This window comes from Salmo trutta, chromosome 7, assembly GCF_901001165.1.
Source record: "Salmo trutta chromosome 7, fSalTru1.1, whole genome shotgun sequence".
NCBI lineage: Eukaryota > Metazoa > Chordata > Actinopteri > Salmoniformes > Salmonidae > Salmo > Salmo trutta.
In genome coordinates, this window is record NC_042963.1 from 6,313,187 (window position 1) to 6,457,365 (window position 144,179).

A 144,179-nucleotide genomic window follows, 5' to 3' on the forward strand; every position below is an offset into this window, starting at 1 on the left:
TTCAAATTGCCATCGATAAAATGCAATTGTGTTCATTGTCCGTAGCTTATGCCTGCCCGTACCATAACTCCACTGCCACCATGGGGCACTCTGTTCCCAACGTTGACATCAGCAATGCGGCAATGTGGTGGTTTGCACTTTCAGTTTTGAGTGAATGCTGCCAACTTTCCACGTTTTTTGGTTTGGGTAGCTTTTAATGGTCACAGTGGGAACAACATCCCCTATACACTTCTTTATGAACTCAGTCCCCGTGTCAGTGTATCCCTTATGGAAAGAGATCCTCTCCCTGAGCTTGTCTACTTTATTGTCCAGGGATTGAACATTAACGAGTAATATACTCGGAAGCGGTGGATGGTGTGCACGCCTCCTGAGTCGGACTAGAAGTCCACTCCGAATACCTCTTCTCCGCCTGCGGCATCTTGGAGCAGCCTCTGGGATAAGTTCAATTGCCTTGGGGGGTACGAACAAATGATCCAATTCAGGAAATGTGTATTTCTGGTCAGAATGCTGGTCAGTTACCACCGCTCGGATATCCAAAAGTTATTTTCGGTTGTATGTAATAACGCAAAAAACGTTCTGGGATAATAATATAAGATATAACACAAAAAGAAACAAAATACTGCAAAGTTGCTTTAGAGCTAGTAGCAAAGCTGCCATGTCTATCGGCGCCATCTTGACTAAGAGATTTGTGCCATATTGACTACTGTGTCTTACCAGGTTACAGACAGCCACTATGTTCAATCATGAGATTTGTGTGAATGTACAGCTCAGTCTTACCACTTAATCACACCTCTTCAACAATCTCTGTTCCATCTGTTTTTTGCCTCTACGTACCCTAGTCAGGGAGGCAAACTCGCCACTTTTCGCCAATTTTCTGATGAAAAGTGTGCAGACGCGGTGTATCACCTATTAGGCTATAAAAGAGAGGTGCGAACAGATCACAGTCTTCTCTCTCGAAATAAATCCCTACTCATCCTACAAATATAATATCAAAAATATTGGTATTGTGACAACCCCACTCTGAAAACAGGCACATTTTCATGCAGTTTACACTGATTTTCAAGTGTTTCTGCATAAAAAATATGTTTCACCTTTTTTGGCCCTTACCCGTTTGCATCCCTGCTAGTGTCTGGAGTCAGACTGTTCAATCCAATCTATGTTTTTTATGTTCTGCAGACCAAAGAGAGCATCGACCAGCTGGTCTATCTCAGTCGATCAGACAAGGATGTGAGGGATGTTGACATCACACTCTGAACTTAGTTTGATATTCTATTTGTAGGATGGTAGAGATTCATTTAGAGACACTGGCAAACAAGTTCTGTTGGCTCTTGTTGAGTAGAAGGATAAGAAGTACAAGTTTTATGGGTGACTGAGTGAGATCAAGGGATACAGGGGCATAGAGAGTGGGATTTCTGTGCGAGGGAAAAAGTAAAAGGAGGGAATAATGGGGTAAGATGTGTGAGAGGAAGGAGACACGTGTGTGTGATTGACGTTCTCTGTGTTCCATCCAGATGAGGAGGGGAAGTTAGCCCACAGACCGGTTGAGGAGGGAGCGCCACACCTCTTCTCCCCTGGCAGCATGGCCAGCACGACCTTCTAATGCCACTACAACAGAATACTGAGATTGTCATGCTAATGTCAACACACTGTTACAGAGCCATTAACATCCCACACACACAGACCACAATATACTTGCATTGTACCAACCTGTGTGTAAATAAATAAGAACTACTCATGAAGAACTGTGTATTGTAGGAAAATAAAATAAAACGTGTGCATCGTTTCAGACCAGTACAGGCCGTCGGAGATGCACCAGGAAAACAAAATATAGAGTATTTGACCCACTCACACTCACATTACATATGAGGATTGCATCTGTCCAATACAGCATCCCCATCCTTGCCCCAGCACCAATACACCCAGTCTCCACCAACCAACTAACTCATCCAACCTTTGATTGGCTGACTAAAGTGTCAGTGCTAAGGCAGAAACAAAAACGTGCAGGCCCACAGGACAAGGACTGGGAGACACCGGTCCAGTGCAATAGGCCTACCTGCTATTGAAACCCCTGGACAAGATATTGCCAAGCTCCCCTGGAATGTGGCTTCCACATTTTAATAAAACTATTTTCATTACAGTGTAGGACTGCCAACAGCATCTCCAAGGGGAGAATCCTAAATATTTCTCTGTACCACATTGTTACAGTAGGTGGCGTGTTATCAACCCATTTACAAAGAATACATTTCCTTGCCAACAAAAGCAGCTTTTCTAAAAGTTGTTGTTCGATCATATCCAACCCAGACGGGTCAGGATGTACACTGAACAAAAATATAAATGCAACATTTAAAGTGTTGGTCCCATGTTTCATGAGCTGAAATTTTCCATACGCACAAAAAGCTTACTTATCTAAAATTTTGTGCACAAATTTGTTTACATCCCGGTTATTGAGCATTTCTCCTTTTCCAAGATAATCCATCCACCTGACAGGTGTGGCACATCAAGAATCTGATTAAACAGCATGATCATTACACAGGTGCATCTTGTGCTGGGGACAATAAAAGGCCACTTTAAAATGTGCAGTTTTGTCACACAACACAATGCCACAGATGTCTCAAGTTTTGAGGGAGTGTGCAATTGGCATGCTGATTGCAGGAATGTCCACCAGAGCTGATGCCAGATAATGTAATGTTCATTTCTCTAGCATAAGCCGCCTCCATCGTCATTTTAGAGACCTTGGCAGGAAGTCCAATCGGCCTCACAACCACAGACCACGTGTAACCACGCCAGCCCAGGACCTCCACAACCGGCTTCTTCAACTGTGGGTTGGTCAGAGACGAGCCACCCTGACAGCTGATGAAACTATGGGTTTGCACAACCTAAGAATTTCTGCACAAACTGTCAGAAACTGGGAAGCTCATCTGCCTGCTCATCGTCCTCACCAGTGTCTTGACCTGACTGCAGTTCGGTGTCGTAATAGGCACGACACTGGGCAGGCATAAGCTACGGACAATGAACACATTTGCATTTTATCTATGGCAATTTGAAAGCACAGAGATACCATGATGAGATTCTCAGGCCCATTGTCGTGCCATTCATCCGCCACCATCACCTCATGTTTCAGCATGATTATGCATGACCCCATGTTGTAAATGATAGTGCATGACCCCATGTTGCAAGGATCTATACATAATTCCTGGAAGCTGAAAATGTCCCAGTTTTTCGAAGGCTTGCATACTCACCAGACATGTCACCCATTGTGCCAGTTTGGGGTGCTCTGGATCGACGTGTATGACAGACAGCGTGTTCCAGTTTCCGCCAATATCCAGCAACTTCGCACAGCCATTGGAGTGGGACAACATTCCACAGGCCACAATCAACAGCCTGATCAACTCTATGCAAAGGAGATGTGTAATGCTGCATTTGGCAAATTGTGGTCACACTAGATACTGACAGTTTTTTTTATCCACGCCCTTACCTTTTTTCAAGGTCTCTGTGACCAACAGATGCATATCTCTATTTCCAGTCATGTGAAATCCATAGATTAGGGCCTCATGAATTTATTTCAATTGACTGATTTCCTTATTTGAACTGGAATTTAGTAAAATCTTAGAAATTGTTGTATGCTGCGTTTTATATTTTTGTTCAATGTACATACAAGTAAGACCATCACCTAAGAAATCGGGCCCATAACCATGCTTTCCTGCTTTGCAGCGAGCTGATTACTTCTAAGACCTCCGCCTCAGAGATTGGTTGGCATAGAGATTCTCTATGTTCCTGAGAGAGTGAGGGGAGAGCAATCTTATCAAAGAAAGTTGCCTGGTTTTCTCCCAAGTCTGCACACAGTAGAAGTAGTCAAACCAGGAGAATGATTGAACAGCATTAGAAAAAAATGTCATCAGTTTAGCGGGTTAATCTTGGCAAAACTCATTTAAGAGCCTTGTAAAGCATATATCAAAGGCATGTGTTGTAAATTAATCTTTAGGAATTCTGAACATTATCACAAGGAGAAGTCTGCTTATTCAAGTGAATGATATTCGTAAAGGACAAAGCATTGCTCACTTCAAAAATAAAAAACATATAAGACCTACACACAACATTTAGTGCAAACACAAACCCATAGGCACATGATACTGAAAGAAGTTCAACCAAAAGAGCGCAGTCTATCTCGAGAATGTCAATAAACTCCCCTCCCAAGCTCCCTAACCACATATACACTGAGTGTACACCTGCTCTTTCCATGACATAGACTGACCAGGTGAATCCAGGTGAAAGCTATGATCCCTTATTGATGTCGTGTTCAATCCACTTCAATCAGTGTAGATGAAAGGGAGGAAGCAGGTTAAAGAATGATTTTGAAAGCCTTGAGACAATTGACTCATGGATTGTGTATGCCATTCAGAGGGTGAATGGGCAAGACAAAATATGTACGTGCCTTTGAATGGGGTACGGTAGTAGGTGCCAGGCGCACCGGTTTGAGAGTGTCAAGAACTGCAACTCTGCTGCAACGTTTTTCATTTTCAACAGTTTACTGTATGTATAAAGAATGGTCCACCACCCAAAGGACATCCAGCAAACTTGAAACAACTGTGGGAAGCATTGGAGTCAACATGGAATGCTTTTGACACCTTGTAGAGTCCATGCCCTGACAAATTGAGACTGTTCTGAGGGCAAAAGGGGGTGCAACTCAATATTAGGATGGTGTTCCTAATGTTTTGTACACTCAATGTATACAGTACCAGTCAAACGTTTGGACACACCTACTCATTCAATGGTTTACCTTTATTTTTACTATTTTTTACATTGTAGAATAATACTGAAGACATCAAAACTATGAAATAACATATATGGAGTCATTTAGTAACCAAAAAAGTGTTAAATAAAGATTATTCAAAGTAGCCTTGATAACAGCTTTGCACACTCTTGGCATTCTCTCAACCAGCATCACCTGGAATGCTTTTCCAACAGTCTTGAAGGAGTTCCCACATGTGTGGAGCACTTGTTGGCTGCTTTTCCTTCACTCTGCGATCTATCCCACACCATCTCAATTGGGTTGAGGTTGGGTGATTGTGGAGGCCAGGTCATCTGATGCAGCACTCCATCACTCTCCTTCTTGGTCAAATAGCCCTTACACAGCCTGGAGGTGTGTTGGGTCATTGTCCTGTTGAAAAACAAATGATAGTCCCACTAAGTGCAAACCAGATGGGATGGCATATCGCTGCAGAATGCTGTGGTAGCCATGCTGGTTAAGTGTGCCTTGAATTCTAAATAAATCACTGACAGTGTCACCAGCAAAGCACCCCCACACCAAGACACAGCGGTTGGAACCAAAAATCTCACATTTGAACTCATCAGACCAAAGGCCAGATTTCCACTGGTCTAATGTCCATTGCTCGTGTTTCTTGGCCCAAGCAAGTCTCTTTTTCTTATTGGTGTTTTTTAGTAGTGGTTTCTTTGCAGCAATTCGACCATGAAGGCCTGATTTACGTAGTCTCCCCTGAACAGCTGATGTTGAGATGTGTCTGTTACTTGAACTCTGTGAAGCATTTATTTGGGCTGCAATTTCTGAGGCTGGTAACTCTAATTAAGTTATCCTCTGCAGCAGAGCTAACTCTGGGTCTTCCTTTCCTGGGGCGGTCCTCATGAGAGCCAGTTTCATCATAGCGCTTGGAGGTTTTTGCGACTGTACTTGATGAAACTTTCAAAGTTCTTCAAATGTTCCAGATTGACATGTCTTAAAGTAATAACGGACTGTCATTTCTCTTTGCTTGTTTGAGCTGTTCTTGCCATAATGTGGACTTGGTATTTTACCAAGGCTATCGTCTGTATACCACCCCTACCTTGTCACAACACAACTGATTGTCTCAAATGCATTAAGGAAAGAAATTCCACAAATTACCTTTAACAAGGAACACCTGTTAATTGAAATACATTCCAAGTGACTACCTCATGAAGCTGGTTGAGAGAATGCCAAGCGCGTGTAAAGCTGTCATCAAGATAAAGGATGGTTACTTTGAAGAAGAATATAAAATATATTTTGATTTGTTTAACACTTTTTTTGGTTACTACATGGTTCAATATGGGTTATTTCATAGTTTTAATGTCTTCACTATTATTCTACAATGCAGAAAATAGTGAAATAAAGAAAAACCCTTGAATGAGTAGGTGTGTCCAAACTTTTGACTGGTATTGTATATACTTGATTATTTTCATGCAATAATTTCCCCAGAGGTGGTGAAGGGGGCCATCCTCCTGCGGGAGCCCCCTCACTTAAATGCACTTCTGATCTGCTGTATTTGTAATGAAGCTGGTTTTCTGATGGTCTGTGCGGAGAATGGCAGTGTGTGGAGAATGTCCGTGTGTGGAAGGAGTAATGAAGTAAGTCATGGGGATTGAAGGGATTTGGTTGTTCCTCAGGAGATGATGGTGGTGCAGTTCCACACTCTAGGACCACAGTCTGATGAGGAGCTTGTAGCCGGCCAGGAAGAAGTCGTCTGGAAAAACATTTATTATAGTGCCATCATTCCATACTATCATGAAATGTTTCATGGGAATATATATTCCACTGGAAGTGTACACATTATGTAGTTGAATTGTAATTCTGTTGGCATTGTTGAAACAATCTTAAGTAAATTAATATTTGGTTTGAGTGCTGATACCTCAATAAGTCACCATTCACTTCCTGAGACTTGCCACTAGGTGATATAACTGAAGGTTATTTCAGCTGTATGGGTGGTGGTGTTCTTTTTTATTATCATTATTATTGAAAACTTAAAACTGTGATGGACTTGCCTTTTTGGAGCAGAAAACTTCTCAATGAAACAGACAACCAAACTGCTTGTACTGGCCACCTGCTGGCTATATAGAGTGAAATCAGGGTGTGATGAGAACCGGCATTCACTGTACATTATTACGTTTGCAGATTGATCAGTTTTATTATATAGCACTTCAAAATAACAATGGACTTCAGTGGCTTCTTCAGTGTATAAGTGGCTCAAGTTACAGTGGAGCGAGGTTTAATTAGACTTGAGATGAAATACTTTATGAATGAATAGATACAGTGCTAATAGAAACAAATTATATGTATTTACCTTATGACTGCAGCTTTAAATATATATATGTTATATTGTCTAGCAAATATCATGCCTGGCATCAAATGTGATATGAACTATATATTGTGGCCTTGGTGTTTGGCACGGGTATACATACTTAAATGATTGTTCAAACTGATAGAAAAATCTGGAAATTATTAATTACAAAATGTAATGGCTCAATGAAATGTATAGGTTTTTAATAATTTTGGTACAACTACACATTTGGAGTGTTTATTATAGGCCTGTTGAATAAATATAGAATACAGCCAGTGACAACCGCTTTTAACTGCCTGTGAAGATCATAAAACAGACATTGACATTCGTATGAAGTTAGAAATTCAATCAGATTTATGACAAATAACCTCATAAATGATATATTCATGACGGTATACTGTATTTCAAAAGTAGCGCCCCACATGGCCAATCCCCATAATTCAATGTTTAGAACGGTTTACACCCACCCTCTCGCCACCGCCCCCCTTCAATGCACAGGCGCACTAACTTTCACAAGGCCGCCATTTTGTGCGGAGCCCACTCTGCAAAAGGGGAGAGGATTAAAACCGCAGGAGAAGAAGGGCGCAATTCTCAGCCATCTCTGTCTTATTGAAGAACATACTCTGGGCTTTCTGTCGAATTCAGCGAGGAATTAAACGACGAAGAGCAGGTAAAGTAACAGTACTTTCCAGAAAAGGGGGCAGTTTTGCAGGAGCTTTAATCGGCCTCTAGGTGTCACGATGGTCCTCCCGGTCCAGGCGGTAGACGGGGGGTGTTTGTCTCCCTCTATCGTTATCGAACATTCAGCAAAAAAAAAACATTATAACCCAGAAGTTCAACGAAATGTCTCATTAACGAGTATTTTTAGAGCTATATTAGTTTACACATTGGCATGGATCGATCATTAAATACTTCAACGTGTTGGTTTAGTGTTTAGGCCAGGCGTCCATTTTATTTTTCTTCTTTGTGTCGTCTTTTTAACCCTGTGTCGAGATAGAAACTCGCGGCTGCGTATGAAGTCAGCGCGCGCCAGATTGTAACTCGGTACACGGGATTTACTAAATCTCACAAGCATAATCTAACTAGTTAGACCCCTATCTACATAACGTTGGTTTCCACGCCACTAGCTAACGTTAGTTTTGTTAGCTAGTAAAGCCATCAATCGAAATTAGCTATAATTTACAAGAACGGTTTACTGTCAATATTGCCCCACCTTGATAACGGCCTTCGCAAAAGCTAACGTTAGTAACCCCTTACATTGATCAAACTAACGTTAAATAACTAGCTAATTAGAAAGTTATTTAACGTTAACTGTTTTAATATGACCACAACTAACTGCTAGCGTTAGCTAACGTATTTTAAAACGGTAAGGTCCTAGATGCAAAGACTTCACAATTTAGCAGACGCTATTTATCTAGCAATATAAAAGTTAGCTGGCTTGGCTTGTTGCGCAGACCGAATTCAAACAAGGGAGATGCATAACATAAATGTCTCCGGTAGTCATTTTCACGAGCGTTTCCACTAGTACGACGTCTCCCTCCGGCCTCAAATTAATGCGACTTATCTAAAAAATAAATAATAATAATCTAAATGCCTCTGCTGCCAGCCCACTGCAGTACGTCTTCCATCCAGTGTCCGCAGTCTGATTCAAAGCCTACATTGAGCTACAACGGCACTAACGTAAGCGAGCTAGAATGGATAAAAACAGGGTAGAGCTCCCTCTACAACCCGGCTGGTAGCGGTACAAAAACATGATTACCTATATGACTTCATGTCCACTATCAAAACGCTGTCCATGTTCACTGTGAATGAATGTCACATCATACTTGTAGATTGTTTTTGATAATACCAGGTCAGCCACATTTGCTAGACTGGTTTAACTAGCTACGAATGTGTCTGTGCATTCAATACATGCAGTAGGTTTATGTAGATGTTCAACTTGTTTGTCTTCCCCACAGGTTGAGTGTCAGGTAACAGTCAGGAGAGTTGAGTCAGAAATTGAGCAAGCCAAGCAGATCTAGAAAGATGAAGTATTCCTTTCTAGTGCAGGTAACAATTTAGAAGGCTAAGGAAGTTGCATCATGTTTGAGATCTTGCCTGAACTGAACACAGTATGCCATTTTCAGTCAGTTAGGCCTTGCTAGGTTGATCATATGTCCTGGTACACTTTCAACATTTATTAATAAATGGTTATGCTTTAAGATGACATTTTTAGATTGTGTGCTGATTGGTTTTGGGGTGATTCTCTCAGGTGTTACCGATGGACGGAGGACCAACAGATGTTGTGGTTGAGGCCAAGGACTTCATCACCTATGAGGGGGAGGAGACGGTGGCAGACCTGCTCCAGCAAGCAGCAGAGGGGGTGATGATCCAACAGCCAGAGGGAGTTGCTGGTCTGGATACCCAGCAGCTGGTGGAGGGAGTCAATGTGGAGATGATGGTAATGGACTCCCTGGACCCGGCCCTGCTGCAGATGAAGACTGAGGTGATGGACGCCCCTGTGGTCACAGCCCACGAGGCCACGGTCACCACGGTGGATGAGACCCAGATCATCACACTGCAGGTTGTCAACATGGATGAGCAGCAGCTGGGAGGCCTCGGGGAGCTACAGCTGGTCCAGGTCCCTGTCTCTGCTGTCCCTGTCACCCAGGCCACTGTAGAGGCGCTACAGGGCACCTTCGTGGACACCACGGCCATGCCCAAAGACGGAAACCCTGTTATCTGTCACACCCTGCCCCTGCCAGAGGGATTCCAGGTAAGAGAGACTGCACTTCATGACTAAATATTACATAATTCAGAACTAATGGGAGCATATTTCCCTATGAGTGTACAACAATGTTTTGTACCACAGGTCAATATCTAAATGTACTAGGTGTAGAGAAATTAAAAACACTACTGCTTCTTCAGGTGGTGAAGGTTGGTGCGAATGGTGAGGTGGAAACAGTGGAGCAGGATGAGCTCCAGCACCAGGAGGAGCAGCAGGTCCATCCTGAGGAGGAGGAGCTGCACTGTGAGCCCGAGCCTGAAGAACCACAATGGGCCAAGGACCCCGACTACCAGCCCCCAGCCAAGAAGACCATCAAGAAGGCAAAAATGAGCAAGCTGCGCTACAACACAGAGGGGGATAAAGACAACATGGACGTGTCTGTGTACGATTTTGAGGAGGAGCAGCAGGAAGGGATGCTCTCTGAGGTCAACGCAGAGAAGGTGGTGGGCAACATGAAACCCCCCAAACCTACCAAAATTAAGAAGAAGGGTAAGATTACCCCTTCTTTCTGTGTCCTTTGTTGCTGAGGAATTTTGTAACTCAAGTTGTAGTGCTAAATGCCTCTGCAAGTGCTGACTTTGTATGCTCCAGGTGTGAAGAAAACATTCCAGTGTGAGCTGTGTAGCTACACCTGTCCCCGCCGCTCCAACCTGGACCGACACATGAAAAGCCACACAGATGAGAGGCCCCACAAGTGCCATCTGTGTGGAAGGGCCTTCAGGACCGTTACCCTGCTGAGGAACCACCTCAACACACACACAGGTATGGTGACATCATAGTCACATTGACGGACAATTCTATATTCCTGTACATATTACCATGTTAGATACCATTATAACTCTATTTCTGTTTACAGGTACCAGACCACACAAGTGTCAAGATTGTGACATGGCCTTCGTGACCAGTGGAGAGCTGGTCCGACATCGTCGCTACAAGCACACACATGAGAAACCCTTCAAGTGCTCCATGTGTGACTATGCCAGTGTAGAGGTGAGCAAGTTAAAGCGGCACATCCGTTCCCACACTGGGGAGCGTCCGTTCCAGTGCAGTTTGTGCAGCTATGCCAGCAGAGACACCTACAAGCTGAAGAGACACATGAGGACACACTCGGGTAGGCACAGCTGCAGGGATACTGTGTAAGCACAATTAGTGACTGGCCTGATTTGTTGAACTTGTGCACTCATGTTTTCCTGCTTTGTTTTCCAGGAGAGAAGCCGTACGAGTGCTACATCTGCCACGCCCGTTTCACCCAGAGTGGAACCATGAAGATGCACATCCTGCAGAAGCACACAGAGAACGTGGCCAAGTTCCACTGCCCCCACTGTGACACGGTTATCGCCCGAAAGAGTGACCTGGGTTAGATAGCTAGTCATTGACTTTTGGCCTGATTATCCCAATATGTTGACAGCATAATTTGGAAATCTCCCCCGTAAACTTAATTGTGACTAGGGCTGTTGCGGTGACCGTATTACTGCCACACTGGCAGTCATGAAGGCAGTAAAATTCCACATGACCGTTTAGTCACGGTAATTAGCCTTCTCCAAGCTCTGCTGCTGATGGGAGGCTACTAATGACCAATCTTGCTAACTGCCTGGTACTCAGCACTCTATTGTCCCTCTAATTACTCTGACATCAATGCAAATGAATTTGAAAATCTAACCAAACTCTTCAGGAGAGCTCATGTTGCACAAGAAAACAGAGTAATGGCCTCTACAAAAAAGAGGAGGATCCCTTCAGCTTTCTATAGGCTAGGCCTAAATATATTTATTTCTCAACTTTCCTAATATTCAGTACATTGCTTATATTTACAACAGGAGTATAGCCTACCTGGCTGGCATGAAAATGACCACGGGGAAAGTGTCCCCTATTTGGTATTTAAATGCATAGATGACATGTATTTTTTTCATGCTGCACCTGTTTTGTTTCAGGTGCATGATAATGGTCCATTCTAAATCAAATCAAATTTCACACGTTTATTTTGTATATGTAAAGTTAAGATTAAATCAAGAATAGTCTGATCGGTGACCGTATTAGCCGATCACTTGTGAATTATATATGATCACTTGTGAGTGATGCCCAGCATAAGAAACAATGCCTTTTTTTGCGACTTTTTCGAATCAGAGTTGTACACCTCATGTAGCCTAGCCCATAGGCCTATATGTTTTGATAAGGTTTGTATCACAACTAAAACGGCCAAATTACTTCTTAAAATTAAGCACAGTAATCCACTTTACAAGGGGTGTAGAGCCTAACTGGCATACATAAGCAGCGCGTGAGTTTCAAGTTGAGGGAAGATAATTTTCACCATAAAAATGGCACGTGGGTATCTGCTTCTATAAACCAATGAGGAGTTGGGAGAGGCAGGACTTGCAGCACAATCTGCTTCACAGATAGAACTGACTTCTATTTCAGTCTTTGCCAACGCAGACGCTCGCGAACAGTGTGGGTGCAATAATTGAATAATATAGATTTCTAAATGTATTTTGCAACAACGAGCGGTGTAGTCAGGGTAAACATATAGCCCAACGTTTGTAGAACAACAAGTTACATTAATAACTCTAAATGAACCTTATAGGAGGACCTATTTCTATGTCAACCGCTCAACACAGAATAGCCGCATGAGCGCACTCAAATCGTTTGGAGAAAATATCCTTTCTATTTTATTCAGCTTTGTTCAATTGTATTCTTCATAATATTAAATAGGGTTGCACATTTTGGGGAATATTCAGAGGTGGAAACTTTGTGAATATATGGGAATTAATGGAAATGTATGCAAATTAATATTAATACCATTTTAAATGTAGATGTTTTTTTGCATTGGATATATTGACCATATCATATGGAGACAGAAACCTAAACCTTTTACCTTATCATAAGTAGACATAATTGCACATGATTAAATCCTCCCAAAAAATAAACAATTTAGTCACGAATTTAACTTTAATTAAATGAGTTGACTCTTCACATGGGATGATTTCACTGAACAACAAAAGAAAGAGAATATTCAATGATCCATCGCATCTCCCAAAAAATGTTTTCAATATACATCTGCAAAATGATAGTCTAGAAACTAAGTCTTCCCCTCAGGGTTCCATGTCTTCTCCCTGGACCTCCTCAATGTCCACCTCTTGAACATCATACTCTGAGGCCTCATCTTCACTGTCACTTTCCAACCTTGTTGAGGACGGCTCGTTGTCAGGCTCAAAAAGCCTCAAATTTGCCCAGATGGCCACCAATTTTTCTACCCTTGTATTTTTATATTATTTTACTAGGAAAGTCAACTAGGAAAGTTAAGAACAAATTCCTATTTTCATTGACGGCCTAGAAACACTGGGTTAACAGCCTTGTTCAGGGGCAGAAGGACAGATTTTTACCTTGTCAACTCGGGGATTCGATCTTGCAACCTTTCGGTTACAAGTCCAACGTTCTAACCACTAGGCTACCTGCCGCCCCATTAGTCAGCCTGTTGCGTGCTTTACTATGTGTGTTCCCTAACAAGGACCAGTTGTGCTCTGAGGCGGCTGATGTTGGTGGGATTTGGAGGATGATGGAGGCAACAGGGGAAAGAGCCTCAGATCTACAAAGTCCCTTCCACCCCGTGGCTGATGAGATATGTTGGCACGACTGCCATATTGCATCTCCATCCCAAATCCCTTGCTTGGAAGTGTACTTCGCCAGACTGCCAAGAACCTTGCCCTCATCCAGGCCAAGGTGGCGAGACACGGTAGTGATGACGCCATAGGCCTTGTTGATCTCTGCACCAGATGGGATGCTCTTGCCAGCATACTTGGGGTCCAACATGTATGCTGCGGCGTGTATGGGCTTCAGGCAGAAGTCTTCACGCTTTTTAATGTATTTCAGAACTGCAGATTCCTCTGCTTGGAGCAGCAGTGAAGAGGGCAGGGCAGTACCGATTTCTTCTCTTACATCTGCAATCAGTCTGAACATCAGACAGGATGGCATTGTCTCCCTCAATCGTGCAATGGCTACTGCTATAGGTTTCAGGCTGCTTACCACTCTCTCCCAAAATACATCCTCCAGGAGGATCCTGTTGGCAGACTGTGATATGGCCATTTCTTGGAGAGACTCCTTCCCCTCCAGGAGACTGTCACACATGATGACAACACCACCCTAACGGGTGTTGCTGGGCAGCTTCAGTGTGGGGCTTTTATTCTTTTCACTTTGCTTGGTGAGGCAGATTGCTGCTATAACTTGATGACGCTTTACATAGCTAATCATTTCCTTGGCGTACTCTCCTCATGGATGCACTCTCCTCATGTAGAGTGCATCCATTGTTTTCAGTGGCATGATGTCCTTGAGGAGTAGATTCAATGCATGAGCAGCACAGCCAATGGGTGTGATGTGAGAGTAGGACTCCTCCACTTTAGACCAAGCAGCCTTCATGTTCGCAGCATTGTCTGTCACCAGTGCAAATATCTTCTGTGGTCCAAGGTCATTGATGACTGCCTTTAGCTCATCTGCAATGTAGATACCGGTGTGTTTGTTGTCCCTTGTGTATGTGGTCTTGTAGAATACTGGTTGAGGGGTGGAGATGATGTAGTTAATTATTCCTTGCCCACGAACATTCGACCACCCATCAGAAATGATTGCGATAGTTTGCTTTCTCTATGATTTGCTTGACCTTCACTTGAACTTTGCATCCAGCAAATTAGTAGATAAAGCATGTCTGGTTGGAGGAGTGTATGCTGGCGAATGACATTCAGAAATCTCTTCCAATACACATTTCCTGTGAGCATCAGAGGTGAACCAGTTGCATACACAGCTCGAGCAAGACATTCATCAGCATTTCTCTGACTACGTTCCTCCATTGAGTCAAAAAATAGACTACATTTTCTTTATATCATGTTTCTTCAAACCTGTCTAAAATAAATATTGGATTTATTGTTAAGGTGTAGGCTATATTACATGGATTTATTGGACTTTTTAAAATGTATATGTTCCAATTGCCTGCATCATTGGCTTGTCGGCTGTGTGTGGAAGCCAGGAGATGCTAAATGTGTTTGTTAATTAACGAAAAATTACAGGGAGACCGACAGTTATTTGGTTTACATTCACCGGCTGACAATTTCGTGCTCGCCACAGCCCTAATTGTGACTGAACTTGTTTATATTGATGACATCTCTCAATAAGCTATTTTTTGCCCCCTCTAGGCGTCCACCTGCGAAAACAGCACTCGTTCATTGAGCAGGGCAGGAAATGTCGTTACTGTGATGCTGTGTTCCACGAGCGCTACGCACTCATCCAGCACCAGAAGTCCCACAAGAACGAGAAACGCTTCAAGTGTGACCAGTGTGATTACTGCTGCAGACAGGTGAGGTCCTGCCGTCTCTAACCTGGGATGATAGAGAATCTAGACTGGAGTAAATGTTAGGGGTATGAACGTTTAAACCAGGGGTCGGAACCGGTTCAGGGAACAGAACCGAAAACTGGAAAATATTTTTTCCTAGGATCAGGACCTGGAACGGAAGTGGTCAGTACTTTTCCTGAACAAAACAATTATTTTAAACGCATTAGAACCGGTTAATAACCTTTTGCGTTGCGGACATTTGCTACCAAGCACCTATGCAAAACCCTCCTGTCAATCAGAAACTTCTTCCAGTGTCTGCCTGCCATCTGAAAATCTTTGCCTGTGTGTGCGCGTGTAGGCTTCTTTTCCCTCCCCCCGCAGACGCTGTAGCCTAGCCTACGGACGTTAAAACCGTGATTCAAATGATTGGGAGAGATTTTTAATTGGAGAAGAATGGATTCACCTTTTTAATGCTATTTGGGATACTATAGTTAACACATTTCACAACTACAAAAAGATAAGACTTTTTAAATTCTGCTGCCACACTGCAAAAACAAGCTTGTTAGCTAGCTTCTCTGGTCTGATGTTCAGACATTAAAAGTTCCTCCGTAGAAGCCGCCCCTCCGTAGGTATAATTCTGTGGGCTTAATTCAGATAATGCATGTCATCACCAGATGCCCTGCGCTTTAAGCCAAGCTGCCTCCGCCCTTTTTCCCCACCCGCAAAATTTGTTGCAAACCTCACGCCTTGTCTTTCCATCACGCATGTAAACAACTCACTGAACTATAGCTTGCCTGCTTCATAGCAAGCTGCTCTATCCGCACTGCATGATTGGTGAAGAAATTTAATGTCGAGCTAAATGTACAAATATATGATTTCAGAGGTTTAAAAAGGAACAGAAAGAAATGACAAACTGTACTTTTTTGTTCTAACCAGTTTTACTGGTCAGAACAGTGAAACCCAAAATATAATGGTTCTGTTTAGAACAAAACGATTGGAGAAATTTTTGGGATCCAACCCCTGGTTTAAAGTTTTTTTTAAATTATTATAATTTTTTTTTTAATGAAATGTAATTGTTCATATTAAGAAAACAACATGTTTCCCCCCCCCACAAAATTAAATTCACAGTGCCGTTATCACAAAACTACTAACAGGTCCTGATCATCATAAAGAGGAAAAAATTAACAAAAAGGCCTACCTAACCCGTTTTGTTACGGCATTGTAATGCATGTAGGGCCTCCCGAGTGGCGCAGCAGTGTAAGGCACTGCATCGCAGTGTTGAGGCATCAGTCCTTTAAAAAAAAAAGTTTAAAAAGTTTATTTTTATTAATCCCTCCCCCACCCCCCTCTTCGGAAGACAAATATTTTATTTTTGTTACAGCTTTTTTGCTACTTATACATTTTACATACATGGTACTTTTATTTAAAGCAGTCACATAACAATAATACATTACCAAACATTTAATCACCACTCTCAGCCCGTCCCTTCTTTCACTATAGACCACCCTTGTTTGGTTTCCATGTGCCATATATATTTAAATTGTGCTGTGATGTTTCACAACATTTTGGAACCTTTCTAATTGTATATTATTCCCAGATTGTGAGCTAAAGATGAAAACCTTTCCTACAGGTATTATTATATTGTTTATTGACTGACTATGGCTTTCCAAATCGCCCAACACTGTTATTTGTAAGGTTAATTTGAAGTGCATGTTGTGATTAATATTATTTTTTACCAATCTTGATCCTGTGACCAGAAACAAGCTACATAGGGGCAATACCAGAATAAATGATCTATTGATTCTGTCTCTTCACAGCAAAATCTACAGAGCTGTGATTGTTGTATACTCCATATACAGCTCTGGGAAAAAATTAAGAGACCACTGCAAAATTATCAGATTCTCTGGTTTTACTATTTATAGGAATGTGTTTGGGAAAAATGAGAATAACATTTTTTATTCTTTGAACTATTGACATTTCTCCCAAATTCCAAATAAAAATATTGTCATTTAAGAGCATTTATTTGCAGAAATGACAACTGGTCAAAATAACAAAGATGCAGTGTTGTCAGACCTCAAATAATGCAAAGAAAATAAGTTCATATTCATTTTTAGACACAATACTAATGTAGATTTTGCCGACAAGAATTTCGCTACACTCGCATTAACATCTGCTAACCGTGTGTGTGACAAATACAATTTTATTTGATTTTAAGTTAGGAAGAGTTCAGAAATCAATATTTGATGGAATAACCCTGATTTTCAATCACAGCTTTCATGCGTCTTGGCATGTTCTCCACCAGTTCTCAACTTGCCTACCTGGTTAAATAAAGGTGAAATAAAATAAAAACATTGATGTTGGGTGACTTCATGCCACTCCTGGCGCAAAAATTCAAGCAGCTCGGCTTTGTTTGATGACTTGTGACCATCAATCTTCCTCTTGATCACATTCCAGAGGTTTTCAATGGGTCTGGAGATTGGACTGGCCATGACAGGGTCTTGATCTGGTGGGCCTCCATCCACACCTTGATTGACCTGGCTGTGTGGCATGGAGCGTTGTCCTGCGGTTAGGCAAGGGTTTGGCCGGGGGGGGCTTTCCTTAGCTCATCATGCTCTAGCGACTCCTTGTAGCTGGCCGGGTGCCTGCAAGCTGACTTCAGTCGTCAGTTGAACGGTATTTCCTCTGACACATTGGTGGGTCTGGCTTTTGGGTTAAGTGAGCAGGTGTTAAGAAGCAGCGCTGCTTGGCAGGTCGTGTTTCGGAGGACGCATGACTCGACCATCGCATCTCCCGAGCCCGTTGGGGAGTTGCAGCAATGAGACAAGATCTTAACTACCAATTGGCTATCACGAAAAGGGGTCAAATTACACTAAGCTATATGGAATTGTTTTATGAAGGTCATACCAAGGACCATTTAGCTATTTGATCTAGAATAGAATTTTAAGACCCCTTGAAGTATCATATATAATATATGATAAACAATTATTTTGGGCATCACTGCTATTAGCCCATACAAACTCATTGAATAACAGATTCACTACATGGAATAACTGATGGGAACAAAACATCAAAGGGAAGTTTGTTCTGAAGTGTCTGTCCTATATCTGAGAGGGGGAAAAATATATATTTTGCCATGTATTTAACCCCTTACTTTTGGCTCTAAAGTCTCCATATTTACTTACATTAATTATTTTCAACTGGTACCCGGGACCTTCAGACTTGTCTCCTAGAGCAAAACAACCGACATGTTCGTGAAAGTCTCACCTTTCCACAGAGGGGTCATATTAGTGTGTAACCCAAACTGTTCGGACGCTACAGACAGAAGTTAGCAAATCGGCTGGCTGTACAGACTTTAGACGAGTCCCAAGGCGCTTGTGGGGGTCATGGAGCAAGAGAACATCATCATACATGAGTCAACTTTCCATAGAGAGGTCATAATGATGATGGTAATGATAATAAGAGCAAAACTGAGAACACCATCGTGTTTGTGAGAGTCATCTTTCAATAGAATGGTCATAATAGATTCTAGGCCAAGCCGTTTGGATGCTACATACAATTTTGTGAGGAGACCGATTTTCGAGATGTCTCATGGTCTGACAAACACCGCTCTAGCTCTGCCACCTTTCACCGCAGATGCGGAAAGGCGATATCGGCGGATGCGGTGGATTGAGATGCAGCTTAAAACCTGTTGGGGATGGGGGCAGTATTTGCACGGCCGGATAAAAAAACATACCCGATTTAATCTGGTTACTACTCCTGCCCAGTAACTAGAATGTGCATATAATTAGTAGATTTGGATAGAAAACACTCTAAAGTTTCTAAAACTGTTTGAATGGTGTCTGTGAGTATATCAGAACTCATATTGCAGTCAAAACCCTGAGACAAATCCTAACAGGAAGTGGAAATCTGATGTGCGGAATCACTTTCAAGCCTTTGCCATTGAAACACACAGGGACTTATTAATCATTTAGCACTTCCTAAGGCTTCCACTAGATGTCAACAGTCTTTACAAAGTGGTTTGAGTCTTCTATGGTAGAAACTGACCCAAAGAGAGGCTTGGGAAGTTGGTCACAGGAGGAGGGCCATTACTACTATGACGCGGGCGCCCATGGGAACCCTTTTGTTCCGAAACGTTTAGTAAGACAATGCAATCGTCCGCCTTGAATATTATTGAAGCTCTGGTTGAAAAAGGCCCTAAAGATTTATGTTATACAACGTTTCACATGTTTCAACGAACGTAAATATATATTTTTTTTACATTCGTGACGACAAGTCCAGCGTGCCTCGTACATTATGAGTAGCCTTCGGAACGCGCTAACAAGAAGGAACTATTGGGACATAAATTATTAACTTTTTCGAACAAAACTACATTTGGGATTCTTGGAAGTGCCTTCTGATGAAGATAATCAAAGGTAAGGGAATATTTAAAATAGTATATTTGATTTTAGATGGTTCCAAGATGGCGCTAACATGTATCGCCTAGCCTATTTTTCTGAGCATACCACGTCGTTTATTGCAAAGTGTGATTTCCCAGTAAAGTTATTTTGAAATCTGTCAATGCGGTTGCATTCACGAGATGTTAATCTATAATTCTTTGAATGACAATATTACATTTTAACAATGTTTTCGAATAGTAATTTTGTAAATTGTAGCGCTGATTCACCAGAAGCATTCGAGGGAAAATATTTTCTGAATGTCACGCGCCGATGTAAAATGCTGTTTTTATATATAAATATGAACTTTATCGAACAAAAAATGCATGTATTGTGTAACATAATGTCCTAGAGTGTCATCTGATGAAGATTGTCAAAGGTTAGTGCTGCATTTAGCTGTGTTTTGGGTACTTGTGATGCATGCTAGTTGCTTTGAAAATGGCAGTGTGATTTTTTTTTTTTGGCCGGGTACTCTCCTAACATAATCTGTTTTGCTTTTGCTGTAAAGCCTTTTTGAAATCGGACAACGTGGTTCAATTCAGGAGAGGTGTATCTATAAAATGGTGTAAAATAGTCATATGTTTGAGAAATTGAAATTATAGCATTTATGAGGTATTTATATTTCACGCTACACGATTCCACTGGCTGTCCCACCTTCCCAGACAGGTTAAACAGATGGATTTTGATGGAGATTTGTATTTATTTATGTTAATTAGATTTCTACGGGTGGCGCCAATTGTAGGCTAACGGTTAACCTCTATGGGACCCCTTCCCGTTCTCATCCCGGTAACGGGATTGCTTGACAAGATAGCATGGCACGAAATTCAAAACAGCAATAATCTTAATAATTTCAATTTCTCAAACAATCAACTATTTTACACCATTTTAAAGAAACATCTCCTTAATCCAACCACATTATCCGATTTCAAAGAGGCTTTACGGCGAAAGCATAAAATTCGATTATGTTAGGACAGTACATGGACAAAAGATTACACACAGCCATTTTCAATGCAAGGACAGGCGTCACCAAAAGCAGAAAACCAGCTAAAATTATGCACTAACCTTTGACAATCTTCATCAGGTGACACTCTTAGGACATTATGTTAGACAATACATGCATTTTGTGTTCTATCAAGTTCATATTTATATCCAAAAACAGCATTTTACATTGGCGCGTGACGTTCAGAAAATGTATTTCCCCCAAAACTGCCTGTGAATCAGCACTACAATTTACAAAAATACTCGTCATAGACGTTGATAAAATATTAAACTGTTATTCAAAGAATTATAGATTAACATCTCCTGAATGGAACCGCATCGACAGATTTCAAAATAACTTTACTGGGAAAGCACACTTTGCAATAATCTGAGTACTGTGCTCAGAAAAATACACTACGCAATACAGATAGCCGCCATTTTGGAGTCATAGCCGCCATTTTGGAGTCATAGCCGCCATTTTGGAGTCATAGCCGCCATTTTGGAGTCAATAATCTTAATCAGAAGGCACTTCCAGGATTTCCCAGGTCCACAACAAATGTTGTTTTGTTCGATAAAGTTCATAATTTATGTCCAAATAACTCCATGTTGTTTGCGCGTTCAGTTAGCTACTCAAAATGTAGGACGCGTGAGGAAAATGTCAAGACGAAAAGTAAAAAAAAAAATCTATTTAGTTCGTTCAAACATGTCAAACGTTGTATAGCATCAATCTTTAGGTCCTTTAGAACGTGAAGATTCAGTAATATTCCAACCGGACTCATGTATTGTCTTGAAAAACGTTTTGGAACAGAGCTACCTCTCGATTGCACGCGCGCCAATGAACTGACATCCTTCCCTGGTATACCAACTTCCCAGCCTTCTCATTCGGTCTCTGTTCATCATAGACGCCTCAAACAACTTTCTAAAGACTGTTGACATCTAGTGGAAGCATTAGGAAGTGCAAAATGAATCCTTCGTCACTGTGTGTTCGATTGGCAATGACTTGAAAAACCTAAAGGCACCAGCTTTTTCATTTCCTGGTTGTATTTTTCTCAGGTTTTTGCCTGCCATATGAGTTATGTTATACTCACAGACACCATTCAAACAGTTTTAGAAACTTCAGTGTTTTATATCCAAATCTACTAATAATATGCCTATTCTAGTTTCTGGGCCAGAGTAGTAACCTGTTTAAATTGGGTACGTTTTTCATCCGGCCTTGAAAATACTGCCCCCTAGCCCAGACAGGTTAAGCTAGGAATATTTTTTTGCACTGGATGCGTCTCAATCCACCGCATCCGCTGATGTTGCACCCCTGCATTTGCAGTGAAAGGTGGCAGAGCTAGAGCGGTGTTTCAGACCGTGAGACATCCTGAAAATCGGTCTTCTCGTCTGTAGCATCCGAACGGTTTGGCCTACAAACTATTATGACCACTCTATGGAAAGATGACTTTCACGACCCCCACAGGCGTTTTGGGACTTGTCTAAAGTTTAGGCTACATACTGATGACCCTTCTGTTTTGTTCTAGGATGCCCACAAGACTCATCTGAAGGAATTTAAATAGATTGCATGATTGAAAAAGCATGACCCTCCCCCATTTTCCTTCGGGTAACAGTTGTGTAAATTTAGACCGGACCCTAAACCCTTACCTTCCTGCCAATGACCTTGATTGGATATTCAGTGACAAAGGAGCACTGACTTCATAGCCCAGCATCCTACATTAACTAGGGATGTGACAAATGGATGTTTTCATGTTTAAACTGCCTTTTTTTAAATCGTTTTTTCATTAAAACGATAAGAAAATGTAATAGCATTCCATGTGAAATCCTATTGTGCTGTATGACCACTAGGGGGCAGTGAAGTTCTACCGCAATCATACAGTTTATTTTTTGTATTTTACTTTTATTTAACCAGGCAAGTCAGTTAAGACGGCCTAGGAACGGCCTAGGAACAGCCTGTTCGGGGGCAGAACGACAGATTGTCAGCTCGGGGGTTTGAACTTGCAACCTTCCAGTTACTAGTCCAACGCTTTAACCACTAGGCTACCTTGCCGCCCCATACAATAGGCTAAGGGATCTGGAATCTGCTTTGTGGCTGCCTGAAAAGGCAGGTGAGATTTTGTCCTGACGACAGCTGTTAATTCACGTTGACTCGTGTTCCTTCCATTTGTTATATGCATTAGCGACTCTAGCCAAGTGATCACAGTTCACCTCCCTGCGTTCTGTTTTCCCTGCATTAGGCCTACCTGTCTCTCTCACAATTTTGATCTGATCGCTCCCTCTACACATACGTGTTGCGTGCCCAAGCTCACATTAAGCCTACAGAAATTACTGCCTACAAAAACATATCTAACTGACCGGATACACTAACAAAGCTGTAGACCAGCTACATTCCTTGCCAAATCATGACATTTTTGTCACAATTTCAAAATGGACTGGTTGATTTAAAGTAGAGAAATATGTGTTCCAACCATGAACTGCAGTTCTGGAATAATGTGTTTTGTCTATTTTAGGCCTCTTTTCTTGCGAACCACTATAGTGTTCCATTTCGAATAGAACCGTGGCATGTTCTGGACTGAAATATGCAACAAAAACATTGTTTTGATGAAGGCAAATATTCATTAGTTGAGGGGCCCACTTTGTTTCATGTTTAACAAAAGCCTGCCCACCAAGTTTGTATGTAGTTTTGTCCTTGTTCTTTTATTTTAATGTTCTGTATTATGTAATGATTTATGTGGACCCCAGGAAGAGTAGCTGCGGCAATCACCACAACAAATGGGATCGTAATAAAATACCCCCCCCCCCCCCCCCCCCCCCCCCCCAAAATAAAAACATTTTTCGAATTGGCCTACATCACTGCAGTTTACAGTCTGAGACAATAATTGTGTACTCATTTGATAACAATAATAATTTTCCTCATTGCACTGTTGTAGCCTAGGTAGAACAATGTTATTGTCTAATAACGTTGGCCTAATCAATAGTGGAGCTTTGCGTGCCTCACTGCTGCCAAGCGCAGCCTGGAGGAATGCACATACAGTTGAAATTGGAAGTTTACATACACTTAGGTTGGAGTCATTAACTTGTTTTTCAACCACTCCACAAATTCCTTTATAACAAACTATAGTTTTGGCAAGTCGGTTAGGACTTCTACTTTGTGCATGACACAAGTCATTTTCTAACAATTGTTTACAGATGGATTATTTCACTTATAATTCACTGCATCACAATTCCAGTGGGTCAGAAGTTTACATACACAAACTTGACTGTGACTTTAAACAGCTTGGAAAATTCCAGAAAATGTCATGGCTTTAGAAGCTTCTGTTAGGCTAATTGACATAATTTTAGTCAATTGTAGGTGTACCTGTGGATGTATTTCAAGGCCTACCTTCAAGCTCTGTGCCTCTTTGCTTGACATCATGGGAAAATCAAAAGAAATCAGCCATGACCTCAGAAAATAAATTGTAGACCTCCACAAGTCTGGTTCATGCTTGGGAGCAATTTCCAAATGCCTGAAGGTACCACGTTCATCTGAACAAACAATAGTACGCAAGTATAAACACCATGGGACCATGCAGCCGTCAAACTGCTCAGGAAGGAGACGCGTTCTGTCTCCTAGAGATGAACGTACTTTGGTGAGAAAAGTGCAAATCAATCCCAGAACAACAGCAAAGGACCTTGTGAAGATGCTGGAGGAAACGGGTAAAAAAGTATCTATATCCACAGTAAAACGAGTCCTATATCGACATAACCTGAAGGGCCACTCAGCAAGGAAGAAGCCACTGCTCCAAAACCGCCATTAAAAAAGCCAGACTATGGTTTGCATCTGCAAATGGGGACAAAGATTGTACTTTTTGGAGAAATGTCCTCTGGTCTGATGAAACAAAAATAGAACTGTTTGGAGGAAAAAGGCGGAGGCTTGCAAGCCGAAGCACACCATCCCAACCGTGAAGCACGGGGGTGGCAGCATCATGTTGTGGTGGTGCTTTGCTGCAGGAGGGACTGGTGCACTTCATAAAATAAATTGTCCTCCCTCATGATGCCATCTATGTGGATATATTGAAGCAACATCTCAAGACATCAGTCAGGACGTTAAAGCTTGTTCTCAAATGGGTCTTCCAAATGGACAATGACTTCAAGCATACTTCCAAAGTTGTGGCAAAATGGCTTAAGGCCAACAAAGTCAAGGTATTGGAGTGGCCATCACAAGCTTGTGGAAGGCTACCTGAAACGTTTGACCCAAATTAAACAATTTAAAGACAATGATACCAAATACGAATTGAGTGTCTGTAAACTTATGACCCACTGGGAATGTGATGAAAGAAATAAATCAATTTTCTCTACTATTATTCTGACATTTCACATTCTTAAAATAAAGTGGTGACCCTAACTGTCCTAAGACAGGGAATTTTTACTAGGATTAAATGTCAGAAATTGTGAAAAACTGAGTTTAAATTTAGTTGGCTAAGGTGTATGTAAACTTCCGACTCCAACTGTATATACCATTTCATACTTTTTTTTTCTTGCACTTTGACAGGTAAATATTTATAGCCGTAATATTTAGCTAATGCGTGGCCTAATCGTCTACACAACTCTAGCCTCTCTCTATTCCAGGCTACAGACTCAAGACTCTCCGCTATTCCTCTTTTCGTGAAATCCCAGGAAAAACAATAAGCTACAAAATCTGTAGGAGATCATTTTTTATATATATATATATATATATATATATATATATATATATATATATATATATATATATATATATATATATATATATATATATATATATATATATAAAAATATATATAAGTGTTCCCTTTATTTTTTTGCTCAAAAAAATAAAGGGAACACTTATACAACACAATGTAACTCCAAGTCAATCACACTTTTGTGAAATCAAACTTTCCACTTAGGAAGCAACACTGATTGACAATAACTTTCACATGCTGTTGTGCAAATGGAATAGACAATAGGTGGAAATTATAGGCAATTAGCAAGACACCCCCCAATAAAGGAGCTGTTCTGCAGCTGGTGACCACAGACCTTCTCAGTTCCTATGCTTCCTGGCTGATGTTTTGGTCACTTTTGAATGCTGGCAGTGCTTTCACTCTAGTGGTAGCATGAGACGGAGTCTACAACCCACACAAGTGGCTCAGGTAGTGCAGCTCATCCAGGATGGCACATCAGTGCGAGCTGTGGCAAGAAGGTTTGCTGTGTCTGTCAGCGTAGTGTCCAGAGCATGGAGGCGCTACCAGGAGACAGGCCAGTACATCAGGAGACGTGGAGGAGGCCGTAGGAGGGCAACAACCCAGCAGCAGGACTGCTACCTCCGCCTTTGTGCAAGGAGGAGCAGGAGGAGCACTGCCAGAGCCCTGCAAAATGACCTCCAGCAGGCCACAAATGTGCATGTGTCTGCTCACACGGTCAGAAACAGACTCCATGAGGGTGGTATAAGGGCCTGACGTCCACAGGTGGGGGTTGTGCTTACAGCCCAACACCGTGCAGGACGTTTGGCATTTGCCAGAGAACACCAAGATTGGCAAATTCGCCACTGGCGCCCTGTGCTCTTCACAGATGAAAGCAGGTTCACACTGAGCACGTGACAGAGTCTGGAGACGCCGTGGAGAACGTTCTGCTGCTTGCAACATCCTCCAGCATGACCGGTTTGGCGGTGGGTCAGTCATGGTGTGGGGTGGCATTTCTTTGGGGGGGCCGCACAGCCAGAGGTAGCCTGACTGCCATTAGGTACCGAGATGAGATACTCAGACCCTTTGTGAGACCATATGCTGGTGCTGTTGGCCCTGGGTTCCTCCTAATGCAAGACAATGCTAGACCTCATGTGGCTGGAGTGTGTCAGCAGTTCCTTCAAGAGGAAGGCATTGATGCTATGGATTGGCCCGCCCGTTCCCCAGACCTGAATCCAATTGAGCACATCTGGGACATCATGTCTCGCTCCATCCACCAACGCCACGTTGCACCACAGACTGTCCAGGAGTTGGCGGATGCTTTAGTCCAGGTCTGGGAGGAGATCCCTCAGGAGACCATCCGCCACCTCATCAGGAGCATGCCCAGGTGTTGTATGGAGATCATACAGGCATGTGGAGGCCACACACACTACTGAGCCTCATTTTGACTTGTTTTAAGGACATTACATCAAAGTTGGATCAGCCTGTAGTGTGGTTTTCCACTTTAATTTTGAGTGTGACTCCAAATCCAGACCTCCATGGGTTGATAAATTGGATTTCCATTGATTTATTTTTGTGTGATTTTGTTGTCAGCACATTCAACTATGTAATGAAAAAAGTATTTAATAAGATTATTTCATTCATTCAGATCTAGGATGTGTTATTTTAGTGTTCCCTTTATTTTTTTGAGCAGTGTATATTAGGGCTAATAGACTTTTCATGGAGAGAAGCAGGCTTGCTTTTGATAATTGCTGAACGTAAAATTAAATGTCGGGGAAAGATGCACAGAGTATCCCTGGCTAGTTATAACATTGTTTCACTGATGTATTTAAATGGTTGCACAGGACAGACCTGATGAGCACAGTGAATAAGAAGATCCAGATGAATTGACATCCATTAGAAAAATGGAAATCACTTGCGCAATGGGTCAAGCAATGACATGACGTAAAAAACGCGTAGGGTAAAACGTGTTTGAATATCTACATTTAATTTTAAATATTAGTTTCTATATTATATTTTTATTAGGCTACATGTAGCCTACATTTGAAGTATTGTCACACTAACCAGGTTTTCATCCAACCTTTTTATGAGAGTAAAGTACATTTCGCAGATAAAAAATGTCATGACAGGGCTGATGGAAAAAGAAAATGGGTAAACTTTCCAAATGTCGACAAAACAAGACGCTAGAGAAGGTGGGATCTTTTTGCGTTGGAAAAGTGCATTATACGAGAAATGTCGGCGGAAACACTTATGTGCAAATATTGATATAACAACCATCATATCGAATGAAACATGGGGTCACGCGATAACGTGTTGTCCTCCCATTACAACTCGTCAGGAAAGCATGCAGTTTATTAGGCTACAAATTAAATGTAAAGTTATGAACTTCACAGGGTGGTGAAGATTCAAGGTGATGAGCTTGATGCTTCTTTCCAATAAATATCGAGGGTCTTATTCTGGTGACATGATCATTGATGCTTGGCTGCCGTTTGACAAATACAAATAATCTCGCTCTTTTGTCCATAATCTCATGTAGAGCGTGCGGATACAGTACTGTATCTGTGCACTGTTTTCTAGAACGCAAGTGAAAATACCAGAGTGGGCACAATCGCTATATAACAGATTTGTTTTTTGTGAGAACCATCAGAGTTGAAAATGCAATGGAAACTCATTTAACTTGTATTTTTTATTCGGTACATGGGAATTTAACCACGTAAGATATTTTTATGTGCACTATGTCGTCACGCACAGCCTTTTATCTGCAACAAGTCATTTTGATGGAAACTCATCTCTTCTGGGAAATATGCAGATTTTAGAATATTCATATTAAAATCTGTTACCAATTTGATGGAAACCTAGTTTATGACAATGAACACACACTGAATGGTCTGTTTTACCACCTTAATAACAGGTGTGCAGTAGAATATACAGCGTGCAGTAGGATGCTTTGATCAGTTGATTTGACCGTTGTAGGCTACTGTAGAACAAACTTTCCTCTAGTGTGGATGCTCACCAACAGTTTAAAGTCATGTGTAATTTAGAGTTATCATCCTTTGTGTGGATGGCCCTTAACACTTAAAGTGGTTAATGCTGCCCTCCATAGGATAATATGAATATGGTATGATACAGTACTGGTCCTCAACCAGGGATTGATTTGATAGAAATCACGACTGCAACATTGATAGCCTAGTAAAAAGAGATTCAATATTCCCTGCTATTTTTGTTTTAATTATCATTTTGCAGGGGGAAGGTAAAAAAAAATATATATATAACGCTCTGGAAGGGCCAGGTAAAAATATATATTTTCCTAATTTCATTGCAATTACCTCCAGGTGTGTCCCTCAATATAAAAAAACGTTCACTCATTATGGATACTGGACATTCAGCATAGTTTTGAGATGGAGTTGGTAAAAGTTTTCTGTCCTGATGTTTTTCTTGCTGTCCTTGCATTGACTAGGAGCGCCACATGCTGATGCACAGGCGCACCCACACAGGAGAGAAGCCTTACGCCTGTAGCCAGTGTGAGAAGACCTTCCGTCAGAAGCAGCTCCTGGACATGCACTTCCGCCGCTACCATGACCCCAACTTTGTGCCTACCGCCTTTGTGTGCACCAAGTGTGGCAAGGCCTTCACCCGCAGGGTATGGACACTTACTCAAACACACATTATTGAGTGGAAGAATACATCCATTTTTTTTTTTTTTTTGGCATAGCCCTTCATTTTATCCTTTTGTTAAAGTTTTTTTTTTTTTTTTTTTTTAATCTCTCCTCAGAACACCATGGCCAGACATGCAGAGAACTGTAACGGGGATCCTAGTGAAGGAGAGAACGGATCCCCACCCAAGAAAGGACGAGGTGGGAGGAAGAGGAAGATGCGCTCAAGGAAGGACGACGACGAGGATGATGACGATGACGACAGTGGTGAGAGGCCCTTTCTTATACTGAAACATATCTAATTGTAGTGTCCTATAAACTATTGCTCTTTGGATGTAATGAGATCAGTGTTAGACTCTTTAACTTCCCACCTCCAGAGGACAATGCTGATCCTGAGCTGGATGACATTGATGAAGAGGATGAGGAGGCTGAGGCAGCATTGCTGGAGGAAGAGGAGGAGGAGGAGATAGAGTTGGAGCAGGCTCCACCCACCAAACCTATTCCTGCCCCTGTAGAGCCGCCTGTCAAGAGGAAACGCGGCAGACCCCCCAAGAACATCCCCAAACCCTCCCCACCCGCCAAAGCCAGCAAGGCTGCCCCCAAAGGGAAGGCTGCTGCAGGTGAGTTAAATCTCCCTGATCCAATATCATGCAATGTTTAAATCAGGGATGGCAATTTTGATGGGGGTAGGGGCCACATAAAATCTGAACTCTGCGATTCTCAAGTTTCGCATGTGTATCAAGAATAGGCCACCCCCCCAAAGGACATCCAGTCAACATGACACAACTGTGGGAAAGCATTGGAGTCCACATGGGCCAGTATCTCTGTGGAACGCTTTCAACACTTTGTAGAGTCCATGCCATGATGAATTGAGGCTGTTCTGAGGGCAAAAGTGGGTGCAACATAATATAAGGAAGGTGTTCCTAGTATTGTTTTACATTTTGGGTAAATTGATCTGCGGGCCTACAAAAAGGGGGCAGGCCGCCAGTTGCCCATCCCTGTTCTAAATCTATGCCCAGTTTATGCTTTACTGACCATTTTAATGTCGAGTTATAATACCTGGTGTTGTCTCCTCAGCTGCAGCCATCGTCCAGGTGGAGGAGGAGAATACCGGCGCCATAGAGAACATCATAGTGAAGAAGGAGCCAGAGGTTGAACAGGCTGCCCCAGAGGTGGTGGTGGAGCAGCCAGAGGAGGCGGGGGTGGAGACGGTGGAGCTGCCTGTAGCAGACACTGCCCCCAACGGAGACCTTACCCCTGAGATGATCCTCAGCATGATGGACCGGTGATCTAGCCCACACAGACTGCTCAAAGACATCCCCTTGTCTCAACCTTTCCCTTCAACAAGTCCACCCTCTTCATACGATCTGCCATCTTACAAACCACTCCGCTTTACACTTTTGGTTTTTGTCTTAAACAAATCGGTGTGTTTTCTTATCACTCTCAAACCCACTTCCTTCCATGCATTCACTGTAACAGTTTAAGTTCCAGCTGCTTGGTCTGTAGAAATGTAGATATTTTTGGGAGGGAGGAATGTTGGAGAAATGTGTAGTAATGGATCCCTTCATGGAGGGATGGTAGCTGAGGTTCGACACATGGTGGACATTGGGACTTTCTGTAGTGGTCAGTTTTTTTTCTTTTTTAATATTTTTTTCCCCTCCAACTAATAGACTATTTTCTTAACCTGTTTGTGAGCTTGACATGGTAACAGTGAGTGCCAATAATTTCAGCCTTGTTATCTAGGACCTCTGCTGTAGACTAAAACTATTACTTTAGCTGTCAAAGGAAGTCCTTCCGTTTTTTAACACTTTATTCACTGCATATTACATTTTACTTACTGTTATACTTGTCACAGATTATGACGTTTGTAGAGGCGTACATTAACTACTAAAGTCAGGGACAGTGACATGCATCCACCCACAAAGTTTTTAAGACTGCAGTTATGTTGTACAAATGGTAATCTTGGCTGGTTTTGCTTGTAAATACTTTTTTAGTTTTATTACAAACATATTTGAATCTTTTTCTAGTGATCTAAAGAACTTTAATGCTGGGGGAAAGGAACTCTTAACCATAGCTGTTTGGAACACAGGCTGTATGTGGATTTCTAATCTCTAAAGTGGGAGACTTTGCCCACTCTGTAAATCATGTTGGAGATATGACCTTTCCGGTTTTGAGCTTTTTAGCCTGAATATCTAGTGTTTCTTTTTTTTTGGAGGTACAGAGGATAGCAGCTTTACTCACTCTTAACCTACCTAACATCTGGACCGCATGGACTAATGTTAGAGGTTTTGAAAGATGACCATGTACGTCTTGTTTTGCTTTTCAAGATAAGGTAGAGAGATTGTGATATAAATTGCGCCCATGTTCTGGAAAGCTTTAATCAAGTTCTGTGTGAAACTGTAAAGGAGGGAGGTGTCCAATTGAACTAGCTTCAGGTCTTAACTGTAAATGAAAGATGATTATTAAGGCTTTGGTAATCTTGTGAAGCAGAATGTTTCTCCCAGTTCACTGTTCATTTCTCAAACCATTTTGTCCTAATGGCGCAGTTTTGTTGTGGGATGTCTACAGACGCGGTCAGAGGGCCTTGTGGAATTCTGATTAGGAGGTTCAAAAAGGGGAGGAGAGAACTATAAGGGAAAGATATTTTGTATAAAGGTTGTTAGTTGTTTCAGAGAACTATGTCCTTTCTTTCATAGAACATTTGACGCTGATACAACATGAAGATTCCTTCTATATGTAATTGCATTTAAATTGCTTTTGTCAAGCTCTTAACAATTCTTGGTTGATGCATTTTTGTACCTGGCTGTACTGTGTGAATTTTACAATGATCTGAAAACCAACATAGATACATGTATTGTTGGGTTGAGAGGGCATGTTGGTATGCGGAATGTATTACTGTACAGCTAATAAAAAGATATTGGCCTACTCCTGTTTTTTCCTTTGTATTTTTTGTTGAAGTTCTTTTGACATTACTATGTTATTGCAGCAGATCATGTAGGGATCTTTAGCAAAGGTGATACTGAAAGGGTTGTCATTTCCTGTCTCAGGGCTCCTAGCTTGCTATGGTTTCACTCTGAGTGTGGTTGACAGCAGCAGGATGTGTGTGTGTGCCTCCCAGACCTGCCTGAGCTGCCTCCGCTGCTGCTACTCCCCCGCTCTCTCTCCCTCTTTCTCTCTTACCCCTACTGACAAGAGCTGGGCCCAACATCATGGCTGGCAATACTGACTTCTCTTACAGCTTGCAAGGTATGGAGCTCCACTGTTTTTCCTGTCACTTATCTTTCTCAATATATTCCTGTTTGTATGCTCATTTAAGATTGAGATGGCCTCTTTTTTTTTTCTCCTGTCTCCCCCCCCCCCAAATATATATTTGTGTTACGGCGGTGCCTGTATCCTCTTGGCAAAGATCTGTCTGCCGGGCTGAATCTGAACTATTTGATTTATTGTATGAATGGCTCGCTGTCCCTCTGTTATTTTCATGCTTCTCTATTCTCTCCTGAGAAGAGCACATCACTCAGCTGCTGAAGCCCCAGAAGATTTGTCTCATGCGGCAGGTGCAGTTAAACCCACCCAAGGGGAAGGCTGAGAGCAGGGTTCTGGTGAGTAGGGAACTCGTGGTCCCTGGGTCCAACATCACTGTGGCGGGTCCTGCGCTGGTTAAGAAAACCCTGCTACTTGGCATCGGCTGGGGCTTGTTTGGCACTTTGGGCATTTGTTTATGTTGACCACAGAGGGTTAAACTATATTAGCTGTGTGTGTTTAAATGTGCAAAAGAGCAGCAGCCGATTATCTGGAATCTGGTGTGTTTGCATATTGGGCTGGAACAAAATGCTACCGAAGGATCTCCGGTGGGAGGGTTCACCCCTAGAGAAATACAGTATATCTGTTTGTAATATGGCTGAAGTTACCAGCTTCCACCTGCAAGTGGAGCTATTAAGCTGCCTAGCTCTAGCTGACAGCTGGCAGTCTACACTGCTATGTGAATCGGGGAGATTTGAATAAACCTCCAATACAGTTGGCTACATACAATGAAGTCCATTCTCACTCACACACACTCTCTCACACACTAGACAGACAGTCTTTGATCTTGTAGTGGCTACTGACATGTTTGTTTTTGTTTACACTTTTCAACTAGGTGATGACTCTATGGAGAGCTTATGTTGTCCACAGTAAGCAACCTGTCAGGGTAAGTGTTTGTGTGTTTACTCACGTCTTGAATACAGTTGCTCCAACTGTAAATCAAATACATGTTAACACCATTGCTTGAGTCTGGTTATGGTCAGTCAGGACTAATTTACAGTCTGATATGAGCTTACAGAAGAATGAGGAAATGCTTGTAAAAATAGACTTTGGGTACTGGAAGTCAGGAATGTATCTCCCTTTAGAAGAAATACGCAGCCAGTGCCAACTTCCAGCACACACCTCAAATAAAAGTGGAGACCTGCAGGTCAAGTTGAGTATTAACTTACCGAGCAGATGACGGGAGCATGGCACGCTAGATAGAGGGAGAGTGGAGGATGGGAGCATGGCACGCTAGATAGAGGGAGAGTGGAGGATGGGAGCATGGCACGCTAGATAGAGGGAGAGTGGAGGATGGGAGCATGGCACGCTAGATAGAGGGAGGGTGGAGGATGGGAGCATGGCACGCTAGATAGAGGGAGGGTGGAGGATGGGAGCATGGCACGCTAGATAGAGGGAGAGTGGAGGATGGGAGCATGGCACGCTAGATAGAGGGAGAGTGGAGGATGGGAGCATGGCACGCTAGATAGAGGGAGAGTGGAGGATGGGAGCATGGCACGCTAGATAGAGGGAGAGTGGAGGATGGGAGCATGGCACGCTAGATAGAGGGAGAGTGGAGGATGGGAGCATGGCACGCTAGATAGAGGGAGAGTGGAGGATGGGAGCATGGCACGCTAGATAGAGGGAGAGTGGAGGATGGGAGCATGGCACGCTAGATAGAGGGAGAGTGGAGGATGGGAGCATGGCACGCTAGATAGAGGGAGAGTGGAGGATGGGAGCATGGCACGCTAGATAGAGGGAGAGTGGAGGATGGGAGCATGGCACGCTAGATAGAGGGAGAGTGGAGGATGGGAGCATGGCACGCTAGATAGAGGGAGAGTGGAGGATGGGAGCATGGCACGCTAGATAGAGGGAGAGTGGAGGATGGGAGCATGGCACGCTAGATAGAGGGAGGGTGGAGGATGGGAGCATGGCACGCTAGATAGAGGGAGGGTGGAGGATGGGAGCATGGCACGCTAGATAGAGGGAGAGTGGAGGATGGGAGCATGGCACGCTAGATAGAGGGAGAGTGGAGGATGGGAGCATGGCACGCTAGATAGAGGGAGAGTGGAGGATGGGAGCATGGCACGCTAGATAGAGGGAGAGTGGAGGATGGGAGCATGGCACGCTAGATAGAGGGAGAGTGGAGGATGGGAGCATGGCACGCTAGATAGAGGGAGAGTGGAGGATGGGAGCATGGCACGCTAGATAGAGGGAGAGTGGAGGATGGGAGCATGGCACGCTAGATAGAGGGAGAGTGGAGGATGGGAGCATGGCACGCTAGATAGAGGGAGAGTGGAGGATGGGAGCATGGCACGCTAGATAGAGGGAGGGTGGAGGATGGGAGCATGGCACGCTAGATAGAGGGAGAGTGGAGGATGGGAGCATGGCACGCTAGATAGAGGGAGGGTGGAGGATGGGAGCATGGCACGCTAGATAGAGGGAGAGTGGAGGATGGGAGCATGGCACGCTAGATAGAGGGAGAGTGGAGGATGGGAGCATGGCACGCTAGATAGAGGGAGAGTGGAGGATGGGAGCATGGCACGCTAGATAGAGGGAGAGTGGAGGATGGGAGCATGGCACGCTAGATAGAGGGAGAGTGGAGGATGGGAGCATGGCACGCTAGATAGAGGGAGAGTGGAGGATGGGAGCATGGCACGCTAGATAGAGGGAGAGTGGAGGATGGGAGCATGGCACGCTAGATAGAGGGAGAGTGGAGGATGGGAGCATGGCACGCTAGATAGAGGGAGGGTGGAGGATGGGAGCATGGCACGCTAGATAGAGGGAGAGTGGAGGATGGGAGCATGGCACGCTAGATAGAGGGAGGGTGGAGGATGGGAGCATGGCACGCTAGATAGAGGGAGAGTGGAGGATGGGAGCATGGCACGCTAGATAGAGGGAGGGTGGAGGATGGGAGCATGGCACGCTAGATAGAGGGAGGGTGGAGGATGGGAGCATGGCACGCTAGATAGAGGGAGGGTGGAGGATGGGAGCATGGCACGCTAGATAGAGGGAGGGTGGAGGATGGGAGCATGGCACGCTAGATAGAGGGAGGGTGGAGGAAGGGAGCATGGCACGCTAGATAGAGGGAGGGTGGAGGATGGGAGCATGGCACGCTAGATAGAGGGAGAGTGGAGGATGGGAGCATGGCACGCTAGATAGAGGGAGAGTGGAGGATGGGAGCATGGCACGCTAGATAGAGGGAGGGTGGAGGATGGGAGCATGGCACGCTAGATAGAGGGAGAGTGGAGGATGGGAGCATGGCACGCTAGATAGAGGGAGAGTGGAGGATGGGAGCATGGCACGCTAGATAGAGGGAGAGTGGAGGATGGGAGCATGGCACGCTAGATAGAGGGAGAGTGGAGGATGGGAGCATGGCACGCTAGATAGAGGGAGAGTGGAGGATGGGAGCATGGCACGCTAGATAGAGGGAGGGTGGAGGATGGGAGCATGGCACGCTAGATAGAGGGAGAGTGGAGGATGGGAGCATGGCACGCTAGATAGAGGGAGAGTGGAGGATGGGAGCATGGCACGCTAGATAGAGGGAGAGTGGAGGATGGGAGCATGGCACGCTAGATAGAGGGAGAGTGGAGGATGGGAGCATGGCACGCTAGATAGAGGGAGAGTGGAGGATGGGAGCATGGCACGCTAGATAGAGGGAGGGTGGAGGATGGGAGCATGGCACGCTAGATAGAGGGAGAGTGGAGGATGGGAGCATGGCACGCTAGATAGAGGGAGAGTGGAGGATGGGAGCATGGCACGCTAGATAGAGGGAGGGTGGAGGATGGGAGCATGGCACGCTAGATAGAGGGAGGGTGGAGGATGGGAGCATGGCACGCTAGATAGAGGGAGGGTGGAGGATGGGAGCATGGCACGCTAGATAGAGGGAGGGTGGAGGAAGGGAGCATGGCACGCTAGATAGAGGGAGAGTGGAGGATGGGAGCATGGCACGCTAGATAGAGGGAGAGTGGAGGATGGGAGCATGGCACGCTAGATAGAGGGAGAGTGGAGGATGGGAGCATGGCACGCTAGATAGAGGGAGGGTGGAGGATGGGAGCATGGCACGCTAGATAGAGGGAGGGTGGAGGATGGGAGCATGGCACGCTAGATAGAGGGAGGGTGGAGGATGGGAGCATGGCACGCTAGATAGAGGGAGAGTGGAGGATGGGAGCATGGCACGCTAGATAGAGGGAGGGTGGAGGATGGGAGCATGGCACGCTAGATAGAGGGAGAGTGGAGGATGGGAGCATGGCACGCTAGATAGAGGGAGAGTGGAGGATGGGAGCATGGCACGCTAGATAGAGGGAGAGTGGAGGATGGGAGCATGGCACGCTAGATAGAGGGAGAGTGGAGGATGGGAGCATGGCACGCTAGATAGAGGGAGAGTGGAGGATGGGAGCATGGCACGCTAGATAGAGGGAGAGTGGAGGATGGGAGCATGGCACGCTAGATAGAGGGAGAGTGGAGGATGGGAGCATGGCACGCTAGATAGAGGGAGAGTGGAGGATGGGAGCATGGCACGCTAGATAGAGGGAGAGTGGAGGATGGGAGCATGGCACGCTAGATAGAGGGAGAGTGGATGATGGGAGCATGGCACGCTAGATAGAGGGAGAGTGGAGGAAGGGAGCATGGCACGCTAGATAGAGGGAGAGTGGAGGATGGGAGCATGGCACGCTAGATAGAGGGAGAGTGGAGGATGGGAGCATGGCACGCTAGATAGAGGGAGAGTGGAGGATGGGAGCATGGCACGCTAGATAGAGGGAGAGTGGAGGATGGGAGCATGGCACGCTAGATAGAGGGAGAGTGGAGGATGGGAGCATGGCACGCTAGATAGAGGGAGAGTGGAGGATGGGAGCATGGCACGCTAGATAGAGGGAGAGTGGAGGATGGGAGCATGGCACGCTAGATAGAGGGAGAGTGGAGGATGGGAGCATGGCACGCTAGATAGAGGGAGGGTGGAGGAAGGGAGCATGGCACGCTAGATAGAGGGAGAGTGGAGGATGGGAGCATGGCACGCTAGATAGAGGGAGAGTGGAGGATGGGAGCATGGCACGCTAGATAGAGGGAGAGTGGAGGATGGGAGCATGGCACGCTAGATAGAGGGAGGGTGGAGGAAGGGAGCATGGCACGCTAGATAGAGGGAGGGTGGAGGAAGGGAGCATGGCACGCTAGATAGAGGGAGGGTGGAGGAAGGGAGCATGGCACGCTAGATAGAGGGAGGGTGGAGGAAGGGAGCATGGCACGCTAGATAGAGGGAGGGTGGAGGATGGGAGCATGGCACGCTAGAGGGAGGGTGGAGGATGGGAGCATGGCACGCTAGAGGGAGAGTGGAGGATGGGAGCATGGCACGCTAGATAGAGAGGAAGGGAGCATGGCACGCTAGATAGAGAGGGAGAGTGGAGGAAGGGCGCATGGCACGCTAGATAGAGAGGAAGGGAGCATGGCACGCTAGATAGAGAGGGAGAGTGGAGGAAGGGAGCATGGCACGCTAGATAGAGAGGAAGGGAGCATGGCACGCTAGATAGAGAGGGAGAGTGGAGGAAGGGAGCATGGCACGCTAGATAGAGAGGAAGGGAGCATGGCACGCTAGATAGAGAGGAAGGGAGCATGGCACGCTAGATGGAGAGGAAGGGAGCATGGCACGCTGGATAGAGAGGAAGGGAGCATGGCACGCTGGATAGAGAGGAAGGGAGCATGGCACGCTGGATAGAGAGGAAGAGTGGAGGAAGGGAGCATGGCACGCTAGATAGAGAGGGTGAGTTAAATGGAGCGGCTCAAGGCATTAGAGAGAGGATGAGACCTGTATTAGTACATTCTAATAATTGTTATACAGTGTAGAAACAAGTTATGCTGGCCTCAGTTTGTGTTGTTTGTATACTTATAAAGCAGAAATGCCTCCCCTGGACAAAAGGGAAGTAACACAAATAAAATGTCATCTCATGTGACTGAAAGTGGGAATGACTTCACTTATGCTTATGTCAGTTGTGTACTTTGCTATAGGTACTGTGATCATGGTTGGAGGCCCATGAAGGCAAATGTTTTGTTTAAGTTTCAGTCGTAATGACCTCCCTCCCCCACTCTCCCCTGTTAGCTGACGTAGTAATGAGAACTCTTATCTTACTTTGACTCTCATTGGAGCCGCAGCTCCCGGACCCCCCCCCCCCCCCCCCCCCCCCTTTTCTCTCTCTTCCTGCACCTTCCCTTTCATATATTAACCTGTGTGAGTCAGTATACATTTTTTGTGTTTGTATCAGTGCTTCACTGTTGTCCACAGTCTGGTTTCTCCCTGCAGGTGGAAAGCTCCTTCAGCTATTTAGAGATTTATGCCATCAGCATTGAGAGCCTTAATCAGGTAAATCAAATAATGTCCTTTATGTGTTTAAGTGACATGTTTTGTAATGTAGTGTGTGTCACTTCTAACTTGTCTTGAATGACATATGTTTCTCAGTACTTCATTGAAATATTTGAAAGCTGCCTGAACCAGGATGAAAATATTTGTTGCACATACAGTACCTGAACTGTGTAAATAAAGGGAGGGGGAAACGATGGTATATGGCTGGCTGACCACTGTGACCCATGGTTACCACTGCCTGGGTGTTAAGAGGTTTTAATGTCTGTTTGAAAAATAGCAGCCCTGATTGACCATAAACTAGCTCTGATCACTGCTGGTCATGTAAATTATTCGCTGTAAAAACATGCTTTGTGCTGAATAGGAGAAACCGGGATCAGAAGCACATAGCAAATTATCCAACTCAATGCTGTTAAATGTGAATAGTAAAACATTCCAGATGTCATTTCTTTGTAATTTAGCAGACATACTTATCCAGAACGACTTACAGGAGCAATTAGGGTTAAGTGCCTTGCTCAAGGGCAAATCAACAGGTTGTTCACCTAGTCAACTCGGAGATATCAAACCAGTGACCTTTCGGTTACTGGCCCAATGCTCTTAACCACTAGGCTACCTGCCGCTGTTGCTGTCCTCCAACCCATCACCATATGTTTACAGTATTTGACCTACCACATATGGAGATGGATTTATACCACTAAGAAATGGGGTGAACTTCAGATTTCCATCCACTCATCTGAAGAATCCCCTCTTTACGCACCTCTGGTCCCATTCCATATACACAGGATGCAGTCAAAGGTCACCAGACTTCAGTCAGGGCTCTGAGATTGTGGTGGTTTTTCTTCTGTAGCGCTGCAGAGGTTAACACTCTACGTCCTGTTGGTAGGAAACATTAGTCACCACCACTGTTTGGGGGGGGGGGGGGACACTGTCATTCTTTCTCTGACTGTTGCTCATTGACACCAAATATTTTTTGAACTAACCCAAGATAGACCACAGCCTGTCGTTTCCAATGGGAACAAATGAGCCAAATAGGGTTAAACTGCATTCTAATGTCGACTTCGCTTGATATGGTTTTCTGTAAGCAAAGGGTTTTACACATGCTCAGTTCTTGTGTCTCGAGGGCTGTGCGAGTGGAAATTTGAAATGTAAGTTATGGAACTCCCTTGCTGACATTAAATGTGGATAATGATACATTTGCGTTCTTGTTTTAGTTTTTTTGCACCCCCCACTTTGAGACAAAGTCAGGCGTGCCCATGTCACCACTCATCACAATGTCTACAGTAGTGGGGCGCTGGTCAGTTGTTTGTTCACCCGCAACTGCCTGACTATATGTGATAAAGTGAAAACCTGAGCCTAAACCGCTATATAGAAAATATGCTGTAGGCTACAGTCAAAGGTGGTGGAATGTTTTTTTTGACAGGGGGTGCAGTATTTTTTGTTGTTGCCTGGTTTAGATGTTTCTTAAAATTTCCGACATTTTTGGTAGGCTATTTGTTAGTCAACTTGTCTATAATTAAATGCATGCAGCTTCTCTTCTGTCATTACTTGTTGTTCTAGAAGACTAAATAAACCCTTGCTCACCAGAATGTCATAAATCGATAGAATGAATGCTTCATTTAGTTGACATCGGTAAAGTTTTTCTCTGTCATCTTCTGCCGCGGAGCAAAGACGTTTAAGTAACGGGGAGAAAATGCAATACCCCCCCCCCCAAAAAAAAACCTGGGGATTTTCTGTACACAATTTCAAAATGACATCAGTTTGACTGATTGTAAGGAAATAGAAATCTGTGAAAACGACCCAACATGTTAATGATAATATTTCGGTTTGGCTTGGATGCATGTTTAATGTGTTTGAAATACTATAAACTTTTATGACGCTGATAAAGAGCACCTCAGACGGTATCTAACTGGGCATTCACATTCTCTCAAGGTGCTGAAAGAAAGAAATCATGTTTCTCCACTCCTGTTCCCTAGTCAACATTTTGCCTACATTAATATTAAGGCTATGTGAGAGGTTATAGACCTACAGTCAGTGTCCAGATTTCAGTTTCCATTTAACCCATCTTAACAGTAGGCTGCAGTTCCCTTGACGCGCCATAAATAGCACCTCACAACCACACATCCATCCACACAATAGTTAATGACCCCAAACCCCTTGGCCCCTCAGATATAACCACCGGGACTGCGAGCTATGAGTCAACCCCTGCATCACTAGTCTACAGGTATCTAGTTACACCAAACGAACAAGCAGAGACGGTGTTGATGTGTTTCCGAGTTCATGTGTCCACTAACCACCTATACTATTTAGAAAATCTTTCTGTCAGAATGTGTATCTGTATCTCTGCATGGTGGTTGTAGTGACAGACCGAGTTGTAGTGTAGACTCCTACTGTATGTGTTGACCATTCAGGTGGTGATTGAGACGGACAGACAGACCTACTCTCTCAGTCTGACATCTGTTGAGGACCTTGAGGCTATGGTCAGTCATGTGACAGCTTCTCTGAAGAAGATCTTCCCTGATTCATCTCCAGGGTGAGTGTCGTGGCAATACAGATGGACATTTTCCTCCCTCAAACATGGTGGGAGTTGCTTGTAATATACTTCTAGCAGAAACCCCTGAGGTGAAACATCTACCCATTAACCAACTGATTAGGGCTCCTCTTCTATCCAAGGAATGGAGGTTTTCTTACTCAGAGAGCTCACTTCTGAATCATATTTCAATCCAATACCGATGATGAAGTGGATACCTAATGTAAATATCTGTCATTTTAAGAGGATTCAAATGTGTGACGTGTATGTGTGTCGATTTCCTGCTCTCAGGAAGATCCTGAAGAAGATCCCTCCAGACCTGCAGGAGCAGCTGTGGAACCTGGCAACGCGGGTGGAGGAGCACCTGACTGGAACACTGGGACCATGTGGTCAGTAGAATCAATCAGAGCACTGCAGCATTGTCCCCTCATTTGTGTGTATCGTACTATGTGGACATTGTGTAGGTGTGTGGATGCGGATTTGTACAGTAATTGATCCCTCTGCCATTCCTTGGTTCTCTACACTACAGGAGGCTTCTCAGAGACATATGCTGCTCTATGTGACTTCAATGAATTACCCTGCAGAGAGGAGGTCCAATGGGTCAGTAGGTTACCATCCCCCTATGATGACACCACATTCAATGTTTCTGATAAATGTGGTTTTCTACTATTAATATCAACTGATGTAGTCAAACATCAAGAATATTAGTAAAGGTGTTTATGATTTATATTCTTTCAGGATGTGGACAACATTTACTATGTCCAGAATTGTCGGGAATTCAACCTCCTGGATTTCAGTCATCTGGAAAACAGAGATTTGGCCTTATCAGTGGCCGCACTTTCCTTCAACCAATGGTTCACCAAGATCTCCAGCAAAGACCTCAAACTGGTAAACTTTTTAGCCACCTCTTGTTCTGTTTCTCCAGGTCCAGTTGGAGAGCTCACTGTCTCATGTTATCACTATCTATCCCTGAGTACGGCTCTCTCTGGGCCTGTCATGACTGTCTGTACGTGTTGGCAGTGTGAGCTGATGATGGGACACTGTGGCTGACCTAACTGGCAGCCTGGTCTAGGCTGCAGGGTCTAGCAGGGCTTATCAACAGTCATCACATGTACACACAGACTGGAGGCAGGCCACAATAATGACTTCATAATCTAGCTACTTTTGTGTTAGTGATACTGGAGTGCCTTTAAGCAATCACATGGCTATGATGGAGTTCAGGGAAATGACCTTCATGATAAGGGAGAGAAGCTGTCTGGAACTGCACAGATGTAGTTATATTCTACAGGAAAATGTATTTAAGGTGGTTTGTGACCAGAGAAATGGGCTGACACTGAAGATGGAGATCAGATGGAGATTCTCATTGAGATTAGGTTTGCTGCCAGTGTATGGAGACGGGATGGCTAATGATTCAATAGAAATGGGAGGAATAGTAATTCCCCCTCTGTATCTATCCGCAGAGCTCAGAGGTCCAAGAGCAGGTTCTCTTCATGATCAACAGATCCTCCACCTTGGAGGAGGTGTGTCTAGAGGGATGTGGGCTCAAACTGTGAGTAGTCTACTACCTGATACACCTCACCTTCATTAAAAAATCCCTTACTCCCTCCCTCTCTACCTCCCTCCTTCTCTCCCAAAACAGTCTACCTGGTGCCAGTAGCACAGAGGAAATGGGAAATCTTTGGATGACATTTGATTTATGTGATTGGTTGACACTTTATTATTCATTTTAGTTCACAGGAATAACTATTTTCCATTCCTCTTTCTCTCTCCTGGCCCTTCTCTTGTAGGGATTTTGCAGTGAAGATGGCCTGTGCCCTGCGAGATCACACCTGCTCCGCCATCCACACCATCAACCTGTCAGCCAATCACATAGAGGACAAAGGCAAGCATTTAGTTACCATTGATAACTTTTTAGGTTTGTCAATGTCCATTGCTGGTGCTGCCTGGAAGGGCTAGTGACTACTCATCTGCTCATGTGTGTAACGTTGTTATATCTGTCACCAGGTGTGATAGCTCTCAGTCAGGAACTGGAGAATCTGCCCAATGGTCTCACCCAGCTGTCCCTCTCCAGGATTAGTGTCTCTCCCAAAGGTACATTCAAACTCTTCTGTCTGCTGCGCCTTTTGAAATGTCCATCTTCCACAAAGATGTGAATGTAATGGCTTTTACATATTCTATTGAAAGCATGCCTGACTACTTGGGTTGCTTTTGTTAGTGCTACATACTGTGAATAAATAGAGATCCGTACAGCTTCCTTTCTCTCTCCGATTCCTTTCCCTCCCTTCCATCTATCCAGGTCTAGGTAGTCTGACTCAGGCGTTACGGCAGAACAAGGCCTTCTCCAGCTCTCTGTGTCACCTGGACCTGTCAGGGAATACAGGCATTCTGGCTACAGAGGAAGCTGTGGTGAGTGCGGGGGCAGCACTTGTTTTCAGTTCACTTCTTAGAATTCAGTCTCGCTCGCTCCATACACTTTTACACTTGAGTAAAGCTCCATACTGTAGGCGTTGCTAATCTCAGCTAAATGCGTTTTGTAATGTATAGGGTGTATGCTGTGGAACATGAACTCTGTGGTTATATTCAGTAATGGGTTGTCTATAGAGGTTATTTGACATAAAGGGAGTTTGTTTTGCCAGTACAGTCTCAAGTGACAGGATATGCATGCTACTTGATACTGATTATGACTTAATGATACAGGAGGCAACTCAATCAGAGTAAATGTATTACGCCACTGTACAGTATTGAATTGAGTTGCCCTGTAGTTGGGTTTGGCTCTAGTCTACAGGACCAGAGCACTGAATAGCTTTACATCTTTACCTGTCAGAACCTGTTTAAGTTCCTGTCTGGGACCAATGCTGTATCTTACCTGGACCTGAGTGGCACAGACTGCCCTGTGGACACTGTAAGTGGCCTTTGCCCTTTCACCTCCAGCCAGTTTCTGTCATATTCGTCAATTTAAAATACACAACCTGATCTGCTTTTCGATGTCACATGTTTGTGCCAATGTGAACCAATGAACCTTTTACATCCCCAACTTCCTTCTCTCCCTAGCTGTTTGTATCTCTGTCAGCAGGCTGCTGCCCCAACCTGGCCCACCTCAACCTGTCCAGAAACCCCTTCTCCCACAGGTGAGCTCCCTGCCATGTGTCATCTCTGACTAGTGTTTCCCAACCCGTCCACTGACCTGTCTCTGTTCCCAGGAAGGTGAGGGAAGTGACAAGGACTGTAAGGGAATTCTTCAGTAAGAGCAATGAGCTCAGATACGTGGGATTGGCAGGAACCAAACTACCCCCAGAGGCTCTCAGGTGAGCACTGATGGAATGTTAAACCAGGAAATAGAAATGTGATGCATGCCAAACAGAATGTGATGCCTACTTATAATTATGTGTTTGCATTTTGACATATTTATGTGTATACTGCTGTTTGATACGCATATTTTTGTGGTGAAATTAACTAAATCGGTCTTGTATGCAGATTGTTGTTGCAGGGTCTTGCCACAAATACTCATCTGTGTGGGCTGGAGCTAGACCTGAGTGGCTGTGAGGTACCTATATATATATATATATATATATATATATATACACATATACATATATATATATATATATATATATATATATATATATATATATATACACACATACACACACACACACACACACATTTTGTCGTGGAAATTCAGTACTGAGAGCGATTTGGTCATTTCTTCAAATAATCATGATTTAATATTGATTAATTATTGCAATAATGAGGCTGGTCGACCACCCACCCTTGAGTGTTGTACCGAGTAATCTAACCTTTACATAAATGCAGAGTACTATATATAGCTGACACGAACAATGCTCAGTCATGGTTGTTTCCACCCCTCCCATGCGGACCAAGGAGCATCATAAGCCACTCTGGGTTCATCCTGTCGTTATCTGCACGTGGGTGTTGTCTTAACCCCTCCCTGGCTTACTTTCCCAGATGCAAGGAGGATTTAGAGACAATGAGGAATTGTTCTAAACTCCTCTTGGCTATCTCGGTTACACCCACCACATCTTGTCTATATAATGCAGTCTTTAACTAATTTGTCAGCTCAAGTTATCTCTGGTGACCGTACGACCAGAATAGCTGCAGGGAACTAGAGTGGAGCCCATGAAAACACAGACACTAACAGGACATAAATATCCTCCTATTTGTTAAGTATTCATTTCTAACTATTAGTATCAAACAAATCAGGTAAATATGTCATTTTTCGAACACAATGTACTGTACGCACACACACACACACACCGTTCACTTTTTTTTTAATCATCACTAACCAGGTAGCTGAGCTAGGTTTTGTCTGGCTGATAATCATGTGTATTATATGTGCAGCTGAGGTCTGCTGGGGCCCAGGTGATTCAGGAGCACATCTTTGAAGCCAAGGCCATCAGCAGTCTGGACCTCTCTGACAATGGTATGATTCCTCACCTCACCCATTTTCTCTCTCACTCTCTCTCGCGCCTTCTCTCTATCACTCTCTGAATCAGATGCTTTCACATTTTCTTCCTACCTGGAGAGAGTACAGGGAGGTGTGTGTGTGTGTGTTAGGTGGTGCCAGCAGGTGATAAATCACACACAATTCAGATAATATAACATACAGAGAGAGACATACATTATTCTCAGTGTGTGTGTCTCATGGGATGATCCCCTGCTCTATAGCACAATGAGGAGAACCCAGGACCAGCCCAGCCTCACCATGTGGGGGTGGAGGGGGCTGAAGGGCTGTTCTGGGAACTGTCCAGGGGGACTCTGCATGGGGCCAGTGTGTGGGCATCATTACGATCAAACCCCTTCACTAGAATAGAGTATTCTGTATACATTTCTGAGCAGGAATCTCAGAGGGCAACTGAATGCCGCAGGCAATTTATATTCAAGGCCATAGAAAACATTTGGTTTTCGATTAATAATATGAAATGCGAAGTACCTGTTTTTTCTGCGTTATTATTATAACTAGGCATACTTTTGGAACTGCCAATAGAAATGAGAAAATACCATTCTCTTCTCCTACTACGGTGGCTTGTGAAAGTATTCACCCCCCTTTGGCATTTTTCCTATTTTATTGCCTTACAACCTGGAATTAAAATGCATTTTTTGGGGGGTTTGTATCACTTGATTTACACAACAGGCCTACCACTTTAAAGATGCAAAATATTTGTTATTGTGAAACAAACAAGAAATAAGACAAAAAAATAATAATATTCACCTCCCCAAAGTCAATACTTTGTAGAGCCATCTTTTGTAGCAATTACAGCTGCAAGTCTCTTTGGGCATGTCTCTATAAACTTGACATATCTAGCCATTGGGATTTTTGCCCATTCTTCAAGGCAAAACTGCTCAAGCTCCTTCAAGTTGGATGGGTTCTGCTGGTGTACAGCAATATTTAAGTCATACCACAGATTCTCAATTGGATTGAGGTCTGGGATTTGACTAGACCACTGCAAGACATTTAAACGTTTCCCAAATGTTTCCCAACCACTCGAGTGTTGCTTTAGCAGTATGTTTAGGGTCATTGTCCAGTCTCAAATCTGTGGAAGACTGAAACAGGTTTCCCTCAAGAATTTCCATGTATTTAGCGCCATCATCATTCCTTCAATTCTGACCAGTTTCCCAGTCCCTGTCGATGAAAAACATCCCCCCAGCATGATCCTATCACCCCCATGATGTTGTTCTCTGGGTGATGAGGTGTTGGGTTTGCGCCAGACATAGCATTTTCCTTGATGGCCAAAAAGCTCAATTTTAGTCTCATCTGACCAGAGTACCTTCTTCCATATGTTTGGGGAGTCTCCCACATACCCTTTGGCGAACACCAAATGTGTTAGCTTATTTTTTTATTTAAGCAATGGCTTTTTTCTGGACACACTTCCGTAAAGCCCAGCTCTGTGGAGTGTACGGCTTAAAGTGGTCCTATGGACAGATACTCCAATCTCCGCTGTGGAGCTTTGCAGCTCCTTCAGGGTTATCTTTGGTCTCTTTGTTGCCTCGGATTAATGCCCTCCTTGCCTGGTCTGTGAGTTTTGGTGGGCAGCCCTCTCTTGGCAGGTTGGTTGTGGTGCCATATTATTTCCATTATTTAATAATGGATTGAATGTTGCTCCGTGAGATGTTCAAAGTTTCTGATATTTTTTTTATAACCCAACCCTGATCTGTACTTCTCCACAACTTTGTCCCTGACTTGTTTAGAGAGCTCCTTGGTCTTCATGATCCCTTCAAGGTGCCCCTTGCTTGGTGGTGCTGCAGACTCTGGGGCCTTTCAGAACAGGTGTATATATACTGAGATCATGTGACAGATCATGTCACACTTAGATTGCACACAGGTGGACTTTATTTAACTAATTATGTGACTTCTGGAGGTAATTGGTTGCACCAGATCTTATTTATGGGCTTCATAGCAAAGGGGGTGAATACATATGGACGCACCACTTTTCAGTTTTTTTTTATTTATAAAAAAAAAAAAATTTGAAAAAAGTTATTTTTATAATTTCACTTCACCAATTTGGACTATTTTGTGTATGTCCATTACATGAAATCCAAATAAATATCCATTTAAATTACAGGTTCTAATGCAACAAAATAGGAAAAACGCCAAGGGGGATGAATACTTTTGCAAGGCACTGTAATTTAAACCTGGTTCTGGAAACACAGTAGAGCCAATCAAAGGCTGGACCACTGAGAATAGCTCAAATCAGGCCGTGTTATTTCTGGAACAGGCAGATAAGATCAGGCAGGCAGGGCTCCCAGCCTCCCACAGACAAACCTCCATGCAGCACCGAGGAGTGACCAAGGGCAGACACATCAGTGTCAGTCAGAATAGACACAGCACTGCTGGGACACTGAGGCTCCTGCACCTGCCTGTCTGCCAACCCATTTCCTCATCCATATTCATCCTGTACAGACAGAGCTTGGACAACAATTTATAATGAAGAGAGGATACTATGGTGTATTACTGTAACCATGTAGCATGAGCACTTCTGGGGATCACACCCACATCACACTGACCAAGACTATGATGGTGTGGTACAATCTCCTACACTAGCCAGTGGCTCAGATATAGAGACCATTTGTTTTCATGGAGAATGCAACTTTCAAAAGGCTCCTGGGAATCCTAATTGGTGTATTTCTGACTGAATAGGCTGAACATGAATTGAGCTGACATGAGATGGCTTCCTCAAAGCATACAGATATACAGCATGCAGACTGTCTACTCTTCCACAGTGAGTTACTGATATACATCTCTCTCCTCTCAGGTTTTGAGAGTGACATGGTCACCTTGGTGCTGTCCATTGGTCGTAGTCACTCCATTCGCCATCTGGCTTTGGGACGCAACTTTGCCATGAAGTCCAGGTGAGTCATTTAATCTGTCAGAACCACTGTTTTCTATCCATCTACCTGTCAGCTGTCTCTTCACTCACTCTCTCTCTCTCTCTCTCTCTCTCTCTCTCTCTCTCTCTCTCTCTCTCTCTCTCTCTCTCTCTCTCTCTCTCTCTCTCTCTCTGTGTCTTTCTCTCTCCCCACAGAGCTCTAACAGATGTCCTACAGCGTATCGTCCAGCTCATTCAGGAGGAGGAGTGTGTGAGTGCTTGATTTTGTACAGTGCATTCGGAAAGTATTCAGACGCCTTGACTTTTTCCATATTTTGTTATGTTACAGCTTTATTTTAAAATTGATTGAGTAAAATATGTCCTCATCAATCTACACACAATACCCCATAATGACAAAGCGAAAAACAGGTTTTTAGAAATGTTTGCTAATTTATAAAAATTACAAAAAACCGATACCTTATTTACTTAAGTATTCAGACACTTTGCTATGAGACTTTAAATTGGGCTCATGTGCATCCTGTTTCCATTGATCATCATTGGGATGTTTCTAAAACTTGATTTGTGGTAAATTCAATTGATTGAGCATGATTTGGAAAGGCACACACCTGTCTATATAAGGTCCCACAGTTGACAATGCATGTCAGAGCAAAAGCCAAGCCGTGACATCAAAGGAATTGTCTGTAGAGCTCTGAGACAGGATTGTGTCGTGGCACAGATCTGGGGAAGGGTACCAAAAAAATGTCTGCAGCATTGAAGGTCCCCAAGAACACAGTGGCCTCCATCATTCTTAAATGGAATAAGTTTACATCCACCAAGACTCTTCCTAGAGCTGGCCGCCCGGCCAAACTGAGCAATCGGGTGAGAAGGGCCTTGGTCAGAGAGGTGACCAAGAACCCGATGGTCACTCTGAAAGAGTTCCAGAGTTTCTTTGTGGAGAGGGGAGAGCCTTCCACAAGGACAACCATCTCTGCAGCACTCAACCAATCAGGCCTTTATGGTAGAGTGGCCAGACGGAAGCCACTCCTCAGTAAAAGGCACATGACAGCCCGCTTGGAGTTTTCCAAAAGGCACCTAAAGACTCTCAGACCATAAGAAACAAGATTCTCTGGTTTGATGAAACCTGAATGCCAAGCGTCGCGTCTGGAGGAAACCTGGCACCATCCCTACCGTGAAGCATGGTAGAGGCAGCATCATGCTGTGGGGATGTTTTTCAGCGGCAGTGACTAGGAGACTAGTCAGGATCGAGGGAAAGGTGAACGGAGCAAAGTACAGAGAGATCCTTGATGAAAGCCTGCTCCACAGTGCACAGAACCTCAGACTGGGGCTGAGGTTCACCTTCCATCAGGACAACGACATTAAGCACACAGCCAAGACAATGCAGGAGTAGATTCAGGACTAGTCTCTGAATGTCCTTGAGTGGCCCAGCCAGAGCCCAGACTTGAATCCGATCAAACATATCTGGAGAGACCTGAAAATAGCTGTGCAGTGACGTTCCCCATCCAACCTGACAGAGCTTGAAAGGATCTGCAGAGAAGAATGGGAGAAACTCCACAAATACAGGTGTGCCAAGCTTGTAGCGTCATACCCAAGAAGACTCGAGGCTGTAATCGCTTCCAAAGGTGCTTCAACAAAGTACTGAGTAAAGGGTCTGAATACTTATGTAAATAGCATATTTCAGCTTTCATTTTTATACATTACCAAATTATTTTTACCCTGTTTTTCCGTTGTCAATGTGGGGCATTGTATGTAAAATGATGAGGAAAATAAACAATTTAATCCGTTTTAGAATAAGGCTGTAACGTAACAAAATGTGGAAATAGTCAAGGGGTCTGAATACCTTCTGAATGCACTGTACATAGGGCAGCAGCCTCTAAGTTAGAGGATGAGTAACCTGGTGGTAGACGGCTAGTCACAGTGACTAAGTTCAGGGCAAGGTACTGGGTGGAGGCCGGCTAGTGATGGCTATTTAACAGTCTGATGGCCTTGAGATAGAAGCTGTATTTTAGTCTCTCGGTCCCAGCTTTGATGCACCTGTACTGACCTCGCCTTCTGGGTTGTAGTATTCTCCTGTTCCCTGCTAGGGGAGCTGTGTAATGATGGAGGCTCTGTGGAAGCATAGTCCTCTGGGACCTCCCCTTGAGTGAAAGAAAGTATTTTAATTACCTCAAATCCTTCTCCAGCGAGACAAGGCCCGCCTCAGTAATTACACACTGAGCAGCTGAGACTCGTACAGTATACAAGGCTCATTTGAAATCAGGCAGACATTTTCTCTGAGTATCAAAGGGCCAGATGTCAGGCTGAAGGTCATGTAATCCAACTGAAGTTTTCTCAGGCCTAGAGCCCCAGACTCTTGGCTCTGATTGGACGGATCAGATCTGTTGTGGGTGTGTGTGTGTGCGCATGTGTGTGTGCAATGCCCACAGCCCCTGGAGTCTCTGTCAGTGTGCGACTCCAAGCTGAAGACAGGCACCACCATCCTCATCAACAGCCTGGGTTGCAATGCCAGCCTCACTAAGATAGACATCAGTGGCAACTGCATCGGAGACACTGGAGCCAAGATGCTGGCCAAGGCCTTACTCATCAACACTAAACTCAGGTAACCTAGCTATAACCCAACCTAACCATAAACTGACCTGCCCTAACCTAGCCTACCCCAGCCGCACTCTGGAATTATACAACTGTGAACTAACCAACACCTGACCTGCCCAGTGTATATCTCTACACAGGACTCTGGTCTGGGACAGGAACAATGTGACAGCCAGGGGATTTCTAGATGTGGCCAACGCTCTAGAGAGGTGAGTCGTAGAGAGGAAGAGTCTCAGTCCATCAAATGGTAATATTGCCTAAAAGATAACGTTACCCCTCCTTTCCTGCCTTTTGAATGGTTGATTAATTCCTTATTCTTTTCTCTCTGTGTGTATGCATAAACACAGGAACTTCACACTGCAGCACATATCCATCCCCATGAATGACGTCACACAGGGGTATCGTAACAGTCCTGAGAAGACAGAGGAGGCTCTGCAGAAGGTGAGATTGGGTTGTCCTTGAGGTGCATGATAAAAATGGATGTCCGAGTCACCCTGGTATAAAACACCTGTTGTGTCCAGATCCAGTCGTGTCTGATCAGGAACAGCCAGAGAAAGTCTGCAGGCCCAGACCAGATACTGAACCTCCAACAGGGCCTGAAGACCGTACGCTCTGAACAGGTGGGTCAGTTCTCGTTCTTGGAGGCAACAGAAATATACACTGAGTGTACAAAACATTAGGAACACCTGCTCTTCCCATGACATAGACTGACCAGGTGTATCCAGGTAAAAGCTATGATCCCTTATAGATGACACCTGTTAATTCCACTTCAATCAGTGTAGATGAAGTGGAGGAGACCGGTTGAAGAATGATTTTTAAGCCTTGAGACATGGATTGTGTATGTGTGTCATTGAGGGTGAGTGGACAAGACAAGAGATTTAAGTGACTTTGAACGGGGTATGGTATTATTAGGTGCCAGGTGCACCGGTTTGAGTCTCAAGAACTGCAATGCTGCTGAGTTTTTCACGCTCAACAATTTCCTGTGTGTATTAATCGTCCACCACCCAAAGGACATCTAGCCAACATGATAAAACTGTAGCAAGCATTGGAGTCAACATGTGCCAGCGTCCTTGTGGAATGCTTTCGACAACTTGTAGAGTCCATCTCCTTGATGAATTGAGGCTGTTCTGAGGGCAAAAGGGGATGCAACTCAATATTAGGAAGGTGTTCCTAATTTTTTGTACACTCAGTGTATGTGTGTCTGTATGTATGAGGGTTTGTTCCTTTGCCATATTCCTACATTTCTGGCACATTTGCCATTCTCAACCTGTGTCTGTTTGATTCATCCTACATCTCAGCTGGTTCAAGGTCTGTGTCAGAGGTTACAGGAGAGTGTCCGACCTTTAGCCCCCTGCAATATACAGGAAGTGCAGTCAGACATATTGGCTGCAGAGGAAGTGCTTCATAATACTAAAACATCCATTATGGTAAGGTATCTTTGAGTCCCACCGATACGAAATGTTCATCTATGTTTTTGAGAGGTCTGGACTCAACATAAACATCTAAGGCCTAATAATGAAGGATTTTGAGAATGGTGAAATATCACTAATATGTTTGCGTGTTCAACCTCCAGCTATTGCCTTCGCTTTATGATCTGGTGAAGACACCCTCTAGTGGTGCAATGCTGCAACACATACTGAATGACACGGCCAAAACAGTCACCAACGAAATAACAGAGGAGATTCAGGTAATACTGCCATTTTTGTTTCTGCATCATGTGTGTGAACAATGTATATGAGGCACATGGTATCAATGTGCATCTGTCAGTTACCAGCCACTGATGACGATCAACATTCAGACAAATTGAATAGCTATGTCTAAACCTGCAACACCTGGGAGGGAAAGTCTCAGGAGAGGTCATCCAGGTGACTGGTATGCCATGTGTGTTCCAGGAGCTGGCTCAGGCCTTGTTGCAGTCAGCCCAGACCCTCTGTCCTAGGGTCACCCACAGGTCAAGTGTCTGTGAGCAGCTGGCTGACTGTGTGGCTAAGAAGTCCAGACAGACAGCCCTGTTCATCCAGGACACCTTCATGCAGCACATAGGAGAACTCATCAGTAACAAACTAAGGTAAACAGCTGAATACACGCACATCCACCCTGAAACAAAAACACAGCTTATGTACAACACAGTTACATCGTACATAATCTTTGTTGTTTTGTGTCAGTGCCTCCCACATCTCTCATAAAGCTCACCGGTGTTGCTTAGGATTTACTTCTCCCCTTCCAATATTTCTTGTTTTTCATTTCTTTTTCAGTGAACTCAAACTGTCAGTTAGTGTCTCCTTGGTGGAAAGTATCATTGATGAGGTTCTGCTGGACTTGTCTGTGGCTCAGCAGAAATTGGTGAGAGTTTGGTGTGTGTGTGTGTGTGTGTGTGTGTGTGTGTGTAAGTGAGTTTACCAAGCTACCAATTACTTCACACTGGGAGAAGTTAAGCTACACTACATCTACCCTAATAAAAATATAGTTTACTGAACAAAAGTTGTTAACTACATCCAAACTACTTTGTGATAAATTATCATATCTAAATTTGAAATGTCATCGACAACAAATTGCAAGAACAGATCAGTCTGGAGTTGGACGTTAACAGAATGTGTCATTTAGCCTACTAAACAGAAAAACGGTTTCATGTAAGAGCTAGACAGGTCTGATGACGGGTCATATTGTATTTTATTTTCGAAAGAAAGTCGTGTGAGGTTCCAATAGATAGCTACACCTATACATGGAAGAAACAAGTTATTAACTACTGGAAACACAGAGTTCAACTACCACCAAACTACTGCAAAGTGTAGTTAAATTACTAGTTGAACTATGTATTTCACTACTCCCCAACACTCATTGTGTTGGGTGTGTCCGATTAGTATAACTGATCACCACCCTCCCTCACCTCAGGACCGTCATATGAGGGAGCAGACCACCTCTGGACTCAAAACCAACGCCCCTCATCTACGAGTGGTAGACCATGACTTCCCCATGGATGATGTAAGAGCTCTAACATAGCCCCTCTCTAAAACACACATAACCCACCATACTAAACAGTATATGCCATACCATTGTACCAGTCTACACAAGTATCTACATGACCTGCATTAGTTCTTGTTTAATACAACTAACTGGATTTCTCTCTCTTTCTCAGTATGTTCCTGTCATTTGGAGGAGCAGCATCCACTCCAAGAGTATCCGTCCAGCCCCCTCAGTGAAAAGTAAGAACCAGGCTTGCCATCAGTCTAATTCTGATTTATTCTACAGACTTTTTAGTAGGAAAGCTTGGAGTCTGGGATGAAACTAGGCAGATTGTTTACAGTGTTAATCAGGTTTAGTTATTGACTGCAGTCTGCTACATCAAAACGGCCTTGACCTGTGATGTCAGCAGCTGCAATCAACCGCCACTGTGATTGGCTTAGAAAAAGGTTTCAACCAGAATTCACAGTTGAAAAGGTCAGGGGTCGTGTCTAAACCATTTAATTATCCAGTTAGGAGTGAGCTCTAACAAAAGAGGGTCAGAAGGGCAGTAACATGAAAATAATGGAGCAGTCACAACAAAGAGGGAGATTCCACTAGAGCAATATGGTTCTGGATTGTTCTGCGTAAATCCCTTTAGTGAAATGTGCTCTTAAGTACATCCCAAATCAGATTTAGAACCAGTCAAAATGTGTCCGTGTGTTACACTCCTCCTGTGAGTAGAAAATAACACTGCACTTTTTAGCTCCTTGTCTGCTGAAAACTCTGTCAAAAGAGGCACCTATAAGCCCATGTGTTTTATTAAACGTGAAGGGGTTATTGCTTATGTGTGTCATTCATGCAGCCCGGAACACTAGAGGGGCTGTCCCCCAATGCGTCTTGGGAGTTCCCCCTCCTTGTGATAGTGCTCTGTCATGGTGCTGTAGGATTAAGGTCCCATATCGGAGGGGAGATTCTGGGGGGCGGTGATGGAGGTGGTAGGGGGGTTAATACTCTAGCTTCAACAAAAGATAATCAGCTGCCTGTCCAATAAAAAGGGCTGTGGCTAACTGGAGCATGGCCGGGTTATTTTCAGACCACTGAACCTCACTTGTGGGGGGAGGGAGGGAGGGGGGGGGGGGCACTGGCTTACAACCATTGTACAACACCTCCCCCTCCTTTGCCTCTCTCTCCAGCCGTCCTGCTCTGCCGCTACCTGCAATCTGTCTCTCTCCCCATCTCTCTTTCTCTCTTGCGCCATCTCTTTTTTGCTCTCTCCCGCTCTCTTCCATCGTTTAGATTCAGTGTTGTAAATCTGTCTGATTAGTCTCCTCTCTTCTCTGTGCCGTTGAGCCTATATCTATTGTCATCCATCGGACTCCTCTTCCATCCATATTTTCTGTCTGTAGCTTTTTTATTTTTTTATTTGTCCTCCTCTCCTCCCCCTTTCTTCATCAATGGTCTCTCAATCACTATTCTCAGCTCCTCCTCCTCTCTCTCTCTCTCTCTCTCTCTCTCTCTCTCTCTCCCATTATATCTTACATCCCCTCCCAGTTTGTCTCCACGTTATAGCTAGTTGCCCTATTTCTACATGCATCCTATCATACGTCCTGTGCCTTTGTGTGTTGGTACCATTCCCTCTCTCTCTCGTGTTTCTCCCTCTCTCTCTCTGTCCCCCTCTCTCTGTCTCTGTCTCTCTCTGCAGGTCTCCTGGATGTGGACACGGAGCAGCAGGCAAGAGAGAGCATGCATTATCAGCAGGAAGGAGCATGGGTAGGAGGGAAGGTGCAGGCGCTGTCGTCAACGACACTGTCAGTCACAGTGGGAGGCCAGCTGAAATCCGAAGGCCCCTCCCACACAGGGAGAGAGGCGGATGCTGCCGCTGCTCCTGCTCCTGCAGCTGCTGCGGCTCTTAGCAACAGTGAGCCCCGGCGCCCTGAGCCCGCACCTCCTCAGGCCCCTATGGACCTGCCCATCGACGGCCACACACTGAGGCACTACACCCGCTCCAGGCCCAGACCCAACCGCCGGAACAGCAAGCCGCCCAGCAAGACCCAGGTAAGAGGCAACACGACGAGCACCATGGAGGATGGGGAAGAAAGGGAGGCACAGACAGAAGAAGAGAGAGCGGGTGGGATGCAGGGAGAGGCTAATCAATTGTAGCGACAGAGTTGCTTTCTGACAGAAGGATGGATGAGAAGGGATGGCGAGAAAGAGAGATGAGGGAAGAGAAAAATCAGGGGAGAGCAGAGAATGGTGATAGAGGGGGAGGGAAGAAGAGTTGTGATGGCGGTACTCAGGTTATTGCAGCCACAACAGCAGAGGCAGTGTCAGTGGCTTGCAGCTCTGGGCATTCTCTCTACATCTCCCTCCTTCCCTCTCTGTCGATCTGATTCTATTTCATCGTCTTGTCAGTGCTGCTGCTGTAGCTGTTGATGTGTTGAGGAGCCATTTCTGTGTGTTTTCTCCATATTCCCCCTGCATTAACGGTGGTCCTGTGGTTCTCAGTAGTGGACTGGGATCTGTCAGAACAGGATGCTCTCCCCACACTGGTTCTGGAGGGCTCTGCTCTGTGTGACTGCTGTAGCAATTTAATTATTCATGTTTTCACATCAAGGTCCCCCCTTTCACTATCGCTCTCCTGTCAATGCCCTTAGGAGAATCCCTCTTTTACAGTGTAATATTGTTAAGGATTGTCAATGGGAACTGGTTGTGCACGTGTGTGGGTGTGTGTCTGTGGGTATGTGTTTGCATGTATGTATTCATCGTCGTGTTTGATTAGAATGTCTCAATGTTCAGCTGGTGATTGGTGATGATGTCTGTCTGTCTGTCTGTCTGTCTGTCTGTGGGGTGTGTGTATTTTCCTCTGACACTGTCTGTTTTGCCAACTGATCAAAGACAGCTCTCTGTTATGTGTGAAAAACAATGCTGCAGCCATCTTATAAGCAGAACTAGTTCAAAATAAATGGTATTCTTTGTAACATCATCTGTGTGTGTGTGTTTTTGTGTGCGTCTGTGTTTTGTGTGTCTGTTGTTGTTAGTGCTGCTACATTGGTGTTGTAGTGTGATTCATTGTTGGTGTAGTAACAAGGGAATTGTTGTTCTTATTGCAGGTAACACTGTGCAATGGAATGTTTACCAATACCACATTAACTGGGTGTCTGTATCCCCTGTGTTGTCATTACTGGAACACAGTGTCTACACTGTTATTTAGACTGTATTCAAGGTGCCCCTTGTGCCTGCATTCTGTACTTCTGTATTTCCAGTTCTGTCCCTGGTTACCCATGTGTCTGTAATATGATTGAAACAGTCTTTCCAGTACTGATGTCTGTGGCCACCTGTTTTCCTGAATAGTGATTGAAACAGTCCTGTGACCTGTGTGCCTGGAATACAATTGAAACAGTTTATTCATTGCTATTGTCCATGGTTACCTGTGCTTCTGTATCGTAATTGTTCATGCAGTATTCCCTGTGTGGTTATCTGAGCCTCTGGGGTCACTATGCAGTCAGGAAGGACGGCCAGCCAGCTCAGATCAGAGATTTTCTGGAGAGGACGGCTCTACTCCTCAGTTACCACAGAGATGAGAGGCAGATAGAACCGCTGTACCCTCCAATGGAAAAGGCAGAAGTTCACATATACTTGAAGCTAAGTGTTATGAAGCAGAATTTCTAGTTTTTTTGTGTCTGGATCGCTCGGTTTTTATGAACATAAAACATGCATGTGTATCAGAAGTAGGTTTGTGTAATGTGCATGTTGATAATGTAGCTAGATGGCCTGGTGAAATAAGGGGCCAGGTGGTGGTTGTAGCTTGGAGGGCTGCTGGCTGTGTTGACTGTGGAAAAGGAAAGGGTCTACTGTGACTCTGCTGTAACACTCACTGTGGTTGGTGGTGGTGGTGGGACTGCACCTTCTTCTGGGTGTGCCTGCTGCCTGGCCCACTTTCAGTATGCTCACACATGACTACTATTTTTCCTGCAGTAGCATTTTATTGCATCTGTAGAAAAATGTAAAACAATCTGCTTTGGATTTTATGTAACAGCATTCCTCCCCAGAAAATATCTTGCGTCAATGTTGCAGAGAGAGAGCTTCTTGTTGTCATGAGGTTTGCTCATAAACCATTCATTCACTTGCCATCACTTAGTGCAATGCTGAAGCCAAAGCACAGCCAGTCCAGTGCTACATGAGGAATTTCACAGACATTCATAGCAGTTGAATTCTGCAAATGGTGGGAACTGCTACTGAAGGATGCTCTGGGAATGTGGGGGAGACTGCTCTTTGAAATCCAAGATATGATATTATTAAACATATGTCAGTGATTTCTCTTAGATTTGATGCTCTCCTTGTTATACGGTTAATTGACTTAGAGAATTAGTTTGAGATATCGTTGAATGAGCAGAGTCCTCTACCTACGTTGACATGTACTGTATGTGGGGAAAAGGCCACCTATTGATGTCCTATTTACCATAATAGAAAATGCACTGGAAAGACAATACAGTCCCCACCCCCTTCTATATTATGAAGAAACCAATAGACACACCCCTACCACACAGTCTATCAGTAAGTGTTGCTATGCTAGATATATATATATATATATATATGAAAATGTTAGTGTGTTGTCATCAATGGAAACACCATCCTTGTGTTTTATGGCAAGGGTTTTTCTCTTCCTGAAGATAGAGTGGAGTGATGGGGATCGTTGCTCTCTGATTGGCTGGGAGGTACTAAATGATTTATAATCCATTTCTCATGCGGCGTGGCACCCTATTTGCATACGTTTGTTATAGCTGTTCTGCAGTGGGATGGTTCTCCTGCTCTCTGTAACCACAGCGCCTAAAGGCCTCTCTTCTCCCTCACAGTCTGTTCAGCTGCAGCTACACTCATAGACTGGCTAAATACAGAACATCGTCTCAAACACTGAGACACTGAGAAAACAGTCCTCGCCTTCACTCTCTTTCCACCCCTGAAAATGATCAGCCAATACTACCTGTCAAAATATTGTGCACTGCCTGTTTGTATTTGAGTAAGCGACAGACAACCATTAAGGGATTTGTGCTCTTCCCACCCGCCTGCTAAATAACAGTGAATAATCAATCTTTTAAATCATCACAGTATGATCCAAACTGAAGAGCTGCTCTTCAGACTGGAACAGAGGGAGAGGAGAGAGTGGTGGTGGTGAAGGGTGTGTCTGAGAGATATAATCATATTGTGGAGGATCAGGGGACGATGGGGCTGAGGGGTTGTGTTCTTTCCTGGGACCTGAAGCACAAATGTGCCTGCTGCAGACACACACACACGAATAGGCTATAGAATAGACAGGATGATCGTGTGTGTGTGTGTGTGTGTGTGTGTGTGTGTGCGTGCGTGCGTGCGTTCATAAACATATATTTGTCTCTATTGCATATCTGTTATCTGTTGGCAAACATCATAATCAGTATGTGTACTGTGAGAGTGTACTCAGCCTACACTATTCAGTCACACAATGGTATTACCATAAGCATCCGCCAAGCCTGTGTGTGTGTGTGTGTGCAGGAGCAGGCAGCTGAGAGTGAAGAGAATGAAGCCAATGAGACCATTGGCAGGGTGGATGAGGGAGTAGAGGAGTTCTTCACTAAGAAGATCATCCCTGATGACCCACTGTAAGTATCCATATACCTCCAAGTGAATACACCTTTCCATACTAACACACATACGGCATAGATGTACTGCATGCACCCACACTAAACTAACCAACTAACACTGGCTCTCTACACCCACACTAAACTAACCATCTAACACTGGCTCTCTACACCCACACTAAACAAACCAACTAACACTGGCTCTCTACACCCACACTAAACAAACCAACTAACACTGGCTCTCTACACCCACACAAAACTAACCAACTAACACTGGCTCTCTACACCCACACTAAACTAACCAACTAACACTGGCTCTCTACACCCACACTAAACTAACCAACTAACACTGGCTCTCTACACCCACACTAAACTAACCAACTAACACTGGCTCTCTACACCCACACTAAACTAACCAACTAACACTGGCTCTCTACACCCACACTAAACTAACCATCTAACACTGGCTCTCTACACCCACACTAAACAAACCAACTAACACTGGCTCTCTACACCCACACTAAACTAACCATCTAACACTGGCTCTCTACACCCACACTAAACAAACCAACTAACACTGGCTCTCTACACCCACACAAAACTAACCAACTAACACTGGCTCTCTACACCCACACTAAACTAACCAACTAACACTGGCTCTCTACACCCACACTAAACTAACCAACTAACACTGGCTCTCTACACCCACACTAAACAAACCAACGAACACTGGCTCTCTACACCCACACTAAACTAACCAACTAACACTGGCTCTCTACACCCACACTAAACTAACCAACTAACACTGGTTCTCTACACCCACACTATACTAACCAACTAACACTGGCTCTCTACACCCACACTAAACTAACCATCTAACACTGGCTCTCTACACCCACACTAAACAAACCAACTAACACTGGCTCTCTACACCCACACTAAACTAACCAACTAACACTGGCTCTCTACACCCACACTAAACTAACCATCTAACACTGGCTCTCTACACCCACACTAAACTAACCATCTAACACTGGCTCTCTACACCCACACTAAACAAACCAACTAACACTGGCTCTCTACACCCACACTAAACTAACCAACTAACACTGGCTCTCCTCACCCACACTAAACTAACCATCTAACACTGGCTCTCTACACCCACACTAAACTAACCAACTAACACTGGCTCTCTACACCCACACTAAACTAACCAACTAACACTGGCTCTCTACACCCACACTAAACTAACCAACTAACACTGGCTCTCTACACCCACACTAAACTAACCAACTAACACTGGCTCTCTACACCCACACTAAACAAACCAACTAACACTGGCTCTCTACACCCACATTAAACTAACCAACTAACACTGGCTCTCTACACCCACACTAAACTAACCAACTAACACTGGTTCTCTACACCCACACTATACTAACCAACTAACACTGGCTCTCTACACCCACACTAAACTAACCATCTAACACTGGCTCTCTACACCCACACTAAACAAACCAACTAACACTGGCTCTCTACACCCACACTAAACTAACCAACTAACACTGGCTCTCTACACCCACACTAAACTAACCATCTAACACTGGCTCTCTACACCCACACTAAACTAACCATCTAACACTGGCTCTCTACACCCACACTAAACAAACCAACTAACACTGGCTCTCTACACCCACACTAAACTAACCAACTAACACTGTCTCTCCTCACCCACACTAAACTAACCAACTAACACTGGCTCTCTACACCCACACTAAACTAACACTGGCTCTCTACACCCACACTAAACTAACCATCTAACACTGGCTCTCTACACCCACACTATACTAACCATCTAACACTGGCTCTCTACACCCACACTATACTAACCAACTAACACTGGCTCTCTACACCCACACTAAACTAACCATCTAACACTGGCTCTCTACACCCACACTAAACTAACCATCTAACACTGGCTCTCTACACCCACACTAAACTAACCATCTAACACTGCCTCTCTACACCCACACTAAACTAACCATCTAACACTGGCTCTCTACACCCACACTAAACTAACCAACTAACACTGGTTCTCTACACCCACACTATACTAACCAACTAACACTGGCTCTCTACACATGCATGTTCACACACTCTCCACGAAGACTGACAGATATGGCTACACACACCATGCATACATACTGTACAAACAGAAAGATAACAGAATGTATTCGCAGAATGTTTGTCTACTGTGGTTGAAAACAATGTATCCCAAATACACAGCATCCCACTGATCCCATCACCAAAGCCACGACATCCCATCACTAGATAGTATGAACACTGAACAAGCACCACCACTGAATGGAGACTCAGTAGTGTTGTTGCTGTTTTGTGCTTCACCTCAATTGCAGAAAAGCGCAGAGGGAGGAGATCCCTGACAAAGCACAACCCACAGAGTCGACTTCCACCACCCCTGCCCCTCCCAGCACGTCTGCCCCGGCCCCGCCCTCCTCCACCACCACGACCTCTAGCACCTCTTCCTCCTCCGCGACTGAAACAACCACCCTTTCCTCCACCCCCTCCAAAAACATCAAGAAGAAGTTTGGGGACTTCTTCGCCTTCAAGAAAGGCCGTGCCAGCCGGGGGGTGAAGGGCGAGGTTTGCCCAGAGGGCAAGGTCAAAAAGACCTCCATTGTAGATCTAATCAGACCACTCAGGGAGGCAAAAGAGAAGGAAAAAGAGAGGGAGCGAGACAAAAAGGGGAAATTGGAAGAGGATAGGGGTGCTAAGGCCACCTGTGTTAATGATTCTGATGCCACCACAACAGTAAGAGCAGCAGAGGACAACACCATGGCCCCCGCCACTCTCTCTGACGTCGCCACCACCTCCGCCTCCCTGCCCACCAGTGCCCTTGCTCAGGAGAAGGTGTCCCCCAGCGCTCTGACCCCCAGCCCCGTCATCAGCCCTATTGGGGGGTTCCTGGTGGAGAGGGAGAAGAGCCGGACTCTGGAGAAGAGCAGGACCCCAGATGGAGAGAGGAGGCTGAAGGCCACACGGCGCTCCCTCAGGGATGGCAAGTCCCAGTCCCTCATCCTGCTGACAGGCCTGGAGGATGGCACTGCCACACATGGAAAGGTAGGTACCACTCTGCACTGGTCAGAAAGTACATAGAACCAGTCTGTAATAAACCAAATGCACATCATTTAGATATGTTTTTGGTCATCCTCTTCCAGAAACACGCATCTGAGAGCACATCCAGCCTTGAGCAGCGTCTCCACGTCATGCTCCACCGCATGGGGGTGGCCAAGACACCTCCTGCAGACACAAAGACCAGCCAGGTGTGTGTGTTAGTGTGTGATATGAATGGTTGTGGACCACCCTTCCTGTTCTCTACTTGACTATTTCCTTTATGTTCTGAGCACACAGCTGTAGTGGGATTCATTGAGGATTACAGTACCTTTGTGACATTAATGTAATGTGGCATGGCCTTGAATATCTCAGTATAGTACCTGATGGTGAGGGTGTGACAGCCTTGGTATTGTAAATGATTTAATAGGGGGATATAGGAGGATAACTTAAGAACATAGAGGATAATAGGAGGATAACTCAAGAATAACATTGTCTTATATCCCCTTGTAGAACAAAGAAGAGGAGCTGAGGAAAGCCAACTCAGAGGGTAAGACTCTCCCCACTCCTCCTCAGCTGTGTGTCTGGGATCTGGGACTTCCTGTTCCTAGCTCCTCTTCACACTGTATGTAGGAGAGACTGGGGTTGGTTGTCACACTTACTGGTTAGTGGTTCCTCGCAGGTTGACGTTTATTGTCACGAATCTTGCCCTGCAGGCAGAACTGAGCCATTTCCCCTTAGATAGGCCAGCTGCAAAGTCAACATTGGCTATGTTGTAACAATTCATGAAAACAAATGAGCTTTTTGGTCTTAATTTAAGGTTAGGCATTAGGGTTAGCTGTGTGGTTAAGGTTAGGTTTAAAATCAGATTGTATGACTTTGTGGCTGTGCCAGCTAGCAACCCCTTACGGATATGAAATATATTGAAGATATCTTTTTCATAATAGATCTTAAAGCATATAATATATTTTCAAAAATACATTATTTGGTATATTGTAAACATGTAATTGTTTGATATAATATATCTAAATATATGACGAAATATGCATATCTGACGCTTTAAGATATATCCCAACACATATGATAATATACTGTTATATTATAATATACCTGTATATATCATTATTAGCCATAATGACAAAACTATATCAAGCATTATAATTATTATTATTTTAGATTAGTGCCAACAGTGCAGGTGTGAATGAAACAATAATACACCACTAAAATAATATATACACTACCGTTCAAAAGTTTGGGGTCACTTCGAAATGTCCATGTTTTTATGGAAAACAAACATGAAATTAGTTGCAAAATGAACAGGAAATATAGTCAAGATGTTGACAAGGTTATAAATAATGATTTTTAATTGAAATAATCATTGTGTCCTTCAAACTTTGCTTTCATCAAAGAAACCTCCATTTTGCAGCAATTACAGCCTTGCAGACCTTTGGCATTCTATTTGTCCATTTGTTGAGGTAATCTGAAGAGATTTCACCCCATGCTTCCTGAAGCACCTCCCACAAGTTGGATTGGCTTGATGGGCACTTCTTACGGTCAAGCTGCTCCCACAACAGCTCAATAGGGTTGAGATCCGGTGACTGTGCTGGCCACTCCATTATACACAGAATACCAGCTGACTGCTTCTTCTCTAAACAGTTATTGCATAGTTTGGAGCTGTGCTTTGGGTCATTGTCCTGTTGTAGGAGTGAATTGGTTCCAATTAAGCGCCGTCCACAGGGTATGGCATGGCGTTGCAAAATGGAGTGATAGTTTCCTTCTTCAAGATCTCTTTTACCCTGTACAAATCTCCATAGAGGGAGCAGAGGGTCGGTTTGGGTAGGAGGATTTACTAGCCTCTCGAAGAACTTCATGATGACGAAAGTGAGTGTAACGGGTCGGTAGTCACTCAGTGCAGTTATTTTCCCTTTCTTGGGCACGGGTATGATAGTGGACATCTTGAAGCAGGCCTGAGCTAGAGACAGATTGAAAATGTCTAAAAACACAACAGCTACCTGGTCTGCACATGCTCTGAGGGCGCGGCTAGGGATACCGTCTAGGCCGGCAGCCTTGCAAGGGTTTACAGGTTTGAATGACATACATGTCCACCTTGGAGACCGTAAGCACATAACTCAAGTTCTCCTCAGAGGCTCTCCTTGGCAGCTCGGTCGTTTTGCACGAAGCATGAGAAAAAGGTGTTTAGCACATCCGGTAGGGAGGCATTGGTGTCAGAGACATGACAGGCTTTATTTTTGTAATCCTTTATCGTTAGAAGCCCCTGCCACATACGCCTCATATCCGACCTGTTGAATTGCTCCTCCACGTTGTCCCTATACTTGTGTCACATGATGTAGTATATTCATAAGTGAAAAAAGTAAAGCTGTAAACATTTGTGTTAACTCAATGTTTTGCTGAAAACAAGGAATGCTTTTTCAAACAGGAAGAGGTGTGCGTGTTTGTGAATGTTGCTGACTCTGTTGGACAAGCAGGTTCAGACCGGACCAAAACAGAACCAATCATAGACATCCATGTTTCTCAAGTTTTGACAGCACAGTATACAGCAGAGCACAGCAGAGTACAGTAAAGAAAAGTAGTGTATTCAGTAGAATATATTTCAGTAGAGCACAGTAGAATACAGTATAGTACACCAGAGTAGAGTACAATATAATGTATTGTATCTCAACTGTATTGTACTCTACTGAATTAAACTCAACTGTACGGTACTCTACTTTGCTGTACTCTACTATACTGAATTCAACTGTACTGTACTATACTGCACTGTACTCTGCTGAATTAAACTCTACTGGACTGTGCTGTACTGTGCTGTCCAAACTTGTGAAACATAGAGGTCTTTTCAACATCCAGAAAACAAGTCTTCTAGGCATCTTTTCAATGTAATTTAGCTAACTGGGCACATTGTTACAATGGAGATGGTTGTCAGATTGTGACAAGCAACCTAAACATCAATGTGACAACCATTCCCAATCTTAATTAGCATGCTAATTAAGATGCTAGTTACCACATGGCTTGATCTAGGAACTCACAAATAGGCTTTAAATAAAGCTCTCCCTTTCCTATTTTCAATAAAAGTAATTGTTTATGGATACTTCCATCATACAACTATTTATTAAAGAATAGTTGTATGAATATTTACTTTCACAGATGAAAAATGCAGTTATTCCTCTCGCCTCAATGTTTTGTTATCCTGACCTGAATTGACCAGATGGATGACCTCTCCTATAGAGGACACACATTTTTATCTTGAAATTATTACACGGACATTATTACACAAATTATTACACCGTCCGTCTGTCCGTCCGTCACCCCCCCCCCCCCCCCCCCCCCCCCGTGACAACCAACCCCCGGTCTCCCCTACAGATCCTTTCCTGCTGACGGGAGCGTGGCAGCATCTCAGGTTTGATGTAGACGTGTAGACTAAGTCAACTTAGAGTTGGCTGGTTGCGCTAGTTGTCAATGTCTCTTCTTATAACTGTTGAATTGTAGACTGTCAAGTAAAAGTGTTGCTGTGACACTAGTGATGTGATTTGACAGTAGATGCTAGTATAATGTCAACTGCAGTTGTTGTGCTTCTTGAGTAACCCTTGAAAATACAAAGGAATCTAGAGATCATTTTCTTAATTTTGATTTGATAGAAATTTAAAAACTGCTTATTTCTGTAAAATTCACCTTCAGATGGTAAAGGCCAGTGAGAAGACCAGAGAGGTAAAGGTTATCAGAGAAATCAACCCTACATCTATAAATAAAGTGGTACCTGGAGTTGACCCAAATTTAGAGCAGGTCAGAGAGGCTCACGGGAGGTCAGAGCTACACAGACAGGCCAGCCTGGGAGTCATTTCTTCCATCTGTCACTCAGTGCTGGAGGTCAGGGGTCAGTTCACACATCCACTCAGAGGGGAACTCGGCACTATCAGCCAATGGTTTGTGCTCTAAAGGTGACAGTGACAGCTCCCTTTGATGTCTTTTGTGTGGATTTGTTTGTGTGTCAGGCTGCTTCAATTATAGAGGGGCTCATAGTATGTGAACTTCCCAGTTTGCTATAATCTTCTTCTCTTTCTCAGGTGCAATTCTTGACAAAAAACCTGAACCTCCAACCACGTTGATGAAGCCTCGCACTATGTCCACATCAGCTTCAGGTAATTCTGACACTTAAAGCTGGTGAATGGATGTCCATGTAATAAATTCATCCATACTCCAAACCAATATGTAAATGTTATGTTGCAGTAATGACTTCAGTGCAACCACCCTTCTCTCCTCAGACACCAGGTGGCCAATCAGAGCAGGCCTAACGCCTCTGGAGGCTCTCCGAACAGATAAGCCCCTCCTCCCAGAACGTCCCATCGGCCCCCTCCCTCCCAAGCCCACAGTGGCAGCCAAACCCCCTCTCCCTGCCCCCCAGCAGCCCCCTGCTGCAGCTAGGACGTCCCCGGGGTTCCCCCGGCAGCCAAGCAAAGCCACAGGCCCAGAGACCCAGCCAACAGAACCAGAGCCCTCCCAGAGCCAGACCCAGCAGAGGGAGCCCCCCTGCCCCTCCCCCCGCAAGGAGACTCCCCCTGCCCCATCGCCACGCAGGGGACCCTCTGCCCTGGAGAGCAGGGAGCGCTCTGAGAGAGCACAATCAGTTACTGAAGGTACACTTATATACAGTCCTCAACTCTCCTTGGTGACAAAATATATAAGCAGCTTTGGTGTTTTTCTGTCTGAGCAGAAAAAGACCAAGCTAGCTTGTATTTGTCTCTTCTCTATGTGTCTCCCACTCTGTTTGATTATTTGTCTTCCATTATGAGCTTAATATTAAATAATGCAAGAACAGTGAATGCTCAGAGCATTATAATTACTTCAGTGTCTCTCTGTTTTCATATACTGTAATATTTTGTGGATGGCAGCTCCTAATGCACTTGTCTGTATTGGAAAGAATGTTTTACACAATCGAACAGAGCTGAGATCAATCCTGGGAGTCCATTTGCCAGGAGTTGGACTGTATTGGTTTTGACTCACCAATGCCTAATTTGAATGACTACGTTCTACTTGAATTTACAGTGTAAAAGTGCTCAAAGCATTTTACATTAAGAAGGTAGGAACTCCCTTCATCCACCACCATTATTTATCACCCACTCATCTGATGTTATTCGGGTCCAGATTATGGCAGAGGATGGCATCCCAAACATGTGAGCCAAACATGTGTTGGGTAGTGCAATGCCTGGTCTGGTCTTTTTTTGAACATGAATGTCATTGTGACTCAAGTGTCAAGTGCTTAAACCCACCTCCAGTTATGTTGTGTGTGATCGTGTATCTGAGTCCTGTGTGTCTTGGTCGTCCCCTAGAGAGCCTTCCTAAACCCCGGCCCCGCATGAAGCCCTCTCCCCAGCGGAGAGCTGTGTCTGTCTACGACGACTCTCTCCTCCGAGAACATGCTGCACTGCTGGACCATGAAGGTGAGCTCAGCAGCAGAGAGAGAGCACTTCCTGCTGGATACCACATGCTACTGCAGAGGATCAGAGCCATATATTGCCTATACTGTGTGTATACAGTGCCTTTAAAAAGTATTCACACTCCTTGACCTTTTCCACATTTTGTTGTGTTACAGCCTGAATTTAAAATGGATTAAATGTAGCTTTTGTGTCACTGGCCTACACACAATACGCCATAATGTCAAAGTGAGAAAACAATGTTTTTTCGACATTTTTACAAATTCATAAAATATTTAACGCTGAAATGTCTTGAGTCAATAAGTATTCAACCCCTTTGTTATGGCAAGCCTAAACAAGTTCAGGAGTAAATATTTGCTTAACAAGTCACATAATAAGTAGCATGGATTCACTCTGTGTGCAATAAGTGTTTAACATGATTTTTGAATGACTACCTCATCTCTGTACCCCACACATACGGTTATCTCTAAGGTCCGTCAGTCGAGCAGTGAATTTCGAACCACAAAGACCAGGGAGGTTTTCCAATGCCTCACAATGCGCCCAGTCACTACAAAGATACAGGCATCGTTCCTAACTCAGTTGCCGGAGAGGAAAAAACTGCTCAGGGATTTCACCATGAGGCCAATAGTGACTTTAAAACAGTTAGTTTAATGGCTGTGATAGGAGAAAACTGAAGGTGGATCAACAACATTGTAGTTACTCCACAATACTAACCTAAATGACAGAGTGAAAAGAAAGAATCATGTACAGAATAAAAATATTCCAAAACATGCATCCTGTTTGCAATAAGGCGTTAAAGTAAAACTGCAAACCATTTGGCTAAGAAAATATGAATACAAAGCATAATATTTGGGTAAAATCCAACAAAACACATCCCTGAGTACCACTCTTCATATTTTCAAGCATGGTAGTGGCTGCATCATGTTATGGGTATGCTTGTCATCAGCAAGGACTAGGGAATTTTTTACGATAAAAATGAGATAAGCACAGGCAACATCCTAGAGGAAAACCTTGTTCAGTCCACTTTCTAACAGACACTGGGAGACAAATTCACTTTTCAGCAGGACAAAAACCTAAAACGCAAGGCCAAATATACACTGTAGTAGCTTACCAAGACGACATTGAATGTTCCTGAGTGGCCTAGTTACAGTTTTGACTTCAATCGGCTTGAAAATCTATGGCTAGACTTGAAAATGTCTTTCTAGCAAGATTCAACAGCCAACTTGACAGAGCTTGAAGAATAATGTGCAAATATTGTAAAATCCAGGTGTGCAAGCTCTTAGAGACTTACCCAGAAAGACTAAGAGTGGAATCGCTGATTCTAACATGTATTGATTGACACAAGTGTGTGTCAAATACATTGAAAATCCTAGCTGTGTTCATAGATGTCCTACTGCACTTTGGATATGAGGTAAATTCATGAGGCAGGTTGTTTCTTTCCTCTACTTCTCAGAGCTGAAGGCTGCATTGCCACGGTTGCAGAGGTCACCAGCCCAGAAACGTGCCAACCCTGGGGAGCTCCCTACCTGTAGTGAGGACCAGCCTGAGGGAAAGGATGGTGAGTAAAATCCTCAGAGTAAGAAATCTTGACAATTACATTTTATACTGAGTGTTTTTACACATATATTGAGGGGGGGGAAATACGTGAAAATTGTTTGAAAGGGAGATTTTAAGATGTGAAATGGATGCTCTTTTTGAGGCGTTGTGCCAAATGTGCAAATGTTTGGTTTGGGACCTATAAGCCTTGGGCTAATGGGCATATGCTCACTTCCTCCCCTTCTCTCTGCTTTGTCCTCCACTGTTCTATAATAATAAACCCATCAGGCCCTCAGCACCACATACACTGTAGTGCAATTACCATCCTATTATATCTCAAATACGTGTTAGCATTCTGACACAGGGATATTCATCACAATTTTCTGGCAAATCAACTTCAATTACAGACATGGAGGAGGACTGGATATCAGGTCCTTAATGTGACAGATTTATTAAAGCGATGCTTCATCATTATGCACACAACCCTCAGTAAATATCTACCTTACAGCATGCTATAGAGTGCAGCTATTAACATCTAGAATAACCTTGTTTTGGTTTAAACAAATTACTTCTTGAATGATAAATCTAATCAAGAAACATTTATTTTTCTTTTCACTGTTCAATTTATCTTTCTGCCTGTAAAAAAAGTCAGGTTTTGTCTTGTCCTTGAGATTGAAAATCTAATCTCTGCTGTGTTTCATTAATAATCCAAACAGCAGGTGAAGCAGAGGAGGAGAGGACTGGCAAGGGGATGGACAGCTGGCCAATAACAGAGGACAAGCCAGGGCCAAGCCCAGTGGGGACCAGTCAGGGAGAGAGCACAGTAGAGAAGAGGGGAGAGACTGTCTCCCAGCAGCACACAGCACAGGCAGAAACATCAGACCAAAGAACTGAACCTCCCTCACCGGAGACACACATGGATTGACCTGCGCATAGTCTATTTTCTATCATGTCTACCTTTGCCTTGCACGCCAGATTATGAAAAAAAAAATATTAGAAACAAAATGTTTTAAAGAGTAAATCCATACATATACTTGTTAATTATTAAAAAGTTGATTTTGAAGTGTCATTAAGTTCACTTTCCTCACTGCTTTAATTTGATGCACAAAGCTACAAAACCTAGGTTAATTCATTTATCAAATATTCAGCAGTGTTTTGCCTGGAAAACATGAAACAGCCAAGGAAACATGATCATATAAAGCACCAGGCTGTCTCATGGAGTGCAGCCTGGATAGTGGCCCCCTCATGATGAGTCATCTGTGTGTAGTTTCTCCTTGGTAACGCCACATTACTCCCTCCGTCCGCCACTGAGCCATGCCGCTAGTGGAGGCAGTAAAGGCACAGGAGTGCCATCTGTGTGTGTATGGAGGGGCAGAAAGATAAATAATCAGTCTATACTCTGGTGTCATGCAGTATTGTTGAAATGAGTTGAAATCAGTCTGGTGTAAATCAATACACTACTCAAATGATTATAATGTAAACTTTTTTTATTACATGAAAATATTAACAATTGGCACTTAATTTACTGTAATAAAATCAACCTTGTAAAAACAAAATCAACCCATGGATTCAAATCACATGGTAAATAAAGAGCATTAACTTAATGGAAATCGAGACAAACCAACTAGCTCTAACAAACGGTAGTGTGCAGTCATGCTACAATGAGGAAAGTTAAAGAACTTTAGAAAAATAAACTCTGGGGAATTGAGGGTGTCCAAGGCTTAGATAAGCAGAGCATGGCTTTCAACATGTCACCCCTCATGATATCACTGCTAGAAAGTAGACTAGCTCTGGGCTGCTGTTAACTTTAAATCACCACAAATGTCTACATTACAATAATGATTCATAACCCAATAGTGTTATCGCCAAGCCAACCTCAATATCCTAATTTATTCCTATAACCTGTCTGCTCTCAATCCACCCCTTGTATTATTACTGCACTTATAATGACCACTACACTGAGGTCACTAATCTGCTGATAGTTCTGGACAATCTGCATGCAGCGGTGCTGAGTAATAACAAAAAACATTTTAGTTTAACTGTAATTAATGCTTGATTTCACTAGTCTTTGCTACTCTTGGCATGTAATAGAGATCTCTGCAAAGTTGTGCTTTCCTACGATGGTATCTTTTTTCTTGCTGAATTTGACTTTACCCTTGTCCTTACACACGACTCCAGATTTATACTCAAGATACACTGTCAAAATCCTTAAAGTAGGATTTTGGGACATGGGGGGCTTTCAGTTCAAACTAAATCAGTTGTACATTTTGTATTCGTTTCTCTTTGGTAAAGGTTTAAGAAATTCCACAAGGGATTTTAAGGGAATTAGATTCACATTCATGGTTTAGAGTGAGGTTGCCTCTTCTTCCTTTAGCATATTATACTGTTCACCATTAACACCAAGGCCAATATAAAATTAACAAAAACTGAGCAATGCTGCAAAGGTTCTTGAAAGAGATATACAATTCTATAAGCGTGTTGACGCCACATAACCAAGTGCAGTCTGCTACTGTTTTGTGTTACTTCTTTCTGAGTGAAATCTTTATGTTGCATACACACTGGACTTAACCATCTGAAAATACCCTAACAATATGGACAAATATTTAGAGAATCAACTCCATTCCTTATGGCAGTGGTATTCAACTCTTACCCTACGAAGTCCGGAGCCCGATGGTGTTCTGTTCTACCTGACAATTCATTACACCCTCCTGATGTCCCAGGTCTAAATCCGTCCTTGATTAGAAGGGAACAATGAAGAAGAAAAAAACCGCAGAGGAATTGGCTTCGAGGTCGAGAGTTGAGTTTTTAGGGCCCTACGGTTCTCAGCAATATACAGAATGCCTCTATGCTTACAGAAAACTGGAATGGGCTTAAATATTATGTACAAACTTTTTTTACACACCCCAAGTAGGAATGTTAAAGTATAATGCTAGAAAACACGTGGAAATAACAAAGCTTAAAGTTGTAGCTATGTCCGACTTAAAATATTTAAAATGTCAATACCAATGTCATATCATCGAGCACTGTGCCTCATTGTAAAGATATTACACCTCACAGTCAAGACATTGTAGTAAGCTGAATGATTTGGGGAGGAGCAGAGAATGTTCTCCTTTAGTGTTTCTCTAAAGGCATGCAGGCTCAGACATGTATAGGCTAGTCTTTTACAGGCCGTTGAACAGTAAAACTTAGACTTTACTCAACCAAATTGTAGAGTGCAATTATTCTGGAATGTTTCATTCTCAGCCATGTGTATGATACACATACAACTCACAAAATGAGAAGGCTAGTTCAGAATATAGTGCCACAGCCACACACACATAACAATCTGAATGAAAACGAACAAAGAATGAAGAAGACAGAGCCTCTGGTTAGACCTGAAATATACCACTTTGGAAAATAATCATGTATCAAACAAAGAGTCATCCGGTAACGGTTATAGAAAATAAGGCCTCTGAAGGAACAGCTGTCTCTTGCATATGCCGTCCTGCTGATTGCATGTTCTTCCTCCCTCACTCCCTTCTTGAATTCCTGTGTCCTAGTGCTAGAGTGTAGCTAGGACTCTGAGGAAGGATATGATGAGAACACAGAAGGACTGGCCCACTCCAAACACCAAGGCCTCCAAGGAGATCATCCTCTTCCCTGCTGCTTTGTACACCCCAGCTATGGCAGCACCTACAAGCACAAATATTTGTTTTTGTTTTTAGCAATGTATAAAATTATTTGAGCATCATGGCTTTGAGCACTGAGTTGATGAGTAGTGATGTCTTTGTACAATAATAGATCATGTTTATAGCTTATCAGAAGACGAGGTGAATAACTCACTGGTGAGGACTCCACCACACACAAGGCCCACGATGCCCATCAGTAGGATGGCGATGGGCATGAAGCGGGCCATCTTGTGTTGTCGCAGGGTGGCGAGGGCCAGGAGAGCAGCGGGGAGGTGGAACACCAGTGAAGAGACAGCAGCCCACAAGAAGACTCCATACCACATCTCTGAGAGAAAGAGCAGAGGGAGTTAGGCAACTGAAGGAAGTAAGTGTAGGCAGGTAGCCTAGCGGTTAAGGGCATTCGTTTGAATCCAAGCCGGCTAGGGGGAAAATCTGCCGATGTGCCCTTGAGCAAGGCACTTAACCCTAACTACCGCTGTAAGTTGCTCTGGATATGAGCGTCTGCTAAATGACTAAAATAAAAAAAATGCAAGCGCATCATGATATAATAGAGCTATTCCATGTAAAAGGACCCATGAGCACCAACAGGTGAAGTTCATAGGAGCATGTCAAATGAAAGCCAAGAGTACATTTTTTTTATTAAGGCATATATACATTTCTCCAACCAATTTCCATCCTAAAGTTAGGAATAAGCAAAGGCTTCGATTTCTGGTCAAACAAATGGAAAAGGGGTCTTAAAAAAACAGCAACCAGAAAAAGTCTTAGAAATATATCAAAACACAATGTTGAAGTAAAGACCCCTGTCTAATATCAACATTTATATTTCGTTTTGGAGAAATGAATTGCCTTCGTAAGTTCAAAAAAATATTGCCTAGTGTCCTGTAATTCTGTTACCAAAAAACCCACATACAGTGCTGCAAAAAAGTTTTTGCCCCCTTTCTGATTCTCTCAATTTTTGACACTGAATATCATCAGATCTTAAACCAAAACCTAATAAAGGGAACCTGAGTTTACAAATAACAAAACATGTATAACCATTTTCATGTAGACTTGATTGTGTGTTTTGGATCATTGTCGTGCTTTATGACCCAGCTGTGCTTCAGCTTACAGACGGATGGCCTGATGTTCTCCTGTAGAATCTTCTGATACAGATCAGAATTCATGGTTTCTTCTATTAAGGCAAGTAGTCCAGGTCCTGAGGCAGCAAAGCATCCCCAAACCATCACACCACCATGCTTGACCGTTGGTATTTGTTTTGTTATTTGTAAACTCAGATTTTCTTTATCTAATATAAGGTTTTGGTTGAAGATCTGATAATTCAGTATAAAAAAAAAATACGCCAAAGTAAACAAAATTAGAAAGGGGGCAAATACTTTCACAGAACTGTATCTAAGATATTTTCACATTTCTCGGATAGTAAAAGTAATAGTAGACCTACCAATTAGTTATCGTGTTTCTACTGATGACAATTTTGTTAATGAATTATTATGTAGGCCTAATTAAAATGCATAATTCTGTTACCAAATCAGAATTACTGCAATAGAATTGTCTACAATGGGAAATCCTAGTAGTCACAAACCACAGTTGGGTCACCTGCTACGGTCTTCCCTTCCACTAGCATACCGCTTTTTTCTGTTGTGTTGTGGTAAAACCAAGAGTGTGAAAACAGTCTGGGCAACCCCTTCCTCTCTCTCTCTCCAGTTAATTTCACCGCTCTCTTCCCATTTACTGTAACTAGCATCCTCACCCACTGACCACCAACCAACACAGGACGTCCCTGGACATTGAAAAGTAATTTAAATTTGGTCAGTCCGCCCTGGCCTTGTTTTCAACGTTGATTTTTGGTCAGGTTCGGAATGGCCTTGATTTCGGACTAAATCCGAACCAATCACAGACGTCTAGTTTCAGAAGTTTGGACAGCACAGTTCAGTACAGTAAGAAAAGTGGAGTATAGTTCAGTACTACAGTGAGTAGAGTTCAGTACAGTAGAGCAAACTAGAGTACAGTATAATACTCTACAGTACTGAACTATACTCTACTAAACTATACTGTGCTCTGATTCAGAGGGGTTGGGTTAAATGCGGAGACACATTTCAATGGAATACATTCCGTTGTACAACTGACTAGGTATCCCCCTTTCACCTGTACTGAATTCTACTGTGCTCTACTATGATGTCCAAACTTGTGAAACTCAGAAGTCTATGATTGATACAGATTTGGTCCAGTCCAGACCAAATGTGGTCTTGTTCAGGGAAAGAGCTCATTAAAATAGCCAGTTTGTAGAATAATACCCAAATATGCAGGATATTGCATATTTCTACCTTTGTGTACCTATTCAGGATACATCACCATGAAGAGAATGACATTCATAATTATGCATTTCTTTAGTACTGATCAGGTATCCATGATGTCATTCTGTTGTTGTTTTTCAACTCAAGGTGTCATAGCTGACACTCCATTCATTCTTTCTGCAGAATTTTGAATCTTAATTCAAAGTAGACTTAACAGTTTCTGGAAAACATGGTCACATAAACAGAGATTTTATCATCATTCTGTTACTAAATTTTGCATCTGCACTGTTCTTCAAGTAAGCTAAATGTGTTATTTTATTTCCTGTGTTAACTGTTAAAAGTAATCTAGCTAGTCCTTGTGCATTGAGTTGTATCGTTTTTGTTTGCAGTGCATTTTAAAGTGAAACTTCGGAGTCTCAGCGTCATTCTGTTACCAAGGAATTGCGCAGAGGTTACACCAGGGTTTCCCAAACTCGGTGCACGTTTTCTGTTGTTGCCCTAGCACTACACAGCTGATTCAAATAATAAAAGAATCACCAAGCGTTGATCTTTTGAATCAGTTGCTATCAGACTGTATAATAACTCTAGCTCTTAAATGGTTCTCCCAAAAATTACAAACAAATGTAATAATATATATTTTTTTAAATCACATTTTAATATTTAAAAGTGTCCATCATGAAACATTTCCTTTAATGCGCTGATTACAACAGGTAGACCTTACAATGAAACGCTTACTTAGAAGCCCTTAACCAACAATGCGGTTTTAAGAAAGTAAGAGCTAAGATTTATGTCACGTATTATGCATTTTAAATGAGTGTTTTGCAATTATTAGTAATGTAAATTCTGCATTTCTTAAGTTATCTGTAAGCAAGAATACATCAACTCAAACTCAGTGTTAGGGCAAAAACTAAAACGTTCACCGAGTTTGGGAAATGCTGGGTTACACAGACATTACACACATGCCTGTTGTCTCTGACACGTCTTCTGAATTCAATACTACCTACCCAGTACCCATGTTTCGCATTCATAATGTAACACTGACCCCTACATAACCCGGCGAAATAATATAAACTGCTAAATTACACATTATATACACATCTCTCACACACAGTAGTCTGGAGAATAATATTTCTCACAAACACATGGCACTTTTTCTAAAAAAAAGACCACTGCATTGGTGACTAATATATGGATTAACGTTAGGGGCAATTTAAAGCTGTCCGCTTGTACAATAGCTAATATTGTTGTTATTGCCAGCTAACACAAGATTAGCTACTTAGTGTACTTGTATATTAACGTTCACATAAGCTAACGTTAGCTATGTTACTTTAGATTGCTTACTAGTTAGCTCCTTTAAATCGGTTAACGAAACATTCACTTTAGGTTTACAGCGAAGACTGTTCGACTGTGAGGCTATAGCTAGATTGAATCTCACCTGAGAAGTCGCTAAGCGATGTGTCGTTGCCTCGATTGGTGCCATTTTTCCTTGGGACCAAATTCAAGCTAAGAATTTGCTGAACAAACCCAATCTCGTTATATCCGTTATGCATGTCTTATGCACAGGACACCACGAGCAAGTGTGAGAGACCACGAATATCCGAATAACACCATGAGAACATTAATGTTGGATCTAGCAAGTCCACAAGGGTTGGTTGGTTGGTTGATCTTCCTGAATATATATGTTAGCTAGCTCATGTAGCTTGATGTCAACACGACTTGGTTTGACGTCACGCCGTTAACATATTCAAAGAGCTACACAAATGATTTCACAATCGTAATACGCTAGCTAGCTTGTTGAACATACTTTACAAAGAGCATTGACATGTCAAAATATAATAATGCAATCGATAAAGAAACCGGTATTTAATTTCCAACAACAAATATTCTATAAGCCCGTCGTTCTTAACGATTTGTTGATCCTGTGGACTTGCCGTAGTAAAACAGGAAGTCAACAGCTACCAAATAATTACTCATTGAGCTCCTTTCTGTAGCTAGTCACCAAAGCCACACGTTTTCATAGTGTAGAAACTTGTTAAGTCTTTGTTCGTTAATTTAGTTGTAGGTATAATACGCTATACAGCTAGAAACAGTTGATAGCTTTCTCAGTTATTTTGTAACCGCGTGATACTAGCTACAGCCAGGGTTTGTCAGACAACCGGTGCATTGCCTTTGTAAATTGCTGACGTTACTGGAGACAGCTATCCAGCCAACTATCCATACATTCCCTGCTGTGTTTACTATTGGTAGAACGTGTAGGCTCTTTCTGGAGGGAAATTATGAATTATTCAGATTATGATTCCGATGGCTATTCTTCAAATGCAGATCAAGACTATGTCACATCTGGTAAGGTTACTTCCATAAGCAGATAGACATGCAATGCTAGAGTTGACAATATATTTTATTACACGTGACAGAAAATCATAACCACTTTATACAGTAGTTATTCACTGTAGGTGTCATATTCTTCATGTATGTTGCTTGATGAAAGCTACTGTATTTGTCATTCAATTCAAGTTTTCTAATCATGGTTGTTGTGTGATTGAATGACGGATGACAACCTTAGTGAAGATGACATGAATGTGTGAAAGAGGATGGTCTGGAAGGGGAAGACCAGCGTGGCCAACAGTCTGATCATGTCACCAAGAAGAAAAAGAAGAAAGGCCAACACATTAGCATGAGGTGAGTGATTCAACACTTTTCTGTTTGGCTCAGTTTTTAGACCATTGGTGTGCAGTGATTGCTTTGTTTTGCTCAGTTTTTCTTGTAAAGTCCATGTTGTTAGTCTGCTGGAATTGGTGGATGACAATGCACTACTATATTTGTACATTATTTTCCTACTGCACTCTTTGTCAATCCTCATAGGAAAAGAAAGAAAGGAGGACTGAAGTTAGAGGAGACACTGCATGATGGCAGTGTGGAGGATCATATTAATAATACTCTCAGCAAAAGAGAATGTTTTTGGATTTTCACCCTCCAGACATTATTTCCTAAAGGACTTAATGATGAAATGCCTATGCATGTTATGTTGTGAATTAAAATATGCTCCTATTTAAGATCACTTTGTTTTTTCGCATGATGTACCCAATGATTAATGAAAACTTGCTATGTCCTTGTTGTGATTTTATGGACGTGTTCGGTGCGTCTTGTCTATACACTTTTGTTATATTTGTGAAATACATATTGTTATGTTTGGTAGCACTTATTTATTTTTCCTTTGCCTCCAACTCCTTTCCATACGTGGAACGGATGTGGGTGGGGCTAGGTCTACATAGAGGTGCTGTTTTAGAAAATTCACAAAAGCTCTGACGAAGGCCGTGAGGCCGATACGTAAGCTTATTAAATATCAGTGATACTATCAAGAACAGTGTGCGGTTTCCTTTTTTCCTTCAGTGTGGAGGATCAGAAAGTAGAGCAGGGGGAGGAGAGAGTTTTCTACTCCCAGGCCCAAGGAGGAGGAGGATGAAGAGAAAAAGAAGAAGGCAGATGATTTGTGGGCCAGTTTTCTGAGTGATGTTGGTCACAGATCCAAGCCACCGCAGGCTACTACTAAACAGCAGGTATTGTACCAAATATAACAACTCCTGGCCTGTAGAGATACACCAGGCATATGATAGTTGGAACCTGTGTTCCTGTTACAGTTTGGTGGTTGTGCACATGTTTTGCATTGGAATCAAGTTTTCAGTTTTTGGAACACTACTCTGATGTTTAACGGCTGTTTTGTTTTATTATCTCCACCAGGCTGCACCCACAGACAGTCCGAAGAAGCCCATTTTGGCTCCATCAGAACCTCAACAACCAGAGCCTAAAGAGCCCTCTTTAGTCACCATCACTAAGGTGTTTGACTTTGCTGGGGAAGAGGTCTGGTAAGTTTAGACCACTGGTGGACAATCAATCAATCAAATTTATTTATAAAGCCCTTCTTACATCAGCTGATGTCACAAAGTGCTGTACAAAAACCCAGCCTAAAACCCCAAACAGCAAGCAATGCAGGTGTAGAAGCACGGTGGCTAGGAAAAACTCCCTAGAAAGGCCAGAACCTAGGAAGAAACCTAGAGAGGAACCAGGCTATGAGGGGTAGCCAGTCCTCTTCTGGCTGTGCCGGGTGGAGATTATAACAGTACATGGCCAAGATGTTCAAATGTTCATAGATGACCAGCAGGGTCAAATAATAATAATAATCATAATCACAGTGGTTGTAGAGGGTGCAACAGGTCAGCACCTCAGGAGTAAATGTCATTTGGCTTTTCATAGCCGATCATTCAGAGTTTCTCTACCGCACCTGCTCTCTCTAGAGAGTTGAAAACAGCAGGTCTGGGACAAGGTAACACGTTCGGTGAACAGGTCAGGGTTCCATAGCCTCAGGCAGAACAGTTTAAACTGGAGCAGCAGCACAACCAGGTGGACTGAGGACAGCAAGTATTCATCAGGCCAGGAAGTCCTGAGGCATGGTCCTAGAGCTCAGGTCTTCCGAGAGGAGGGAGGGAGAGCAGGGGAGAGAGAGAGCATGCTTAAATTAACACAGGACACCGGATAAGACAGGAAAAATACTCCAGATATAACAGACTGACCCTAGCCCCCCGACACATAAAATATTGCAGCATAAATACTGGAGGCTGAGACAGGAGGAGTCTATGCTTATACCGGTAGATGTACACTCTTTGACCACCTGATGGCAGTGCAACCTAACAGTTGAAACCTTGACATTGTTCCTGAGAAAGTGTCTGAATTCCACAGCATACTGTAGCATTTTGATTTATGAGTTACAACACCAAATGTCAGTTTACAGTCCAAATAATGTGCTGGGAAAGTGTTTTTACTTAATCGGGGTCTCACCAGTAGTATTATCTATATAATATGAAGGACTTTGTTTATTTTCTCTGAAAGCCCTAATTATTGCAACATATGATTACCATTGCACACAGGCAGCAATAACCCAGACCCTAATGGATGCAATCCCCTTAAGGAATGTATTCCCAGAGGGATGTACTGGTTGACCTTAATATTGGACTCTTCTCCTCCACAGTGGTGTATGGGCACATCTTATCCCTGTCATTATGTCCAATTTGAAAAGAGAGGACTGTCTATTATATCTGATGGAGTGCAGTGTCTGTTGAGGGATTCAGATGCTGTATCATCCACTACACTCAGGGTCGGCGTTAGTCTTTTGGGGGCCCTAAGCGAGATTTGGTTGGGGGGCCCCCCCACCTCGCGGCAAAACATTTGTGGCCCCTCTCTTGACGCAGAGTAACTTTCCTTTAATTCTACACATTTTGCAATAGGTGGAGAGAGAATTTAGCATTTTTTTATAACACATTTAATTCAATTCTATAATTTTGTCATTGGGCAGAGAGATAAAATGTGCAGTTTTACAGTACATTTCCTGCAATTCTAAAATACAGGGTGGAAACTTATGTTTTTGCACCTCCACTTTTTTACCAGCAAATTATCATAATCCATTGGGTAAACTGGTCTGTAAATGGTAAAATTGCGTGTGATATGATTGCATTTTGGAAGCCCGCTCCCCGTTGCCCAAATATGAATGGGTTTTGACCATGCTCTACTGCTTTGATTGGTGTAGCTAGAAATCACAAGTGCCTGTTTTATAATGAAAAGGTACCCGCAAAAGAAAATTCCACAAACTTGTTTATCTATTTTCTACATTTGTTTTGGTGTTTTGTTTCGTGTCCGATGCACTGATGGTGTTACATATAATTTGCGGCGTGCATCATGAGGAAAGTCATTGCCATTTCACTTTTTCTAGCTATGAGAACCATGGCATGAGCATGGACTTATTTGACATTGCTGTAGTGCAGCAAAATAGCCTGCAAGCAGCCTACCAAATTTTGCACCCTATAATTACAATGTAGAAAAATGTATCTGTAGTCCAAATCGTTCAATGGTTAGGCTATCCATATTTACCGGTGCTTCATCTTATTATTTTTATTTTTATGGCGGACTCGCGGCCGCAATTTATGGAACATGTCAAAACTTGAGATAACAATAGATGGCAAATTCAAAGATACTGGTTGCCTCTATCCATCTGTGGCAGAGTTTTCCCTAAATGCTTATGACAAATCCAGCTCAAGAACCTGCTATTGCATAGCCAGCTGGCTAATCTTTTGAATACGGTGTAGCAACAACAGATAACATTAGCTAGCTAGATAACATTAGCATTGCTAGCTAGCTACACTGACAGCTGTCAGTGCCCTACTTGTTGTTATTTCTTCACTCCAAATGGAAATCACCACAACGTTCCCACCTCCTGCACCTGGTGTGTTTTTCTATTCTTACTCATAATAGTAAGTTGAGACCCCGACTGAGTTCCAATTAAAAAATAATATATCTTTTTTTTTTTACCAGGGGCCCTAAGTGACCACATGGTTGTCGAGAAGCAAGTGCAGGGTTTAAGGAGGAAAGGGAGAAGAAACAGAAGAGTGAGAGGCAGAGGCATAGCCTTGAATAAAAAATTACCACTTGGCAGGAGATGGAGGGAAAGTATTGTCAGATTTTACAGAATGTTGATTCGTGTGTGTGTGTGTGTGTGTGTGTTTGTGAGTGTGTGTTATACAGTGTGGGAGGGGATTCTTGTACTACCAGCGAGGGACTCAACCAAAAGCATTGGCTTGTAAACAGTGACCAGCCTAAGGGGTTTATGAAACATCAGCCTTGCCGTTTTTTGGAAAAACTGATGTGTTTGTGTGTGTGTGTGTGTGTGTGAGAGAAAATTATAGAGAGGGTGGGAATTTGTTTAAATGCCAGCCAACCCATGGCTTCTTGTCTATGTGTGTGTCCTTTTCTTGAGAAATGTACAGAGTTACATAACTTGATGATATTTACTTATGTTCGTTAGACTGCCACTAATACAGTCCTGGGTTTAAGTATCTGTCTTTTTCGGTCTCCTGTGTATCCAAAGAGGTTGATGCTGACTCCAAGGAGGCCAAGAGCTTTCTGAAGGCCAAGGAGGAGACACCATATGTACAGACTGTACCTAGAAGATTTGAGCCCTCCTCCCTTGCCCCTGGACCGAGGTACATCCCCACCTAGTCACTACATCACCCAGACACCCACCTCTGTCTCTTAATATTTGACTTGTAGAGAGGTTAAATATCACTGCTGTTTTTCCTGAATTAGCACTTTCATTTGTATAGGAACAGAAGTACTGCCACTGCTTAAAGCTGGAATCCTTAATGGTGAAACAACCACGTCTGGTTGCGATATTACAACAATGAAGAAGTTACTGCAAATAACAAACATTGTTTTCCCCCTCGGACTTCATTGTGCGCGATAGAAGAGCACAAAATGTACTGCCGTTTTTTTCTCTCAGCTCGGCAACAAAAATAATAGTAACGGTGGTGGGGTGGCCGGTGGCCGGTGGCGCTGTTTCTCCCTACTGCAGATTCCATCTAACTTACAGTAATGCTAACTGCATAATGTGGTGTCAATTGTGTTTCCACAGCAATGTTTGAATGGTCTGTGAAAGGCGTGTGTATGTGTCTAGGACATGAGGGTATAATCCTTGCCGGTTTCACTCCATTGATTTCTGACAGCTCTTACAGAAAGCCTTTGATCCTGTCATTCCGCTCTCTCTGCTACCGAGAAACCAGGGAAGGGGATTATTGCTCGCCTTTCACACTGCTCTGATACAACTGGTTGTGTGAGAGGGAGAGTGTTAGAGTGCATTTTAGTAGTGATGGGGGGTGAATTCATGTTCCGTTCAAGCTTGCATGTTTGACAACAGTATTTTGGAGTAGTTGCACTTTGCACTGGATGTCAGGGGAAGGAGCTGGGAGTTTGAAGTGGATGTGTGTGTCTGTTGTAGCAGCAGGCGGTGCATCATGCGTTGGTGCATCGTGTACTTTTGGCTGCTTGGATAGTGTCTGTGCATGTTGTGTGTATGTTGTGTTTGTGCATATTATTTTGTGTGTGTGTGTAATGTGTGTGTATCATTGTCTAGCTATGACAGCTCCAGCTGCTCTCCTCTCCCGCTTCCCTGCATTTCAATACTTTCCTCTGTTGCCATGGTGTTTAATTTGCCGAGCGCGTCTTTCCTCTGAGGCGGTGGCTTGTGTCCAGACAGGAAGTGATATTTTCCTTACAGGATGTACAGTGTGTCCAGAACCATTTCCTGTTGTAGAGGAGGAGAGGGTGGGCTTATCTACAGTACGACAACAGGAAGTAGCCGTCAGTCAGTCAGCAGCCCTCCTTCGTCATTCCTGTAGACCAGACCCATTAAGTTAATTACCTCGCCTTAAAACCACAACATGCTGCATGGACAGGGCCAATGTTGTTTAATTTTGTGCTTATCAGCTCTCTGGACGTTGAGATAATGTTGCAGTTACGTAAGGGTGGCAAATGCTGTGCTGTTACGGAGGTCCCATGGTGCTCTCTTTTTCCCATGTTACACCCACTAGCTTCCCGCCTTAAACAAGAGGCAGAAAAGTGTTGACTGCATTTTCCCACCCTTGGTCCCTCCATTATTTTCTTCGGCTCTCCTGTCCTGTCTACACCCCATCTCACCACCTCTATCTCACTCTCTCTGTCTCCTGAGTCCTGTGTGATTGGAGTTAAGCCCCTCTCTCTCTCTCGTGTGATTTGAGGTGAGCAGTGTAGTGGAAGCCCTGAGTCAGCAGGACAGGCCCCAGACGTGATCTCCATTGAGTTCAGCCTCTCTTAAATGAACACGTGCCTCCCTGCCATACCGTTCAGCTCTGTCTGTCTGAGCTCTGTCTGTCTGAGCTCTGTCTGTCTGAGCTCCTACAGCGCTGTAATGTGGCCCTGGCCTTCTGACTGCCATTACTGCGCACCAAAAACTGCTCTCTTGTCTGCTTTTTCATTCACTTTCTGTCTCCCTCCCTTCTCCCCTCTCTCAACCCCATCTCAATCTATTTTTCTCTCTTACTATCCCCACACCTTCTTCCTTTATAGATCTGTTCCAGGGAGGCACTATCAAGACAACTGTATTGAGACATGAAATAAACACAATAAGGGAAAGATGGCTAAAATCAGAGCTCTGTGGTGCCTGTTGTTGCATAAGGCATCATAGTGGTGCACTCAGCTTTGGCGGTATCCAAATTGTCATACCTTCATACCGACCTTGTGCCATACCAGGATATTTGGTAATATCAGCACTGAACACAAGGGGTGCTATTTTCAAACCCACCTGAGCCTCTGTAATCCGATGGTTAGCAATGCTAACAAGTACATGTCAAATCCCAGAGAAAGTGCTAACTAAATGCTAGCGAGCATATTGCAATCATTTTATACAGTCTCTTACCTAAACTATTTGCAGGACAGCTCATAACGTTTTACAAGTAACAAAAAAAATGCTGCTCACATTTTGCTGCACACACACAACAAATATTGTGCAGCAAGGCTCTTGATCCAGGAGGCATTGGAGGCTCCTCATATGAGGAAGGGGAGGGCCATCCTCAGTGAATTTCATATATTTAAAAAAAAATATATGAAACATTAAAAAAGTTTGCCTTTTTAGATAAAACTATACTAAATATATTCACATGTCACCAAATAATTGATTAAAATTACAGTAGCCTCAACAGCACAGTCTGGGGTGGCACCATTGTGTAGCCACAGGACAGCTAGTTTCTGTCCTCCTCTGGGTACATTGACTTCAATGCACAACCTAGGAGGCTCATGGTTCTCACCCCCTTCCATAGACTTACACAGTAATCATGACAACTTCCGGAGGACGTCCTTCAACCTATCAGAGCTCTTGCAGCATGAACTGACATGTTGTCCATGCAATCAAAGGATCCGAGAATGAATCTAGTACTGAATGCATAATCTACAGCTAGCTATTACCGCAGTGCATAAAATGTGAGTAGTTGACTCAGCGAGAGAGCGAGTGCTATATATATATATATATAGAGTGGGCTAAACTAGCTAGCTGCATTCGCTAGCTAAGCAAGATATATATATATATATATATATATTGAATTTTTTTCTTTCACTTGCTTAGCTAGCGAATGCAGCTAGCTAGTTTAGCCCACTCTAACACCCGGCTCAAACAGACAGAGGCTATGTTAGCTAGCTGGCTATAGCTATTCAACACTGGAACTTTTCCAAGTCAAGGTAAACTTTTGGTTTTTTCATTTATTGCCACCGGGGCCAGCTGGTGTAACTGCTAAACTACTTTCTGTATTCTGTACTGCATCATTGTAGCGGGTTTACTAACGCGTTAGTTCTAGTAGCTATGTTGACTATGACGTTAGCCAATATGGTGACAACGTTGTAGGCTGTGTGAAGCGGTTATGGTATGAAGGTTTGGCTTGGTTTTTTTGCCTGGTCACAGAAAGCTGCTGTGTTGTGCCCTGAAGTCCACAAACGCAGGGAAAAGGTGAGAGGAGGTACAACAAGCAAAGTGATCATACTGTTTGTTTGTGGCTGCTATGGAAGTGAACTGTGTTTGCGGGTGATCAGGGGCGTATTCATTCCACCAATTCTGTTGGGGAAAAAAATCTTAAACGGAAGCAAATGGAATGAAATAGGGATAAACATACCTGAATTTGTCCAATAGAAACTCTTGTTTGCAACTGTTGGACTAATGATAACGCCCTAGATCAGCTAGATGCAGGCAAGAGTGTGCAAGGCGGTATTTAATGTGTCACTGTCTGTCACCTTGATTACTAAAAATGTTCTCTCCACCTGTTGTAGCAACCTTATGACGGGTATAGGGACAATTTTAGAATCAAGTAGTAGCCTAATCCTATTGATGTTACATTGAGCTGGTTGAATGGAATATGAAAGACAGTCATCCGATATGCTGTAATAGAAATAAGGTCATGCTCATCTTAAACGACCCCGACTGCCACTACCAGGAGGGGCTTCTCTGCTGTTAGACTACCTCAGCTTGATTTTGGAAGAAGCTAGCCACTTAGCTAGATAGCTAAATAGACAATAAATTAGCAAACCAAATGCACAACTGCAGATCATTTAGAATATTTTAGACAATTAACTTAATAGTTATGAGATTTCTAGCTGGCAAACATATAGTTGTGAATTCCATACTGTAACTAGATCCCCTGGTGCGTGCAGCTAACAAGGCGGTCTCTCGTCGTTGTGTGCATGTAAACAAACACCACATGCCTGGGGACTACCGGTAAGCTTTATGATGAAACATGATGTGACAGGTGTCATGAAGAACGCAATCTGCTTTATCTCCTAACGTATTGCACAAGTTGAATGCTGGTATTTCCTTAAAAAGTACCTACAAATATTTTGATTTATAAAAAAAAATCAAGAAAATTGTTTAAACAGTATTGAAAAACCATCTTGTGGCTATTTCCAAATACCCCGGTATACGGTATACCGCCCAAGCCTAGCACTCAACAAAAACACCAGCCAACATTTCATCAATCCTCCATCCCCCATCTAATTGAGAGCAGTTGTGTTCATAGATTTGATTGACCTGCTGTCATGCTCTGTGGGTACTCCTGTGTGTGTGTGTGTGGCATGGCTATAATCTGCCAGAACGGTGGTCCACAGCGGTATTGTGAAATACTGGCGGTTCAGGCTAAGTGCTATTGATTAGCATACCGCCGAGATTTAGAGCCGCTAGTTGGGAACTCTAGTGATTGGTTGATTGATTGCTCTCTGTCTCTGTGGTGTTACCTCACTACTCAACACCGGGTGACATTGATTCTGAATGTAGACGGGCACACACTCACGTACACATGCACGCACATCATCGCCACTGTGACACAACAGTAAGACTGTCTTCTCTAGACTTCCTAACGTTACTGTAGTCTTGTGTACACACACACATTTTGTTGTTGATAAATATATTTATTCCTGTTTTTCTCATTTCACATTTCAAGTTATTACATATTTAATGATTTACAATTTCAGACAAGGTCATAGCCATTTTTACATTGTTCAGAGGATGTGCTTCTTAATCCTGATCCTGGGGACCCAAATGGGTGCACATTCCCACCCGCACCCTCATGCATCCAACCCCAATGAGAGGCTGAATGGGTCCCCAGGGCCAGGGCCAAGAAGCACAGCTCAAAGGTCCATGGATGGGTATGGTAGCAGATTCTCAGCAGTTTCAAATCAGTTCAACAGAATGGAGGCACATCAGATATTTGGAAAATAAATAATAATTACAAAAGCAGCGACAGTCAGTCAAGTAAATTACCTGGAAAGTCTTGCCTCTGAAGGAGGGAGGAAATACATAATTCTTCCCTTTTTAAAATGTATCATTTTTTTTCTAGTTTTAAAAAGTGAATCAAGTCCTGCAGCCATTGACTATGCGATGGTGGGTGACCGTTTTTCCACTCCAGGACTTTACATTTCTTGGCAAAGATAGTAGCAAAAGCGATTGCATCCTGCACTGCCCTGGACACAATTAAACCAGTAGGTGGTAGACCAAAAAGGGCCAACAGAGGGCACAATTCTACATTGACTCCAAAAACTACAGACATTGTTGCAAAAACACTTGTCCAAAACACAACGATCTTGGGACAGGATCAAACATATGAAGAACAGTGCAGATGCAAAGTTTGGAAACACAATGACGGCACAGCAGCACAAACCATCATTCTGTTACCCAACTTTGCATCTGTTCTTCAAGTAAATGTGTTTTAGTACAATTTTCTGTGGAAATTGTTACAAGTAGTCCTTGTGTATAGAGTTGTAAGGTTTGTTTAACTTTGCAATCATTGGTTTTTGTTTGACATACGGTCTCAGCATTATTCTGTTACCGTGGAATTGCCCTTCTTCATTAATGTAATTGTTAACTTCCCTCTCTTTGCTCCTGACTGTAGCTGGCTGTCTATAAAATAAGCCTGTCTTATGGTGTGTGAGTATTTCAATGCTAACAGGACAGTTGCGTTGGTTGATATTTTCCTGTATTTTTGTGTATATGACCTATGTTCGGTGTGTGTGTGTGTGTGTGTGAATGTATTTGTGTGTGCACACGCACATGCTTCGTGAGAGAGTAAGTATGTCTGCAAAGGCTAATGATTTCCATATGTTCTCAGCTTAGAGGGCTGCTTTTCTAATTATAGAGGGACATCTCAGGGGCCTAAAAATAAACCTTTTCTTTGTTTTTACGGAGATGGAGAGGAAAGCTATCATACATTAAGTTTGGCTTGACTCTACACCCAAGTCATACATTATAAGCATGTCTGTCTGTATTTTTGTGCACACACTTCTCAATTTAGTGTGTGACTGAGTGCGTATGTGTGTGTACACATTTTTGTAAGTGTGTGTGAGTTCGAGCATGACTGGAACATTTTGCTCCCAGATCAGAACATTCTCATGAATTCTACAAAGTTCTGCAGTGTTATTTTAAAGGGTCTCTGCTTAACTCTGTTCATAACTTTATAAATCGGGGAAAGGAAGGCTTCTATAGGCCTACATCTAGAACAGTAGAGAGGGTGATGAGAGACTACCAGTGAGGTATGCTGCAGCGACAACAGTAGTAGTTTTCTCATCATTGGACTCTATGGCTGTGGGACCATCCTCTGGAGCTCTGTAGCTCACTCATGTTTCCCATCTCGCTGAGAGCTCTGAGAGCAGGCTGCCCTCCAGAGGTGAGGGGTCAGGGGGTAAGTGGGGTCAGAGCCAGCAGCAGTAGGGACCAGGGACGGGGGAAGAGTGTGACTGAGGGAATTAATGAATGGTTATAGAGCAGAGATAATGAGTCTGCTGTCAGTGAAGAGAGAGGTGTGACAGACGACGAGGGCTCCCCAGATTTAGGAACATAAACTCTTTTCCTTCATCAGAGGTGTGTGTGTGTCCTCTACTGCTGAGCGATTAGTGCTATTTGAGGTCGGCTCGGTTTCGGTTCGATTTGTTTTTAAATCCCGGATTTCGGTTTCGATATTCATTTATTTATTTGACATTAAATGCCCTATGCGTTATGTGGGTTGAATACTCTAACAACACAGAATAAAACAATTCGTAAAAGTCCCATCAGGCTAGTGACTTCCCATTACTGCTTATCACTTATTAACCATTATTCACATGACTTTACTTTAATACAATATTTGAGTTGTGTATATTATTTGATGACTTTATTATTTCATTCCAGGTCATCATCTCATCTCTGTAGAACTGCTGCTTATATCTGTCTGACAAATCACTATTTGGTAGTTCTTCAAAGGCATACTTTAATGACTGCTGAATATCAACTATCAATCTCTTAGATCAGCAAAAGCTGCTCTTTATATCACCTCATGCATTCTTCTGTCTCTTCCGTAGCAGGTGTAAAAGAAAACACAGACTGGACAAGTAGAAGCGAAATGGATTATGGTCATTGTAGTTAATTACCATGTTTTATGCATATAAACTACACTGTGTATACAAAAGTATGTGGACACCCCTTCAAATAAGTGGATTTGGCAATTTCAGCCACACCCGTTGCTGACAGGTGTATAAAATCAAGCGCACACAGCCATGCATTCTCCATAGACAAACATTGGCAATAGAATGGCCTTACTGAAGAGCTCATTGACTTTCATTGTGGCACCGTCATAGGATGCCACCTTTCCAACAAGTCAGTTCATCAAATTTCTGCCCTGCTAGAGCTTCCCCGGTCAACTGTAAGTGCTGTTATTGTGAAGAGGAAACGTTGGGGAGCAACAACGGCTCAGCCAGGAAGCGGTAGGCCAAACAAGCTCACAAAATGGGACTGCTGATTGCTGAAAGTGCGTACAAATTGTCTGTCCTCAGTTGCAACACTCACTACCGAGTTCCAAACTACCTCTGGAAGCAACGTCAACGCAAGAACTGTTTGCGTTTTCTGGAGTGATGAATCACGTGTCACCATCTGGCAGTCTGAAGGATGAATCTGGGTTTGGCGGATGCCAGGAGAATGCTACCTGCCCAAATGCATAGTGCCAACTGTAAAGTTTGGTGGAGGAGGAATAATAGTCTGGGGCTGTTTATCATGGTTTGGGCTAGGCCCCTTAGTTCCAGTGAAGGGAAATCTTAAAGCTACAGCATACAATTACATTCTAGACGATTCTGTGCTTCCAACTTTATGGCAACAGTTTGGGGAAGGCTCTTTCCTGTTTCAGCATGACAATGCCCCCTGTGCACAAAGTGAGGGCAATACAGAAATGGTTTGTCGAGATCGGTGTGGAAGAACTTTTCTGGCCTGCACAGAGCCCTGACCTCAACCCCATCGAACACCTTTTGGATGAATTGTAACGTAGACTGGGAGCCAAGCCTAATTGCCCAACATCAGTGCCTGACCTCACTAATGCTCTTGTGGCTAAACGGGAACAAGTCCCGGCAACAATGTTCCAACATCTAGTTGAAAGCCTTCCCAGAAGAGTGGAGGCTGAATTAGCAACAAAGGGAGGACCAACTCCATATTAATGCCCATGAGTTTGTAATGAGATATTTGACCAGCAGGTGTCCACATACTTTTGGTCATGTAGTGTATGTAGAATATTGGCCTGTTGGAAACAACAACTCCCTATTAAATTCCACAGTTCAGGCGGGATCTGATTTATCTCTAGAAAAACTGTGCAATGTGCGCATTGAGCTCACAGAAAAAAACGGAAGGAAATGGAATTCAAATAATTGAACTGATGTCGGTCAATTTAAAACCCCAAAAATAACCAACATTTCTGTGAATCGCTCAGCACTAGTGTCAACGCACCTAAGTGAAGGACCAGTCATGGTGTTATGTTTCAGCAGGGCTATCAGATGTTTCTCACCACCATAGGTTATTATGTCTGAGTGTTACACGTTGCTATGTTTGTAATGAGAGGGTGCTAAAAGATACTACCTTAAGTGGAGGAGCCTCATTCAGCTGCAGAGCGAAGAGCATCCTCACATACCAGTGAGACCTCTTTATAGAAACCTGCTGTACATGCACCATCTAGAATGCACGAGCTGTGTGTCGTATCTTATGTTGAGGTTTCTATGTTTAGGTAGAGTTCTGTGGTGTCATGATAACTGTTGAGGAGATTGATGTAGTCACCCGTAGAGAAGCATCTGTGTGTTTGTTGTGTGTACACACTGCCCGGTCAGGTGACCGGTGAGATGAAATGTCCATTGTATAGCTTTTAACCTCACCTTACATGGTTACACCACCTTATAACAACACTCTCTTTAATCCTCCTCTTCTTTCATAATTGTGATTTATCAGGGTCATCACCTCTTTTTCTGCACAAATTACCACTTTAAAATATGCATGGCTTTTCTATTGGCCTTGAGCTGTGAGAGGAGATCTACCAATGACCTTTTAAATGGGCACAAAGTGTATTATCCTTTCAAGGACTTCCTCCTGGCCTGGGTCTGCTGATGAGAGGATGAGGAGCAGCTGGGTACACCCCTTACAGGTAGGCAGCAGCCTTAGAGTGTGTGTGTTTTTAGGGGTCCTGCATTCTCTCCCTGTGGCTACAGACATCTGGAGGAGCCCCTCCACTCTCCCCGTGGTTACAGATATCTGGAGGAGCCCCTCCACTCTCCCCGTGGATACAGACATCTGGAGGAGCCCCTCCACTCTCCCCGTGGATACAGACATCTGGAGGAGCCCCTCCACTCTCCCCGTGGCTACAGACATCTGGAGGAGCCCCTCCACTCTCCCCGTGGCTACAGACATCTGGAGGAGCCCCTCCACTCTCCCCGTGGCTACAGATATCTGGAGGAGCCCCTCCACTCTCCCCGTGGATACAGACATCTGGAGAAGCCCCTCCACTCTCCCCGTGGCTACAGACATCTGGAGGAGCCCCTCCACTCTCCCCGTGGCTACAGACATCTGGAGGAGCCCCTCCACTCTCTCCGTGGCTACAGACATCTGGAGGAGCCCCTCCACTCTCTCCGTGGCTACAGACATCTGGAGGAGCCCCTCCACTCTCCCCGTGGCTACAGACATCTGGAGGAGCCCCTCCACTCGGCTACAGACATCTAGAGGAGCCCCTCCACTCTCCCCGTGGCTACAGACATCTGGAGGAGCCCCTCCACTCTCCCCGTGGCTACAGATATCTGGAGGAGCCCCACTCTCTCCGTGGCTACAGATATCTGGAGGAGCCCCTCCACTCTCCCCGTGGCTACAGACATCTGGAGGAGCCCCTCCACTCTCCCCGTGGCTACAGATATCTGGAGGAGCCCCTCCACTCTCCCCGTGGCTACAGACATCTGGAGGAGCCCCTCCACTCTCCCCGTGGCTACAGATATCTGGAGGAGCCCCTCCACTCTCCCCGTGGCTACATACATCTGGAGGAGCCCCTCCACTCTCCCCGTGGCTACAGACATCTGGAGGAGCCCCTCCACTCGGCTACAGACATATAGAGGAGCCCCTCCACTCTCCCCATGGCTACAGATATCTGGAGGAGCCCCTCCACTCTCCCTGTGGATACAGATATCTGGAGGAGCCCCTCCACTCTCCCCGTGGCTACAGATATCTGGAGGAGCCCCTCCACTCTCCCTGTGGCTACAGACATCTGGAGGAGCCCCTCCACTCTCCCCGTGGATACAGACATCTGGAGGAGCCCCTCCACTCTCCCCGTGGCTACAGATATCTGGAGGAGCCCCTCCACTCTCCCTGTGGCTACAGACATCTGGAGGAGCCCCTCCACTCTCCCTGTGGCTACAGACATCTGGAGGAGCCCTTCCACTCTCCCTGGGGATACTGTGAGAACATTCTTACAGTTAATACACCTCCACGGCCTGCTGTGAGTGTCAACTCACTGTGTCAACTAATTTATGCTGTGTGTGTGTGTGTGTGTGTGTGTGTGTGTGTGTGTGTGTGTGTGTGTGTGTGTGTGTGTGTGTGTGTGTGTGTGTGTGTGTGTGTGTGTGTTTTTGAGTTAGGGACTGTTCATTATAGACCTGTCACATATGCCCTGCCCTCTAGAATTTATACAGTGCCTTCAGAAAATATTCATACCCCTTAAATGTTTTCTACATTTTGTTGTGTTACAGCCTGAATTCAAAATGGATTAAATATTTTTTCTCTCACTCGTTTACACACAATACCCCATTATGACAAAGAAACATGTTTTTAGAAAATGTATTGAAAATGAAATACAGAAATAACATAACACTTTGTATTCAGGACAAAAAGTGACTTGCTTTGCCACATTGTTTGCAGTACTTTAGTGCCTAATTGCAAACAGGATGCAAGTTTTGAATGATTTTTATTCTGTATAGAGTTCCTTCTTTTCAATCTGTCAATTAGGTTAGTATTGTGGAGTAACTACAATGTTGTTGATCCGTCATCAGTTTTCTCCTATCACAGCTATTAAACTCTGACTATTTTAAAGTCGCCATTGGCCTCATGGGGAAATCCCTGAGCGGTTTCCTTGTTCTCCGGCAACTGAGTTAGGAAGTACGGCTGTGTCTTTGTGGTGACTGGGTGTATTAATACACAATCTGAAGTGTAATTAATTACTTCACCATGCTCAAAGGGATATTCAGTGTCTGCTTTTAGATGTATTTTTTTACCCATCTACTAATAGGTCCCCTACTTTGCAAGGCATTGTAAACCTCCCTGGCCTGAATCTGTGTTTGAAATTCACTGCTCGAATGAGGGACCTTACAATTATCTGTATGTGTGGGGTACAGAGATGAGGCAGTCATTAAAAAATCATGTTAAACATTATTGTTGCACATCGGATAAGTCCATGCAACTTATGTGACTTGTTAAGCACATTTTACTCCTGAACTGATTTAGGCTTGCCATAACAAAGGGGTTGAATACTTATTGACTCAAAACATTTCAGTTTTTTATTTGTAAAAACATTATACCACTTTGCCATTATGGTGTATTGTGTGTAGTAGTTGTAGGCCAGTGACAAAAACATATGTAAATGTTATTCAGGCTATAACACAACAAAATGCGGAACAAGTCAAGGGGTGTGAATACTTTCTGAAGACACTAAACATTTAATTGCAGTTAAGCACTTAAAACTGGGTTGTGTTTGGGGGGGTGTATCCATCCACTTGTGTTAGTATGTTTCTGTGAATGTCCTTTCCTTGGCGTTGTAAGTCAACCACTTGCACTACCTGTAACCTCTAGCATGTCTTCAGGAGGCAGGTCTATGTGTAGCTGGCAGGGCTGAGGGCAGGCTGAGCCTGAGTGAGGTTAAGCTAGGTCTGTGGTGGTGACAGGCTGTAACTGCGACACTGGAAGTTGAACACATTGTGTCAGTGACGTGTGGGGAGCTGTGACAGGAGAGAGCTGACAGTCTCTGTCTACACATTAGCAACCAGTGTGCACACTGTGACTGCCACACACACACACACACACACACACACACAGCTCTCTAGCAGCCATTATAAGGTGTGGGTAGGTGGAAGCCCACTGGGTGAAGCGGAAGGCGGTGTTGTTAAAAGTATGTCTCAGGTTGTGTTTCACAGGACCTGATGCATCACACCTGCCTGCCTGTAGTGCGTGTGTGGAAGTTCTTTCAGATGGTGCTTACGTTTGTGTTGAGGAGGCATCATTTTTGTGTTCTTGCATGGGATTTGTTAGTTTTTTACTGGTTAGAGGCAGCCAGTGTTTTATTGATAAGAAGCAAGACAAGCACTCGCCATGTAGATGTCTCAGTAGGTTACACTCACCATGTAGATGTCTCAGTAGGTTACACTCACCATGTAGATGTTACACTCACCATGTAGATGTCTCAGTAGGTTACACTCACCATGTAGATATTACACTCACCATGTAGATGTCTCAGTAGGTTACACTCACCATGTAGATGTTACACTCACCATGTAGATGTCTCAGTAGGTTACACTCACCATGTAGATATTACACTCACCATGTAGATGTCTCAGTAGGTTACACTCACCATGTAGATATTACACTCACCATGTAGATGTCTCAGTAGGTTACACTCACCATGTAGACGTCTCAGTAGGTTACACTCACCATGTAGATGTCTCAGTAGGTTACACTCACCATGTAGATGTCTCAGTAGGTTACCTCACCATGTAGATGTTACACTCACCATGTAGATGTCTCAGTAGGTTACACTCACCATGTAGACGTCTCAGTAGGTTACACTCGCCATGTAGATGTCTCAGTAGGTTACACTCACCATGTAGATGTTACACTCCCCATGTAGATGTCTCAATAGGTTACACTCACCATGTAGATGTCTCAGTAGGTTACACTCACCATGTAGATGTTACACTCACCATGTAGATGTCTCAGTAGGTTACACTCACCACGTAGATGTCTCAGTAGGTTACACTCGCCACGTAGACGTCTCAGTAGGTTACACTCGCCATGTAGATGTCTCAGTAGGTTACACTCGCCATGTAGATGTCTCAGTAGGTTACACTCGCCATGTAGATGTCTCAGTAGGTTACACTCACCATGTAGATGTCTCAGTAGGTTACACTCACCATGTAGATGTTACACTCCCCATGTAGATGTCTCAGTAGGTTACACTCGCCATGTAGATGTCTCAGTAGGTTACACTCACCATGTAGATGTTACACTCACCATGTAGATGTCTCAGTAGGTTACACTCACCATGTAGATGTCTCAGTAGGTTACACTCACCATGTAGATGTTACACTCGCCATGTAGATGTCTCAGTAGGTTACACTCGCCATGTAGATGTCTCAGTAGGTTACACTCGCCATGTAGATGTCTCAGTAGGTTACACTCACCATGTAGATGTCTCAGTAGGTTACACTCACCATGTAGATGTCTCAGTAGGTTACACTCACCATGTAGATGTTACACTCACCATGTAGATGTCTCAGTAGGTTACACTCACCATGTAGATATTACACTCACCATGTAGATGTCTCAGTAGGTTACACTCACCATGTAGATATTACACTCACCATGTAGATGTCTCAGTAGGTTACACTCACCATGAAGACGTCTCAGTAGGTTACACTCGCCATGTAGATGTCTCAGTAGGTTACACTCACCATGAAGACGTCTCAGTAGGTTACACTCACCATGTAGATGTCTCAGTAGGTTACACTCACCATGTAGATGTCTCAGTAGGTTACCTCACCATGTAGATGTTACACTCACCATGTAGATGTCTCAGTAGGTTACACTCACCATGTAGACGTCTCAGTAGGTTACACTCGCCATGTAGATGTCTCAGTAGGTTACACTCACCATGTAGATGTTACACTCCCCATGTAGATGTCTCAATAGGTTACACTCACCATGTAGATGTCTCAGTAGGTTACACTCACCACGTAGATGTCTCAGTAGGTTACACTCGCCATGTAGATGTCTCAGTAGGTTACACTCGCCATGTAGATGTCTCAGTAGGTTACACTCGCCATGTAGATGTCTCAGTAGGTTACACTCACCATGTAGATGTCTCAGTAGGTTACACTCACCATGTAGATGTTACACTCCCCATGTAGATGTCTCAGTAGGTTACACTCACCATGTAGATGTTACACTCACCATGTAGATGTCTCAGTAGGTTACACTCGCCATGTAGATGTCTCAGTAGGTTACACTCGCCATGTAGATGTCTCAGTAGGTTACACTCGCCATGTAGATGTCTCAGTAGGTTACACTCGCCATGTAGATGTCTCAGTAGGTTACACTCGCCATGTAGATGTCTCAGTAGGTTACACTCGCCATGTAGATGTCTCAGTAGGTTACACTCGCCATGTAGATGTCTCAGTAGGTTACACTCGCCATGTAGATGTCTCAGTAGGGTACACTCGCCATGTAGATGTCTCAGTAGGTTACACTCGCCATGTAGATGTCTCAGTAGGTTACACTTGCCATGTAGATGTTACACTCACCATGTAGATGTTACACTCACCATGTAGATGTCTCAGTAGGTTACACTCGCCATGTAGATGTCTCAGTAGGTTACACTCACCATGTAGATGTTACACTCACCATGTAGATGTCTCAGTAGGTTACACTCACCATGTAGATGTTACACTCACCATGTAGATGTCTCAGTAGGTTACACTCACCATGTAGATGTCTCAGTAGGTTACACTCACCATGTAGATGTTACACTCGCCATGTAGATGTCTCAGTAGGTTACACTCGCCATGTAGATGTCTCAGTAGGTTACACTCGCCATGTAGATGTCTCAGTAGGTTACACTCGCCATGTAGATGTCTCAGTAGGTTACACTCGCCATGTAGATGTCTCAGTAGGTTACACTCGCCATGTAGATGTCTCAGTAGGTTACACTCGCCATGTAGATGTCTCAGTAGGTTACACTCGCCATGTAGATGTCTCAGTAGGTTACACTCGCCATGTAGATGTCTCAGTAGGTTACACTCACCATGTAGATGTCTCAGTAGGTTACACTCACCATGTAGATGTTACACTCGCCATGTAGATGTCTCAGTAGGTTACACTCGCCATGTAGATGTCTCAGTAGGTTACACTCGCCATGTAGATGTCTCAGTAGGTTACACTCGCCATGTAGATGTCTCAGTAGGTTACACTCGCCATGTAGATGTCTCAGTAGGTTACACTCTCCATGTAGATGTCTCAGTAGGTTACACTCGCCATGTAGATGTCTCAGTAGGTTACACTCGCCATGTAGATGTCTCAGTAGGTTACACTTGCCATGTAGATGTTACACTCACCATGTAGATGTTACACTCACCATGTAGATGTCTCAGTAGGTTACACTCGCCATGTAGATGTCTCAGTAGGTTACACTCACCATGTAGATGTTACACTCACCATGTAGATGTCTCAGTAGGTTACACTCACCATGTAGATGTCTCAGTACGTTACACTCGCCATGTAGATGTCTCAGTAGGTTACACTCGCCATGTAGATGTCTCAGTAGGTTACACTCACCATGTAGATGTTACACTCGCCATGTAGATGTCTCAGCAGGTTACACTCACCATGTAGATGTCTCAGTAGGTTACACTCGCCATGTAGATGTCTCAGTAGGTTACACTCGCCATGTAGATTTCTCAGTAGGGTACACTCGCCATGTAGATGTCTCAGTCGGTTACACTCGCCATGTAGATGTTACACTCGCCATGTAGATGTCTCAGTAGATTACACTCGCCATGTAGATGTTACACTCGCCATGTAGATGTCTCAGTAGGTTACACTCACCATGTAGATGTCTCAGTAGGTTACACTCGCCATGTAGATGTCTCAGTAGGTTACACTCGCCATGTAGATGTTACACTCACCATGTAGATGTCTCAGTAGGTTACACTCGCCATGTAGATGTCTCAGTAGGTTACACTCACCACGTAGATGTCTCAGTAGGTTACACTCACCATGTAGATGTTACATTCACCATGTAGATGTTACACTCCCCATGTAGATGTCTCAGTAGGTTACACTCGCCATGTAGATGTTACACTCACCATGTAGATGTCTCAGTAGGTTACACTCGCCATGTATTTATTTATTTTATTTTTATTTAACCTCTATTTAACCAGGAAGGGCTCATTGAGATATAAAATCTATTTTTCAAGAGCGTCCTGGCCAAGATAGGCAGCGCAATGTCATTACAAAAATTACAGACAAACAACATGAAAAACTACAATTAATCTAGTAAAAACCATAGAATTAGTAGGTTACACTTACCATGTAGATGTCTCAGTAGGTTACACTCACCATGTAGATGTCTCAGTAGGTTACACTCACCATGTAGATGTCTCAGTAGGTTACACTCGCCATGTAGATGTCTCAGGATGTTACACTCGCCATGTAGATGTCTCAGTAGGTTACACTCGCCATGTAGATGTCTCAGTAGGTTACACTCGCCATGTAGATGTCTCAGTAGGTTACACTCGCCATGTAGATGTCTCAGTAGGTTACACTCGCCATGTAGATGTCTCAGTAGGTTACACTCACCATGTAGATGTTACACTCACCATGTAGATGTCTCAGTAGGTTACACTCACCATGTAGATGTTACACTCACCATGTAGATGTCTCAGTAGGTTACACTCACCATGTAGATGTTACACTCGCCATGTAGATGTCTCAGTAGGTTACACTCACCATGTAGATGTTACACTCACCATGTAGATGTCTCAGTAGGTTACACTCACCATGTAGATGTTACACTCACCATGTAGATGTCTCAGTAGGTTACACTCACCATGTAGATGTTACACTCACCATGTAGATGTCTCAGTAGGTTACACTCACCATGTAGATGTTACACTCACCATGTAGATGTCTCAGTAGGTTACACTCACCATGTAGATGTCTCAGTAGGTTACACTCGCCATGTAGATGTCTCAGTAGGTTACATTCGCCATGTAGATGTCTCAGGTGGTTACACTCACCATGTAGATGTTACACTCGCCATGTAGATGTCTCAGTAGGTTACACTCGCCATGTAGATGTCTCAGTAGGTTACACTCGCCATGTAGATGTCTCAGTAGGTTACACTCTCCATGTAGATGTCTCAGTAAGTTACACTCACCATGTAGATGTCTCAGTAGGTTACACTCACCATTTAGATGTCTCAGTAGGTTACACTCGCCATGTAGATGTTACACTCACCATGTAGATGTCTCAGTAGGTTACACTCGCCATGTAGATGTCTCAGTAGGTTACACTCGCCATGTAGATGTTACACTCACCATGTAGATGTCTCAGTAAGTTACACTCACCATATAGATGTCTCAGTAGGTTACACTCACCATGTAGATGTCTCAGTAGGTTACACTCGCCATGTAGATGTTACACTCACCATGTAGATGTCTCAGTAGGTTACACTCGCCATGTAGATTTCTCAGTAGGTTACACTCGCCATGTAGATGTCTCAGTAGGTTACATTCGCCATGTAGATGTCTTAGTAGGTTACACTCGCCATGTAGATGTCTCAGTAGGTTACACTCGCCATGTAGATGTTACACTCGCCTTGTAGATGTCTCAGTAGGTTACATTCGCCATGTAGATGTCTCAGTAGGTTACACTCACCATGTAGATGTTACACTCGCCATGTAGATGTCTCAGTAGGTTACACTCGCCATGTAGATTTCTCAGTAGGTTACACTCGCCATGTAGATGTCTCAGTAGGTTACACTCACCATGTAGATGTCTCAGTAAGTTACACTCACCATGTAGATGTCTCAGTAGGTTACACTCACCATGTAGATGTCTCAGTAGGTTACACTCGCCATGTAGATGTTACACTCACCATGTAGATGTCTCAGTAGGTTACACTCGCCATGTAGATGTCTCAGTAGGTTACACTCGCCATGTAGATGTCTCAGTAGGTTACACTCGCCATGTAGATGTCTCAGTAGGTTACACTCACCACGTAGATGTCTCAGTAGGTTACACTCGCCATGTAGATGTCTCAGTAGGTTACACTCGCCATGTAGATGTCTCAGTAGGTTACATTCGCCATGTAGATGTCTCAGTAGGTTACACTCACCATGTAGATGTCTCAGTAGGTTACACTCACCATGTAGAGGTTACACTCACCATGTAGATGTCTCAGTAGGTTACACTCACCATGTAGATGTCTCAGTAGGATACACTCACCATGTAGATGTCTCAGTAGGTTACACTCACCATGTAGATGTCTCAGTAGGTTACACTCGCCATGTAGATGTCTCAGTAGGTTACACTCACCATGTAGATGTTACACTCACCATGTAGATGTCTCAGTAGGTTACACTCACCATATAGATGTTACACTCACCATGTAGATGTCTCAGTAGGTTACACTCGCCATGTAGATGTTACACTCACCATGTAGATGTCTCAGTAGGTTACACTCGCCATGTAGATGTCTCAGTAGGTTACACTCGCCATGTAGATGTCTCAGTAGTTTACACTCACCATGTAGATGTCTCAGTAGGTTACACTCACCATGTAGATGTTACACTCACCATGTAGATATTACACTCACCATGTAGATGTCTCAGTAGGTTACACTCACCATGTAGATGTTACACTCACCATGTAGATGTCTCAGTAGGTTACACTCACCATGTAGATGTTACACTCACCATGTAGATGTCTCAGTAGGTTACACTCACCATGTAGATGTCTCAGTAGGTTACACTCGCCATGTAGATGTCTCAGTAGGTTACATTCGCCATGTAGATGTCTCAGGTGGTTACACTCACCATGTAGATGTTACACTCGCCATGTAGATGTCTCAGTAGGTTACACTCGCCATGTAGATGTCTCAGTAGGTTACACTCGCCATGTAGATGTCTCAGTAGGTTACACTCTCCATGTAGATGTCTCAGTAAGTTACACTCACCATGTAGATGTCTCAGTAGGTTACACTCACCATTTAGATGTCTCAGTAGGTTACACTCGCCATGTAGATGTTACACTCACCATGTAGATGTCTCAGTAGGTTACACTCGCCATGTAGATGTCTCAGTAGGTTACACTCGCCATGTAGATGTTACACTCACCATGTAGATGTCTCAGTAGGTTACACTCACCATGTAGATGTTACACTCACCATGTAGATGTCTCAGTAGGTTACACTCACCATGTAGATGTTACACTCACCATGTAGATGTCTCAGTAGGTTACACTCACCATGTAGATGTTACACTCACCATGTAGATGTCTCAGTAGGTTACACTCACCATGTAGATGTTACACTCACCATGTAGATGTCTCAGTAGGTTACACTCACCATGTAGATGTCTCAGTAGGTTACACTCGCCATGTAGATGTCTCAGTAGGTTACATTCGCCATGTAGATGTCTCAGGTGGTTACACTCACCATGTAGATGTTACACTCGCCATGTAGATGTCTCAGTAGGTTACACTCGCCATGTAGATGTCTCAGTAGGTTACACTCGCCATGTAGATGTCTCAGTAGGTTACACTCTCCATGTAGATGTCTCAGTAAGTTACACTCACCATGTAGATGTCTCAGTAGGTTACACTCACCATTTAGATGTCTCAGTAGGTTACACTCGCCATGTAGATGTTACACTCACCATGTAGATGTCTCAGTAGGTTACACTCGCCATGTAGATGTCTCAGTAGGTTACACTCGCCATGTAGATGTTACACTCACCATGTAGATGTCTCAGTAAGTTACACTCACCATATAGATGTCTCAGTAGGTTACACTCACCATGTAGATGTCTCAGTAGGTTACACTCGCCATGTAGATGTTACACTCACCATGTAGATGTCTCAGTAGGTTACACTCGCCATGTAGATTTCTCAGTAGGTTACACTCGCCATGTAGATGTCTCAGTAGGTTACATTCGCCATGTAGATGTCTTAGTAGGTTACACTCGCCATGTAGATGTCTCAGTAGGTTACACTCGCCATGTAGATGTTACACTCGCCTTGTAGATGTCTCAGTAGGTTACATTCGCCATGTAGATGTCTCAGTAGGTTACACTCACCATGTAGATGTTACACTCGCCATGTAGATGTCTCAGTAGGTTACACTCGCCATGTAGATTTCTCAGTAGGTTACACTCGCCATGTAGATGTCTCAGTAGGTTACACTCACCATGTAGATGTCTCAGTAAGTTACACTCACCATGTAGATGTCTCAGTAGGTTACACTCACCATGTAGATGTCTCAGTAGGTTACACTCGCCATGTAGATGTTACACTCACCATGTAGATGTCTCAGTAGGTTACACTCGCCATGTAGATGTCTCAGTAGGTTACACTCGCCATGTAGATGTCTCAGTAGGTTACACTCGCCATGTAGATGTCTCAGTAGGTTAAACTCACCACGTAGATGTCTCAGTAGGTTACACTCGCCATGTAGATGTCTCAGTAGGTTACACTCGCCATGTAGATGTCTCAGTAGGTTACATTCGCCATGTAGATGTCTCAGTAGGTTACACTCACCATGTAGATGTCTCAGTAGGTTACACTCACCATGTAGAGGTTACACTCACCATGTAGATGTCTCAGTAGGTTACACTCACCATGTAGATGTCTCAGTAGGATACACTCACCATGTAGATGTCTCAGTAGGTTACACTCACCATGTAGATGTCTCAGTAGGTTACACTCGCCATGTAGATGTCTCAGTAGGTTACACTCACCATGTAGATGTTACACTCACCATGTAGATGTCTCAGTAGGTTACACTCACCATGTAGATGTTACACTCACCATGTAGATGTCTCAGTAGGTTACACTCGCCATGTAGATGTTACACTCACCATGTAGATGTCTCAGTAGGTTACACTCGCCATGTAGATGTCTCAGTAGGTTACACTCGCCATGTAGATGTCTCAGTAGTTTACACTCACCATGTAGATGTCTCAGTAGGTTACACTCACCATGTAGATGTTACACTCACCATGTAGATGTTACACTCACCATGTAGATGTCTCAGTAGGTTACACTCACCATGTAGATGTTACACTCACCATGTAGATGTCTCAGTAGGTTACACTCACCATGTAGATGTTACACTCACCATGTAGATGTCTCAGTAGGTTACACTCACCATGTAGATGTTACACTCACCATGTAGATGTCTCAGTAGGTTACACTCGCCATGTAGATGTCTCAGTAGGTTACACTCACCATGTAGATGTCTCAGTAGGTTACACTCGCCATGTAGATGTTACACTCACCATGTAGATGTCTCAGTAGGTTACACTTGCCATGTAGATGTCTCAGTAGGTTACACTCGCCATGTAGATGTCTCAGTAGTTTACACTCACCATGTAGATGTCTCAGTAGGTTACACTCACCATGTAGATGTTACACTCACCATGTAGATGTTACACTCACCATGTAGATGTCTCAGTAGGTTACACTCACCATGTAGATGTTACACTCGCCATGTAGATGTCTCAGTAGGTTACACTCACCATGTAGATGTTACACTCACCATGTAGATGTCTCAGTAGGTTACACTCGCCATGTAGATGTCTCAGTAGGTTACACTCACCATGTAGATGTCTCAGTAGGTTACACTCACCATGTAGATGTTACACTCACCATGTAGATGTCTCAGTAGGTTACACTCGCCATGTAGATGTCTCAGTAGGTTACACTCACCATGTAGATGTTACACTCACCATGTAGATGTTACACTCACCATGTAGATGTCTCAGTAGGTTACACTCGCCATGTAGATGTCTCAGTAGGTTACAGAAGACATGTTGCAGTGATTTTGCCGTGTCAGTGGATATCAGTATGAGTGTGTCTGCAGTACTGCATAGCATCAACCCACCAATGCACAATCCTGTCATCCCAAATGTTTATTTCCTGTTTGTCCAGACAATGTCCACACACACACACAGACACACACACACCTACCTGAGACACCCAAAGCCTGTGCCACATTTCACATTTCCCCAGACCTCCCTCTTTCCTTTTGAGTTGGTATGTTTGACAGTTTCCCTGGAAACCACAGCAGCAGAGGAACATGTGTGATGGGGGGATCTTCTGGGAGAAAAAGTTTAAACTGTTAGAGGTGCCCTGAGACCCAGGAAATATTGAGTGGGACTCATGGGGAGGAGTACTGTATGAATAGCCTGTGTGAGAGCGAGCTAGAGGGCTGGTGAGTGTGTGTAAGTGTGGAGCGAGGCCCCCGTGGAGAAGCCCAGCAGGGGAGAGGAGATATTAACCAACGTGCTGTTTCGTTATTCACTTACGACACATCACAACTAGACAGAGCAGCGCAGAGTAACGAGCTACTGCTGCAGGTACAGTGTGGCTAGACCTGTTAGGATACAGAAGGGGCCGTGTATGCCAGAGGGGACCTGTGGCGGTGTCCCAGGGTGTGCCTGGCCAGTGTAACAGTGTAGGTTCCGTCCCTCTCTTCGCCCCAACCTGGGCTCGAACCAGGGACCCTTGCACACATCAACAACTGACACCCACCGAAGCATCGTTACCCATCGCGCCACAAAAGCCGCGGCCCTTGCAACGCAAGGGGAAACCCTACTTCAAGTCTCAGAGCGAGTGACGTCACTGATTGAAATGCTATTAGCGCGCACCACCGCTAACTAACTAGCCATTTCACATCGGTTACACCAGGTAGGTCAAGGTTTGTGTGTGTAACCAGGTGGCAGTAGCCAGAGGGTGGTTGGCCAGCTGACCTGGGATCAGGTGGCAGCAGTATAAAAGAGCCCCTCCACAGCAGGTGTTCCCTATTGTTCACCCTAACCTAGAGCTGTCACTCACTCACTGACTCACTTACTCACCCAGGGCAGGGCATGAGATACCAGCACCCCAACACATTCCTGACTGGACCAGGCCTTGAAGATGGGAGGGATGGCGAGAGAGATGGAAAGAGAGGAAGGGAGGGGTTTAATCTTCTGAGGAAAGTTCAAATGGGCATGTCAGAGTACACACACACAAAATACGGTTTAGTCCATTTTGGCATCACTTCAGTCACCTGAGTCTTGCACCAGAGAGAGAGAGTCGGTACTGTAGGCCAGTTGGAGGACAGAGTGGGGCTCTGGTACGGCTGTTGTTGGCTCATTTAGTTTGATATTATGGGCTTGTTTTAATAATAAGGCTTTCAAAGGTCTCTATTCAAACTGTCAAGGTTGCAATGGAATAAAGCTTTAGCAAATATGAGTTAACCTACTCTATTGTCCCTATTCTGGTATCCAAAACACACTCATAATCACATAGTGCATAGCCTATCACTGACTGTCCACTGGCTAGAAGTTTGCGCTTGTAATGAAAGGATTGTGATTGGGTTGTATTGGACCATTGTGATGCATAACTCCTCTTTCCTCTGGATACTGCTCCCTCTCCCTGGCTAATGTTAAGGTCCTCTCTGTCCTACCTGGCCACTGCTCCAGGAGCATTCCTACACATTTTTTCCCTGATATCTGGGTCATTCAAGCATCTCCCTGCCCCGTTGCCCAGACAGACCTCTCAGCACAGCTAAGACAGACACGGGACAGACAGGGGAAGTTTTAGGTCCACAACGAATAGGATTTGACCATGGTGTTCTGGTCTGTAGTGTAACAGAGCATAGTAGTTGTTATTCCTAATCATCAGCACCCATTGTTGACCGCACATCAAAGAATCTATTCTAGTGGTCCATTTGTTTGTTATGGGTGAATACTTGGGGTCAGTCCCACTCTGGCAGCCCTCCCTGAGAAGGGGACACATTTCTTCTGCAGCACAATGGAATGTGGTTTGGAGGCCGAGCTCGGCTGAGCTGAGGAATGTATTTCCTATTGAGGCAACAGTAGAAGAATAGAGAGGGTTTGTTTTGAGGAGCCTTTATGACGGCTGCATCCTGCCAGAGAGACGGCCATGTCACAGTCCTGTCTGTCTGCAGGGGGTGGAGGAGGCTCTTAGCCCCACCTCTCCTCACCTCGCTTCGCCTTTTCTGCTCCTCCTTCCTTGTGCCAAGGTTGCAGAGCTGTGTGTGTGTGTCATCATTCCCATTTTGTTGTGTGTATTTATCATGTGTGTACTGTGTACAGTAAGTGTGTGTGTCTTCATGCTCTGTGTGCTATCAGTCTCCCTGTTTGAGACAGCTATAGAGCGAGGCTCTGGTCATGGGAGACCTCAATCTTCAAGTAAACTGGATTGTGATTACTGCCAGCCTCCTATCAGCCAGACTCTGTGTGTTTCTCCAAACAGGCCCTGCAGCCTGGGCAGTACGTTTAACATTCTCCCCTGCAGCCTGGGCAGTACGTTTAACATTCTCCCCTGCAGCCTGGGCAGTACGTTTAACATTCTCCCCTGCAGCCTGGGCAGTACGTTTAACATTCTCCCCTGCATCCTGGGCAGTACGTTTAACATTCTCCCCTGCAGCCTGGGCAGTACGTTTAACATTCTCCCCTGCAGCCTGGGCAGTACGTTTAACATTCTCCCCTGCAGCCTGGGCAGTACGTTTAACATTCTCCCCTGCAGCCTGGGCAGTACGTTTAACATTCTCCCCTGCAGCCTGGGCAGTACGTTTAACATTCTCCCCAGACAGACACAAAGACACAGAGAGAGGAGTGCTGCAGCCTGGCACACTGCCTAGACCTTCCCCAGCCCACCACACAGGGACGGGGACAGGCTGGATTGAGTATCAGTTGAGCCCTGATGGTCTATTGATCACCTGTCACAGCAGTTTGGAGCCTGGATTACAGTGGCGTTATGTGTGAGCATGTACTGTATGTGTCTATAGCTGCACTGTTTATCATGCCTGTTCTCTAAGAAACTGCTTTGTGTTGCTTTCTAGTTTCTCCTTCATCCCTCTCACTCCATCCCTCATTGGTCCTTTAATCAGGGGAGAACGACTGCCCCCTCTCATTGAAGCCACAGAGGTTTAAGGCCGACCACGGTACTGCAGGTATTGTTAGCAGAAAACGGGATCCATCCCCCATTATAGTGAATGGGAAAATGTCAATCTTCGTGTAAGTAAAATGTTTCAAAGACAGTCATGGTACCAATAATTGCTTCAAAATACACCAGATGTATGTCCTTGAATCGATTTATCTTAAAATCGTACACTTAAGAAGTTGCTCTTTGAAACATTCACCATAGTACCCTCAAAGAACATCACTAAGCTAAGGATCCCAGTACATCACTGGGGCTAGCTGCCTGCCATCCAGGACCTCTACACCAGGCGGTGTCAGAGGAAGGCCCTAAAAATTGTCAAAGACCCCAGCCACCCCAGTCATAGACTGTTCTCTCTACTACCGCATGGCAAGCGGTCCCGGAGTGCCAAGTCTAGGACAAAAAGGCTTCTCAACAGTTTTTACCCCCAAGCCATAAGACTCCTGAACAGGTGATCAAATGGCTACCCGGACTATTTGCATTGTGTGCCCCCCCCCAACCCCTCTTTTACGCTGCTGCTATTCTATGTTTATCATAAATGCATAGTCACTTTAACTGTACATTCATGTACTTACTGCCTCAATTAGCCCGACCAACCAGTGCCCCCGCACATTGGCTAACCGGGCTATCTGCATTGTGTCCCACCACCCACCACTTGCCAACCCCTCTTTTACGCTACTGCTACTATCTGTTTATCATATATGCATAGTCACTTTAACCATATCTACATATACGTACTACCTCAATCAGCCCGACTTACCGGTGCATGAATATAGTCTCGCTACTGTTATAGCCTCGATACTGTATATACAGTTGAAGTCGGAAGTTTACATACACTTAGGTTGGAGTCATTAAAACTCGTTTTTCAACCACTCCACAAATGTCTTGTTAACAAACTATAGTTTTGGCAAGTTGGTTAGGACATCTACTTTGTGCATGACACAAGTAATTTTTACAACAATTGTTTACAGACAGATTATTTCACTTATAATTCACTGTATCACAATTCCAGTGGGTCAGAAATGAACATACACTAAGTTGACTGTGCCTTTAAACAGCTTGGAAAATTCCAGAAAATTATGTCATGGCTTTAGAAGCTTCTGATAGGCTAATTGACATCATTTGAGTCAATTGTAGGTGTACCTGTGGATGTATTTCAAGGCCTACCTTCAAACTCAGTGCCTCTTTGCTTGACATGATGGGAAAATCAAAAGAAAAGAAATCAGCCAAGACCTCAGGAAAGAAAAGTAAATGTAAACTCCACACAAAAACAATGCCACTCCGACATTGCTCGATCTAATATTTATATATTTTATAATTCCATTCTTTTACATTTAGGTGTATGTGTATTGTTGTGATTTTTTTTTTAGATACTACTGCACTGTTAGATACTACTGCACTGTTGGAGCTAGGAACACAAGCATTTTGATACACCCGCAATAACATCTGCTAAATATGTATATGTCACCAATAAGATTAGATTTTGATTTGATATCTTTTGGTATTTCTTTCATTAGTCCGTCGTTGATATTAGTACCAATATGTATTGCGTGTCAGAAATCAAGTTTTCAAAATACAGTAGGGCTGATTTCAAGTTTTCACAACAATTGGTAATAGGCATTTTTGGACACCGATCATGGCCGATTACATTGCACTCCACGAGGAGACTGCGTGGCAGGCTGACTACCTGTTATGCGAGTGCAGCAAGGAGCCAAGGTAAGGTGCTAGCTAGAATTAAACGTATCTTATAAAAAACAATCAATCTTAACATAATCACTAGTTAATTACACATGGTTGATGATATTACAAGTTTATCTAGCTTGTCCTGCGTTGCATATAATCGATGCGGTGCCTGTTAATTTATCATTGAATCATAGCCTACTTCACCAAACGGGTGATTTAACAAGCGCATTTGCGAAAAAAGCACTGTCGTTGCACCAGTGTGTACCTAACCATAAACATCCACGACTTTCTTAAAAACAATACACAAGTATATATTTTTAAACCTGCATATTTAGTTAATATTGCCTGCTAACATGAATTTCTTTTAACTAGGGAAATTGTGTCACTTCTCTTGCGTTCTGTGCAACAGCGTCAGGGTATATGCAGCAGTTTGGGCCGCCTTGCTCGTTGCGAACTGTGAAGACTATTTCTTCCTAACAAAGACAGCCAACTTCGCCAAACGGGGGATGATTTAACAAAAGCGCATTTGTGAAAAAAGCACAATCCTTGCACGAATGTACCTAACCATAAACATCAATGCCTTTCTTAAAATCAATACACAGAAGTATATATTTTTAAACCTGCGTATTTAGTTAAAAGTAATTCATGTTAGCAGGCAATATTAAACTAGGGAAATTGTGTCACTTCTCTTGTGTTCATTGCACGCAGAGTCGGGTATATGCAACAGTTTGGGCCGCCTGGCTCATTGCGAACTAATTTGCCAGAATTTTACGTAATTATGACATAACATTGAAGGTTGTGCAATGTAACAGGAATATTTAGACTTATGGATGCCACCCGTTAGATAAAATACGGAACGGTTCCATATTTCACTGAAAGAATAAACATTTTATTTTCGAAATGATAGTTTCTGGATTTGACCATATTAATGATCTAAGGCTCGTATTTCTGTGTGTTATGTTATAATTAAGTCTATGATTTGATATTTGATAGAGCAGTCTGACTGAGCGGTAGTAGGCAGCAGCAGGCTCGTAAGCATTCATTCAAACAGCACTTTTGTGCGTTTGCCAGCAGCTCTTCGCAATGCTTCAAGCATTGCGCTGTTTATGACTTCAAGCCTATCAATTCCCAAGATTAGGCTGGTGTAACCGATGTGAAATGGCTAGCTAGTTAGCCGGGTGCGCGCTAATAGCGTTTCAAACGTCACTTGCTCTGAGACTTGGAGTAGTTGTTCCCTTTGCTCTTCAAGGGCCGCGGCTTTTGTGGAGCGATGGGTAATGATGCTTCGAGGGTGGCTGTTTTCGATGTGTTCCTGGTTCGAGCCCAGGTAGGGGCGAGGAGAGGGATGGAGGCTATACTGTTACACTGGCAGTACTAAAGTGCCTATAAGAACATCCAATAGTCAAGGTATATGAAATACAAATGGTATAGAGAGAAATAGTCCTATAATTCCTACAATAACCTCAACCTAAAACTTCTTACCTGGGAATATTGAAGACTCATGTTAAAAGGAACCACCAGCTTTCATATGTTCTCATGTTCTGAGCAAGGAACTTAAACATTAGCTTTTTTACATGGCACATATTGCACTTTTACTTTCTTCTCCAACACTTTATTTTTGCATTATTTAAACCAAATTGAACATGTTTCATTATTTATTTGAGGCTAAATTGATTGATTTATATATTATATTAACTTAAAATAAAAGTGTTAATTCAGTATTGTTGTAATTATCATTATTACAAATAAAACATTTTAAAACATCTGCCGATTTAATCAGTATCGGCTTTTTTTGGTCCTCCAGTAATCGGTACCGGCGTTGAAAAATCATAATCGGTCGACCTCTAGTTTGCATCATATGATGCAAAAAGCATCACACGTGAAAAATATTTTGGGACCATATCAACAATGGACTAATGAAACCAATACAAAAAGATAGTTTTTGGGTGGAATTTTCCTTTAACCTTGTTCATTTCACTTCAATGTGCTATTTAGTTTTCAGATAGGATTGAATGGTGTCATGTGATCGATGGCTTTGTCCATTCATGTGCAGCCATTGCTTGTAATAGAGAAGTTGTGCCACTATATGAGACTCACAAACCTTTACACAGTCACACACATGTTGAAATATTAACTTGAGTTGTGTAACTGTCCTCTATAGATCTGTGCGCTGTAGCCTGTGTTGGGGGAGGCTGAGGCTCACTTTGCTGCATTAAGGCTTGCTGCTTGCACATGACTGAGCAGCAGCAGCCCAGTGTTTAGCAGAGGCCGATGATGCAGTACAGTGATTGGGACATTTGCAGCGCTTGTCTTGCGAGCTTCTCCAGGATTAGGTCAGGGAAAAGAAAAACAGTATTAGATATGATCTTAATTCATTTACCAGTTTTTGTTTAACTCCATGTAGTTCTGTTCACCATACACTGTGTTCTAAGTGGATATTATTGTTTTTGTAGGTGCAGATCGATGGTGTGTGTGTGTGTGTGTGTATGTGCATGTGCTAAGCTATTTAGATGTTTAGTCTGGCCCATGTCAGGCTGCCGTGGGAACAGTGCTCAGTTGGCACAGCTGGTGTGTAAGCATGGGCTTATGTGACATGTTCAGTCAGCGTGGTGTGTGTGTGTGTACATTACTAAGGGAGTGTGTTCTTTAGGGGGAGTTTGGTTGTGTGTTGGTAGGATAAGACGTGTGTGTGTGTGTGTGTGTGTGTGTGTGAGAGCATTCTGCCATTCTGCCGGAAATTGATCTGTTCCTGAAGGGCATCACAGAAAGACCCACAAACAAAACAATGCAGAAGAAAAGTGACCCCCTTGCATTTCTGTTGCCCGCCGTCCTTTTCTCTCTGAGCAATGCTGACAGCCCCGGTACAGATGGCAAATGCATTCTGTCAGGCAGACTTTACCCTTGTTTCTCTTCAAAGCACCCTTATCCTCTCTGTGGAACGAGAAAGTATCTGCCTAGTGTGGACCAGGGGACTTTCTCCTATTCCTCTGTTTCTTTCTGTGTTAATTCACTTCAGTACTTTTAGTAGCATTATACTGTAGTAGCACTGTATGACTGACAATGTGTTATTGATTCAGGCTTGTCGTTGGCCCTACCTCCAGCTGGATTGATTAGTATATGTTTGCCAGTGTGTGTTTGTCCTCTCCTTGCCGTTTCATTTTATAGCCAGCCTGTTACAGGCATTTTAGATTATGAGCAGCTTGTTGTAACACACTTCCAATGGGCTGGAACTCTATAAACAGGCTTGTTATCAACATGGTCAGAGTGGGATACATGGGTGTGTGTGGGTTTACACGTGCAGGTAACACTGTGTGTGTGTGTGTGTGTGTGTGTGTGTGTGTGTGCAGCCATGTCTTCTTATGTTGACCTCCGTTTCAGTGTCACTTCCCTTTCCTGGTTATCCACAAAAACCTTGATATAGGAGACGCCCTTGTTAAACACACCCTGTCTTTACTGTCTGCTAACACACGCAGATGCAAACAAAGAGAGGAAAGCATTAGTGTAAACACATTTTGAGTCTGTTCTTCTAGAAGGGACCTGCAATATGACTCAACTGAGCATGAAAGTGCTCGTCCTTGGACCCCCGACACCGTCCAGTACCTCCAAGGTCTGATGGTGCCCCAACCACTCCGCCAGCACCCTAACAGACCCTCTGCCTCCCCCTAGGTCCCCTTGTGGGGGAGGCGTGCCAGTGTGACGTCTTCAGCTATTTCTCAGCACACATTGTTTAACATTTCATTGCTGCAGCCAAGAGAAACCTCAGTGTCAGGATGACGTTCTTCTGTATCAAAATGGACTGACATCTTTGTTCACACAGCTGCACAAAGAAACGAGGTGATGCTCTGAAATAAACTGCTAGAAGAATCATTTCAATTTGGGAGCCTGTTTTGTTTGGTTTTATAATCTGAAATCTGTCTATTTCCTCTGTCCTGTCTCTTCTTTTCTCTCCTCTCTTCCCTCATTCACTCCCTTCCCCCATTATTCCATTTTCTTCATTGTGAGCATTAGAGCTTGTAACTATTTCATTTAGAGCCCGATCAGTGTTTTTTAGGGTCCGATACCGATTCCGATTTTTTTGGGGGACAAAACTTTACGATATATCAGCCGAAATACTGTTTTACGCCGGGGAAATTCAAGTGTAATTATTCCACACTGAATTCTTATTAATTGCCATCCTAAACAGCAATTGTCCAACAAATATGTTTCAAATGTAGATTTTGTTTTACATTGTGAAATTAATCACATCAAGTGTTCAGATAAGCATGAGATTCCCATTTTTCATCCTATTTATTAGTGGAATTATCGGCTGATTCCGATATAGCGGTAAAAGGCCAATATCGGCTGACAATATCGGTCGGGCTCTAATTTCATTTATTGCTCTCCCTTGAAAATGTCATAATTTCGCTCTGCTGTTTTCTGAAGATGGGGCTTGCAAAAATAGCCAACTTCATCAGCCCCATGTCACAATGAAGCACCTCCCCTCTGTGTTCTCTTTTATTGTGTAACGTTTATATGTGTCCCCCTCAGTGTGAAGAGGCCTGCAGGGATGGGCAGCATCCTGAACCGCCTCGGGGGGAAGAAACAGAAGATGAGCACGTTAGAGAAGTCTAAGATGGACTGGAACGCCTTCAAAGACGAGGAAGGCATCGGGGACGAGCTGGCCATCCACAACCGCGGCAAAGAAGGGTGAGTCTCTCTAGTAGTACCAGCGATGCCATACCGTATACTGCAACACCACTCCACCAGTTCCACAGGCTGGTAAGCTGATAGATCAGTTAAAGTATTTTTCCTGATGGACTGGTCCAATATATCTACTGTCCAGTACTAATCCTGAGCTACAGAACACATCTGTCTCTGATACCAGTGGCCTCGATCTGTTGTGACAGATCAGCTAGTCCGAAACATCCTAACACAGGCGGGAGGCAGTGGTTGTGGTTCCTTTTCTTTTGGATTGTCACTAAACGGGTTTTCTTTCGCCCGACAAAATAATTCCAGTACAAGGTAGCGTCCAACAGCATAAAAAATATAAACATAAACTAACCAGTTGACCAAAAGGCCATGGCCAAAAAGGGAACACGAAACAACAAACGGCTCCCCTTGTCTTTAGACTATCGTCTACACATCATATTTACAGGGGGATTGCTTCCCTCTATCAATAGCCTGCCTTGCTTAACATAGAGCCAAGGTGCATCAGATGAAGAAGCTTTCTCTGAGGTAGGAAAGTCCGACGTCCTCACAGTCCCCGTGACTGCTCCCAATTCACCTCGAGCTCATCTCCTGGCACACCTATATAGAGGAGACACCAAGCCAATCAGTGGGCCCAGGTGTGTACTAATTGGCTTTACACTGAGTACCTATCCCCTGAGGAGGGTACTGTCGTCTTCCTTCGGCTGGTCACTAAATCCTCACACTATCTACAGTAGTCACCAGCAGGTTGGACTGTGGATAGTCATGAAGAGAATCCCCTATAGAGAAGTGCTTTGTGATGATTGACATCTTGTACCTGGTTGAGCTCTGCAGCAGTCCAGCCTTAACCTCTTGACGGTCGCCTAGGATAGGGGGCGCCACAGCGCATTTTGAAAAACATTTGTGCCCATTTTAAACGGCCTACTACTCAAACTCAGAAGCTAGGATATGCATATAATTAATACTTGTGGATAGAAAACACCCTAACGTTTCTAAAACGGTTTGAATGGTGTCTGTGAGTATAACAGAACTCATATGGCAGTCAAAACCCCGAGACAGATCGAAACAGGAAGTGGAATTATGAATTGCGGACTCAACTTGATCACGTTGCCTATTAATCACACCGTGAGCTATGGTTCATTGAGCACTTCCTATTGCTTCCACTAGATGTCCCCAGTCTTTACAAAGTGATTTGAGTCTCCTACTGTGAAAACTGACAGAATGACACGCTGTGGAACGTGGTCACACGGAGAGGGCCATCACCATTATGACGCCGGCGCCCCTGGCTACCCTCCCCTTTCGAAACGTTTATAAAGACAATGCAATCGTCCCCCTTGAATCTTATTGGAGCTCTGGTTGAAAAAGGCCCTAAAGATTTATGTTATACAACGTTTGACATGTTTGAACGAACCTAAATAAGAAAAAAATGCATTTTGTTGAAAGAATAGTCCCGCGGCCACGGAGCTTTTGGTTCAGCCTTCAGAACGCGCTAACAACAACAAGCTAATGGAACATAAAGAATGAACTTTTTCGAACGAAAATACATTTGTTGTGGACCTGGGATTCCTGGAAGTGCCTAAGGATGAAGATAATCAAAGGTAAGGGATTATTGACAATAGTATACAAGACTAGATTTGATATGCCATTGTTCCAAGATGGCGCTGACCTGTATTGCTAGCCTATTGTTCTGAGTATCGCATCCCCTTTTATCGCAAAGTGTGATTACCCAGTAAAGTTATTTTTAAATCTGGCATTACAGGTGCTTTCAAGAGATATTCATCTATAAATCTTAGAATGACAATATTACATTTTAAAAATGTTTTCGAATAGTAATTTAGTAAATTGTAGCGCTGTTTCATCGGATGCATTTGAGGGAAAATAGTTAGTCAACGTTACGCACCGATGTAAAATGCTGTTTTTATATATAAATATGAACTTTATCGAACAAAAGAATGCATGTATTGTGTAACATGATGTCCTAGGTGTGTCATCTGATGAAGATTGTCAAAGGTTAGTGCTGCATTTAGCTGTTTTTTGGTTATTTGTGATGCATGTGGTTGGTCGGAAAATGGCTGTGGCTACTTTTACAATATACTCCTCTAACATAATCTAATGTTTTGCTTTTGCTGTAAAGCCTTTTTGAAATCGGACAACGTGGTTCGATTCAGGAGAGTTGTATCTATAAAACGATATAATTTGAAAAAAAATGTACGCAGGGGACTTTACATCTAAGAGGTTTAACAAAATAATTGTCAAAATATCTCCTCCAGGAGGCGAACCCGCAATGTTATGACCCACAGGTGGGAACTCGAACCATTACACTAGGAACTTAACACCTTGACTTCGACAGACCATTCAAATTTTTGGAAGCGTTCGTTCCAAAATGATTTTGTTAATTCACTCAGTAGTGATTCCACATTTATTTCTCTTGCTTGGTTAAAACAGTTGATTTAATCAAGTAGTTAACCAAGTTAGCAAGCATTTTGTTTTCTTTTGACTGCACGCTGCTGCAACCTGATTGTATAGCATTTCGTATTATTCTCTATGTAAATCCGAGACACTCCATTTATACTGAACAAAAATATAAATGCAACAATTTTCAAAGATTTTACTGAGTTACAGTTCATATAAATCAGTCAATTTAAATAAACGCATTAGGCCATGGATTTCACATGATTGGGCAGGGGCGCTGCCATGGGTGGACCAGCCTGCCCAGCCAATCAGAATACATTTTTCACCACAAAAGGGCTTTATTACAGACAGAAATACACCTCAGTTTTAATTGTGTGTATATATATATATATATATATATATATATTATTTTTTTGTATTTTACCCCCTTTTCTCCCCAATTTCGATCTTGTCTCATCGTTGCAACTCCCCAACAGGCTTGGGAGAGGTGAAGGTCGAGTCATGCGTCCTCTGAAACATGACCCGCCAAACCGCGCTCTTTAACACCTGCAAGCTTAACCCGGAAGCCAGCCGCACCCTGTTCAACTGACAACCAAAGTCACCCGGCCCGCCACAAGGAGTCGCTAGAGCGTGATGAGCCAAGTAAAGACCCCCCCGGCCTAACCTGGACGACGCTGGACCAATTGTGTGCCGCCCTATGGGATTCCCGGTCACAGCTGGTTGTGACACAGCCTGAGATCGAACCCGGGTCTGTAGTGATACGATGCAGTGCCTTAGACCGCCACGCCACTCGGGAAGACAGAGAAATTAACATTCAGTTCTCTGGCAGCAGCTCTGGTGGACATTCCTGCAGTCAGCATGCCATTTGCACGCTCCCTCAACTTGAGACACATGGGACCAACACTTTACATGTTGCGTTTATGTTGTACTTCAGTATAGTATGATATGTTTCGTATGGTATGTATTAATTTGTGGACGGCCATCATCCATTTCACATTATATGTTACGAATTTCAATTCGTACGATACGTTATGAATTTCCATTACGTATGATATATTACGAATTCCAATTGGGGGGGGTGGCTGCACAGCTATTTTCAGGTCTCTCCAGAGATGTTATGTCGGATTCAAGTTCGGGTTCTGGCTGGGCCACTCAAGAACATTCAGAGACTTGTCCCGAAGCCACTCCTGTGTTGTCTTGGTTGTGTGCTTAGGGGTCGTTGTCTAGTTGGAAGGTGAACCTTTGCCCCAGTCTGAGATCTTGAGCGCTCTGGAGAAGGTTTTCATCAAGGATCTCTCTGTACTTTGCTCTGTTCATCTTTCCCATAATCCTGACCAGTCTTCCAGTACCTGCCGCTGAAAAACAACCCCACAGCATGATGCTGCCACCACCATGCTTCACCGTAGGGTTGGTGTCAGGTTTCCTCCAGACGTGACGCGTTGCATTCAAGGCAAAAAGTTCAATCTTGGTTTCATCAGAGAATCTTGTTTCTCATGGTTTAAAAGTCCTTCAGGTGCCTTTTGGCAATCTCTAAGCGGGCTGTCATGTGCCTTTTACTGAGGAGTGGCTTCCGTCTGGCCACTCTACCATAAAGGCCTGATTGGTGGAGTGCTGCAGAGATGGTTGTCTCTCTGGAAGGTTCTCCCATCTCCACAGAGTAACTCTGGATCTCCGTCAGAGTGACCAAGGACCTTCTCCCCCGATTGCTCAGTTTGGCCGGGCGGCCAGCTCTAGGAAGAGTCTTGGTGGTTCCAAACTTCTTACATTTAATGTTGGAGGCCACTGTGTTCTTGGGTACCTTCAATGCTGCAGAAATGTTTTGGTACCCTTCCCCAGAAATGTGGTTCAACACAATCCTGTCTCTGAGCTCTACGGACAATTCCTTTGACCTCATGGCTTGGTTTTTGCTCTGACATGCACTGTCAACTGTGGGACCTTATATAGACGTGTGTGCCTTTCCAAATGATGTCCAATCAATTGACGATCAATGGAAACAGGATGCACCTGAGGTGATTTTCGTGTCTCATAGCAAAGGGTCTAAATACTTATGTAAATAAAGTATTTATTTTTTATTTTTAATAAATTAGCAAAAATGTATACAAACCTATTTTTACCTCGTCATTATGGGATATTGTGTATAGATTAATGAGGGAAAAAAGTGTATTTAATCAATTTTAGAATAAGGCTGTAATATAACAAAATGTGCATAAAGGGAAGGGGTCTGAATACTTTCCGAATGCACTGTATACATTACAGAAGACTGAAATATAACAAAACTGTTTGACATACAAACACCAGATTTTTGGCAAGTGTTTTGAAATAATGTTTTTTAATTATGAAAAATATTAATTACATTTCACCTCATGAGGCCACTAGAGGGTGATTTGGTCATTTGACTGCAGGGAAGGGGTTTAAATCTCTACAGGATTGGTGTCCCCCCACGGGATGGTTAAGCGAACGTAGGCTAATGTGATTAGCATGAGGTTGTAAGTAACATGCAAATTTACCATGACATAGACATATCTGATATGGGCAGAAAGCTTAAATTCTTGTTAATCTAACTGCACTGTCCAATTTACAGTAGCTATTACAGTGAAAGAATACCATGCTATTGTTTGAGGAGAGTGCACAATTATGACCTCGAAGATGTATTAATAAACCCATTAGGCACATTTGGACAGTCTTGATACAATATTTTGAACATATATGCAATGGTTCATTGAATCAGTCTAAAACTTTGCACATACACTGCTGCTATCCAGTGGCCAAAATCTAAATTGTGCCTGGGCTGGAATAATACAATATGGCCTTTCTCTTGCATTTCAAAAACACATTTTTTTCTTTGTATTATCTTTTTCCATGTCTAATGTGTTATATTCTCCTACATTAATTTCAAATTTCCACAAACTTCAAAGTGTTTCCTTTCAAATGGTATCAAGAATATGCATATCCTTGCTTCACGTCCTGAGCTACAGGCAGTTAGATTTGGGTATGTTCGGCAAGCAGTGATTCTGAGTAGGGTTGCAAAGGGTCAGAAACTTTCCATGGGAAGTTAAGCCCTGGAATTTGGGGAATTTTGCTTAAATTCATAAGGCAATTTTATGTCTTGTGGCATATTTTGGTTAAACTATCCACAATTCAATGGAATTGCAACCCTCTGCATGCACAGTGCATTCTTCCATCACATGTGCAGTGCACTCTTCCATCACATGTACAGCTGATTCTCAAGATATTGCACGCTGAGATACTATTGAGCCCACACTACTACACTGTCTGAGCCAAGGACTACATACTTTCTGGTAAGTTTTGATTACAATACTGGGTGGGGTGAATATATTTTATATGACATAGATGATTTTTTGTTAACTAGTAAATAGTAGCCTACAGCAAAGTGTGTTTAAATAATTTCTAAATTGTAAAAAAAAAAATGTAGTTAGTTTTTGCTACCATGTGGGTTTTAGCTTGCTTGAGCCTGCTAACTGAGGAGTGTTAATTCACCTGTTTCCATACATGTTTAATTTTAAAACATGTATTTTACAAAGGAGTTGTTTAATCTAACTGCTTAACTATTTATCTGTACATGGATTTTTATTTTTTTTGGTAATTTTCTTCTAATCTTTACAGGAAAATGCCACGGGCACTCTCTGATGTGTGGAGACATTTCACTGCAGCTAATGTAGAAGGAAAAGCTGTGTACATTTGCAAATACTGTGCCAAATCGTATGTGAAGAATGCAACAAAGATGCAGAATCATCAGGCCAAGTGCATACAGTTCCTTCAGCACTCACAACAAGCAACCTCTGACAAAAGTCCCTCTACTTCTATTCGAGGTAAAAATTATGAATCAGACACCTTATCGATAGCAACAGCTCATGGTCCTCCTGGAATCAGAAGTTTTTTTTGACTCAATGGAGGAACGTAATCAGAGAAATGCTGATGAATGTTTTGCTCGAGCTGTGTATGCAACTGGTTCACCTCTGATGCTCACAGGCAATGTGTATTGGAAAATATTTCTGAATGTTCTTCACCCAGCATACACCCCTCCAACCAGACATGCTTTATCTACTCATTTGCTGGATGCAGAGTTCAAGTGAAGGTCAAGCAAATCATAGAGAAAGCCGAATGTGTTGCAATCATCTCTGATGGGTGGTCAAATGTTCGTGGGCAAGGAATAATTAACTACATCATCTCCACCCCTCAACCAGTATTCTACAAGAGCACAGACACAAGGACAACAGACACACCGGTCTCTACATTGCAGATGAGCTGAAGGCAGTCATCAATGACCTTGGACCACAGAAGGTATTTGCTCCAAGGTAACAGACAATGCTGCGAACATGAAGGCTGCTTGGTCTAAAGTGGAGGAGTCCTAACATCACATCACACCCATTGGCTGTGCTGCTCATGCATTGAATCTGCTCCTCAAGGACGTCATGGCACTGAAAATAATGGATACACTCTACATGAGAGCCAAGGAAATGGTTAGGTATGTGAAAGGTCATCAAGTTATAGCAGCAATCTACCTCACCAAGCAAAGTGAAAAGAATAAAAGCCCCACATTGAAGCTACCCAGCAACACCAGTTGGGGTGGTGTTGTCATCTTGTTCTCCTGGAGGGGAAGGAGTCTCTCCAAGAAATGGCCATATCACAGTCTGCCGATATGGACAGCCCCGTCAAGAGGATCCTCCTGGATTATGTATTTTGGGAGAGAGTGGTAAGCAGTCTGAAACTCCTGAAACCTATAGCAGTAGCCATTGCACAGATTAAGGGAGACAATGCCATCCTGTCTGATGTTCAGGCTCTGCTTGCAGATGAAAGAAGAAATCCGTACTGCCCTGCCCTCTTCAATGTTGCTCCAAGCATTGGAAACTGCAGTTTTGAAATATATCAAAAAGTGTGATGACTTCTGCCTGAAGCCCATACATGCCGCAGCATACATGTTGGACCCCAAGTATGCTGGCAAAAGCATCCTGTCTGGTGCAGAGATCAACAAGGCCTATGTTGTTATCACTACCGTGTCTCGCCACCTTGGCCTGGATGAGGGCAAGGTTCTTGGCAGTCTGGCAAAGTACACTTCCAAGCAAGGGCTTTGGGATGGAGATGAGATATGTTGGCACGACTGCCATATTGCATCAGCCACCTGGTGGAAGGGACTTTGTGGATCTGATGCTCTTTCCCCTGTTGCTTCCATCATCCTCCAAATCCCACCAACATCAGCCGCCTCAGAGTGCAACTGGCCCTTGTTTGGGAACACACACACCAAAGCACGCAACAGGCTGACCATGACAGGGGTTGGAAAAGTGGTGGCCATCTGGGCAAATTTGAGACTTTTTGAGCATGACAACGAGCCATCTTCAACGAGGTTGGAAAGAGACAGTGAAGATGAGGCCTCAGAGTCTGATGTTCAAGAGGTGGACATTGAGGAGGTCCCAGGAGAAGACATAAAAGCCTTTGAGGAAGACAACCAAAGCTTTAGTTTCTAGACTATCATTTTACAGATGTATGTTGAAAATGTTTTTGGGAGATGCGATTGATCATTTGGTATCATTCAATATTCCCTTTTGTTGTTCAGTGAAATCATCCCATGTGATGAGTCAACTCATTTAATTGAAGTTCAATTCGTAACTAAATTGTTTTTTACATTTCTATTGGAAGGATTTAATCATTTGCAATTATGTCTACTCATGATAAGGTAAAAGGTTTATGTTTCTGTCTCTTTATGATATGGCAAATATATCCAATGCAAAAAACATCTACATTTCAATGGTATTAATATTAATTTGCATATATTTCCGTTAATTCCCATATATTCCCACGGAAAGTTTCCACCTCTGAATATTCCCCAAAATGTGCAACCCTAATTCGGAGTGATGATGTTTTACCCTCGTGCAACCCCCTGACTACTTTTGGATGGCGACTTCAGATTTTCTGTGAACACACTGAAAAGTAACTTGACACTGTGTTGATTAGTCAGCACAAATTTGGTTTATAAAAATGACAAGACAGCAGGAGAAAGAGTTTATGCCGATGCTGGAATTTATTCTAAACATGTTTGTAACAGCAATATTGTCATTCGTGTCTCGTAAGTTGATGCTAGCATGCACAACTGAGGTTCTGTTTACATGTGCGCTTAGGGTTCAACCATTTACTATATGCAGTTCATATCTCGCTTACTGTTCTTTTAACAAAACTATTTGTTTTCTCTGCTATGGTTTGTGTGGTCTTGGTTCTTCTTTGAGGAAATTTAGCGTTGCTAATTGCAGTGTTTGTCCTGTCTGAAATCAGGATACCTCATTTTACCATAACTTGGTCTGCGCACTGCAAATTAATGTGAAGTAGGGTGGCTGTTTCCCAAAGTTCTGTGATTTTAAACTAACTAACTAGTTATTTTTTGTGTAATAAAATATGCTCTATTGTGGTGCATGAACTGGCCATACACGTTAGCCAACCTAAGATTGTAATGTTAGCTAAGGTTACTTAGCCAGCTAAAGTTAATTGGCTATCATAGCAGCCAAGGATGTTCGCTAGTTTATTTGTGCATATTTGTTTGTGCTCCAATTACACGAGATCAGCAGTTTACACATGATGACTTCAGCCTTATGTGAAAAACCTTATTTGGCTAAATATAGTTAGCTAGCTTCCCTCGCTTAACATAACCACATTCATTGGCTAGCTACCTTTTATTTGGCTGTTCGTTAGCTAGCTTTTAACTGACTGGTGTTAGCTAGCTACAGAGGCTAGCTGCTGAACTTTGTACAAGCAAGCTAACATTAGCTAGGTAGCTAAAGTTACATACCTAATCTAAATATCTGTTTGCATTTATTGATTAACCTCAGCTTGAATACCACTATATAGCTAGCTATATACAGTAACCTAGGTTTTTTCGCATACACTTCTTGACTGGCAGCATTCTGTAAGCAGTTGTGTTGATGCCGAGCAACCAACCTGGTGTTAGAACTGAGATTCAGCTGAAAAAAGATGTTAGCATTGTCAGAAATGCTACAAAAAGGTAGCACGTCGTTGTTTCTTAACGGCGGAAATGTGCGCGTGAGAGCGCTAACTTATGCATTTAATAAAAACTGTTGCACCTCAATTTTGTCAGTCCAGCATTTTGTATGTCCAATGCTCACTTTATGGACGCTATATTCTAGTTTTAATCCAACATCTAGAATTTGAGCTAGGTATACGCAAGTAATACTCTTAAAAATAAATTGCTAACAACCCTGTTAAGAAATCCGGTATGTGGTTCTCGGCAATGGCTGGATGGAGGCGGGGAGTGTGTTGTGTCCCTCCAATCGAGTTGATTTGATCATTTTCATTGAGATTGTTGTGATATTGGTTTAGGTATGATGGATGGAAGATATGAATTTAACACTGAGTTTCAATCAATGCCTATAATCCCCCTGCCTGACCTGTAGCTATGGAGCAGCTGTCCATCTGAATGCCTGCTCAGAATACCAGCATCACCTGACATCCTGGGCTTTCAGTGGTGCTCATCTCCCTTCCTGCCTGCCTCTCCTCTCCCAGAACAGGATTTTCTCTCTGCTGTCAGAGAGGCCCTGCAGTGGCATTATTCTTTCCTAAAGGTTACTGTTGAACAGATGAATAATTGAACAGCCCCCCCACCATCCTCCTCTGTGTCTCTGACTGATGAGCTATGCAGCCTGGCTGCTGGTCCCTGTTCCTGCGTCACAGGAAAGGAAATGTACGGAGCAGAGCTAAGAAAACACAGTCTAGAGCAGGTTATATATGAGGTTAGAGGGGGGCAGGGAGTCGGGTGCAGAGCAGCACCTGCTCTGTACATAGCAATAGCAGTCCACATCCATTTACCCAGGAGCTCTGCAGATAAGGCCTTTTACTCCTCGATGCTAATGAATGAACTACTATAGCTTGCCCTTTGCTGCAGTGTATAGGTGTGTGGTTAGGTGAGATCCCGTGTGTATTCATATGCGTTTTTAACCTGCTCTTTCGGAGCACATTTTTGAAACCCCACAATTACACCGAGGCACTTGTCCTATGTGCCTGTTGTATGCAGTGAGTGTTTCAGAGCAGCCAACCACAGGAGTGAGAAAAGACACCTACACTAAAGTGGTGCATATTCACTGCCCACCTCCCCCCTCCCCCTATGTTCTGTGGATATTAATAGATATGTGTGCATCATACATATGCCTATTTCTGTCACTCACACAAACCACATAGGAGATAGTCAGGCTGTGAAATGAGAGTGAGAGTTGACTCCAAATCAGCAAATGGCGGCCCATGGGCCACCCCCTTTTTGTAAGCCTGCGGATTCATTTTGGGGTCTCAACTTACTATTAAAAGTTAGAATAATAGAATTCACAGGGTGCAATTTCAAAATGTGCTTGTGCATCAGGATGTGTTCTATTATGTCAGTCACTGACAGTCACTAAATTAGCCCATGTCAGCTAAACATTTTTAGATTGGTAAGTTAGTTTAGTGGCCAGCTATCTAAACTTGTAGTAAGCAAGGTCGAATGATATCATCAGATATCATATTGAAAACTGCAAACATTTGTCTCAACCCTATGGCAAAATGTGTGGAATTGCAGGAAATTAAATCTAAAACTTCAATTTTTTCTCTGCACTGTCAAGAGGGGGGCCGCTATATTTTTTTGCTTGCCACAAAATTGTGCTTACGGCCCCCAAAAGGCAAGGGTTGACTCTGACTGCATGTGTGTATGGATGTGTGTACGCAGACCTGTGAGCCACTGCGGCCCCTCATGAGTTCCGATTTTTTTTTGTGTGGCTCCCACCCACATCAAAGTTGCCCATCCCCTGGTCTAACTTTTTTCTGAACATCTCTTTGCTTTTGACCATGAATATTGAAGAGATGTAGGCCAGTCTTATGGTGTGTAGCTCACAGTGAGAGCTAAGGGATAAAAGTAATCTGTGTAGACAACAAACTACCCAGCACGCTATATTCCTATCTCCTCAACCACTAAAAGGCTGTCACCTTGAGGCTTATCACTTAGCCTAGTTCAAGTGTTCACTCACAGGGAGGTGACCTGCTTTGTGGGACATATTATGAAATTACAGATAAATTAATGATGCCAAAATAACAAAGTGATGTGGATTGGGTGAAAAATGTGTGCAGATGACCCAATTTTGTCAGGAGGGCCGAGGGTCTCTATCAACTGAGTGGTGACAACAGAGATGGGCAGTATTTCTGTTACGTGTATTTGAAATATGCATTTTAATTACGTATTTTTTTACACTGGGCTGAATTACACTCAAATGTATTTTGTAACAAGATACTTTCGAGAGCTGTAGTTTATTTTCAAAACACTTTTCTATACCATATTTTATAGAGGTTCACCATTTTTCATGGACCCCTTTCACCTTGCATTGGTATCAGAAGTCTAATGGTACTATGGTGTGATAAGAGCATCTACTAAATATAAATGCGTATGTAAAAATTGACAATTGCAAAGAATGCTGAGTATTATTCTAATGAGCTCTGCCCCGAAACAAGGTTTTGTCAAAATTGACTTTTCTTGGCAGGTTTCGGAGAATTTACACAGCAGGTTAGTAGAATTAGGTTAAACTGTATCCCATCTAGACGTGACCCCACGTTGTTTTATTTTTTTTGTATGTTCATTTTCATATATACATTTTACGTTTTGGTCATTTAGCAGACACTCTTATCCAGAGTGACTTACAGTCAGTGCATTCAACTAGAAACAATAACATATCACAGTCATAGCAAGTAAAACGTTCTGTAATTGTTACTGAGAAAGTTTGTTGCATTCGGCCCGGCTACTTGCAAATGTATTTCTGTATTTTAAAATACAAAATACATGTATTTTAATGAAATACATTATAAAATACAAGTATTTTGTCATTTATTTTGATACATTGGTCTCTCTTTTTTTGTCGTTGTATTTTGTCATTTTTGCTCATCTCTGGGTGACACTGAATGTCAGGTGTCAGGTGATACAGCCTGGTTCTGTAAGGTAGGTTGCTTTCCACAGGTACCTTTTGCTAGTCCTCTGATTTAATGTAGCTGTTTTTATCTCTATTAAAAAATGTCTTGGTGACAATAAAATACCTTACTGTAATACTTACCATTAAAATGGTAAAAAATAAACAAAAATTGCTTTTTAGCAATAACAAAAAAATTCTAGAGCTTCAATTTTGCTGGGAGTGGTCTGATTGAGGGACGTAGAGGGATATGTAACCTGAAAACTAGATGTTATTGGCAGAGAGGTTTGGTAATCTCTATGGTTTTGGTCTATTAACTTATACTGCCTTCTGATATCACCAGGCAAGCAAAAACTCCACTCATGCAAAACCTGCTGATTAGAAGGTCCTGTGTAAATTTTATTTTCAACCAGCAACTATCAGGAAATAACATTTTTGATATAGTTTCATGAGATGATGTACAATATGATACAAAACATAGGAAAAACTGAATTTGGACTGCACTGGGCCTTTAAGGGTTCATTTCTCTCTTAAACCCAATAAAAGGAGTCAGACATCTGCTCACCTGTGATTACCCAGCCTGCATTGGGGCTGGGGATGACATACCTGCTGCCACTGGTTGAGGTCTCTGTATTATCTCTTCCCGTAATCAACATCAACCCAGCCTGCACCTGTCTCCATGGCTACCCAGCACCCCAGCACTCCTCTGTGTGAGCTAGCTCTCTCATTTCTCCAGTCCCACTGCTTTGGGATGATTTGGTCTCCACCAGGGGGGATGCTAATCTAGCATGACATCATTGGAGCAGCCTTGGAGACATTGGGATGATTAACTCTGTCACTGCCTGTTGAGAGTAGAGGAGGCTTTCAACCATGCAGGCAGAGATGTCACACTACCACCACTTACCCTGGTTTTGGCTATGTCTGTCTGTGCTTCAGTATAGGAGATGAGAGAGAAGAGTCTTACTGTATATTCAGCCAATCTAGATAGTGGTGAGATGAAGTAAAAATACATTCAATTAAAGACTGTAGTTGGAGAGTTCAGAAATACAGCCTATCCGACACGCTAAATGGCTGCTTTCTCCCAGTTCCTCCCTTTTCTCAGTGTTTTTCTGTCTCTTTGGGAGGGATGTGGTTGCTTAGGCCAGGGTCCTGAGAGAGAGGCAGCAGTGGGCCGAGGGCGGTCCACTAGGCCACACTGGGAGACCACATAGCTGTTCTTGGAGCTCCAGACAGCCCTATGGTAGGGCTATGCCCGGGGCCTGCTCTCCCACGGGGGGGTCACACACAGGCTGGGGGGCCAGTGAGGAGGCCTCCCTCTGATCCAGGGCCAGACAACAACCAGTGGTGGGCGTGAGCCGTCAGGCAGCTGGTAATGGCTTTGGGGAGGAACTTTGGGTGCAGTGGTATCTTTCTAGCTGTCCCTTTATGTATAGAGAAGGCTCTATGTGGTGTGCATAGGCCATGCTAGGAGAAGAAAAAGGAGATGGAAATCAAATAAAATGTTATTGGTCACATACACATATTGAGCAGATGTTGTTGCGGATGTAGCGAAATGTTTGTGTTCCTAGCTCCAACAGTGCAGTAGTGTCTAACAAAACACACAAATCTAAAAGTAAAAGAATGGAATATATAAATGTTATATTGAGCAATGTCACCGTGGCATTGACTAAAATACAGTAAAATAGAATACAGTATATACAGTTGAAGTCGAAAGTTTACATAGACTTAGGTTGGAGTCATGAAAACTCGTTTTTCAACCACCTCACAAATTTCTTGTTAACAAACTATAGTTTTGGCAAGTTGGTTAGGACATCTACTTTGTGCAAGACACAAGTCATTTTTCCAACAATTGTTTACAGACAGATTATTTCACTTATAATTCACTGTATCACAATTCCATTGGGTCAGAAGTTTACATACACTAAGTTGACTGCCTTTAAACAGCTCGGAAAATTCCACAAAATGATGTCATGACTTTAGAAGCTTCTGATAGGCTAATCGACATCATTTGAGTCAATTGGAGGTGTACCTGTGGATGTATTTCAAGGCCTACCTTCAAACTTGACATCATTGGAAAATCAAAATAAATCAGCCAAGACCTCAGAAAATAAATTGTAGAACTCCAGAAGTCTGGTTCGTTCTTGGGAGCAATTTTCAAAGGCCTGAAGGTACCACGTTCATGGGACCACGCATCCGTCATACCACAGGACGGAGATGCGTTCTGTCTCCTAGAGATGAACATACTTTGGTGCGAAAAGTGCAAATCAATCCCAGAACAACAGCAAAGGACCTTGTGAAGATGCTGGAGCAACCAGGTACAAAAGTATCTATATCCACAGTAAAACGAGTCCTATATCGACATAACCTGATAGGCCGCTCAGCAAGGAAGAAGCCACTGCTCCAAAACCACCATAAAAAAGCCAGACTACGGTTTGCAGCTGCACATGGGGACAAAGATCGTACTTTTTGGAGAAATATCCTCTGGTCTGATGAAACAAAAATAGAAATGTTTGGCTATAATGACCATCGTTATCTTTGGAGGAAAAAGGGGGAGGCTTGCAAGCCGAAGAACACCATCCCAACCGTGAAGCACAGGGGGTGGCAGCATCATGTTGTGGGGGTGCTTTGCTGCAGGAGGGACTGGTGCACTTCACAAAATAGATGGCATCAAGCATACTTCCAAATTTGTGGCAAAATGGCTTAAGGACAACAAAGTCAAGGTATTGACCTCAATCCTATAGAAAATTTGTGGGCAGAACTGGAAAAGCGTGTGGAAGCAAGGAGGCCTACAAACCTGACTCAGTTACGCCAGCTCTGTCAGGAGAAATGGGCCAAAATTCACCACTTATTATGGGAAGCTTGTGGAAGGCTACTTGAAACGTTTGACCCAAGTTAAACAATTTAAAGGCAATGCTACCAAATACTAATTGAGTGAATGTAAACTTCTGACCCACTGGTAATGTGATGAAAGAAATAAAAACTGAAATAAATAATTCTCTACTATTATTCTGACATTTCACATTCTTAAAATAAAGTGGTGATCCTAACTGACCTAAGACAGGGAATTTTTACTAGGATTAAATGTCAGGAATTGTGAAAAACTGAGTTTAAATGTATTTGTCTAAGGTGTATGTAAACTTCCGACTTCAATTGTACATATGAGATGAGTAAAGCAGTATGTAAACATTATGTAAACATTATTAAAGTGACTAGTGTTCTTTTATTAAAGTGACCAGTGATTCCAAGCCTATGTACAGTACCATTCAAAAGTTTTGAACACAGCTACTCATTCAAGGGTTTTTCTTAATGTTACTATTTTCTACATTGTCAAATAATAATGAAGATCAAAACTGAAGTAACACATGGAATCATGTAGAAACCAAAAAAGTGTTAAACAAATCAAAATATTTGAGATTCTTCAAAGTAGCCACCCTTTGCCTGATGACAGCTTTGCACACTCTTGGCATTCTCTCAACCAGCTTCATGAGGAATTGTTTTCCAACAGTCTTGAAAGAGTTCCCAAATATGCTTAGCATTTGTTGGCTGCTTTTTCTTCACTCTGCGGTCCAACTCATCCAAAACCATCTCAATTGCGCTGAGGTCGGGTTATTGTGGAGGCCAGGTCATCTGATGCAGCACTCCATCAATCTCCTTCTTGGTAAAATAGCCCTTACACAGCCTGGAGGTGTGTTGGGTCATTGTCCTGTTGAAAAACAAATGATAGTCCCACTAAGCCCAAACCAGGTGGTATGGGTATTGCTTCAGAATGCTGTGGTAGCCATGCTGATTAATTTGCCTTGAATTCTAAATAAATCACACACAGTGTCACCAGCAAAGCGCCTCCACACCATAACACCTCCTTCATGCTTTATGCAGGGAAATACACATGCGGAGATCATCCGTTCACCCACTCCGTGTCTCATAAAGACACGACGGTTGGAACCAAACATCTCCAATTTGGACTCCAGACTAAAGGACGAATTTCCACCAGTTTAATGTCCATTGCTTGTGTTTCTTGGTCCAAGCAAGTCTCTTCTTCTTATTGGTGTCCTTTAGTAGTGGTTTCTTTGCAGCAATTCAACCATGAATGCCTGATCCACACAGTTTCCTCTGAACAGTTGATGTTGAGATGTTTCTGTTACTTGAACTCTGTGAAGCATTTATTTGGGATGCAATTTCTGGGGCTAGTAACTCTAATGAACTTTTCCTCTGCAGCAGAGGTAACTCTGGGTCTTCCATTCCTGTGGCGGTCCTCATGAGATCCAGTTCACCACTCTGTCTGTGTGGGTGGACCATTTCGGAGGATCTTACGCCAAGGAACTTAAAAATGTCCACCTTCTCCACTGCTGTCCCGTTGATGTGGATAGGAGGGTGCTCCCTCTGCTGTTTCCTGAAGTCCACGATCATCTCCTTTGTTTTTTTGACGTTGAGTGAGAGGTTGTTATCCTGACACCACACCCCCGAGTGCCCTAACCACCTCCCTATAGGCTGTCTCGTCATTGTTGGTAATCAAGTCTACTACTGTTGTCGTCTGCAAACTTGATGATTGAGTTGGAGGCGTGCAAGGTCATGCAGTCATGGGTGAACAGGGAGTACAGGAGGAGGTTGAGCACGCCTCTTTGTGGGGCCCCAGTGTTGAGGGTCAGCGAAGTGGAGATGATGTTTCCTACATTCACCACCTGGGGGCGGCCCGTCAGGAAGTCCAGGACCCAATTGCACAGGGCGGGGTTGAGACCCAGGGCCTCAAGCTTAATGATGAGCTTAGAGGGTACTATGGTGTTGAATGCTGAGGTGTAGTCAATGAACATAATTCTTACATAGTTATTCCTCTTGTCCAGGTGGGATAGGGCAGTGTGTGCAGTGTGATGGTGATTGCATCGTCTGTGGACCTATTGGGGCAGTACGCAAATTGAACTGGGTCTAGGGTGACAGGTAAGGTGGAGGTGATATGATCCTTGACTAGTCTCAAAGCACTTCATGATGACAGAAGTGAGTGCTAAGGGACGATAGTAATTTAGTTCAGTTACCTTTGCCTTCTTGGGTACAGGAACAATGATGGCCATCTTGAAGCATGTGGGCACAGCAGACTGGGATAGGGAGAAATTGAATATGTCCGTAAACACTCCAGCCAGCTGGTCTGCGCATGCTCTGAGGACGCGGCTAGGGATGCCGTCTGGGCCGGCAGCCTTGCAAGGGTTAACACGTTAAAATGTCTTACTCACATCGGCCATGGAGAAGGAAAGCCCACAGTCCTTGGTAGCGAGCCATGTCGGTGGCACTGTATTATACTCAAAGCGGGCAAAGAAGGTGTTTAGTTTGTCTGGAAGCAAGACGTCAGTGTCCGTGACGTGGCTGGTTTTCTTTTTGTAGTTCGTGATTGTCTGTAGACCCTGCCACATACGTCTCGTGATTGAGCCGTTGAATTGCGACTCCACTTTGTCTCTCTACTGACATTTTGCTTGTTTGATTGCTTTCCGGCGGGAATAACTACACTGTTTGTATTCGGTCAACTTTCTATGGTTAAATGTGGTGGTTCGCTCTTTCAGTTTTGCGTGAATGCCTCCATCTATCCACGGTTTCTGGTTAGGGTAGGTTTTAATAGTCACAGTGGGTACAACATCTCCTATACACTTCCTTATAAACTCACTCACCGAATCAGTGTATAAATCAATATTATTCTCTGAGGCTACTCGGAACATGTCCCATTCCACGTGATCAAAACAATCTTGAAGAGTGGATGCCGATTGGTCAGACCAGCGTTGAATAGTCCTTGTCACGCTTACATCCTGTTTGAGTTTCTGCCTAAATGAAGGGAGGAGCAAAATGGAGTCGTGGTCAGATTTGCCGAAGGGAGGGCAGGATGCATGCATCGCGCAAGTTAGAGTAGCAGTGATCCAGAGTTTTGCCAGTGCGAGTACTACAATCAATATGCTGATAGAATTTAGGTAGCCATGTTCTCAAATTTGCTTTGTTAAAATCCCCAGGTACAATAAATGCAGCCTCAGGATATATTTTTTCCTGTTTACATAAAGTCCAGTGTGTGTGTGTGTGTGTGTGTGTGTCTGTCTGTCTGTCTGTCTGTCTGTCTGTGCGCGCACACGTGGGTGCTTCTTAATATCTCCTGCTAGGTGTTTGTTTGATTTAGTAATTCTTTTTTCTGTTTCTTTTTAGGTATGTGGAAAGAAATAATTTTCTGGAGAGAGTTGACCACCGGCAGTTTGAGCAGGAAAAGAAAGTGCGTCTCAGCAACATCATGAAACGATGACAAGGAATAATGTTACAGATACACTTACAATTGTGACACACACAAAATGTACATGCCTGCCCAGTTCCTCCCAGCGTTTCTCAGCCCAATACTTGGCCGCTGGACTGTCCATGTCTCTGGATGGCCTACTGACTGTACCTGCTGCCGGCTGCTCCTTGACCTATCAGACCTCACATATCCAGTTTACACTCAGCACTCTCATTAAACCGCCATCTGTTCCTGGACCTGTGTGTGACCTGAGTCACCTGGACTCAGACCCCTGACTGTCTGCCTCAGTGGCTTCCTCCCTCTTCCCGATTTAGAGGTGTGGTTGCACTGCTAACCTGCTTGCCTCAGCACATGGCTGTGTGGCTGGGTGTTTCTGTACATTAATCAAAAAAAAGGGAAACCATTCCAGGAGTGAGAAGAGGAGAATGAGTAGCACACCCTGAACTCTGAATCAGACTTTATGGCATTGACTTGAAAGAGCTCAGATAGTTGTGCCATCCCTCTCTACCTCCTGCAGTGATTCAGTTTGGTGCGCTGTTCATGGGAAGAGTTCAAGTTGATTGCATTTCACCTCCTTGTTGCACACTGTGATTCTCTGGAGTTGTTCCAGCTAATCTGAAGATAAAAAATGGTCTCACTATTATGTACCTTATTTATACCAACAACAATCAGAGATTCTGACATGATAAAAGATCTATGTTTTATCAACAGGGCAGCTTAGCTGCCTGTTAAACCTGAGCTAAGAGGGGAGAGGATTGCTAAATGTTCCTCAAGTGTTTTCTCAACGTAATGACACAGCTCCTATTACAAGGTAATTGTATGGCTGTTAAGTAGTAGGCACTCACACAGACAGACAGACAGACAGGTGAATTCAGGGACTTTAGTTTTAGTTACTGGTTGTTAAATGAATGTGTCTGAATTCAAGTGTGTCTGAATAATCACAGGTGAATTTAGACTTGTTTTGTGTTGTCATAATGTTGCTGTACTGTGTAACATGGAATAAAGCTTGTCATTTGGTTTGAAGTTGTTGTTTTAGTACTGATGGTCTTGTTTTGCTCGTTTGTACCCCTCACCTCCCTAAGGCCTTATATTCCACCCTTCCTCTTCCCCCTACCAAGGCTCTTCCCCTCTCTCCAGACAACTGTCTACAGACACACACTACCATTTCATCATATCCTTGCCAGTCCTTCCCTGCCCCCCTCTTCCCAAAATGCAACTGTTTCTATCTTCCTCACCCCCCCCCCCCCAGGTCCTACACCCCCAACCCACCTCCCTCCTATCCCTCACAGGCCTTGGGCGGGTGCCTGCCATCTTACCCACTCTGCTCTGTCCTAAATAAGGTCAGAAGACTCCAGTCACACAGTATCTTTCAACCTCATTTCCTCTGTATCCAGGCCCCCTCCACTGCTTCTGTGTTTCCTGCCTGAGTGTTTGTAAGGGAAAGGAGGAGACGCCTGTGCATCCTTCATAGAGGGTAATTGACTTGTTTACGTTACATAGGGATCCACCCTTCATCCCCATGGGTGTAAACTCTACATTTGTTTGTTTCTTCTAATTGTGCTTCATGTTACCAGATGAAACTTACTCTATATTATATATAAGCATATTTAGATAGAGATCCTGTGTACTGTACTCTCTCATTGTTGGGAAAGGACCCGTAAGTAAGCATTTCAGTGTTAGTCTACACCGGTAGTTTACGAAGCATGTGACAAATAACATTTGATTGGAGACATACATATTATTCATAAACACGCTCACACAAACCGTTGCATATTGGATGGAGATAATTATTATTTACTTTTGTCTAACGATACAAAATGAAACATACAACATACAGACATACACAAACATCAACAATCTCACTTCTGCCCAGACCCACCTGCTCTCACCCCTATCTCCAGTGCCTGCACTACTCTCCCCAATATGTCCTAAAATTGCACCATTTTGTTCCTCTCCATTGCCCACGCTTTTTCAATATTCAGATAATGAAATACACTGCTCAAAAAAATAAAGGGAACACTTAAACAACACAATGTAACTCCAAGTCAATCACACTTCTGTGAAATCAAACTGTCCACTTAGGAAGCAACACTGATTGACAATAAATTTCACATGCTGTTGTGCAAATGGAATAGACAACAGGTGGAAATTATAGGCAATTAGCAAGACACCCCCAATAAAGGAGTGGTTCTGCAGGTGGGGACCACAGACCACTTCTCAGTTCCTAAGCTTCCTGGCTGATGTTTTGGTCACTTTTGAATGCTGGCGGTGCTTTCACTCTAGTGGTAGCATGAGACGGAGTCTACAACCCACACAAGTGGCTCAGGTAGTGCAGCTCATCCAGGATGGCACATCAATGCGAGCTGTGGCAAGAAGGTTTGCTGTGTCTGTCAGCGTAGTGTCCAGAGCATGGAGGCGCTACCAGGAGACAGGCCAGTACATCAGGAGACGTGGAGGAGGCCGTAGGAGGGCAACAACCCAGCAGCAGGACCGCTACCTCCGCCTTTGTGCAAGGAGGAGCAGGAGGAGCACTGCCAGAGCCCTGCAAAATGACCTCCAGCAGGCCACAAATGTGCATGTGTCTCCTCAAACGGTCAGAAACAGACTCCATGAGGGTGGTATGAGGGCCCGACGTCCACAGGTGGGGGTTGTGCTTACAGCCCAACACCGTGCAGGACGTTTGGCATTTGCCAGAGAACACCAAGATTGGCAAATTCGCCACTGGCGCCCTGTGCACTTCACAGATGAAAGCAGGTTCACACTGAGCACATGTGACAGACGTGACAGAGTCTGGAGACGCCGTGGAGAACGTTCTGCTGCCTGCAACATCCTCCAGCATGACCGGTTTGGCGGTGGGTCAGTCATGGTGTGGGGTGGCATTTCTTTGGGGGGCCGCACAGCCCTCCATGTGCTCGCCAGAGGTAGTCTGACTGCTATTAGATACCGAGATGAGATCCTCAGACCCCTTGTGAGACCATATGCTGGTGCGGTTGGCCCTGGGTTTCTCCTAATGCAAGACAATGCTAGACCTCATGTGGCTGGAGTGTGTCAGCAGTTTCTGCAAGAGGAAGGCATTGATGCTATGGACTGGCCCGCCCGTTCCCCAGACCTGAATCCAATTGAGCACATCTGGGACATCATGTCTCGCTCCATCCACCAACGCCACGTTGCACCACAGACTGTCCAGGAGTTGGTGGATGCTTTAGTCCAGGTCTGGGAGGAGATCCCTCAGGAGACCACATGCCACCTCATCAGGACCATGCCCAGGCGTTGTAGGGAGGTCATACAGGCACGTGGAGGCCACACACACTACTGAGCCTCATTTTGACTTGTTTTAAGGACATTACATCAAAGTTGGATCAGCCTGTAGTGTGGTTTTCCACTTTAATTTTGAGTGTGACTCCAAATCCAGACCTCCATGGGTTGATAAATTAGATTTCCATGGATTATTTTTGTGTGATTTTGTTGTCAGCACATTCAACTATGTAAAGAAAAAAGTATTTAATAAGATTATTTCTTTCATTCAGATCTAGGATGTGTTGTTTAAGTGTTCCCTTTATTTTTTTGAGCAGTATATATCATTTTTTCATGGTCTTAACTATGGATGATTGGTAGATTTCCAGTTTAAGTGTACGTTTTTTTCAAGACAATTGACGAGAAGAGTATCCTCCAATCCATCAGGTAACTATCTCACTGCCCCCTCATATGACATGTCTTGAAATATGCAGACAGACGGATTCAGAGTAAAATTACATTTGTAATACTTCTTTTTCTTTTTTTTCTCCTTTTTTTCTCCCCAATTTTGTGTTATCCAATTGGTAGTAGTTACAGTCTGCAACTCCCGTACGGATTTGGGAGAGGCGAAAGTCGAGAGCCATGCGTCCTCCGAAACACAACCCAACCAAGCCGCACTGCTTCTTAACACAATGCACATCCAACCCGGAAGCCAGCCGCACCAATGTGTCGGAGGAAACACCATACACCTGGCAACCTGGTCAGCGTGCACTGCGCCCGGCCTGCCACAGGAGTTGCTAGTTCACGATGAGACAAGGATATCCCTGCCAGCCAAACCATCCCTAAACCCGGACGACTCTGGGCCAATTGTGCGCCGCCACATGGCGGCCGGCTGCGACAGAGCCTGGGCTCGAACCCAGAACACTTCTGAATACATCCATAACTTTTGGACTTCATGGCACTCCCAGAAGGAATGGGTTATTACGTCATTGTTAGTTTTTCAAGACGACTCTCTCGTTGTGCTGTAGAATTGATTTATTTTATTTAATTTGTAATAAATTCTATACATTAATCTATACATTGGATTATGCGTACATTTTCGTTACCTGTAATTTTGTTAGTTATGTTTCAACATTCCTTCCATCTTGTGCCAATATCAGTTCTTTTTTTAAGTATTGGTTCTTACCTCTCATATGAATATCCTTTTCTGACTCAAGATTTGCTCTGATGCCCAAAATATTTAAAATCTAAATTTGTGATAGGAAACTTTTATGTTGCATGTACTGTGCCTTCAGAAAGTATATAGACCACTTGACTTATTCCACATTTTGTTGTGTTACAGCCTGAATGCAAAATGGATTAAATTTATTTTTTTCTCTCATCATCTATACATAATACCCCATAATGACAAAGTGAAAACATGTTTTTAGACATTTTTGGAAATGTGTTGAAAATTTAAATTACAGAAATATCTCATTTACGTAAGTATTCACACTCCTGAGTCAATACTTTGTAGAAGCACCTTCGGCAGCCATTACAAATTGGGTGTTGATCATTGCTAGACAACTATTTTCAGGTCTTGCCACAGATTTTGAAGTAGGTTTAAGTCATAACTGCAAATCGGAAACTCAGGAATATTCACTGTCTTCTTAGTAAGTCTAGATTTGTCCTTGTGTTTTAGGTTATTGTTCTGCTGAAAGGGGAATTCATCTCCCAGTATCCTGTGGAAAGAAGACTGAACCAGGTTTTCCTCTAGGATTTTGCCTGTGATTAGCTCCATTCGGTTTTTGTTTTTTTATCCTGAAAAACTCCCCGGTCCTTAACGATTACGAACATACCCATAACATGATGCAGCCAACACTATGCTTGAAAATATGGAGAGTTGGTACTCAGTGATGTGTTCTATTGGATTTGCCGCATACATAACACTTTGTAGTCAGGACAAAAAGTAAATTGCTTTTCCACATTTTGTGCAGTATAACTTTAATGCCTTGATGCAAACAGGATGCCTGTTTTGGAATATTTTTGTTCTGTACAGGCTTCCTTCTTTTCACTCTGTCAATTAGATTAGTATTGTGAAGTAACTACAATGTTGTTGATCCATCCTCAGTTTTCTCCTATCACAGCCATTAAACTCTAACTACTTTAAAGTCACCATTGGCCTCATGGTGAAATCCCTGAGTGGTTTCCTTGTTCTCCGGCAACTGAGTTAGGAAGGATGCCTGTATCTTTGTAGTGACTGTGTATTGATACACAACCCAAATTGTAATAAATAACTTCACCATGCTCAAAGGGATATTCCATGTTCAATGTTTAAAAAAAAAATGTTATCGGAAAACCTCCCTGCTTTTTGTGGTTGAATCTGTGTTTGAAATTCACTGCTCGACTGAGGGACCATTTGTAGGGTGTGGGGTACAGAGATGAGGTAGTCATTCAAAAATTAAACACTATTATTGCACACAGTGTGCTGACAGTGTCAACAGCAAAACACCATCTCACCACCTCTATGCTTCCCGGTGGGAACCACACATGCGGAGATCCATTTACCTACTCTGCATCTCACAAAGACACGGCGGTTGGAACCAAACATCTCAAATTTGGACTCATCAGACCAAAGGATAGATTTCCATCGGTCTAATGTCCATTGCTCGTGTTTCTTGGCCAAAGCAAGTCTCTTCTTCTTATTGGTAGTGGTTTATTTGCAGCAATTCGACCATGAAGACCTGATTCACGCACTCTCCTCTGAACAGTTGATGTTGAGATGTGTCTGTTACTTGACCTACTTGAAGTATTTATTTGGGCTGCAAATTCTGAGGCTGGTAACTCTACTGAACTTATCCTCTGCAGCAGAGGTCACTCTGGGTCTTCCTTTCCTGTGGCGGTCCTCATGAGAGCCAGTTTCATCATAGCAATTGATGGTTTTTGCGACTGCACTTGAAGAAACTTTCAAAGTTCTTGAAATTTTCCGCATTGACTGACATTCATGTCGAGAGATGGACTGTCTTTTCTCTTTGCTTATTTGAGCTGTTCTTGCCATAATATGGATTTGGTCTTTTACCAAATAGGGCTATCTTCTCTATTCCACCCCTACTTTGTCAAAACACAACTGATTGGCATTAAGAAGGAAAGGAATTCCACAAAATAACTTTTAACAAGGCACACCTGTTAATTTAAATGCATTCCAGGTGACTACCTCATGAAGCTGGTTGAGAGAATGCCAAGAGTGTGCAAAACTGTCATCAAGGCAAAGGGTGGCTACTTTGAAGAATCTCAAATATAAAATATATTTAGATTTTGTTTAACACTTTTTTTGGTTACTACATGATTCCATATGTGTTATTTCATAGTTTTGATGTCTTCATTATTATTCTACAATGTCGAAAATAGAAAAACCCTTGAATGAGTAGGTGTGTCCAAACATTTAACTGGTACTGTACATGCATACACACTCCGAGAGAGGCCAGTACACTCTCCAGAGCTGTGGAGAGCAAGACATCCTCATATTTATTCAAATACACCTTCTCTCTTATGTTTTCTGTTACTTCTCCTGGATGGTTAAGTGACTTTGTGAGCCCCAAGTGATTTTCTCAGCTTGTCTCCTTCCTTCACTGACTGCTCACTTCCACCTTGCTGTTACCCTTCAAATACCTTTTTAAACTCACTCAACTTTCACTATTTATTTTGCTCAGTTTAATTTTACCACTGTTCACCTCTCACCTAACTTGCTAGCATGTATGAACTTGAAATACTTGTGTGCAACCTGCGCTTGACGATGACGCCAAAATAACTTCCTCCATTAGAACAATAAAGCTTATCAAACTTAATCAAATTTACTTAGAGCCTTTACTACGAGCCTTGCCTCGTGACAAAACAACAGATTGAAAGAAAGGGGAAGAGGATGGATAAAGAAGACATAAAGATCAGATTAAAGGCCACGGGAATGTGGAAGAGAGAGATGGCTGAGAAGCAACATTTATATAGATTGTAGACAGTTGCTGCTGTTGTCAATGGAAAGGAGTCTTATTAGTGTGAAGAACCTACTGTAACCTTTAATCCTCCACTGAGTGTCACGTCCTGACCAGTAAAAGGGGTTATTTGTTATTGTAGTTTGGTCAGGGCGTGGCAGGGGGTGTTTATTTTGTGTGTTTCGGGGTTTTTGATTTATGTTCTATATATTCTATTTCTATGTTTATTCTAGTTTTCTATTTCTATGTTGTTTTTTCAATGACCTCCAATTAGAGGCAGCTGGTTGTCGTTGTCTCTAATTGGAGGCCATTTTTAAGTGTGTTTGTTTTTCACTTGTGTTTGTGGGTGATTGTTCCAAGTATAGTCTGTGCACCTTACTGGACTGTTTTCGTCGTTTGTTTTGTTTAAGTGTTCTCTTTAATAAAGTAAAGAAGATGATCCATATACCCGCTGCATTTTGGTTCACTCCTTACGACACCCGTGACACTGAGGTTGATGTCTCAAACCTCACACTAACTCAAACACAAATCTTTACCCTCACACTGACCCTGATTTAAACACCTACAAAATCCCAATTTGAACCCTAAATGAGTCCCACCGGGTGTATTTATACACCACCCAAAGTATAATTAATAACTTCACCATGCTCAACCGGATTTCAATGTCTGCTTATTTTTCTTCTCACAAATCTACCAATAGGTGCCCTTCTTTGCGAGGAATTGGAAAACCCCTCTGGTTTTTGTGGTTGAATCTGTGTTTTAAATTCATAAGTCTGTTTGTCAAATTTCTGCCCTGCTTGAGCTGCCCCAGTCAAATGTAAGTGCTGTTATTGTGAAGTGGAAACATCTAGGAGCAACAATGGTTCAGCTGCAAAGTGGTAGGCCACACAAGCTCAACGAACTCGTCTATCCTCGGTTGCAACATTCACTACCGAGTTCCGTCAGCACAAGAACTGTTTGTCGGGAGCTTCATGAAATGGGTTTCCATGGCACAGCAGCCGCACACAAGCCTAAGATCACCATGTGCAATGCCAAGCGTTGGCTGGAGTGGTGTAAAGCTCAAAGGCATTGGACTCTGGAGCAGTGAAAACGTTCTCTGGAGTGATGAATCAGGCTTCACCATCTGGCAGTCCAACGGACTAATCTGGGTTTTGCGGATGCCAGGAGAATGCTACCTGCCCCAATGCATAGTGTCAACTGTAAAGTTTGGTGGAGGAGAAACAATGGTCTGGGCTGTTTTTCATGGTTCAGGCTAGGCCCCTTAGTTACAGTGAAGCGAAATCTTAACTCTACAGCATAAACTTACGTTCTAGATGATTCTGAGCTTCCAAATTTGTGGCAACAGTTTGGGGAAGGCCCTTTCCTGTTTCAGCATGACAGTGCCCCTGTGCACAAAGTGAGGTCCATACAGAAATGGTTTGTCGAGATCAGTGTGGAAGAACTTGACTGGCCTACACAGAGCCCTGACCTCATCCACATCGAACACCTTTGGCATGAATTGGAATGCCGACTGTAAGCCAGGCCTAATTGCCCAACATCAGTGCGAGACCTCACTAATGCTCTTGTGGCTGAATGGAAGCAAGTCCCCGCAGCAATGTTCCAACATCTAGTCGAAAGCTTTCCCAGAAGAGTGGAGGCGGTTTTAGCAGCAAAGGGGGGACCAATTCCATATGAATGCCCATTATTTTGGAATGAGATGTTCGACGAGCAGGTGTCCACATACTTTTGTTCATGTAGTGTATCTGGCACACACTTCACCTCCAAGCATGTGTAGCTGTCTCTCACCAAGGGCTTCGTTTTCAAACGGGGAAGCTGATTTTAAAATAGCCAACACCTTTGGGAGGATAATTATAAACAATCACTGACACAAGAATCTCAAATAACAGCAGGAGCAAATAGCCAGTATGCCTTCCCTCCCTGCTATCCAACCACTGGAAGCTCCTAAAGGCTTTGGTAACACTTCATCCAGGTATAATTTCTTAGAACTTCTTATAAGCATATTTGAGCCTTTACAATGTTTTATAACAAGGCTTATAATTTTGTCTCCCAATGGATCAAACTGTCTGTTATTTAGTCTGAATGATTAAAGGGGTCATACTGTACATGCTCATAAAAAGTAATACAATGCATTATATCTCAAACCATCTCTGAGCTGTTTCCTGTTCACTATCATGGTTTCTTAATCAAGCATAGCATAAATTCATTTCTACCATGAAAGTGCTTATTAGAGTCCATAGTGCTTATGCATTTGAAGAGAGGGTGATCATAGAGCAGTGCATAAGGTGATTTGTGATATGTCTCAAAATCACTTCAAAAGGCACCTACACTTCCACCTAGGCATGTAGCCTAGGTTAGGCCACTTTATTGTATAACTAAATGCTTCATTGATTAAACTTCACATTAATTATTGCAATACATTTGACAACAACCTCTCTTTCAGATGTGGTACTTTCCATAAATGTAGCCTATTGGACAATTCGCTTCGGCAGCCGACAACAATGTAGACATTCCCTTTAAGTGGCAACCTTGGGGAACATAGAAATTATTCTGATGTAAATGCATAGAATTCAATAGATTTTCTTTATCAAATGCAAAAGCACATGAGTTTAACAGGATCAGTTAGGGCAGGCTATAGCCGTATCACGATAAAAAAAAACTAGCTTATTGCTGCATCTTCTTTTTGATGGTGGAAAAAAAGAGACCATCCCTTTAAATAAAACTTGATGATTCCATTAGAACCGCAGCAGCAGTGATACACGCAGCTGCCCAACCTGGCAGCCGGAAGATTGTTGAGCAAATATTATTTTCCTTCTGTATGACATTGGTGCGATTTAAAACATTATTATATTTGTTTTATACGTTGGATTCTTGGGAGGATAAACGAAACGTGTGACGTAGAAGAACCATAGGAGAAAGTGTTTACGGTATTGGAGACACGGGTTCTCTGGACGTTCATGAGGTGGACTTCGCCGCATTTGGTGGGCTGCTCCTAGCTTGGAAAATCCCACCATATATCCCTGACATTCATTCCAAACTCAACCTGTACGCTGAACTGTCACCGACGTTGATACATTTTAAAGGAAAAGCATGGAATAAAGCCTGACATCGAAGGAGTCCTGAAGAAAAGTAGTTTTTTTTCTGGTGAAAAGTAGTCCACTGCTTGTTTTAAATAACCTATTAATTATTAAGTAGCCTAGGAGAGGCATAGCCTACTCTTACAACTCATCACAAGATGTCTGTTCCGGTAAGTCTTATTTAAAGGTTATATTTTACATTTGGCATGAACTTTTGTTGCCTACAGATAGTCAGCGATACGATGTTGCCAAGTGTAATTTCCTTTGCTGCTCTGACATTTGAAATGCACTAAGCTATGTGTCAGTGATGAGTATGCTACGTCTCGTGTATTGGTTTTGTAATATAATTGTAATACCACAGTTATAATGATATGAGATATGTATTTTCAATGTTTCTCTAATTTGTAAAAATGTCCACACTCTAGGAGTGCAAGCTCCAACGCAGACTGCTAGCTGTCAGGCTGTTGGCAAACTGTCAAATTTGACTTGTAGGAGTGCCAACGTTGCAGCCTGAGTTTTGTGAGTTACATAGTGTTGAGTTGAAACTTTACTGCAATTGTGTAACCACCAGTATAGTTTGAGTCTAAGGCCAAACGTATTGGACTTGGACACTTAATACTTTCAACATGTTTGTAGTGAATAGGATTATGCAGTTATGTGAATAGGATTAGGAATATGCAGTTTTGATGGAGAGAACATTTTTGCTTTCTGTTGTCTTTTTCTGTTGTGTTTTCTGTTGCTTTGCACCATTAATCCAACAGCCTGCAAATCAGTAAATAGCCCAATTGTGTACCCTAATCATATCAAAAGGTACCAGTTCCATTCTTTGACGTGTATTTGGGTTGTTTACTGTAGGTGTGTGTAGATATTCAGGATATGACTGTTCCAATTGGCTAAGCAATGTTCTATCTAGCTTGGCATGTGTTGTTATGCACACAGATATCTAAAACAGCGTGCTCTAACCTGTGTGAGGATTCCTTCGGCAATACACATCTCATCCCTAGCAGTTTGTGAAGAAATCCCAAGTTTGTGTATCTTGCTGCTTGAAATTCAGAAGTCATTGTTTCCCCTATGTCCGGTTTAGGGAGTAAAATGTGCTGATTACAGGGTTGAAGTTGTCTCCTAAACACTGAGATATATGGAGGCATCTTTGCCTGTAGATCATCTGGAGACATGAT

The 144,179-nt window shown here is 43.3% G+C and overlaps 4 protein-coding genes and 2 long non-coding RNA genes across 7 annotated transcripts in view; 4 read left to right on the plus strand and 2 right to left on the minus strand.

Moving 5' to 3' along the window:
• Window positions 1-6,738: 6,738 nt before the first annotated feature.
• On the minus strand, window positions 6,739-8,944 carry LOC115196813 (uncharacterized). Its single transcript, XR_003878912.1, has 2 exons — window positions 8,845-8,944; window positions 6,739-6,855 (listed from the first exon to the last, which is right to left on the minus strand). It is a non-coding gene; the product is annotated as an uncharacterized LOC115196813 (long non-coding RNA).
• LOC115196810 (transcriptional repressor CTCF) lies at window positions 7,393-31,825 on the plus strand. Of its 2 annotated transcripts, XM_029757731.1 has the most exons (12): window positions 7,393-7,755; window positions 9,044-9,134; window positions 9,337-9,840; window positions 9,993-10,341; window positions 10,444-10,614; window positions 10,709-10,963; window positions 11,059-11,208; window positions 15,024-15,184; window positions 28,705-28,887; window positions 29,020-29,167; window positions 29,278-29,520; window positions 29,978-31,825. In XM_029757731.1, exons 2-12 carry the CDS (start codon window positions 9,111-9,113, stop codon window positions 30,187-30,189), a joined length of 2,400 nt encoding a protein of 799 aa, XP_029613591.1. In that variant the 5' UTR covers window positions 7,393-7,755; window positions 9,044-9,110; the 3' UTR covers window positions 30,190-31,825. The 2 variants fall into 2 exon arrangements, with proteins under 2 accessions (XP_029613591.1, XP_029613592.1); XM_029757732.1 differs by lacking the exon at window positions 9,044-9,134 and having other exon boundaries at window positions 7,394-7,755.
• Window positions 31,826-32,005: 180 nt separating this feature from the next.
• carmil2 (capping protein regulator and myosin 1 linker 2) lies at window positions 32,006-70,724 on the plus strand. The gene is made up of 39 exons (XM_029757727.1): window positions 32,006-32,146; window positions 32,405-32,499; window positions 33,036-33,086; window positions 38,472-38,531; window positions 40,937-41,058; window positions 41,347-41,444; window positions 41,585-41,655; window positions 41,794-41,943; window positions 42,516-42,604; window positions 42,843-42,937; window positions 43,060-43,146; window positions 43,352-43,461; window positions 43,880-43,957; window positions 44,107-44,183; window positions 44,256-44,360; window positions 44,530-44,599; window positions 45,415-45,496; window positions 48,327-48,423; window positions 48,597-48,651; window positions 50,825-50,997; window positions 51,128-51,196; window positions 51,335-51,428; window positions 51,509-51,607; window positions 52,286-52,414; window positions 52,561-52,674; window positions 52,880-53,055; window positions 53,243-53,330; window positions 53,880-53,969; window positions 54,124-54,190; window positions 55,633-55,985; window positions 59,457-59,563; window positions 61,957-62,680; window positions 62,779-62,883; window positions 63,185-63,221; window positions 66,748-66,822; window positions 66,946-67,317; window positions 68,011-68,121; window positions 69,569-69,673; window positions 70,368-70,724. The coding sequence occupies exons 1-39, from the start codon at window positions 32,110-32,112 to the stop codon at window positions 70,574-70,576; spliced, it is 4,926 nt and encodes a 1,641-aa protein (XP_029613587.1). The 5' UTR covers window positions 32,006-32,109; the 3' UTR covers window positions 70,577-70,724.
• Window positions 70,725-71,123: 399 nt separating this feature from the next.
• On the minus strand, window positions 71,124-77,421 carry LOC115196811 (transmembrane protein 170A). Its single transcript, XM_029757733.1, has 3 exons — window positions 77,046-77,421; window positions 73,474-73,644; window positions 71,124-73,323 (listed from the first exon to the last, which is right to left on the minus strand). Exons 1-3 carry the CDS (start codon window positions 77,158-77,160, stop codon window positions 73,193-73,195), a joined length of 417 nt encoding a protein of 138 aa, XP_029613593.1. The 5' UTR covers window positions 77,161-77,421; the 3' UTR covers window positions 71,124-73,192.
• A 177-nt stretch (window positions 77,422-77,598) lies between these two features.
• Window positions 77,599-78,535, plus strand: LOC115196812 (uncharacterized). Its single transcript, XR_003878911.1, has 3 exons — window positions 77,599-77,953; window positions 78,174-78,289; window positions 78,524-78,535. It is a non-coding gene; the product is annotated as an uncharacterized LOC115196812 (long non-coding RNA).
• A 64,144-nt stretch (window positions 78,536-142,679) lies between these two features.
• The window catches only part of LOC115196808 (breast cancer anti-estrogen resistance protein 1), a 119,648-nt gene continuing 118,148 nt past the window's right edge, over window positions 142,680-144,179 (plus strand). Inside the window, exon 1 of the mRNA XM_029757729.1 lies at window positions 142,680-143,171. Coding sequence (XP_029613589.1) covers window positions 143,160-143,171 — 12 coding nt within the window. The 5' untranslated portion in view covers window positions 142,680-143,159. The remainder of the gene's footprint in view (window positions 143,172-144,179) is intronic.

What these genes read in the sequence shown, in the direction of transcription:
- LOC115196810 (XM_029757731.1), top strand. Translation starts at nt 9,111, where the DNA reads ATGAAGTATTCCTTTCTAGTGCAG. An exon ending in CCCTGCCAGAGGGATTCCAG is followed by an intron (nt 9,841 to 9,992) that starts GTAAGAGAGACT and finishes CTGCTTCTTCAG; the next exon opens with GTGGTGAAGGTTGGTGCGAA. An exon ending in ACACATGAGGACACACTCGG is followed by an intron (nt 10,964 to 11,058) that starts GTAGGCACAGCT and finishes TTTGTTTTCCAG; the next exon opens with GAGAGAAGCCGTACGAGTGC.
- carmil2 (XM_029757727.1), top strand. Translation starts at nt 32,110, where the DNA reads ATGGCTGGCAATACTGACTTCTCTTACAGCTTGCAAG. An exon ending in AGCCGCCCAGCAAGACCCAG is followed by an intron (nt 55,986 to 59,456) that starts GTAAGAGGCAAC and finishes GTGTGTGTGCAG; the next exon opens with GAGCAGGCAGCTGAGAGTGA. An exon ending in ATCATCCCTGATGACCCACT is followed by an intron (nt 59,564 to 61,956) that starts GTAAGTATCCAT and finishes CCTCAATTGCAG; the next exon opens with AAAAGCGCAGAGGGAGGAGA.
- LOC115196811 (XM_029757733.1), bottom strand. Translation starts at nt 77,160, where the DNA reads ATGCATAACGGATATAACGAGATTGGGTTTGTTCAGCAAATTCTTAGC. An exon ending in ATCGCTTAGCGACTTCTCAG is followed by an intron (nt 73,645 to 77,045) that starts GTGAGATTCAAT and finishes TCTTTCTCTCAG; the next exon opens with AGATGTGGTATGGAGTCTTC. An exon ending in GTGTGGTGGAGTCCTCACCA is followed by an intron (nt 73,324 to 73,473) that starts GTGAGTTATTCA and finishes TTGTGCTTGTAG; the next exon opens with GTGCTGCCATAGCTGGGGTG.